Source organism: Molothrus ater, chromosome 5 (genome assembly GCF_012460135.2).
Source record: "Molothrus ater isolate BHLD 08-10-18 breed brown headed cowbird chromosome 5, BPBGC_Mater_1.1, whole genome shotgun sequence".
Classification (NCBI taxonomy): Eukaryota; Metazoa; Chordata; class Aves; order Passeriformes; family Icteridae; genus Molothrus; species Molothrus ater.
In genome coordinates this window covers 60,035,932-60,180,110 of record NC_050482.2, presented here as the reverse complement: position 1 = coordinate 60,180,110, position 144,179 = coordinate 60,035,932, and the positions used below count along the sequence as shown (strand labels likewise).

The 144,179-nt window shown below is 39.8% G+C and overlaps 1 protein-coding gene across 2 annotated transcripts; it reads left to right on the top strand.

Annotated features, from left to right (window-relative positions):
- The first annotated feature begins 53,665 nt into the window (after positions 1–53,665).
- Positions 53,666–143,561, top strand: CHRM2 (cholinergic receptor muscarinic 2). Of its 2 annotated transcripts, XM_054514948.1 has the most exons (3): positions 53,666–53,681; positions 134,829–136,261; positions 139,457–143,561. In XM_054514948.1, exons 2-3 carry the CDS (start codon positions 134,868–134,870, stop codon positions 139,476–139,478), a joined length of 1,416 nt encoding a protein of 471 aa, XP_054370923.1. In that variant the 5' UTR covers positions 53,666–53,681; positions 134,829–134,867; the 3' UTR covers positions 139,479–143,561. The 2 variants fall into 2 exon arrangements, with proteins under 2 accessions (XP_054370923.1, XP_036257293.1); XM_036401400.2 differs by having other exon boundaries at positions 134,829–143,561.
- Positions 143,562–144,179: the final 618 nt, after the last annotated feature.

The following is a 144,179-nucleotide window of genomic DNA, read 5'->3' as shown; positions in this document are numbered from 1 at the left end:
TTACTCATGTTTCTTCTGCTTCATCTTTGAGGAAAAGCAAAGGCACCCACTTTTGGCATGAATTTAAATCCTAAAGACAGTAAATTTGCACAAAAAAAATATTGCCTTATGCTCTTCCCACTTCAATACACCCAAAGGAAATATCTAGCTGCAAAGATAAGTGATATTTTTCTTTCTCAGGCTTTAAAGTTGCAAAAAAATTGTCAGCCTGGCACAATGATTAACACACTGACTTTCCTTTAAACCTTAAAGAAGGTAGTATTTGTCTCCCACATTTTGCTTTTCTAAAATTGTAGCCTCCAGAACTAAAGGCTGCCCTGAAAGTCTCTAGCAGTATAGAAAAGGAGCCCTAGATAAAACATTTCCTGAGAACCAGGTGTTAGCACATTTTCTGAAAGAGAAAGATTACTTCATTGGCACAAAAATTTCAGTCTCTTTTAAGGTAGTCTATGCCACCAACACTTTCTATTCCAATAGGATAATTCTTTGCCAATACAACCTCGGTTTATTTTGTCCTGCTTCATGTTAAATTTTCTTCCAATTCACCAGTAGTGATCCAATTACCGAGAGTCTCCTAAGACCTCACCCTTCACACTTTTCCAAGTTCTATCCTGTAGAGAAATAATTGTTCTCCTGTCCTCTAATGAACATGTCATTCATGTGTGCAAGCATTGCTATTATCACCTTCCTAATGACCAGAAGAATGTGAATGAGAATGTCTTTGGTGGCAGGAGCTTGTCAACCTTTTTGATTACCATGGGAAGAAAATCAGTCTGGGCCTGGATTCTGTATCATAACTTTGTTCTGGAGACATTTTTTCTTGTATCCAGCCTGAAAAGGCAGAATGTAGCCTGCTGTATGGTCTTGAGCTGCACTGGAGAAACACATAAATCTTCAGCAGGAAATTACACCAGCCAAAGGTATTTGGGTTGTTTATAGCCTCCCCCGATGAGATGAGACAATATAGATTTTTAAGAATCCATTTATCTTTGTATATCTTAAGGGTGATAAGTGATATCTCATTAAAAAAGATCTTAAAAAGAAAGTAAAAGAGAAAGACCTCTTTTAGAATTAACACTGTAATTAACTATAAGTAAATAGGAGAGGTTGTCAGGACTTGTAACAGATGTTCCTTGCCATGTCACCACAGCTTGTATCACTGCTGATGTGTGTCATGCTGGAGAGTTTAGTGGAAATCTGTTCTGAAACTCAGCCTGAGGAGAAAGAGGATAATAGTTTGGATGCACATATTTGCTCAATATTTGATCAATATCTTTGGTTTACCAACTGTTCTTCACAAAGAAACAAAAAAAAAAAATTGATCTTTTATAGCTGTGATAACTGCTTGGCAGGTGTGAGTAAAATATTTTACATGCTGTTTTGCTCCTTTGACCCATCCTGCCCCTTGGAGTGGTGAAACTTTCTGAATTTGTAGAAAGACTTCCTTGCTTGGAGTGGAATTTTTTGCACTTTTGCAGAAACAGAATAGTTTACATTTGTCTTTTCTCCATTGTATCTCTCTCATTGTACTCCACAGAAAATAGCGGGGGGGAGTGCTAACAGCATGCATGGGAGCAGTCTCATTATTTGTGAACTGATTGTGTGGAAAACATCTGTTTTCTGCCCAGCTTCACTTGTTTGTACACATCCACTGCTTCCAACGATGCAGTGCTGAGGAGAAAAAGGGAAACAGAGCACAGCAAATCTTCCATGCTTGTTGGTTGTCCCAGTGTCTCTCAGCCCCACGTGTGCAGTAGCTTCCAGTTCATCAACAAGAAATGGTGAGCCACTGAACTAAGTTTATTAGCTGAACTCAAGTCAGTACTGTACTGGCATCTAGAGAGTCTTCATTTGTGTATGCAGATCAGTCAGCTTTGTCTTTGCCTTTTTGCACTGCAGTGTGGACCCCTGAAGCCCTCAGTCCCATTATTCAATTTTGAGTGCTGTGCTTACAGCTTTCTGCTGGACATAGCCATGTGATGGCATAAATATTAGTGGTAAATGACTAACAGCACTATTCAACTGTACCAAGAGTAGAAACAGGGCTACAAAACAGGAGAAACATTCTTTACATTTATCAAACTTTAAATCTGTTATCACTTTTATCTACCCCTTTTCATCTGAAGTAGTAGAAGAAGTTTCTGTAGGGTGGACATTTGAAAAAGAAAATGAAGCCAATAGTGTTATGCTTCTTACCTGTTTCTAATCAGCTGCTTTTCTTCACTGCTGGATTCTACTACTCCTCATAGAGCAACTTTTTATCTTTCATACTGGGGTGCTGATAGGTCTCATCAGTTAAGTTCAGCAAGATCCCCTTTTCTCATCGGGTGATCTCTTTTTGCACTGGCCATCCTCACTGCAACCTTGAGCTTGAATCTGTGTTCATTTTTTTATCTCAAAACTACTGAATTCTGCTGGATGGCCTGTACATGCCTGCACATTATTTATGCAGTACAGTTTGACTAGGCATGAGCCTATTTTGGTGTTTTCTTACAGCAATATCAGAAGGTCCCAAGCAAGAACAGGAATTCAGCTGTATATATCCACTTGTATAGCAAGAGGAAACACTGACAAGAGAACTATCAGGGCAGGAGTGGGTTCTTACCTCCCTGGTTTAATCCTTTCACAAGCTTTACACTATTCATGCCCTCCAAGACTCTTTTATGCAGTAGCTCATGGCCTCTTCCATACTGAGATGAAATTCTGTGACTCTAAGTCCCTGTTATCTGTTCATTATGAATATACTTCCTAGAGCAGGCTTTTCTAAAATGTCTTATCTCAATGGACACAAGTGCCTGTACATATTCTGGTATTGCTAATGGACCCAACTTCTTTCTCATTTATTTGCTTAAGAAGGCTTCTTTTCTACCCATGGTGACTTTCTGACAAATAAGGTTGGATAAAGAGCAGCCCTTAAAGTGTTTCTAAATTTTATCTTTATTCAGCCCCACACTGCTATAATTCTGTCCCATAAAGAGGTGTTTTGCAGAAATCCCACAGGGAAATTCTGCCATAAGCTTTCAATCTTCACTGTAGACCCTGGACTCCATAAAACATTCACAACTGGGAAGGGGGCCAAGACATGTGAAGATAGGCACAGCCTGAAGATGGTTCAGATTACTTCTTGTTGACCTAATTTCATCTCCTCTAGCATGGTGTTTTCCAACTGAAATGAGAGTTTATATTGTATAAACTATCCCATTATCAAAAACCCAAAAATATCTGCTTGTAACACCAGGCTTGAAAACAGATGTTCATCGGCATGATTTTTTCCTTTTCTTGCCCCATCATTCCCTGCAACTGGCAGAACAGAAGGGAACACAACTTTTGTTTCAGATCCCTTGACCAGTTGTTCCAGGGTTCTTAGGATGGCTCAATATTACAGACTCTTGAGACACAAGCCCTCCAAAAGCTCACACTGGCTTTGCTCAAAGAAGGTATGGTTGTGTCGACCCTGGAAAATGACTGCACTTGAACAGAGAGGAAGAAAAACCTTTCTTGAGGAAATTCCATTCATTTTTTTTTAATAATTTCTGTGTTATCCCTCAGGAAAGGTTCTCTCATAATCCTCACCTTTTGTAGGGGGTCATGTTAAAGAGCTTCTTCTATAAAACAAGTACTAAATTGGAAGTGAAGGAATTCCTCTTCCATCCTCAAAAATAAAGTCTGATCATCTACTCCTTCAGTTTACCTTCAATGTTGTCTTCTTAGTATATCACCTAGAAATACATCTGTGTTCAATGCAAATTCAATAACCTTGTAAAAAAAATCTCTTTTTTAAAGTATTGGTTATTCTTTCCATGGCCAAAGGCAGCAGTCCAGCATCCATTAAAAAAATCTTAAAAGAGAAAAAAGTGGACAAAGTACACCACTGCTGGACCCGCTCTTTGCACACTATATTTTGCTAATGTTGAGTAAAAAATAAAAGGCAGAGAGGGCACTTATGTCACCCACCTGAACCCACAGACTCTGTAAACAGTATGGCTGCATTATTCTACAGGAAGAATATCAGTAAACATCCTGGCAAAAGTCATTTTGCAGTTCAAGGTGCTTACTGCACCTTTTCCATTTCTATGGGTATTTGGTAGGTCGAGTTCTTTTCCCTGCTAACTATTCTCCCTTTTCTCCACTCCAGTCCCACGTAAGTTACTGTTCTGCAAAGACTGGCATTATTTACCTCATGGTTCTTACAGGGCAGTACAGCTCCCAGCTTTTGCTTCAATGCACTTCTTCTATTGTTTGTCTTACACAATGAAGGCAAACCACAGTGTCTAAGGCAATTGTATTGCAGAACAAATAATAATGATCTTGTGCTGGAGAGGGCAATGATCTGGGCTTTTTCTTCCCCTTGGATGCAGAGTATTTGGCTCTGTTGACTGTTCTATTTACAAGCTGGATTAGTACCCAACTTGAGTGCCCTTGAGCTCTTTTTACTTTGTTATAGCTCATAGCCCCTGAAAGTAATTGTACTTGGATTTCTGCAATCATGACAACTCGATCTTGCACAGTGCTTTTCCTGCATAGATCTCAAAGCACTTGATGCAGGAAGTTCATTCCACAGATGTAAAATCCAGAAACCTGAGGAGATGAAGGGAATTGTTGAAATTCACCCAGAGTTTGAATAGGAAAAAAACAAGCAACAATGACACGAAAGAATATTAGTTCTTAGTATTCCTGACATTGCAACATAACTATCTTGAAGGAAAAATACAGTTGCCAGTTTAGAGGGCAAGGACAAAGAGCCTAAATACAGAGGAATTAAAAGCATCCAGCAGATTGTTTTTCAAATCATAAAAAGTGTCTCTCCTTTCTTTTAATTATTCCCACAAGAAAAGATGTTCTAGTACAGGACCAAATCTCTCTATCCTTGCAACTTTTTATAGTAAACCTGTGGATCCAGACTTTTTATCTTCTCTCTCCTTCAGCATGACTCTATGGTTCTGAAACCTGCTCTATTTCAGTCAGTGGGTAGATGAAGTACTCAGGGAAACACAACAAAAGATGATAAATTCCACGGAAAAGGTGAAGTGACTTTGGCCACTAGAAGAAAGACATGAAGATTTTAATTACCCCTCAAAACCCTAAAATCCAACCACTAGAAATATGGTCTCCAAAGTCCACTGTGCATCACAAGTCATATGCCTATTTTCAGCACATTTGAAGTAGTTTGGTTGAAGAAGTTCAGTTATATAGTCAGTTATTTCTGACTATTAACAAAAAGCAGGTAGCACCAGCTTTCCAATTAAGAATGTATACCGTGATCGTACAGACCTTAGCATTTTAAAACTCCCAAATAATTTTTGACTTGGATGAGACCCCACATTGAGGTAAATATCTTTTCACTGTCATTTATACCAGCCTCAGGACATCTAGCATTCTCTAGATGAGTAGCCAGATTACACAAAGCAGGTTTAGACCCAAAGATTGCTCACAGTGTTACAAGGAGTATAAATGACAAACAGCTGCATTAAGAGTTTCCCATCTTTGTTGTCCAGGTCAGTCTGTGACCTTCATAGTATGTTTACTTCAGTAAGACATAAGGAGTTTAGCATTCATGTCAAAATCATATTACTTGATACATTAAGAATTTTTACTAAAAAAAGGTGAAAAAACTTAATTAGTTAAAAAATGGATGTGTCTTCTAATTAAGGTCAGAAGACACAAGGCTTATATAACTTTTTTAGCGAGGTAGGATTTCACAGGAAAAATATTAAAATCAAACTGCACACTTGAGACACCCTACTGTCCATCATCCAAAAACAGCAGTTCACTTTGAAAGAAGGAAGCTGAAGACTCTGTCTTGGTACTGATTTTCTACTCTCATACACTTTCTAGTCATAACCCTAGTGTTTTATTGTTGATTTCTGTTATGTTGAAATCAAAGTTTGACCCAAATAGATGACTGTCAGAATGTTCACATACTTTTGCAGCCCACTTTGATCATTGTGAGCAACAGAAGAGGTATGAGAGGCTCCAATTGCAGGCACAGATCAAGCTGTGGGAGGGACAGGTTCTGCACCCAAGTCATCAGAAATCATCTGGGAGTGGAGCATCCACATCTTGTTGGCTGGCTTTAAGAACTGTATCTTGAATCTGTCCTCAACTTTTTTCTTTCTCTTTTAAAAGGGAGTATTGCCTCACTCTATTTGCTTAGGTGATACATTCAGGGGGGTCAAAGATCATCTTTTGCTATGCAATGGAGTTACATTCTTTAGTAAGAATCTGTTGTTGTAACCATATTGCAAATCTCTCTGATAACAGCAGAAATATTCTCTGGAGTCTTGAACACAATGTTTTCTGTGAGCCTTTAGCCTCAATGCTTAAAAAAATCTACAGTAAATGGCCCCTAAATTATTTCGATATTTAAAATTTCATTCCTTTTTTTTCCCTGAGGAATGCAGATTTTGAAGAAATAGTTTGAAGAAACTTTCAGTATGCTCTTAATTTGCAGATGAGAAGTACTGATTTGCTCTAACAGAACATTTACATGCTTCACAGAGACATCAAGTAAAGAGATGTCATGTGGCCTCTTCATTTAATGGAATGACAGCAAGAGGGAGAGAAAGCACTTGAGGGATTAATACAAACACTACTTTCAAGATGCTTCTGTTTGAAGGAACTTGAGGAAGATTCCATCATTCTGCACAGATGAATTCATTGCAAACAACCTAAAGCAAAGGCTGTAAGGACTCACTAATCATGTGAGAGTGGTCCAGGTCTAGAAAGGCACAAAGGCCATTCACTGAGCTTATTTTTGTTAAAAATTTTTGCACTTAGCTGTCAGTACCAACATTCATATCCTTGCCACCCGGACTGAAAAATCTCTTTTTCTTCTCCATGAGTCTTGCTTTAGCTACAGCTCATAAATCAAGTCACTAAGTTCAGTTAGTTCTTTCACTGCAACATAGCTGAAAGCACATCCCTCTTCAGCTCCCACTAAAATAATCTCTCATACATCTTTCATCACAGTTACCTCTACCTAGTCCTCCTAATTCCCACCGTAGACAAGAGTTACAGCAAATACCATAAAGCACTTTCTGTTTGTATCAGTTTATACCTACCTCAGCTCCAAAAGCAAATTAGAATCTTCTCAGAGAAAAGCCTGGAACCAAATGTGTGAACTGCACACCTGGCAAGGTGCAGGTGGCACGTTGAAAAGAGAAAGGAACACCTTCCAGGAGCTTTTTGAGGGTAGGGCTGGGTCGAAGGAGGTGGTGCCCTATTATTAATATTAGAAGGGCTTTTACACTGAAGCTCTAGGGAGGTTGTGGAAATGATCACCAGTAGTCTGGGAAAGATGGAAGTGTCCTGCTGTTCAGTGGAATGGTGCTTTGAGAGATTAAAGCATATGGAGCAGCCTCTCTTTCTAAATACTTTCCAGTCTATCACCAAACTGGTGGCTGCTAATCTTTCGGAAATCCTTCCTAACGTATGTCACAGTATCTCCACACTATAGCTTCCTTCTGAACTTGGCATCAAATTCATTTGGTTCATCTCTTGCAGTTCTCTGAGCATAACTTCTGCATGAATCTCCACTCTCCTTTCTCATCAACCTGGTAGCTCTTGCCATATTGCTTTTCTATCTCATTACCCTTTCCCTTTCTCTTTATTTTCTCTGTATTTCCATCCATATCTTTAATGATCTCTCAGTTCACCCCATTAGAAATCTTATCTCTACCTTATAAAATCTCAGAGGCATTCAAATGTTAGTTCACACTACTTGGTTAGGCAAGGAAAATGTCCTGTAGTCCATCTTATATTGGTAAATTAGCATCTCAGTATTTGTACAGCACCACTGAAGACAAATTAATTGAAGAGCCTCACTGTCTCTGAATTTGCTTTTTTTTTTTCTTACGCTGGATTATTAAGGAAAGGAGACAGACATCCAAACATAAATAACAAAAAATGTAATGTTATGTAAGAATTGGGATATCAAAATGAACTCATATGTGCTGGGATAGATTCCTTTTGTTGTCTTCACATCCTTAGGATACTCACAGTAATTATTCTTCTGTATTAAAGGAGAGGTGCATAAGGAAAGCACAAATAGGAAACTGAGGACAGGACTTGAGACTTTAAACTCTGATTTTCATTTTTTCAGGATTTTATATAGCAAACAGATCCACAGAGAAAATACCCAAATCCAAAACTCTGCTTACTATTAAATGCTCAATATTGAATATGAGGGTGAATCTGTCAAGCTGGTTACAAAGAATAATATTATAGTATGTATTCTCTAGATTACTAAAACAACACTCTCTCTTAACGTTTATAATGGACTTTCACAGATGAAAACTGACTATATTGTAAGTGAGAGCTACCAGACGTGATGAGCTACATGGGCCATAGATACTTGGACATCAGTGTTGTTATGGCAATTGCAAAATGGAAAGACCCCTGACATATTTGGAAGTCAGAAACAATTATTTCTCTGTAATGTGACCTGTGTAAGTTGTGGTTATGGAGAGTGATTCACATTCACCTGTGCTTATCAGAAGTTAACCCATCAAAAGGGGGTTTTTGGTTCTACACAACAATGGTTCTGGAACAATGTATAGATAGTGCCTAACATTATTAGGTACCCCATTTAATTTTAGCCACAAACTGAAGCTAAAATTCCCTCAAAGAAAAACACTCCCTGATTTGAAGCTTCCTTGTTATCTAAGAGGCACAGAAACTTTCCTCAGAACAGCAATAAAGATGGAAACACACTTACCTGTCTATATTTCCTCTTTCTCATTTTTTTCCTGTATGGGCTGTGCACTAAATGTTCACATTTTCTGTGCATGGGTGACCAGGGTATTCACTACAGTGGTTTTCTGAGAATGAATATTGAGTCTGGCAGTATGGAGAACACAGCAGACTGACTGAAAACACCAACACACAGGCAATTCTGAGTTCAGAAATACACTTTATCTCCTTCTGTTTCCAGCTCCCTGTTTTTTTTGTGAGAGAATTTCTCCTGCATAGTGCACACTGTGTTCTTCTTTCCTGTCTCCTCCCTGTGGAGTCAGGTCACCGTTATCATTTCAGTCTCCCTGAAGCTTTTTATGACTTCTGCTATCACTAAATGAAATATTTGCTCTCTGCACTCTTGTCACGTCTTGCAAGGAAGCACTAAGGCTGGAATTTAGCAGCCCTGTAGAGGAAGTGTAATTCCCAGACAATGTTCTACAAATTGACAAATTCCCTGTGCCTTTACAGTGTGTAACCATCAGTAGCTGTTGTCTTTCCCCACTTTATTTTATTACCTAAGTGCATATAGGGTTACCTCCATGGGCTGCCTGGGGCAGACATCTTTACAAGATCTTTTTTGATGTTTGTGCCACCAAACATTTCCATCCCTTTTGCCCAGCAAACACTAAGAGACTTGCACTGATTACATTTTTTGTGGCTTTGAGAGCAATCAAGGTTCTGCCATGCTGATTGATCCCTTGTGTTCTAGATGTTGCAGTCTCCTGTCTACATTGAAGATAAATTATGCAAGCAACGAAAGGCCATGAACTCTGAATAAGGCCTACTTAAAAGAGTAGGAAATAAATGAGGAAGTTGATGATTTTCATGAAATCTGTGCAGATTGCAACTTATTTTAAGACTGAAGAATCCTCTCTTTGAAAGGGTCCACTCCATGAAGGAGAAGTTTTAGTTACGATCCTAAAAATAAAACAATGTAAAGAAAAGATCCATGTGTAATTACCAGAATCATTTTATTACCAAATCATTTCATTACCAAAATGAAATTATCATGTCCTTTCAGGTGTGCTGTAAAACAATTTAGTGTCTGAAGGCTTGAGCTATAGTATCTTCCTCTTCCCTGTGCAAAGACTGCAATTTTGTGTTAGAGACATTAACAGCTCTCCCAAAGCCTTCATTTCTATCAATAGTAGACAGGGAGTGGTTATGAAATGCTCCACATGATTTTTTCTTTTTATGCTAAGGCACTTATGAGGCCTGTAGACATTCTGAAGTATTAAAATAAAGCATCTATCTCCATTAAGGGATTAACAACAACCTGCTCTCTGTTTATAAACATTTTATTTGCTACAAGAGAGACAAATATCCATGCATTGAAGCCACAGGAGTACAGTGCTGTGGAAAGAAATTGGTGCAATTGAATGAGATTCTTCATTAATTGAAACTGATTAGTATATGGTTATCATTTTGCCAACCCATCCCAGTGGTCTCCCACAGAGATGTGGACAGTTAAAACACAACTTCTCCATCTGCTTCTCTTCATTGTCAAGGATAATGTTTTTTTTCCCATCTTGGTTTATTTCCCCTCACTTCTCACTCATCCTCCTTTCTCCTTTTTCCCCCTGCTCATTTCCCATCCCATTCTCATTTCTCTCACCTCATGCCTTTTCTCTCTCATTTTGTGTTTTGCATGAAGTTTGCATTTCACCTTGTTTTCCTGAGATTAATTTTTGTTCATAGTTTCCAAGGATATCTGTGGTATCCTAGACCATCACCACCATCAAACTGAATGCCTTTGTGATTATAAAATTATAAAAATAAAAAAAAAACATATAAAATGAAGGATCTCTGAAGACTATAAAAGGAGCTAGTGAATATGTCCAGGGTTTTCTTTTTCCTAGGTAGTTATCCCATGTTTGTATTTTACCTAGTCAAACAAGTGATTACACTGGAAATGTCTAGTTTGATTGCTGTATGAGAACAAACTGAAAAAACAAATTGTTTTCTGACAGGGTAAAACATTTGCAACAAAAATAAAAGTTTGAAAAAAAGGGAAAACACAAACCCAAAGAGCAATTACATGAAAAGGGATGTCTTGCTGGAGTTATGTCCTACTTGCTTAGGTCAAGGGTTATTTATGCACAAGTAGCTTTGTGTTTCTCTTACAAACTACAGAAGATTTGGATGTATTTTGTATTTGTATTTGGATGTATTTGGATGTATTAGTTGGTATTTCCAGCAGCAGGTGCTGCCATAGTTTTGGACACAAATCACAACATCCTAGTAAGCTTCATGTCACAGCCAAAAGAAGGAAAAACTAAACTAAGCAACAGATTTGAACAAAATTAGTGAATTCATTTCTCAGATTTTGTATCCTCAGTGTCTTTTTCACAAAATGACTGTTGATCAACAGGTTCATGGCAAGCTTTTGAAAAATACATTATTATACAGCTCTCAAATACAGAATATTTGTGAGCTGAAGAGTGGTAGTGTTCACTAAATGCAACCAATATAAACTATATTCATTTAAATTTATTAATGGTATTCTAGACCCTTAAGGGACTGTCTGAAATTGCTTTATCTTTTATTCCCTGTATTTCTTGATATTTACTTTGCAATGGGAGTGAAAAAAAGAATTCCTTTTTAATGCACAACCAATGTTTTGGGGTTTTTTAATCCTTTCAATTTTTCCCTGTAGCCTAAACTAAGTTACTCTCTAGCCCTTCACTTCAGCACCCTGTCTTTAAAGAATGGTAAGGAGACTTCTTTTAGTCATCTTTTTTCCTGTCTTGTCTGTTTCAGTTTAAAGTAATTGAAGGCCATAATTCTCTTTCTCCTTCCAAAATATTGCTTAGTCCAGAGATGCCTGATACTGACTGGTGTCACAAGAAGGTGTTGCAAGACAAATAACCCACAATCTCACAACTTTTGTTAATAATTCCATATAATTTATAATGTGCCTATCTTGGGTGCTTTTATTTTCCTAGTGGAATTCAGAGCTGTTCAATGTTCAGAAAGCAATTTCTCTGGAGAAAGCTGTGGAAGGTTCTGTAGGGAAAGGCAGTGTTAATTTATTTTTTTGTTAGCTCAGTTTTCTGCCTTTAGGACTCAGCATATGCAAAAGCACCTATTGAATCCTCTATAGTGGATATCTACTAATCAATAGGCAATTTTGCTCTTGCTGAGTCCAAATAGAAAATGATGCAGCAGAAAAGAATTGCTAGGCTAAAACTTGAAGTTCTTAGTTGTTCTCACCTTTATTTAATCACATCTCTAAATAAGCCAGAGGAACTGCAGGATTTGTTGTAGATGTTTGAAATTCGACAACCACATTTCACCAACAATCTGCATATTTGGCCTTTGGTAAGAGACTTCAACAGACATTAAAAAAAAAAAGCTTCTCCTTGGTGCAGCCTGAATATTTCTGAAGCAGATCATTCTTATTATATTGCAAAAAATAAAAGGAGTAACAAACATGCAGAAGGATGAGGCAGGTGAAAGTAATTCTCCTCTGAGCAGCCAAGGATTTAGAAGAAAAGGGTTAAGCATTGCTGCCCATCTTTCCACCCACTTCATAAAATCTCAGACTAAAAAGTTGTAAATCCTTACTTTTCATGAGCTTCCTTTAGTTCCTCTGGGACTTAGAAAGGCTTTTTCCAAAACAGGAAGATTTTGAAAACCTTTTCATTGGAGACTGAGTTGACAATATGAAATTTTCTTTTGTTCCTTTGCAAAGAAGCCCTATGAGGAAAACAATTCTTCAGTGCTTAGAAGTTGTTTATCACACTGTTTCTTCATGTGCTTCAGAAAACTTCTGTTCTAACTCTTCAATTAGGGAAGTCCTGAGCTTCCTTCAGAGAGGAATAAAGAGGATTTCAAATATTTCTTCTTTTTTTTTTTGTCCCACCACCATCTGCCATCTTGTTGCCCCAAATGTGAGACGTACAGGATTACCGAAGCTTTATTGTACCAGGCAAAATATGAGAGCATAAGAGGAAAGAAAGTTTGAGTGAGATATGAAGATGGTGACTTTCTACCAAGCCTGAGACATCTCTGACTTCAGTGGCATACAATGACCTGAGGCCACTAAAATGAGTGGGATAAAAGCCTTATGTCACTGTCATGTTTTATGAAAAATCCCTTCACCAGGATTTCTTCTCCTGGGAAGCTGGGATGCTTCAGCTTCTCCATGTTTTGCTCCTTTGGAATGTGATTTGGAGAATTGTTTACCCAGCATGTGAATTGTTTTTAATTAATGGCAAATTACAGCCAGCTGTATCGGGCTCTCTGAGTCAGTCACAAGTTTTTATTATCATTCTTTGCTAGCCTTCTGACGCTTCCTTTCTCTTTCTTTAGTATAGTTTTAGTATATCATTTTCTCTTAATATAATATAACATGATATCATAATATAAAAAATCAGCCTTGTAAGAAATATAGAGTCAGATTCATCTTTTACCTCATCCTAGGACCCACAACACTGCAACAATTAATAACCACAGCATTATTAAAGCAACTTGATTCCCAACAGAATGATTCCTGCACAATTCCTGAGATCTAGGCAGAGAACATGGAATTCCCTCATTTCTGTTTGCTACTTACCAAATGAGTGCATATTGAATAGAGTGTGAGTGGGCATTTTGAGCTGGTCCATTCCAGTCCTGAGGAGAATGGAAAAACAGCTCTCCAGTGCAGCTCTCCACTGGATAGAGACGCTCTTCCTTATCTCCAGTGACTCTTTCCAGAGCAATATATCTTTTGAGCACCTTCCTAGTCCCTGCCTCAGGTACCAGTCCATGGTACATTTCAAGAATATGTAAGCTTATGAAAAGCCTGCTTTTCAAACATGGGGACATAATTAAAACCTCTGAATTTTGCATTTGTACGTTCAAACCTGGCACCAAACCTGTTAGCAGCTGCACATGTAAATAAAAAGAACAGTTGTGCATTTTAGCACAACACCTGTCTCTGGCAAAGGTATCTTTGGATAGGAGAATTATTACAGATAAGCAGAGAGTGTGTTTGTGATTTGGAACTGGCTCATCCCTTTCCATTTGTCTCTAATACAAGAGTAAAACTCTCCTCTGTAATTTTTGAGTGTAGAAGTTGCCGTTGTTTATGTGTTAAAAGTAATGATGACCCTGGCAACTACACTCAGAAACTCAACTCTTTGGGAAGAATTTAAAATGTTTTTCTCAGTTTAGGGTTCATCATATTAGGGAAATACCTTGTTAAAGGAAAGTCTGTCAACATTGAAAGTCTCTAACCCATCAGCAGTTAACTTTCCTATATGATGATTTTTTACACTACACACAATCCAACCAGCTCTCCTGGGCAAGACAGTGAGGCCTTAAAAAAATCTAAATGATCCCCCCAAGCACATGTTGCTCATCACTGATTATCTCTGGGGTATTTAGAGCTGAAACCTTTCTTCCTCCTCTGTCATCTTCCCCTCTCATGTTTTCCTCCATTCTAAGCTTAAGCCATGTTTCCATCACCACATCAGACCAGGCTGTGGCACAGATTTGGTCTGGATCAGAACACACAGTCAGGTTTGTACCCAAACACCGACAAAAGCAGAACCTGACCTTCTGCTCCTATGTCAGCTGAGGGAAGAAAGACAGGACTTAACTGGGCACAGTTTGTTCACAGACTCGTTCTTAACAAACAGGAAAACAGGAGTCTTTATGGGAGTTATATATATATATATATATATGATAGATGGATAGAGATGATATAGATCGATATAGATCGATGTAGATATAGATAGATATAGATCTGTTTGGGCTTATTTTGTTTGGGTTTTTTGGGGTGTTATTTTAAGTACAAATCCATTCAATGACCTGGTTTTCATATAAACACACAATTGTGTTGGTACAACTGAGACATGAAGGCAGGGACAGCTGGGAATGCCAAGTGCTGGGATACCTTCTCATGTCTCTGGAGTATGGGTTTATGACCTCAGTTTCTGTCACTTTTAAAAAGTGACAAAGAAGGAGCTTTCTCTGGCTAGTTTCCCTTCCCACTTTCATTTTATTTTCTTCTTCCACAGCTATTTTTCTGTCTGTATTTCAGTACACTGACAAACTCCTTAGTTTCTGCTCTTTACTGGGGTAATTAACATGATGTGTTAAATGTGCAGGTGGAACCTTACAGACCACAGTAATTACATTTACATGATAAATGTATTACTTATGCTTTTATATTCCCATACAACATGGGCTTTTTTATATCAACTTCTGTTTCAGGGTAACAATACACAATGCAGTCAAGGTGGAGATTAATGCACAGCAATTTATAACTTTGTGCCTGCAATTTCCATGAGGATTGGTAGGTAAGGGAGAGAAATCTGATATTGGTACAGGCAGCATTACTAACTAGAGATAAAGCATGTCCTAAATAATTGTCTCATTACATTTCTCCAAGTTCATAGGCTAGACAGGAATATGACTATAGCTGACTGAATATGCCTGGTAAAGTGAGGAAAAATAGAAAATAATCTCCAGGCTTAGCCTAAAAATCTTATAATTTTTGACACACCAGAAAAGTTATGTGTCAAAGGTAGTTTTCTGATGATTTGGCTGCTACTGAGCTCATTATGGCTTAACTTAGAGCTGAAATGACCTGCTTCTCTGAGTAAAAAAAAAAGGAAAAAAAAAGAAAAAAAAAGGAAAAAAGAAAACAAGTACAAAGAAATGTGATAAAGGAAATTATTTAGAGAAGAGTAAAGTGGCCTTTAAACAGAATCCAAGTATTTTAGATCATCTGTGAGTCAGGATGACACACTATCTTTATATAAATAACCATTTTTTCTCTCTTGCTCATTACTATCTGCCATTCCCCCCATGCTATGCATTCCCATGTATCCCAGCAGTTCCCAGAGAAGGAAAAACCTGCTTTCAGCTGCACACTGCCATTTCCAAAAGTCTTGAGGAAAAGATACTGCTGGTAGGTGATGCACTGGAAGTTTGCTGACCACTGTCCAGGCCTGTCTGGAACACAATTAATCCATGAGCCATTAATTAAATGGTTTAGTAAGTTTGTCTGTAGTATCAATGCATTAGTGTAGTCTGCTCATGATCCAAGCCATTAAAATAACAGAGTTAGGAGTACCCACACACTCATCATTTTCAGGGAATTCTGCCTCATGCCTTGCTCTTCTTGTTAGAAAGAAGACCAATCATATTTGCTTGTTTTTTAAAAATTCCTTTTGTTTTTTTCTCCTCCTGTTTATATTCCCCCATCCTTCCTTCTGGAAACCTTCCCAGAGCAGCATCCCCTCTCCTTCCCTGCCTTTCTCTGGGAAGCATCTTGCTGCCAGCTGGCTTCCCAGGGGAGTTGAGGCAGCCAGATTTATTGCAACAAGGCAACACGAGCCCTTCTCTTGTCTGGGCTGGGAGTGAACAGGAACAACAAACCCTTTCTCATCAGCTCACTGTGTCACCAGCACATCTGAAACTTTCTTAATGTACCATTTAGTCAGTGCAAGCATCTTGCTTGTCAAAAGACCAGAAAATTATATTTGGCAAGACACCAATTAATAGAACAGTGTCTATGGTAGGTACTTAGGTGTCCTCTGTGACTGTGTCCCCAACCTAAGAAGCTTTCATTCACCTATCCTCAAACAATGCCTCACAGTCTTACTAAAAAGAGACTCCAAAATTGGTTATTATTTATTAACTGTATTTTCTTTTTTTTTGCTATTTTGGTGCAAAAGCTGAATATGTGAGGAAAATCTGAGTAGACAGGTAATTTTACCAACTTGCCTCAACGGGGAATGCAAGTTTTGTCCTTACCCTCTTCTATCCTGTGTGTTGCACACCTCCTGCTTTACACTGCTTTGCCTCTGGGTGATGTGTGGAGACTTTGCCTGTCCAGGCTTTGCCTACAGCTTGCCTCATGCTCAAATTGCAAACATCTTCTGCAGTTCTTATCCTGGGTAGGAAAAGGTTCATGAATAGGAATGAATATCTATTTGTTGGCTTGCTAATGCAGTATGACCCAAGGGGAAATGACTTCTATTCACTTGCTAAATTAAATATATGGCTTCTCTTTGCCTCCTTTACTCCTTCTATAAAATGATAGGTGCTTGCCTTCTTTGTCTGAAACAAGTTCCTTCTTTACGTGGTCTTGGATATTTGGTGTTTTCCTGGATCTTTTTTCCATGCTTATAAAAACAAATGTCTGTATTGTGCAGTCATGCTCAAAATAGCATTGAGGAATTATAATTCCAATGCTTCTGAACCTTCAGTCAAGCTGCTTCTTGCTTCCTCTGATGAAAACCCTAATCTGAAACTTGTGCAAACTCTGTCATGATTCCTGCCAGCCCCTCCAGGCAAATGCTGCTTCCAACTACCTGCAAAGTAATGCCTTTGGATAGGCTGTCCTAAACCTATTTACTTCAAGCCTAACTCCAGAAATCTCATCTCTTGATCATTCCAGGTTTCTGCACTGTTGGAGGGTTTGGTAGTGAGCAGTTCATGGTGCTTAATTTCTTGTTAGGCTCAAAAAATGAGAGTTGTTTTTCAGATACCCCAAGACTGCCACAATATCTTTTAGCCTTCCCCCAGGCTTTGGGTTTTGGTTATGAGCTGTCAGATAACTGCTTGAGCAGTAAAGAAACCACTGATTTGAAATCTGCATTGGTAGCAGGTAGGTGTAAAGTAGTCTACCTGTAGCTGTGGAAAAATTGAGAAGAATGAACACTTCTGAAAGCAAAAGTTTTGCTTTAAAATAAAAAGTGCCTTATCATCAATAAGCAGGGACTCATCAGCAATGATGAAAAGAGAGATGTTGTACAGTACCATTGGCCTCCAGTCCTGCTTCCCTTCAGTGTCTCTCCCTGGGTACTTTCAGTAAAGTTTGGGCTTTGGCTCTGCTCCAATAGCTGGCTTCCTCTCACTGACTACTTGAAATCAATTCAGACACCTGAAACACTGGCTGTGGCAAGTACAAATAACCAATATTATCAGACGCCTGAAAATGACTTAGCAAACACAGCAGGGTTGCTACTTGATATTTATTTTATTTTGAGCTTAGAGAGCCAAAGTCTATGATATTGTCTTAAAGAGAAAATGCCTGGGTGTGTCAGAATTGAAAGACCAATGGCAGAATGTGTGTGGGTGTCAGCACACTGACAGTGGGGCTGCTGCTTGCTGTTCCCATAGAACAAAAAGGTCTTCTCATGGGATCACTACAGCTGTAGTGTGTCTAGGATGGTGGAACTGGGGCTTCCCTTCAGAAACAGCCCAATTCAAACTCTGTACTCATACCAGAATAACTACTAAATAATCTCTGAAGGCAGTGAAGTGTTCCACCTGAATGAAGAGTAAGCAGAAGAGGATTTGGTTCAAGCAGGGCCATTTGTAGCTTAGTGGTGTTTGGTGAATTTGGTGCTAATCTTTGAGACTCCTATTGATACCTGGTGGTTTACTTCCAAATATATTTGCTGTCAGTACTAGAGGTCCTCAGAAGTCTCCATGCAGAATTTTCCAAATTATGCTAATGTAAGAAAACTTCCAATTCCTGCTTCAGAACCTCTGACAACCATCAACTGCAAATTCTTGAAGTTCTTTTTTTTAAATTTGATTTCTGTAAATTCATACAGCCCATTGTTACATCTCATTAGGGCCTTTGAAGCATGTCATATCCATTTAGAGCTTTTAATTTTGTTTTTGTTTGTAGTTGAAATGTGGATTAGAACTTTATTATCTTCTTTTGTGTTATTTTACTGTTAATTTTAGAATTATTTTATTGGAAAGGCAGGAATACAGATTATTAGCTGAGTTCCCCTTTTAGAGTAGCTGACTTTCCTTCTGGAGCAGCATCTAAAGACAGTTTTATAATTTTTTTATTTAATAAAACCCCTTCTTTTACTCTGTAAACTAATATTGTCACTAGTAGAAATGCTGCTTATAGCTCTGAATAGTAAATGTGCTGATTATCTCTAAAGTCCCATGAAACATTGTCAGCAATCACTCCCTAAGCTTTTCATCTATGTCTAATGTTACAGTCATCCATGTGGGAAGGTCAGACCACACCTGGGAGCGCCTTGGAAATTCTGCTTCTCTAAAGACATGGTTTCCATTAATTATTTTATCAGAACTGACCTTCTGTAGCTGTTTCAGATGTTCTTTTCACTCTGCCTGTTGGGATGTTCAAGTGAGTAGCTGTCTGAAAAGCAAGCATTGTTAGACTGTCAGAGGCTCTGTCTAAGGGTGGACACTGCAAACACACTGAAGAAAATAGAAGGGCCCAACTGATTTCAGTGGGATGTGAGTCAGATCAGATTGAAATCACTAATGCCTTTGTGGCTTGAAGCAGATATTTTTGTATATATATTTGCTTTAGTCTCCTTCAACTAAAACCAAAATCCTGGAGGAAATAAGCTGGTTTCTGTTGGCAGGTTATACTATCACAAGAGAACATGATGCCAAAACATTGTAGTGAGGTTTTATTTGAAGTGGACACCTGCACACTGGGAGCTGGCTTGCAACCAATGGTTCATTCATTCCTCAGTTCAGTTCCATTCAAAATGATTTAATTGCCATGATAAGCTATAGAATTGTATCCAAAGGATCAATTTTCAGATATGCTTTAGAGGATGGGTCTAATCTATTTGCCTGTGTTTAGAAGAGTTTGGTCTCAGAACACATTTAGCTACTACTTAGCCCACCTCTCATCTGACATGAAGCTAATGTATATTTTTTCTGCACAGACTAATGCAGAATTTTCCTTGGTTTGTGTGCATACATATAAATAATTGGGTTGTCATGGGTGTGGTGGTTGTTCCTATCTACCAACAGTAGAAAATTTTCTTGCAGGTCATTGTGTTTTGGACGTTACAATGGAAGCTACATCTTTGTCTTCCCACTGTCACTTTGTTTGCAAGGACAGTAATGGATGTGTTCATCCTGTGGGTTTCTCTACCTGAAGAAGCCATAGCCCAAATGCATATATTATGAAAAAAGCATTTCTTATGAAATTTTTTTGAGACCGTTAATCCTTTAAAAAATATAGGACTACCCAAATTCTAAAAAATTCTTCCCAAAGAAGATTCAGCTCTGAAACACAAAACTAAAAATCCAGAATTTTTTTTAAGAAGTATTTTTGCTGATGTAAATATCAATTGTGATGACACACTAGAATCTTTTTTGACAAGGTAAAAATGCTGAAGCAGCTTGTGAAATTAGCAGCTGAAATGTCACTTCATTTTTCTCTTGGTACCAAAAATAATCTTGGAAGACTGTCCAGTAAACAAAAAAAAAATGAGTGTACCAGGAAAGAATATTTATATCTAGGTGTGCAGAATAGTTTCCCTTGGCAACTAATTCTTTTCCCTTCCTCCACCTTTCCTGTGATTCCAATGCCTTCAGTAAAACTTCTTCAAACATGGTCAAGCACTTGGACTGTACTACCTGCAAAGAGAACAACTCTTAATGCCCAAACTTAACCTTTTCATAATTTTTGAAAACACCATCTCTGAAATATTCATCCCAGACATCTTAACTGACATGAGAGTGCTCATGGACAATATAAGAAAGAATCCCTTGGAAATAAGAAAAAGCCAAATGTAGAAATCGCACTGGATGCTGGAAATGTTGCTGCACAATTGACTATTTGACATTAGTACCAATCATGAGGAGCTCCAAGAGATGCATTCTGGCAGTTTCTGAGAATCCCTTGTGCATTGCCTACTGTGGGTCCAACACATGAAGCAGTGGCTGAGGTTTGAGCAGCCAGCTTGAAAAGCTCAGGCTTCAGCACAGGGCAGGAGGGCAGGGGAGAAGAGAGGAAGGGGAATCCTTGCTCTCTTCCCAGGAGGACAAGCTCCACATACCTATTCCTTCTCACTCCCATGAATGTCTTCTGTAGCTTCATTTTGTGAAATTTTTAAGGTAGGATTTTTGTTGCTAAATCTTTTAAGGAAAGCCATGGTCCATATCTTTATACTTGCATTTATGTAATAGCTACACCAGGATAATTTCTTTTTGTTTGAAACCTCTCCTTTCCTTCATTTAAATATCTTTTGTGTCTGTTGTGCCAATAAGCTTCAGTTCTGCTCTACTCTGTGTACATAAATAAAAGGGAAATCCTACACCTGCAGATTTAAAATTTATATGTTTGCAGCCCTCAAAACAGCTTCTGACTTATAAGCACAGCTGATAAACTGCAAAAAAAGGAAACTGTCCTTCAATCTGAGGTCACCCAAGTGACCACTGATTCTACCCAAAACTAAACAGGAAATGAATTTTCACTAACACATATTTTAAAGTTCCTCTTTCCTTGGAAAAACTAAGAATGGGAAGGCTAGTTTTTTCTTTGTTGTTTTTTTTTTTTTTTTTTGTTTTGGTTTTTTTTGTTTGGTTTTTTTGTTTGTTTTTTGGGTTTTTTTGTTTGTTTGTTTTTTGGTTTTTTTGTTTGTTTGTTTTTTGACCACTGATTCTACCCAAAACTAAATAGGAAATGAATTTTCACTAATACATATTTTAAAGTTCCTCTTTCCTAGGAAAAACTAAGAATGGGAAGGCTAGTTTTTTCTTTGTTTTTTTTTTTTGTTTTGTTTTTGTTTGTTTGTTTTTTGGGTTTGTTTGTTTGTTTATTGGGGTTTTTTGTTTTGTTTTGGGTGGGGTTTTTTAGGTTTTTTGTTTTTTTTTTTTTGTTTTTTGTTTTTGGTTTTTTGGGGTTTTTAGTTGTTGTTGAAAGGGGACAAAAATAACTAAGCAGGCTGAGAAAAAAGCACCCTAAAAGAGCCCTGCTCTGCAACAGAGAGAAGACAGGAGATAGCACCTCTGCAACCTTTAGGTGAGCATATAGAACATCCTTCCCTGTGGGATCATTGCTCTCAGCTGCCTCCCACAGTGCAATACCCAGCCAAAGCATCTTCCTGAGATAAGACTGGGAAACGCTGTGCTCCACAGCTTGCTGAGCCAGCCCTTGGACCTGAACTTGGGCTGATCTGCAATGTGCCCTAGGTCTGCAAAAGCTTTGTGAGAAAAGTTCTAAGTTCTACCAGAACGAGTAGTTCCTTTCCCCCAGAAAACTTCTGTTTCAATACACAAGGCTTTTTTCCAGCAAGAAAAAGAAAGATTAACTAAAAACACTGAATAAGTTTTACCCATTATTTCTATTGCAGAACTGGCACCAGCTGTTTCTTGGGTTTTCTGCATAGTAAAGTATCTTACCTATGGAGCCAGACCTCTTCATCTTCTGACCATCTTCTGTTCAACTGAGCTGAGAAAATAAAAGCCTGAGTAGTGTTAGACAGAGAGGGACTGGTTAAAATGAGTGCAAGCATATAAATGTCACATCAAACAAAGCAAAATGCACAAGTACCGTAGGGCACAGTGATGTTAATTTGGAAACATTGAGACTTGGAAGAGACATCATAGACTTGAAAGTTACCTCTCAGTCAGCTGCATGTGGAGACTCTGCTTTGACAGCATTCTGGTGGTAACAACTCCTGCATCCACCCTGGGCAATACTGCAGACACAGGCCAGCTGTGAGATGCTCCTGTATGCTGCTAAAGGGAATGCCTAAGGAGGATCCTGAAGCAGCCTTCCTACTTACAACTGGGGATGGTAAAAGAAAAAACAAAAAATGCCCTATTCTGTAAATAAGGAAAAAATCCCCAAAACCAAGAACCAAAAAAAAACCAAAAAAAACCAACAACCAAAAAAACCCAGAAAAAATCCAAGACAGGACTAACTTAACAACCTCCTATGATGAATTGTCAAAATACAGTTTCTTAAGGGGTCCACTTCATCTGTTATCTAATTCAGCTTTCTAAGTACTGGTTTTATTGTAAGAATCAATCTATGTGGTTGATGGAAGAAAAAAGAAAAACAACACTGTTATTACCAATTCTTGATAACAAATTGCTGGAAGTTTCCTTCTTGCAGTAAGCTGTATTCAGTTTTATTCCAAGAGAAGCTAAGATTTCGATGCTACAGAGCATCACTTAAGAGCACCATGTGCTGGCCTTGTGTTATTATTCCACAGACACAGGTGTAATTTTCTGACACGTCTTTGAAAAAGCTTCCCCCACCTCCATATACATTACAGCAATGTCTGTCTACCTGCAGAGTTCCTAAAAAATAGTTTCAAAGGGAATTGCTTGATCCTGTCACCTCAAAGGCTGTTCAGCCCTGAGGCTGTTCCTCATCCCTCATCACCAGCAGAGAGCTCAATGTGAGGCAGGACTGAGAAAGGACAACCAGCTCCCCAGCCAGAATTTCTGGCATTTCCCTTCCTGACAGAGTAAGAGAAAGAATAGAAAGGTTTCCAGCTACCACCTGGAAAATCAGAAAATCATTTAGGTTGAAAAAAATCCTTTAAGATCCTGAAGTCCACCTGTAGTGCTGCAGAGGTTGTTGTGGTCACAGTGCAGGACCCAGAACCTCCTCCGTCCTAGGATTTAATCCTAATATGGCCAGATTCCATGCACTTCCAACACAGTAAAACTGCCTAATCTCATGATGAGACACCACAGTTTCAGGAGTAAACAGCCTTCTGAGAATGCAGCTGCTGAACAAGGACTGGAGAAGCCAAAGGGAAGTCAAAATAACATCCTGCAGGTGTGTTCATCATCCTGCTTGCCTCTCTCAAGATCCTCTTCTGAGCACATGTGCTCATGCACTCAGGCTAACTAATTTTGCATTGGTCATAGACCTAGTGCTTTAATAAAAGGTAATATTCATTATGTGACTGTTATTAACTCGGAGGATGCTTCATTTTATGCTCACCTTCAAAACTACTGGCAATCAGCCTGTCTCAGATGGCTCTGTGCCAGGCCCAGCAGGTTGTTGGATTTATTGCCCACAATCACCACTTTTGTCCAGATTTATCACACCTCACTGTGACCATTAGCACCCTTGATTACCTCTTCATCTTGACTGTTTTGAATCACGACTCTGATGTATAATATCTCCTCAAGCAAGGACATTTCCCCTTCAACAGCAATTCTGAATGGTACACAAACTACTGGAAATGTCCCATCAGCTTTTTCAGGTACAAAGAATTTGTGGCAAGGCTTTTATTTTTAAGAATATCAAGGATCTTTTTTTTTTTTTTCTGACGATTATTCCATTCCAACCAGTAGTCATCATGGTATGCCTGTGTAATTCAGATCCAGGACAACCATTTTAAGTAATAAACACTAAAGGGAGCAGAAATTTATCTAAAAGCCACAGGGCCTCCTAATTGATTCTTCAAATCTCCTTCCTTGTGATCACCTGTCTGGAAATATCTGCAAAATTCCTTAAAATTTTCTATGAGCTTTCAACTGAGCAACAGGAAACAACAAACTGACTGGCATATTGGTCAGTTTTTCTCACTGACTCAAGGCTGTTGTAGTTTTCCCTTCTTTGTCTTCCTGAATTCACCTTTTGTCTTTTGGCTACAAAACTGCTTGGAGCATAGATTAGGTTGCCCTCTATTTACAAAACTTCATTACCAATTCATGCTAGACCACAGTTATGAATCTAATGATAGTAGTACAATGAAAATTTCTCTAAAGTGTACTTCGGGAGAAAAGAAATTATTTTACTGAGCTTGTTTTCTCCCTCAAGTGAAGTATATTGTTGCAGTAGGTAGCAAACTTCATGGGAAAAACTCTGAGGGATAGAGTGCCCCTGCTTCTGTCTGGCATTGATGACAAGTAAGGTGTTTCATAAGATTCCTGCTGGACTTGTGTTTGAATATCTCTCACCTTGAGAGATGTGATTCATAGCAATATTGTCCAGAAAAAAAGCAGGTGGACAATTATGAATGTTTTTCCTTCTTGGGCCCAGAGTACAGGGGCAGCAGGTGAGCTCAATCCCATTTCCTCAAACAGCTTATCCTCCTGCCTGGCTCACCAAAACTGCCCCAGCCCTGTGCTTGCTGACCTGGCTGTGAGCACAGCCACATGCAGGCACAGTGCTCACAGCTGGGAGGCTCTGCAGACATCCCATTTCCCCATTTCCCACCACAGGATGCAGTGATTGCTCAGTGGCACCAGCCCACCAAGTTCACCTCTGGCTAGAAGCAAAACCCTAAAAAACATCACAGTATGGCATCTAATGAACTTTACTGCCTTCCCTCTGCCTGCTTGCCTGCCTACTCTTTTTGAGCTGTAGAATTCCCTGCCTCTCTGCTGCATCAGTGAGGCCCACAGGTAAAAAATTCCTAAAAAATCCAGCATTTCAAATCATTTTATAGCCATTCCAAACACCTCTTCTGCTTTTGTTCCATTCCTTCTTTCCCAGCCTGGCAAATTCTTAAGTATGTGCCTTCTCTATAATTAAAAACAATCCCACAGAGGAAGTCTGTAATGGCAACTGCCCTGACAGGTGGAATAAAGATTAAAACTGGTGGATAAGGAAGAGGTTCAAAAAAAGATTGTAGTAATGAGTCCACCCAGGAGCCTGCACTTTCTTAGTTTGCTTGCTACTAGGATCCTCACAGCCACCAGAACACCTGTTTTCTGTCACTGCAGCTCAGCTGTTGTTCACAAATTTCAAATATTTGTGCCAGTAATTAAATTGTGCCAGCAAGCCACTATTAAATTTACTTATTGCAGAAAGGAGCTAAAATAATTTATCAGATCTGAGTGGATCATCAATGTGTTTTTGAATTTAATGAAAATGAGAATTGGGTCAGCAGGAGGAAGAGAGACATCAATTAAAAAATATATCTATACTGGAGCCTCAAAAGCCATTAACATTGATTTCAATCCAGGACACAGGGCCTGGCTGGAACAAAGCATTGAGGAATAATTAAAGAGGCTTTTTTTTTTCCCTATGGCTAGAATACAGTAACAGAGCTTCAAGAAGTGGAAGTAAATAGGATGTAATCACTCCAGAGAGCTATAAAGGGCTATGAGAAGCTGTTAATGCTACTGCTTTTGTTTGGTCTCTTTCATATCTTTATTTGCATTTTTAAAGATGAGAATTTGCTTTTAATGGACAGGAATGTGGGACTGGAGCTGGAATTGATTCTGTCCCTTCAAGCTGTTCTTCTCCCAGGCTTGTCCCTGCACTGAAGCATGGTGAGAGCTGCTGCTGCTGAAGATGGTACAGTCAGACAGGCTCCTCACAGCTGAATCCTGTGCAGGTAGGGCTGGTAACACAGACTGGCTTGGTTTAACTGTGTTTTCATAAATAACGTAACTATTCCATTCTTGAGTCAAAAATGTGTCACTTCTGAGTGAGCCCAATCCTGTGGAGACTGTAGATGACATAGATTAACTTCTCTCATCTTCCTGCTCTTTAATTTCAGGTCGATATGCTCTGCTGTGAATGACCCAAACAGGATTGTCTTTTCACTAAAAAATAAATCACAAATCTGCCCTATGGCCATACAAACCTTGTTGCAGACTGGATCCAAGAAGATCTTTGGGCCTGCTGGCAGCAACCCTTCTGCTTCTGTTCTTAACAGATTTTCAAAACTACAGCTACACAACTACCAAGGTCAGTGTTTTTTCAGTTTTTGAATGAGAGAAATTACAGGATAAAGAACTAAACTAAAATTCAACCTTCATATAAATGTCTTCCTCCCTCACCTATTCTTGAATAAATGTCTATAATTCTGCTTTTGCATCTTTGGTAGACCTTTCCTCATCTAATTCAACCCACTAATCCTGCAGAAAAAACTCTCCAGGCTCAAAGGTTTCTCTTTCTTGTTAGTTTGCAAGGATTTTTTTTTCTTCAGCTGATGAGGAACACAGCAGTCCAATAAGTGCCACAGTCCAATAACTGCCAAGCTTCCTGAAAGCGGGAAATGGGGGAGAGAGGCAGAACAATCCAGGGGCTTGAGTAATCCCCAAGAAACAGCAGATACACCACCTGTTTGTTTGCACCCTACTTTGAGAGCCATTCATTGACTTTTGCTGGACTGTCATTCACAAGGAAGGAAGGTAGGTTTGTATTCTTCCTAAACTTAATGCACTCAGGCTAGAAAAATAAGACCAAAACAAAGCTGTATGGGCTTGGATGGCCCATATTAGCCCTAATTCCACTAATTAGTGGAAAACAGCTTTTCAAAGGTTGAGCACTCTGTTCTCTGCACCAGACAATACTTGAAAACCTTCTTGTGCTATACTAGGCACACGGGTTAGCTAGTTTATGTGTGCCAAATCAAGTTACCTATCAGAACCTTCATAGCTTTCTTTTCTGAAAATTTACTTTGATTTACTTCATTTAGACACAAAGATATTTTAATTAATGTACTGTCTTCATTAAATTGCAGCTCAGGCAGTGACATACTACATGTAACTTTTAGATATTGTTGAGAAACAAAATTAATTGCCCAAAATATGGACAACTGCAGCACGAACAGGGGAAGGCAGAAAGTAGAGCTACAGATCTTGAAAATAGCACATTTTGGCCAGCATTTTGAAAATTAATTTTACTGGAATATGACTACAATTGTTAGAAAAAATACTTGACAAATAGAAGGCCCAGCAATTACTGTTTTATGATTTTAGCTAAAATCTCATTAAAATTGACTTCTCTTACAAAAAAAAGTATTTTGGTGCAGATTATCTCCACCTAATATCATGGGACTTCTGCAGATCAGTTGGAATTCTGTTCCTTTTGCTTACTTGCATCTGCTTTCAGCACATTTAGGCACGATTCCTTATCTTGAATTTACATTGGCCTGGGAAGACACATGAGTGATCTCTGAAACCTCTGGGGAAAAACAAATATGTTGATTGGTTAGTCTTGTTTTGTTTTGTTGCCTGAAATTTTAGGAAGATCAAGGGAGTATTTTATCAACAGTTTCCTAAGTCTGTAATAGATTTTTTCCCTTTTGAGCAAAATCAGAGGCTTAATTTGAAGCCCGTTGGTTTAACATTATTGACTTTTATAGAACATCAAACTGGCCCACAAATCAGCTCTTGGAGAAGTCATTCTATTTCTGAAAATATTTGGTTAGATAAATAAATTGGCTTTTTAATCCTTCTCAAGCTGTTCTTTTGCACAGAAATGACTTCATGTAGAATTTGGGAGTCTGGAATGAAAGGAGTGACATAGGAATATTTGCCCTTCACTACTTCTGGAAAAAGAATCTCATAAGGCTTGAGACTCAAACATAGACCCTTTGATCACAGGACTAAAATATGACTAAAAGGTCATATCATCATGACCTTTAGAACCAAGGTGACATCAAATGTTCAGCTGACAGCATTAAAAGACAAAAAGTAGGTTTTAGGGATTATGAGTAGTCAGGGTGGAAAATGAAACTGCAAAACTTCTAATATTCCCTGACTTGACAGGCAGAACCTAGCATTGAACAAAATCAGTTTGAGGATCCCAATCATATTTGTGAGCACAAGTCTCAAGTGCACAACTAAATTTGTACTTTCAACATGTTTGCACTTAAAAGTGCAGATGCTATAATGAAGCCATTTCTAAAACATTTCCAGAATAGCAGTTTACTGTTGGCTAGAGAGGATGTTCTCATAGAGGAACCACTGGCAGGGGTAGGTCAGAGGCACAGCCAGTGGAGCAAGGGAGTTTGAAAAGCCACCTCAGGTGAGTGGCCTCCAAGATGTGAGGCGAATTTATTATCACTTGAACCTATCCCTATGTAAACTGCACCTGGACTTAATAAATAAATTATATCTGAAGATAGACCATTTTGATTTATTCTTCCTTTCCTGTAAAAGTCCAAGTTTCTTTGCCTTGATGATCTTGTCCCAGGCTTTTCTGCACCTTAGCAACAAGCAAAATACTGTCCACTATCTTGTACTTGTCATACCAAACCCACCAGTTCACAACCCCTCATTTCCAGGGAAACCCCTGAGTATCCCATTCATCTCTGGCTGAAAAATATCTGCCCTGTTAGTGCATACTTCCAGGCCTTGCATTTCTCAATCCTCCTCCTTCCTCCACTGGTTTAACTCCAGCTTCCTCTGACCCTCTGCACAGTCTCTTGCCATCTGCAACATCCTTCCAGTATCTCTCTGCCTCATTAACTCTCCATCCCTTATCAGATCTCATCTGCAAACCTCTCCTCATTCCTCTGCCTGCATCTCTTATTTTCTTCCACTCTCTTCTCTCTTATTTGCCTTTGTCTCTCTTGAATATGTTCTGCAGGCAGTATCTTTCTGCCTCTGTTGGGCTGCAATTTATACAGTATAATATCTATGGTCTTGTATTATTTATTTTGTAAAGCATTTTAGGAGAAGTGTTTACATGAAAGGAGTGATGAAAAATAAACTTGCTTTGAATCATTGATAGCCTGTTAAGATGAGCTTGTACTATTGTCATCTCTTCTCTTACTCTTTCTTTTCTGTCTTTTCACTTCCCTTCCCAAAATTTCTCAGAAATTTTATCTAAGTCTGAAGTATGCACCTCCTGATAACTGAACAGTGATAATTTCACAGAGTTAAATCTGGGTGATTGATGGGGTCTGAAAGTAATGATATCCAGGACACCCCAAAGAAAGAATGAAACTTTGAACAGAGCTCACAAAAAAAATTGGAAAAGATTATTTAATGAAATTCTCAGGGGCTTATGGCCTTGGATAATCAAAGTTCATAGTCACACTCCTGGGGACAGAGAAAGAAGAGAGCAGCAGGAGGCTCTTCAGTGAGATCTGTCCACTTGCAGATACACCAGCATCACTGAGGAAAAGTGAGGAGTGCAAATCTCTTCCTTCTTCCTAAGGCCATGTTGAGGAGCATGGTGGAGGTGCCAAGTCTCCAGAGTACAAAAGCCACCTGGCTGATTTTATGTCCAGAGTATCAGCTAAAAACTGGGGAGTCACATTACCGGCCACAGCAGCATCAGGCCTTTAATACATTGGCAAAGGGTTTTGCAGAAAGGAAGGAGGTGTCAAGTGGGAATGACACTTGGGAATGAATCTTGTCATTTGCGTCAACTGAACAACCCAGCTGGATAACTACAGAGCAACAGCAAAGGTAGTCAGGTAGAATAACTTTTATATATATCTTAAATTTATTATTTGAATTTCCTTTCCAATTCTTTTTTTCATGAATTGCATAGATATGAATATCAGTCATCAGTTAAAGTAGAACTTGAAAGTCTTTCATAAAATTTCTCTAAGTCTTCATTTTCATTTTGCCTTTCTGTTTCTCTCTCTCTCGTACTTTCTTTACTTTTTTTATTTCTTTTCATTTTGCTTGCAATTACCGTCATGAAGCTTATTTATATGTTTAATTTGCCTCATGATTACAGGTACATTCTCACACTCTGGTAATTACCTCTGGAGCAGGATATGATTGGCATAGGTAATGATAGCTAGCTTCAACAGTAGAATCTGCAGTTCTCTCCTTTCCCTGAGAAATTACATATTTTTATTCAAAGATTTACAACAAAAGGAGGAAGGTCATCTCAGTCTATGGCCCAGTTGTTGTTGTAGGTTATGAGTCCTTAGCTGAGGCAAGTCATTGCAACTTTGGGTTACTGGAAGTGAATTACAAGGTCTAAAGCTCTGCTCCCTATTTCTTATGTACTGCCTTTCCTGCCCTGTTAACATTGCAGAATACTTTATGGCCACTTTATGTTCTGCAGGTAAATGAGATGTTATGAGATGCTCTGGAAAACTAAAAAAAACCAAAAAAGGTTAAAAAGAATCACTCATCAAAGCAACATTTTTAGAAATGAGAGTGTAGGAGTAAAATGTGAAAATATTAAATTGCAGCCAAAGAGAATATCTGGGTAAAACATGCTCTGAGATTTATTGTATTACTGTGAAGGTGTTAAGATTTATCCCACTATGAAATTTGTGTCTGCAGCCAAGGGTGGAGAATACAGCCCCATTGGCTGTATCTGGGGCTGCTAGGGAGGCAACAAGTAGGGAAATAGAAGGGAAAGAAAGACTGAAGTTAAGGAAATTTAGAGCTTTTAGGTCAAACACAAACTCAGCCAAAGTGAGAGACGTGCCAGTGTCTTGGCCAGTCCTGGGTTCTGATGTGGCTGAGCTGCCCCATTTGTTACAGGTGAGAGGTCTCCTCACCTTACTCAGGGCTGGACTGCTGCTAAGGAGGACCCAAACTGAATTTCAGTTTAGGAGAACTGCCTTCAATAAAACCAGGTGGGATTTCTTTCCCCAGTGGGTTAGCACATGTAATTAATAAAACAGCAGTAAGAGCACTGATATGATATTTGTATTCAGTGTTGCATGGAATAAATCAAGAAATTTCCTTGCTTGTATCTCCAGACAAAACACAACCTGATCAACACTACATCTTCTGAATTTGCATTTGAGGACAAAAATGAAAGATTTTTTTAACAGTCATGTAGCAGAAGTTGTGATGCAACAGATTAGAAATAGGGCTACACAATGGCTTGTTACAGATGAACTGCTGTGAGGACAAATTATTAGATGACATTTAACCTATGCTGGCATTTTTGTTTGCCCTTAGAACATCACCTAATTAAATGTGGATTTATTCTGACAAGCCAGATGGTCCTTTAGTTACTGCAAGAAGTCATGACATGCCAGATCTATTCCTGGCTCTGCCACTTATCTGTCCTGTGACCTTTGCAAATCATTTAACCTCTTTACACTTCCAAATTCCATTTATGAACGAGAAGAATAATGTGGTTTTTTTACTATTCAAAGGCTTTGCACAGTCCAGTGCATTAAGATCATTGGCTGCACCACTGTTAATGAGAGGACAACAGATTGAAGTTTGTGGAGCTACAGTGGTCAGCTGGCATTAACTGCTCCATCTCCCCTGACTTAAATGGACTCTGACTAATTCCTGCTCTCTGAAGATTTGCCTCATTTTGTGTTCTCATTTAATTTGCAATCTGAATATTTCATTTGCTGTATTTTACCATTAAGGTCCCGTTCTCTTATATTGTTTTTAATAAGCTATTAACAAATTTATTCAAGGGTAATAAATCCTTATGAAGTCATAGAAATCAATTACTTGCTCTTATTGCTGCTAATAGATACCTCACATTTCAGCCATGTGTGCTTCCAAGATGTTTTATTAAAAGTAGTTATAGCTATATCAATTTAAATTTTTAAATTAGAAGTAATTTTAATCTCTTCTCAGAATTAGGTTTTATGGGAAATATTTCTATGCCTTTGAAATTTAAGTGGTTCTTTTCCCTCAAATTGGGACATTTATCAAAACCAAGAAAACATCAAAACCTACTCTTACACTTATCTCAAGCTTTGCAAGAAACACCAAAGTTATTAAAAAAATATGAGTGTTTTTTCAGAAAGGAAATCTAGAAAAAAAGGTGTAGCTGTCACAAAGTGCAAGCAGAGCATTTGATTAAAAAAATATCTCTACTCCCTTATACTGGGCTCATGGATGCTCCTTCTTATCAGAGTAAATAAACAAACATGTCAGAAGGAGCTCACAGAGTCATGTCCTTCCTCACTCTTATCTTCACCTCCTAATTTTATAAAATTTTTACATACTTTAACATTTTCACGTACATTTACAGAAGATTTTTTTTGATCCACAGCATCACTCAGCAATAAATAGGTCCTTCAAAGTATTTTGTGTTAATTTCTTTGCAGCCCATCCAGTAAAGGTGTCTAGACTTCAGAGCAGAGGCAACTACTTTTTTTCCCATGTTTTGCTGATGTTGGAACTTTGATAAACTTAATAATTTTTGTATTTAATTATTTTCTTCTATAAATTCAACTTTCAATGCCATTGTGCCTACATTTGGAATCTGAGGTCTCTGAGGCATGAGATTAATTGTTAAGAGTTTTCTCTTAAACATTTTTTTCTGTTGACTTATTTACCTGTCAGAAGATGAAGGTGATATGGATGTGTCTTTTGTGTCCCAAATAGCAATAGCAAAGTTGACTGTTTCTGCAAATGCTTTCTGCCTTCCTGATGCCATGGATCCTTGCTTCAACCTCTTCAATAACAGAGGCAACATTTAAAAATAAATGTAAATTGTGAGAAAAACCTATTATGGCAACACCGATGTGTCTGAGATATTTCTTCAGTTTATAACATTTTGGATTGTAATTGGTTTCTGGAACTTAAAACAGATAGAAATTGGCAGGATCAGTACCAGATGAGATGTTTCTATCAGAAATCTCAGTGATTCATCAAGTAGACATACATTTCTTCAGGAGCCCAAGATATATAATGGAGTTTTAATATCCCCAGGAATCCAGTTTTAACAGCTTGATTTAAAGCTCTTAGTAGAGAGTATTTCCATTGGCACCACTGTGCCATTTTAGTCAGTATGCTCATGCCTCCAGGAAGCCTTCATTTGCCCTGGACATGCTACTCATGAGTCACCACCACATCTCTGGCACTGAGCCCAAGCAGCAGCAGCATTTGGCTCTAGAACCAGATTTGCCTCAGGATGGTGGACATGTTGATCTGGGGTTTTGTCTTGGACTCCTACAAGAAATATTATTCCTTCTTAGCTCTCATATGAGCTTTAAAATTAATAAAAGAGGGAAATCCCATGGCCTTCATTAACTGTGCAATATCACATGATTCCAATGACCTTGAGTTCTCCTCCTTGCATGTGACTTCTCTAACCTGACCCTCACAAGGGCTCTCCCATCAATTCAGCAGTATCAGTGTTATTCAACCTTCAGCTTTTCCACAGCATTTTCCTGGCCTCTCAAAAACATTTCTCAAGACTTCCCTGCTACTTCATTAAAATGATCATGTGTTTCTGTTCCCCTCAACAGTGGCAACAAACCCACTTTTCCCATGGAAATCTCTGACATTTTTGAAGAAGGTGTGCTGTAAGTGACCCCTGTTTCAACAAGATGGGAGCTCTTTCTAGGGAGGCTCTTTCTAGGGCTCTCAGCTTGGTTTTGCAGCTCTGTGTTAGAGCTGGCTGTAGGCTGTCTAAACACCATCCCAATTATTCAAACCACTTATTAGAAATAGAGAGTTCAGTCATGTTTGCTCTTCTTGTCCTTGGTGCATTTCATACCCTTCCAAACAGGAGAGCTGGGATCTTTCTGTGCAAACAAAAGCATTCACTCTCTGATTTCTGATATACTTCTCATCCTTTGCTGGTTGTAAAATGTTCACTAATTCAACTGGGGAGCAGAAGCCTTGTCATGTGTTGTAACTATTCACCCACTGCAAGCAAAAAACAACATGAAAATAAAGGCAACTGTGTGTAGAGCTGCCATATGCTGAAGTTTACTGCTAGAAACTATGCAATGAGAGCTGTGACTAGCAGACACTTGTTACATCTGTACAATGAATATTTTTGACCAGCTTTTCTCAGCATATGTGTGAGTGTAAAATAATATTTTCTATGGAAAGTCTCTCTAGAAATCTCAAGTATGACTTAAAGTAAAAAACTCAAAGTCCTAGCATGATGCTGTCTTTTTTTCTAAGAAATGTATTCAACAGGTTTTCTGGGTAGGTTTATTGCTCTGAAAATGTGAGTCAAATTCCATGGAAAGTTTGCAATGTTTTTCTGAACAAAGAAGACTGAACACAGTGAAACTTGCTGAAAAGGTTGCATAAATTTTTAGATCTCCTGTATGAGCAACACTGTGGGATTAAAAATAAAAAGGCTGGGTTTATAAGGTTCCAAACCTGAAATAAAGGAATAAGAAGGTAAGTGAACTGAAAGTAATCTTTTGCTGCAAACCTTGCAAAAACTCCAGCATCTTTTCCATGAGTCTCATTGAGAACACCACCCTGTATAAGTCAATTATACTTTTGCAAGTTCACATTGACAGAGCCAGGACTTGACCCTCTGACCACAGAGCCATGAAAGGTTATTACAAGTTTGTCATATTATTGCTGTATGGGAAATTTCCTGCTTGCCTGCAAAACACACACAAAGGAGGCAAGGAAGGGAAAATATAATATTCTTTTTAATTGCTTTTTACCAAAGCATGCTCTCTTTTCTTGCCTCTTTTTCTCTGAATTGAATACACCATTTCTTCAGGTTTATTTTTGGGTATGTTTTGAAGTGGGTAGGAATCACCTCTTTTGCAAATGACTTTCTGCACTGTGGAGCCTGTTCTCCTCTCCATATACAAAGTAAGGATATGGTAGCAAGTACAAGAGGAGTTTGTCTTCTGTTCCCTGGCACCATGCAAATATCTCTGATAACATTTGAAGATGATATCAGAATGATATCTTCAGCAGTATTTACGTTTTCTTTTTTTTAAATAAATCTTTAAACATCTGTTCTTCTTCAGAGTTTTCTTTACTTCAATCACTCAGTCTGCATAACAGTTATTATTTTCATGAGCCTTCATAAAGGTGTTTGGGTTTCCCAATACCTTCTTGCAAATTGGACTGACCAGGAGGAGTTAAGAAGAAGCTGAAATGGAACCAGATGTATCTCAGGAATTTCTTTGAACCTACAAAAATATTGTTTATGGCAAATATCCAGAATTTATTACAATCTTCTCTTCTTAGACCACAGGCCATGGTTCTCCTTTCACTAAATGAGAATAATTATCTTGAAATACATGCAGCTGCCCTGGTGTAAAACCAGTGTAATTGGCAGAGAAATCTTGCTCCATATATTTATGTTCATTCCCTTATAATAAAATTTCTTGATCTTATTTTAATTCTGATTCTGTTTTTAAAGGTAAAAGAAAATGAACCAATGTGTTTACTCAGACATACAGCTACAAGCTCCTTAAATTGATCTTCACTTCAGCACAAGCTGCAGAAGCTTCACACTCAGCAGAGAATTCCCAATGAGGCCTTGGGAACATTCAGTATCTGCCTCCTACAAATTAATCCCTCAGGAGATAAGTATCCAACATCTTAGAAGGAATGAAAACCTTTTGTAAGTGAATGCTTTTATTGTCTATTACAGTCCTCATATGAGTTTACTTAACAGAGAGTTGCCAAGAGACCACTGACACTTTGCATTTTCTGCAGGTCCTTATGTATTTTCTGGAATACACAGGAAGCTGCTGTGAATTTATAGAACAGTTTGTTCTGGTGCATCCTAGTCACAGCTGTGTGTGTTCATGTCATGAGTAATTAGGCAGGCAGAAGAGGTGTGTATAATATCTTTACTCATTTTAACCAACAGCCTCTTTCAAATTCCCTCCTGTTGTTTCCTTGAGAGGTAGCATAGAAATTTCTACTAGCACATTTAATTAAGTAAAGCAGAGATTAGTTAAGACCCCTCTAGCTCCATGAAATTAAAACACATTCCTCCTAGGGAAGAGACCATAATAAGTTATTCTACACCTGGTCATGATTGCAATTCCTGAGTCCTAGAAGCTCCTGAAAGCCTCTGGTCTGTCATGTGCAAAGGCAGAGAGTGCTGGTGTGGGATGTATGGTCAGGGTCAAACACTCAAATGGAGCCTCTTGATACAATTTTCTCGAGCACTGCCAGAGGAGGGTTTAGCAGCACGGGTTTCAGGTGTATCTGAGCTGGAGCCCTCAGTTTCCAACTGAGTCTGTTGTGCCTGCCCCATAACCTAGAGCTGCTCAGAGAGTGTGGGCTGGAGCATTCTTGCCCTGGCAGGTTTGAACCCACTCTCCCTTGCCAGTGGCAGTCCTTCCACCCAGGAGGTGCAGATGGGAGCTGCAGTCCTGCAGAACTCGTAGCTGACTAAAGGACCAGGTCTCTGGACCTTGGACATCAGTGTTCATAATCCAGCATTTTTAGAGTCCCTGCTGAAACAGAAGAAGGCAGTAGATCAAGCTCTCTGTTTAATGGCACACCTCCAGCTTTGGCAGGGGAAGAGAAATGAAAGCAAGGAGGACACCTGATGTTGCAGTGTTGTGGGTCCCCAGGAAGAGGTGAGAGATGAGAATTTGACTCCAAGTTCTCAGAAGGCTGATTTATTATTATATCATATCATATCATATCATATCATATCTGCTATACTAAAACTATACTAAAAAGAATAGAGAAAAGATACATCAGGAGGTTAGAAAAGAATGAATAATAAAAACCCATGACAGACTCAGAGAGTCCGACACAGCTGGCTGTGATTGGCCATTAAATAAAAACAATTCACATGTTTGGATAAACAATCTCCAGGCCACATTCCAGAATAGCAAAACATGGAGAAGCTGAGGCTTCTCATCTGCCCTGGAGAAGAAATCCTGGTGAAGGGATTTTTCAGAAAATATCATGGTGACAACCTGAGATGTGGAAACCACCTTCTTCTTCAGCAGCCCAATGTTTGATGCTGATTTTTGGCTAAGAGACCAAAACCTTTGGTTTTTAGCTAAAAGCAAGAATAGAGTTAATGCTTACAAAATATAAGTAAGCACTCTTTCCGTCTAGACACTCAAGAATGAGTGTTCTACAGAACATTATTTTTCCCTGTTTTTTTTTTTTTCCCAACATCAGTGGGGAGGACCCTGCTGGCAGATGAAGGAACAATCTTGTTAGGTATTTTTTCTAATCTATCTCCTTCATTCACCCAAGGTGTTACAGTAACTGAAGTGTAAAGCAGTGGTTTTTTAGCATATTTGATTTTAACACGAAGAAAATAAATCTAGAGGTATCTAGCACACCTGGAGTGACAGTTACAGACAGGGAGAGCAACTGGTTTATTAGTCAGAAAAAACTATAGAAAACCTTAGGCCATTAGATTCATTTTTTATTGCAACTCAAAACAATCTATCCTTTCTCATACAGGCAACTAAACATAAATATGTATGTTCATATATAGAGATCCCACATGGATTTCATCCAAGGATCCTTAATGCATGCATTTTCCTCTCTAAAGACATTATTAAAAATGCCTGAAATTATTTATCTAAATTTTATTACAGATATAAACAAAAATTGAGTCTGTCTAAAAATCTAATTTTTAATTTCTACTGAGTTGTAGACATACTAAATCTTAAAGTCTGAACTCTCTCTGAAAAAAATATTATTTTTTTATGTTCAGACATATGCTGAAATAGGAACAATAGGCACTGTCTTTTCCATAAATCTATTCCACCATGGAAAAAAAGCCATTTTCTGACAGTGCCATAATAATTGAATTATTTCTCAGCTACTATTGTCACTGATATTCTACTGAGTAATGTAAATTTGAAATATATAAATTAAAAAATATTATATGCTATATTGATCAACCAGTGCTAATCTTAAAACCATTTAGAACTCTGTGCACTTATTTGTGCAACTTCCACTGCATTTTCTGAACAAAAAATAATAAAGGAAAATATAGGTTTTTTTTAAAGAGCTGAGTCCCAAAGGTACCTCTTCAAATAAAGAATAATTCTGTATATTGTTATTGTGTATTGTCTACCTTGAGATCTACTCCTGTCAGATTAAAAAAGACCTGTTATAGTCCTTAGTCTAAAAATACTGTTTCTCTCTCTTTTTGTTGTATGTCAGACTCCATCAGCTCTCTCCCACAAGGTACATCTTGCTACCACATCCCTACATCCATGCTGCAGAGGAGCTTTCTCAAACCCTAAAACTCTGCAGAGAACACCTGAAATTTTGCTTGACTCTAACCTCAAGGTACAGGAAACTCACCTTTTATATCTCTCTTTTCTAGTGGTTTGTCTACAAACCCCTGGAGGTACTTTGGCTGTTTCTAGGGAAGGCAGGAAATATAGCTAACAAAAATAAATCTGTACTCACTAGTGTTATATTTGCAGCTCCATTAGGTTTTTTTTTCAGGGTATATAAAACACAAAATTTTGAAAACTTTTGCTCTAGGATCTTACAGTCCAGACATTGGGCACCGGGCAGTATATGGAAGAAAGACAAGTAACAAGGAAACTGGGGAAAAAAGGATGCAACAGAAATTTACTGAAAGTACAGATGCTGATGGGGTAGAATTATTATTCTTAATATTATTATTGGTTTTGTTGTTTTGTTGTTATTATTGCTCTTGTTGTTATTAATAACCTGAAAAGCAAACCATAACCCTTGAGCAGAAAAGTATCAGTGCAGGGAAAATGTTCCATATGCCTGTGTATAAATAGATCTGGTAGAGAACATAACAATAGCTCTGCTGCTGCTCTCTCAGAGCTGGGCTGAACCTGATTGTTTCTTGCTGCCTTCACTGAGGATGAGAGGGAGCCATTGTAATGGGACTGCCTATTAACGAGGATGTAACTCAGTGAGGCAAACAGTAATTGTACAACAGGAAGAGCAGACTGGGTAGGTTTGACATGTCCTCAAATTGGTTGTCTCTGTTGGAAAGCAGTGGCAAGCTCTGCCTCTGCCCCCTAAATACTTAAAGGAAAGAACAGAATGCTTAATCACTGCAAGTGCTCGTTGCCCTGTACTGTGGGTTAATCCCAGAATAATTAGTTTCTGTGAGTCATGTCTGTAGGAATCATACAGAACCACAGAATCACAGAAATTCTGTGCTGGAAGGGATCTGAAAGATCATCTAAATCCAATTGACAATTCCCCTGACATGGGCAGGGATTCCACTAGGCCAAGTTGCTCAAAGCCCATCCAACCTGGCCTGGGACATTTACAGAGATGAAAGATCTGCAGCTTCTCTGGGAAACCTGTACCAGAGTCTCACAATGCTCACAGTGAAGAATTCCTTTGTGATATCTAATCTAAACCTTCCTCTGTTGGCTTGGAGCCATCACTCCCTGTCCTATCACTAGGTGACCTTGTAACACTTCCCTCTCCAGCTTTCCTGTAGGGCCCCTTTGGGTGCTGTAAAGTGCCCTAAGGTCTCCTTGGAACCCTCCCTTGTCCAGGTTGAACAATCCCAATTCTCTCATCCTGTCAACACAGGAGAGGTGCTCCAGCTTTCTGGCCATCCTCATGGCTCTTGTCTGGACTCCAACACGTCCCCATCCTTCTGATGTTGGGGGCATCCCACCTCCTTGCTCACCACACAGTGTAAGAGGAGCTGAACCTGCTCTGTGGTGTCAGAGCCAATGTAACTCAAAAGATGCCAATGAGCTGATCACTGTAAAATAAAGAAGGCAGCTGTAGTTCACATTTAGTTTGGGTAATGGGTGTTTTCTTTAAGAAACAAATTACATCAAAATAGAAGCTGTTCTGTTTGTACTTTTCCTTCTCCTTCATGTGTGTGTGTCTGTGTTTTGGGCATTCATTTCCTATACCCTAGGAGGCATTAACAAAGGTAGATATTTTCATTTTCTGATAGTGAGTCTGATTACACCATTCAAGGGAACATGCAATGGGCAGTATTTTTATGATTTTGTGAAGACAAATATTTATCTTTCACAGGGGTGTTGTGGCTAAGCAATTCATAATTCATTACATAAGTCACATCTGAGAACACCCTCTTGATTTATTGTCTGTGGCAGAATTGGACTGCCAGCTCTGAGCTATACTTTCTTACATGTCAAATTCTGAAGTACTAATACATCTAATTCTTTTATATATATATGTCTGAGGGTAGTAAATGATAAGAATTATTAAAGCTCTTCAGGTCTTCAACCCTTATTTTCAATCTTCTTAATTGCCAGAGTCTACCATTTAGATCTAATGGAAATGTTGTAGGAAGAATATTTTTTCTATTTTATTGAAGCATTTTATTGAATTTTATTTGGTGTTTTTAAGGCAGATTGTTTTGGCAACAGAAATCTCCCTGGTGTCCACTAGTTATGGGGAAAAAGCCTTTCCCCTGCTCTCCTCCTCTAAGGCTGACTTCATAGAATCACAAGTTGATGTTCTGACACTTCTCTGAGAAATAAGAGACTTTTTTCAGAGTTCTCCTCTTCACAGGGAACAACAACAACAACTTGTGAAACATTGATGGGTGCCACAAAATGAAATTGGCCTTCTCCAGCTGGTTTTAATTTCCACAGTAAGGGCACACACAACTTCCTTAGTCCTTTGTGAATTCATCTACTTGAGACCCCATGTGTGGCTATTATTCCAAGAGCTGCCACACACAGGGCAACCTCAAGTGGCATCTGTTGTATTTACATTCAAATATTTTCTCAAAGGAAATTATAACCTGTAGTTCATGTCAGTTTTTTAATCAGAAGTCCTGGACAAGCACTTTCTCTTATAATAAATTTAGTTTTGCCAGATTTTAAACATTAGAAAAGAAGCTCCTTTGTTTAAAAAAAAAAAAGGAAAAGCAAGTAAACAAATAGGAATCTGTGAATGCAGCAAATTTCCTCTTGATTTTCCCTTGTACTGAAAAAGGAAAAAAAAAACAATTCAGATGTCCTGCCCAAAGTTTGGACAACCTGAGCCCAATGGTCTAAAATGCATTAGCAGACATCCAGAGCTTGGGATTTCTGCATCACACTGGCTGGCCGAAAAACTGTGGCTGGCCAGTGTTGTGGTTTTATCCTGGCAGTTAGTTTAGCACCACAGAGTCACTATCTCACTCTTTCCACCAACCAAAACAAAACAAAAAATAGGAAAAAAAAAAAGAAAACCAACTTTAAGAAGCCAAAGCCTAACAATATAAGCAAGTGGTGCAAAAAAATCCAATAACTCACAACCATCCAACAGATTCTCAGTCTGCCCCCAGGAAATGTCAATTCTGGCAAACTTCCTCTGCCACTGTATTTATTACTGAGCACAACACAGCTCAGTAATATTGGAATATTCCTTTGATTAGTTAGAGTCAACAATCCAGGCCATGTTCTCTCCCAAATTGTTGCTCAGAATAAAGAGTAGAAAGGCCTGGATTCTGTGTCAGCACTGCTCAGCAATGACTAAAACATCCAAGTGCTACCAACACTGCTGCCATCACCCATCCAGAACACAGCACTATACAAGCTGCTGTAAGAAAAACCAACTTTATCACAGACCAAGCCACTATTATTATTATTATTATTATTATTATTATTATTATTATTATTATTATTATTATTATTATGTGGGCAGAAACTACTCAGCAAGAAGTCCTAAATCTTCTTGCTCACAGACACACACAGAGGATGAAACATAATCTAGTGATATATAAAGATCCAGAAAGATTGAGCACCAAGGGTCATTCTTTGCCTGGACTCTTGTAAGTCAGTTGCTGCCCTTGGCTGCTGACTGAACTATCTTTTGTGCATCCAAAATCTTAAACTTCTACAAGACTAGAGGGCTTAGGTCCAAGCTCTGGAGACTGCAGGTTAATGTTGTACAAACTAGTTCATTTTGCAGGGCTAGATCTGGTTGCTTATCCTTCAGAGACCCAGAGGATAGCTTGAGATGATGATAGAGAGTTTTTGTTCTGTTACTGTTTTCCTGTATATTATTATTGCCTAGAATTTAAAAGATTTTGGTCCTCATTCCCCAGCATGTTTTCTTTGGGCTCAGTTCAGGTAACAACTTGTACAAAAATCCTGGGACTGATATAAGGAAGTTTTTTCTGGTATTGCCATTTTCTTTCTATAAAATCAAGCTCAGTGTAGATCTGAGGTGGAAATCTCTGACAGAAAGGACCATTAGATAACAACAGGAATTCTGTAAAATCTGCTTTAAAAAAGAGGAATAAACAAAATCTCTCACTACCACAGCTAACACATAAAAATACATTTTCTGATGTATTTTTCTTTCATTTTAAAGAACTGTATAAACAACATGATCTATTTCTGCTTACTGGTACAGTGAAAGGATCCTAAATCAATGAAACAGCTGTACAGAGATGTAATACTAATTATGAACATGAATCTAATGTTTATGAGTATTTGGCCATGTAAATTTTAACTTTGTTGAACCAGAGACATGAGTAGGAGGAACAAATAGCCCACCCATTACATGAAATAGATATGTGCCTCTCTGATCCTCTCTTAATAATTTGTGCTGTGACATCTTTTCCACCTGAAAACTTCAGTTAGAAATGCCTGACACCCCTCCTTTCAGGGGGATGATCACTGGAGTGAATTCTCAAAAGAGAAGAGGAATCCAAGAGAGATTGCAGCCCATGTCTTTAGTAAGTTCTTCAGGTTTTAAACAACTAAGTTGACAAGGCAAAGCTCAGATTCTCAGTAGCAGCTGCTCTGCTCAGCAGCCACACACAGAGTAGATATTCAGCAGTTCTGTCTGGAGCACAAGAGCTGTATAACCTGCACTTGAAGGAACCGTTCTGAAATCTGGCATCAAGTGAGTATCAAAACAATAACTCTGACTCCTGAGCTTATTCTTTACTTCATGAGGTCCAGGGGAGAACATAACATCACATTCAGGTCCTTTAAACCAACACTTTTGTGCAGAGCACTGAGCACTCACTTGGGCATTCTCATGAACTATTTTCATGAACTAACTGATGACACCATTTTACAAAAGACATCAATATGTAGGTTTATCTTGCATATGGAAATAGGCATGAAAAGGTCTTCTGTAATGGTTTACAGAGGTAGTCTTTTTACTTGGGCCAGTTTCTGTGCACAAATTCAGCTGCAATGCTAAGTATAATCTTTAAAAATACACTATACTGGGTTTGACAGTTCAGGTACTCAGGAATATCTTTTCTTGAGGAGACAAATCAGGAACAGAATATTAACAGTCTCAGCAGCTTATTAAGTTTGCACCAGAGAGGGACTTCTAAAGGTTCTAAAAAACATTGAAATGCTAATATTTCAAGTGGAATCATTGAATGCAAATAAATTTACTCGCCATGTTTGTCATTAAGGTCAAAAAGGGTCTATCTATTCACTCTGGAAGAAAACACATACTTTCTTCTTCTTAAAAGGCATATACAGAGTTTCACAGAATCATCTGTTGTCTCTGCAAGTGATGCAGAAGGAAACTGTATTAATAAATGCTATTCAGTTGTTGAAATGTGTGGTACAGCAAAGAAGAGTAAAAATTAATTATTTGGTATTTCTGGTAGAAAACATGGCTTAATGAAAGTCCCATTTGATTAAATAGTATTTGACCTAGCAGAAGTCCACATGATAACTTGAAATGTAAAAAATCCATGAAAGGAACAGGATTTTCAGCTATTTCTCACTCTAAGGATTCACAAGAGAATCAGACAGCCATGGATACAAATCTCTGCTCCTGTGTAAGATTGCCACATGCTGTGATCTACAGTCTTGCTGGATCACCAAACAGTATTAAGTATTAAAAATGTGACTGCAAGACACATTCTAAAAGTGCTCCAAAACTAATTTAGTTTGCTGGCTGAGCTTGACCCCACATGATTCATTGCTCTTAATAATCACTGCAGCAGTGTAGAACTTCATCTGAGAGCTTTCTCCTTCTAATTTAAAAGCTTATTAGAAAGGCTGCTTATACTTGATTTAATACCAGCTTGAGCTACAAAACTATTGTCATGAGAGTCTGTTCCTTCCAATGCAAATCAATTCAGCCAAAAACTTAATGCAGAGGAATGTGAAAACAGGTAATTGTAAGCAGCACAATATAGAAATACTGACAGAGGGTCTATAAATGTTGTGTTTGTTGAGTCAAACTGAATCAGAAAATTTTGTTACTGTTTTTTTATTAGTATTGTCATAATTAAATATATCCTATTGATAAGAAATAACCTAAAACCATAGAAAGAGGCAAAGAATGGCTTCTTATTGCCATGTTTCATAGACATATTTCACTCTTTCTAGGTGGGAGTAGTTTTCAGCAAAATACAAAAGTAAATCCTCCAGGATGCTTAAGAATATATTGAAGTTCTTTTTGTGTTGATAAAGAGGTGAGGAGATAAAAAACATGGCAGGATTTTTAACTTCAATGGAATGACAATACTGGCTACAGTTCAAAGCTGCACAAGAAAAAGTATTTAAGAATAAAAAATTGAGTTAGGGGATATTTGAAGTGAACTGTTTCTAATCTTATCTTGATTTACAAGCTGAAGGTTGAGAAGCTGTAGGTGCACAGGTGATATGAGTCAGTACAAGTTCAGTGCAACTGCTAGAAGTAGAAAGAAGGGGAAGTCTAAGCAACTCCATTTGGTTGGAGTTTTATTCTCTTTCAAAGAACAAGCAGATAAGATAGGAATGATGTAATAAAGGAAGTAGGAGTGGGAACTTAGCACTCAAACATTAGTAATAAATGAGTTTGCAAACTGGTTCTGACAAAGGGACTCCAGTAGCAGTTCAGAAGAGTGCAGTGAATTGAGAATGGGTTTTGTGTTGGGCTGGAAGCAATAGAAAAAGTGAAGGAAATTGAATGCATTAAAAAATTTGGTGAACTGAACAAGAACACAGTTAAAAAGTTCAGTGTTGAAAAATAAAAAGCAGTAGATGCTGAATAAGAAAAAAGTATATGCTGTTGTATTTTTTTAAGTTTTTCAGTTAAACACACCAGTGACACAACTATAAAACAAAACAGGTTAGCAAATATGTGTTCAGAGCTTAGCTAAGTAAATAAGGCAGAAGAATGTTAAGCAACAAGGTTTATGTTGATTTATGAAATATTGGGCAATTATATTAGAACATTATACAGATGTTATACTGACCATCTAAGTGGTGTGGTTTCATCCAGAATAATATCTTTAATAAAATGGAGTTGTCTCAAGAAAGAGGCTGTAAAAGGGGAGCAGAAAGGGGGAAAAATAATTGCCATGAAAAAAGAAAAAACAGAGACACTTGGCTGAACAGAGGGCAAAGAAAAAAACTGGAATTCTAACCCTTCGAGAGTAGAGACATAAGAAAAAATACAGAAAAAGTAAAGATACAATGAATCATTCCAATCTGGGAATTTGCTTTTACAAGATGGGATATCACTGGTTTTGATACTTCAGACAAAAACCAAAACATTGTGGGGCCATCAGTTGAGGTACTAGGTATCAACTTCAAAACCCATATAAGAAAATACTTTTTTCACAGACCTTTGAAGTGTAGAACATGTATTTATATTGTAGTTCTCAAAGCCAAGGATGACCTTGGGTCTGAAAACTTCCCAAGGTTCAAAGAACAGGGTGTTTCTAGATGTATTAGCAATATCCTAAGTTACAGAATTTAATGCTAAGATAAACAGGAGAAGAGACAACAAAAAACATGCAGGAGAATTTATGCAACCATAATTCTCTGTGATTTGGAGGAGCCTTCTAGGAGGAGGCAGATTTTGTCATGTCTAAGTGTTAAACTGCTTGGCTCTTTCTGCAGAAATACCTGAATCTGGCCATCACTTGAGGAAGTTTGGCTAAATTTGCCAGCCTACAGATTGGAAATTCTTTCCTTTACTCATGCTGTGAGCCTGAGACAAAGGTAAAATCTTCAAGAGAAATTCAAGCTGTGAAGGGGAAGAAGTGAAGAATGTAGAAAAAATAGAACACAAAACTCAGGTTTAAGAGTAAAGCAAATAAATGGAAGATGTGTTTTTAAGGCCATATCTGCAGAGGACATTGGAGTGCAATGGTTCAGGGGTTGAAAACAGAGCAGGCACAACAACATGGAGCTTTATCTGACCCATAGAACAGATACTTATAGAATATTGTGCCTCATTGCAGAAACACCTCTGACACCTCAGGACTCCTGGTGCTGTGTGGTGCAAACCCTTTGGTGAGGGTGTCACTCCCATCACCACCAGTGGGAGAAGGGAAAAGGCTAAAATAATGTCGTATTATTCCTGAGCATAAGAAGTGATGTCTGCCCCACAACACAGAACAAATAAAGCTGCTTTCACTCTGGTTCAAATCAGCAACTCACTGGACACTGAGGAGAAGGTGCTATCCAGCACTGTTAATGCTTGGTTTTAAATGGAATGGCTGAAAGGGTTTTGCTATTATTGCTTGAATTCTCATCCCAGCTGAATGTGGCCAACATGAAGTTAAGCCATTTAATCAGGCAATGTCTTTCTTCTGCAAGCATCAGTGCTCCAGTAAGTGACAAAAGGCACAAAACACAACATTTTCAGCAGGAGAAAACAAGAATCTCATAGAAAAGTGCTCAAAAGGAACATAGAAGGTAAAGTTTCCAATACCCTCTTCCCAAAAGAAACTGAATTAATTTTCCTCTTTGGTTTGGTTTTTTTGGGGTTTTTTTTGGGTTTTTTTTGGGGGGGGGGATTTTTTTGTTTTGGTTTGGTTTGGGTTTTTTTGTTTTGGTTTGGTTTTTTTTAGGGTGGATCTAAGCTGCTTGCTGGAGTAAGCTTTAGCTTACTAAAAATCTTTTCAGGATCTCCTAGTTTAAGAATCCTGTTTCTGGATGTATGTGTTACACAAGAGCTTCAGATAATTTCATTCCTTGTGTGTGCTTGGGTGAGCAGTTATCAGTATCAGATCTGTGGCAGAATCAAAAGTTCCGAGGGGAGGTAGCTACAGAGTTACTCTGCAGGAGAGCTTCCTGTGTGGGTTTGAGGGCTTAAAAAGCAGACAGAACCCTTGACTTCATGTCCTGGGAAGATGAACTATTGGGTCTGTTTGTAAAGTAATATTGGGGGAAAAAATTTCCCCCTGAACTGTGACCCTCTTTAAACCTCTTCATAGAGCAAACAGTCCTTGGTGCCTCTTTGGAGTCACTGGAGCACACATAAAGCTGCCATCAGTCTGGCTGCTCTGAGAAAAAATTGTGTTTGAAATACTTCTTGGTCTTTTTCCCAGCTAATTAAAATTAAAAGAAGTGCATGGCCAGCCTGACACCTGCTTTCCTGTGTCCACACATCATCCTTGTGTAAAACATGAGTGAAGTGGGCAGGTTTCCAATAACTGAGGCTCTCTGCAGAAAAATTCCTCTTTTGCAGTTATACAAGTATTTATTTAAGTCTACATTTAGGAACTAGGAACATACTAGAAAAGGAGTTTTCCTAGTGCTGATCTTCAGGTTACTGTGTTCTTCTGTGTGTTTGAACTTCTCCTGAAATATTCAGGAACCATCTGAATGCAGTCCTGACTAACATGCTCGAGGGGACACTGGGAGTTTGGACTAGGTGTCCTCTGATGCTTCCTTCCAACCCTCCCCATTCTGGGATTCTTGGACACTCTCAAAGGCACAATGAACTCTTCCTCATTTCCAGCCACTGCCTCCAGCCCGTGGGTACATGAAAGGCACAGAAACACCCTTCTCCAGCTGCCTGCAGGGAGTCATCCTCCAGGTAATGTGGGGCTCATAGCTGGAGATGTGCCCTCAAGGGACGTGCTGCTGAATATTGGCTTGTGCTTGCCTGGACAGCAGCAAGACAAATACGAGCAAGGGACGTTTGTGCAAAGGGGGATGCGTGTCTGTGTCTGTGTGCACGGACTCACGGGCACAGGGACACACGGACACTGGAATCAGGGACACGCCGGTGCCGCTCTCCAGGGTGCTGCAGGCACAGGCTCCCAACTCCTCCGTCCTCTTCAGGGTTTTCCCATTTTCTCCCCATTAGAGACACTTCAGGATATGAACCCCTGAGGTTCAGGTCAAGGAGGGCCTGGTTTTCTATGGTCAACGTCAAGTAAAGCTTTTTTGAGGCAGAGAATTCATGCCACACACCTGTACACAAATCAGAGAGAATTTTATGTAACTCTTTGCCTTTTAAGAGCTTTGTGTCACAACTCTAAAACTTACCATTAAAAACAAAATCATATCCGTGTTTGTCCCCTTGTTAATGCTTTTTACCTCCTATATCACATAAATTTAGGCAAAATACTTCTTTCTTGTTTTCTTTTTCCCGAAACAAACATTTCTGTCTGTAATCTGAAGTATGTCTGACAACCTTGAACATAGGCTATATCATGATTATCAGTCGTTGTCTTCCCAAATCTGGACAAAGTTGACACTGATTCTCAGCAGATATATTTTGCAGCTTGTTGTGCAACTTTTTTCAGATCTGCCCACATGGCTCACTGCAGCATTTGCAAGGAATAATTATTCCTACACAAAACAAACAAAAAAACCACCCAAAACCAAAAAACCTAACCAACAAAAACTGCAGTGAAGATCTGCAGTTGATAGGGGTTTATTGCTGGGATGATAACTACGTGCATGCTTATATTAAAAAGTGCTCCATCAGTTTTGCTGTGCCTAGCAGAATGCTCTCCAGATACTGTGCTTATCCTTAATAAAAGAGTAGATTTGATTTTCCAGTTCGCCACCTAGCTGCCTCACAAGAGAGAGGATCAGTTTGGCTCTTAGAATTAGATCCCGAGTCCCATCTAAGCCGGTTGGGAATTTCCACTGCATCCATTTTCATCTGATTTGAATAATTCCCAGTATGTTGTGCTTTGAGACACAAAACAAAAAGAGTATCATCATTCAGGGGAAATGGAAAAGAGAAGATTCATGATTTTGTATTGACCAGGTAGTTTAATGTAGCTGGTAGGTGAAAGCAACACCCCTCTTTGCCAGCTGTTCTGGAGGACTCTAAAGTTTGAACTGAGAAGAAACTAAGATGTTCTTTGTTCCCTAGCACTAGTGAGATTCGAGCTACCATGTGTTAATGCTTCACTGCCTACCCTGGCAGATCTAACTGTGCTTTACAACTCTCCAAGAAATGCACTGCCCTGAACATAGCTGAGGGATTACACATCATTTTCTGTTAAAGGTTTGGCCATCAGTTTATTTAACTCATTTAATTTCCTCATATCTGTGTCTATTAAGAATTTATTTTCACATAGTCTGGCTTGTTTTTGTCTCAGTTTGGATTTGTTCCTTTCTTTCCTCTTTCTCTCTGTGTTCCATGCTGTCAGGATGATTTGCAGTTCCATTGTCCCACTCTCACCACCATTTTCCCATCATCTTTCAGCACCTGCCTCCCCCTTGCATTAAACCCAGCTATCCACTGCAAGGCTGGGAGTAAATAAATGTAGAAGTCCAAGGGCCTTTCACTATTTGCACTAAGAATCTGTTTGCCTGGTGTTTTCTTGCACAGAGAAATTAGGGCTTCATCCTGCTCTTCCCAGTCCTGTTTGCCTAAAACTGCTGGTAAAACCTCACAGGAAAGAGGTGCTCTCCATACACATGTCTCTCAGAGCCACTTCTTTCCCCTGGGAGGTGACATGTCCACCTCCAGCAGACAGCAGGGAGAGGACCACACCTCCTAAGGCAAATCAAGCATTTTGGTTAGCAGAGCTGGCTGTTCCCTGGCCTTGCTCTCTCAGTCCCCCAAGAAAGCTGTGTGCTGGCTGGGAAACAGTCACCTAAGCCATGGAGAACATATTGGGGGGGAGCTGAACAATCAGATCCCCATCCACTGGGCATTGGCACATCCAAGTGTGCACCTCCCTGTTTCCCTCCTCCTAGGAAATTTGGCAAGCAGGAAAGAGCCCTGGCTCTAGGTGGACATGAAAGCCTCTGGGAATGAGAGGGAAGTCAGTCTGCCCTTTTCTCATACCCTCTCTAACACCAGCCTCGTGGCAATGGGATGAAGCAGCATTCCCCCCGCTGAGAAGAGAGAAATAGGAGCTGTGGGAGCATGGGGACCACCTGCCCAGCCCCTTGTAGCCTCCCTCTCTCTTGAGGGAACCTTGAGCTTCTGCAGATATCTCTGTGACCCCCAGGTGCAGAGAGAGAGAATCAGAGAGGGAGCTCACCCTAGGAATACAATAGAAAATGTCCCCTTGGAAGTGCCTGCCAGGGACACCACTCCTCCCTCTCCACCCAAGTTATGTATCCATGGGGACAGGGGACCAATCCTGCCGGGGCAAACCCCAACGAGGCAGCTCCACGCCGGGAGAAGGAGCCATTTGGGACACGTGTAGCCAGAAACAAGGAGAGCCCCCAGCAAAGTCTCACTAGAGATCACTGGGCATCTCTGGATAGGGACGCGGTTTCCTTTGGAATAGCCTCGCTGAAAGTTGCTGTCTCCGCCTGCGCTCCCCGGAGCGACTCCCGGTCCCTCTGCAGGGGAGGGAAGTTCAGCATGAGCAAACACGCGTTTCCCCACGAGCTTGCTTTTTGTTTCCTCCCAGCGAAGGGCTGAGTGCTTTGTTCTGTGGTTCCAGGACCAATTTAACCCCACTGCGGTTTAGAGCGCTGTAAATTACTCGGCTCCCTCGCCCTCCCTCTCCTCGCAGGAGCCGCGGCCGAGGGGCGTTTGGAGCGGCTGGGGAGTGAGGGGGATCGGGGAGAGGGATGTGTTTTAAACGTTTTAAGCTCAGAAGCGGTATTTTTTTTCCCCCTCAGGAGGCGTGTCTAGCACGTAGATCTATAAAGAGGAGAGCCGGTAATGACGGATGCTCTGTCAAACTTAAAAGGTGCCAATTACCACGGAGTCACCGGGTGCCATCACGATGTACTTGCCGAGGTTGATTGAGAGCCGGGCTCGGGGAGGCAGCGCTGCTCTCACGCGTGTCGGTGGCTGGGGGGAATCTCCGCTGACAAGGCACGGAGGAGGTGAGGGTTACACGCCAGGGGTTTTCAGGACCTCGCTTTTATTTCCTTGGGAGATCACCCTTGCGAGGAAGCGAGATGCTGGCCGCTCGGGCGAGGGGATGTCCCTGCAGCGATCCGTGACGGCCGCACGGCGCTGAGCAGTGGCACTGGGGAGCCCCCTGCAGCTGGGCACGGCCACCTCCTGCCTTCACTCACAGCAGCCGTGCTGCTGGGAGCCATCCCCGCACCTCTGTCCTGTTCTGCAGCGCAGGGACACAGCCTGGGGAGTCCCCAAGACCGCCGGGGTCATCCCAGGGCAGGGACGCCCCCCGCTCCCTGCTCGCCGCTGTGGGAAGGGCTGAGTCGTGCTCGCAGCCGCTGAACTCTAATTAAATCTCCAGAAATCAACGTGCACAATCAAACACTCGCTGGGAGGGAAAGAATAACAATAATGATAATAATAAGGGGAAGAAGAAGAAGCAGGTGTTGTGACTTTTGAGGCTGCTGGTCATCCTGATTAGCGAATGTCAAAGTGTGTTAAGTGCCAAGGGCTCAGAGACAAGCGTGGGAGGTGCAGGGGCGGCCGGGGCTGAGGCTCTGTCTGGCAAAGGAAGGGACACCCAGACTGTGGAGGTGGCTGTCCCCTGCCCTGGCACTTGAAGTGAAGACAGCAATCAATCCCGTGGGGCTGTGGCATGCTTATGGCATGCTTCCCGCCTCCAAATATCAAAATCAAATATCCAATACCAAATATCGATGCCAAATTATCGTCCGAGTGCCTGGATAGCTGTCTTCCAACTCTGCTGTGAAGTCCAGGCAAAATTTTCTGTGAAAACTGAAAAACCAAGGGGCAGAAGTCAGGTCCCAGGTGCCTTGATTTTCATGAAAAGCTCTAAGTAATCCAGCCCTTAAATCATGTGAAAGTGCTTTCACATAGAGAAACACAGCCTTGTTTACTGTACCTACACTGTACCTGTATAACACAGCTACCTCCAAAATTCAGAGCTCCCCATCTCCAAATCAAGCTGGTAGTAAGGAACAAAAAAGATCATTTAGTTCCAACTCCACTACCATGGGCAGGGACATCTTCCACTAGATCAGATTGCTCGAAGCCCCATCCAGCCTGGCTTTGAACCCTTCCAGGCAGGAGCCCTACAGGACTACCCTGAAGGCACATCACCCTCTTTGGGGTAAATCTACCCCTAAGACCCTTCCAGGAGCAACAGCTGCATGTACATGAGTCATGTAGACAGCTCTCTTCCTGCAGCAATCTCAGGCCAAGAAATATTTGGAGACTCGAGTAGAGGTTGGAGTGGAGAGGAGGGGAGTGCTTGGGCTGTAGCTCCTTCAGCCTTTCAAGACAAGAGATGGGGCAGGGGACGCAGCAGCCAAAAGCCTGGATTGCCTTCATGAAGTCCACTTCTCTTTTCTGCACTTAGCACTTCCTCCCCTGCTATTCTTTGGACAATAGATGAGATGGGTTCCGCTCTCCTGCTTCCCACTCCGACAGCCCTATCCCAAGGGAAAAAGCAAACTTCAGAGCACAAATCAGTTCTGGTCCAGGAGAGAGGCAAATAAAAACAAAGAAAACCTAAAGATTTTTATATCAAGATTACATCCACAGAAGTGGCAAGTTTTCTTATACAAAATTAACACCTCTTAGCCTAGTGACTGTTAGTTAAAGAAGAATTCTTTACACCCTGTGAGAATTAACTCTTGTTCTCAGAATGTACCTGTTTTCCCTTATTTATTTGTCATTGTGCAAAATGTGCAAATTTATTTGTCATTGTGCATGAAAATTTCAGAACAACAATCAGTTTAAGAAACTGAGCTGGATTTAGTGTAACAACATTTTTCCACAATGTGTGGACCTCCGATGACTGCAATAATCTAAAAGCAAGATCTCCTTCTCTCTTTTTCCTCCCACATATTGCTTTTACACTTACAGCTATCAAGGAGTTGGATTAAAAAAAAAAAACAAGAAAAGAAAAAATAATCAGAAATAAAGAGGACAGTATTGCAGGGAAAGATGGGGAGAAGGTAATTGAAAAAACAAAAAAGTGGTTCTGATGTGCAAATTGTAGATAAAGACTTATGATGAGAAAGAGGGGAGTGCCTGATGAGGAAGACGGGAGAGTGTGTTGAGAGATAACAAGAACCAGTAATTTCTATTCAGCAAAGCCACCAAATCAGAGAGCAGTGCGATCTTATTGGAGGAGAGCCTTCAACAGCAACTAATCCTGTCATATTGAAAGAAAATTGTAAATGTTCTCTGCAGAAATTGCCTTCCCATTGCAGCTAATCGAGCCCACTTGGCGCTCGCACACATCACACACCCCCGCACGCCCTCCGGGCGGGCAGCGAGCGGACCCACAGCCGCGGCAGCCGGCAAGGACATCCACCCGAGATGCTCACCTAGGCAAAGCTTCCCTCGCTCGCCACCAGCCCAGCCAGGGCGGCAGCTCACCCTCATTTCCCCACCAGCTCTGGGGAAGTGTAAATTATTACCGGCTCACTCACGAGTCCCGGCTTCACCTGTTTTTAATTACTCCAGTTTTGTCTAAACCTTTAAGTCAGGTTCGATAGCACTATTGCTCTATATTTTTTTAAATTTTATTTATTTTTTTTTAAAGCTCAGCTTGGCTGAACTGAAGCAGCGACTCCCGAGGGTGTGCGTGTATATGTGTGTGCCTGTGGGTGTGGGAGGGCGAGAGGGAGCGAGAGACAAAAACTCCATCAGCCCGGACAATGCCACCTCTCGTTTAAAGCTCCCAAGCTGTTATTCTTTCCCCGCACTATCACGGTACCGAGCGCTCTGTGTTTCCCCCAGCCCAGCCCCCCTGGCTCCTGGTGGAAGATATGGAAGAGGAAGATAAAGCCGCTGGCTGCGGGCGCTGACGGCGCGCAGCCCGCATGCCTCTGCCGCCGCCGCTCCAGCGGGATGAGATGCAACTTCTGCTAATTGGATCACAGGTAGGAAAGCTTTGCTTTTTACTGACGTTTCCTCTCTCTTCTTTTTTTCTTTTTTCTTTCCATCATCTTTTTTTTTTTTTTTTATGTCCTTTTTTTTTTTTTTTCTCTTGGCTTTTCTTTCACGTCCTCTACCCTCCGCCCCTTCTTCGCCGCACCTAGGATTTCATCCGCTGCTCTCATAGGAAAGCTCCCGCCAAGGAAACAATGTCTAAGAGACGAGCTTTTGCTTCCTGGCAGAACAAGCAGAGCAGACCATAGGGAAACTTTTGCTGAATGGGTCACAGCTGAGCGGGCCACCGGTGAGAAGCAGCGAGAGGCAAAGCGATTGTCCCCAGCACAGAGCCCTTGTCTGTCGAGTTTCAGTTGCGATATTAACCCCAGAACCGAGCCTGTCGTGGCATAGCGGGAGAGACACAGTAGAGAAACCTTCACATTTTTCAAGCGCCGCACACAGGGGGGTTTTATTACAAAAGCTACATTCCGACACAGGTTCATCTGCCGGGCTGCCGCTCCCAAATCCCGCTGTGACATGTTTGCCGGCGACTCCTGCAAAATGTCAGCGGGAGCGGAGCCGTCCCCGGGGAGCGGAGCTCGCTGTCGGGCCGGACGGGGCGGGCGGGATCGGGATCCCTGCCCTGCGGGACCAGGAGGGATGCGGGTGCCGGGGAGGGAGCTGCCGGCGCTTCCCTCGCCCCCCGAGTCCCCGCTGTGCCCGGGAGCAGCTCCCGCTGCCCCATCTCCCATGTCCTGCTCGGGAGGTGGGAAGGGTCTGGGCTTTCCCCGGCTCATTTCCGGCCCCGCTTCCCCGCATCCTTGCCCTGGCTTCGCTCCCCGGAGCAGGGAGCAGGGTGATGCGGGAGAGGATGGGCCGGGGCCGGGGCCGGCTCGTCCCCCTGTCCCGGTCCGGCTGAGTCGGTCCCGGCCGTGCCTCCGGGCTCCTTTTACTTTCGCCCGTGCACCACCATGGGGTGCTTAGGGCCAGAAGGAGCGAGCTGACACTGGGAGGGAACTCAGATCAAGCTGTGGGAGAAAAATTTCCACCCAGAAACAGCCCTGGGGCATCGAGGTTCTCGTGCAGCCCCACAATAAGGCTGTGTCGGGGACTCTGAAGGGACTAAGTGCTTTCTGCTCCTTCTCGGGCAAAAGCTGATCCTGGCCGTCCCTCCAGCCAGGGCACTTCTCCTGGCTTTGTGCCTTCCCACCGGGCTGCCCCAGCACCAGGATGATGGGGAAAGGCGGGCTGGGAGCTCCTCTGCTCTCCCCTGCGGGGCAACCCAGCCCCAGGGCCCTGATGCCAGGTGCTCCTGGAGAATGGCTGTGCCCTGGCCCATGGGTGAGTCCTTACCCCTTTTCTGGGTGAAGAACAAGGACAATTCCTCCCACCCCTGTAAGATCGTTTATTCTTACTGTTTTGATTTGCTAAAGTTCCTCCCAGGGCAAGGAGATGGCTTTTCCAGCTGGAAATTCTTGTTGTAAATCTAGCCAGAATGACATCTATTCCCATTTTTATGTGTCAACCAGTGTGTTGGCACATTGGCTTGTCCTTGTCCCTTAAGGAAGATATTCTCTTTGCAGAAAGAAAAAGGCAAGGACAAAAAAAGAAGGTCTAACCTCTGCTTGACAGCCTGTTCTTGCAGCTATTTGGTGGATAAAGCAAATCCACAAACTATAAAAAAGGATAAGGAAGGTTAATACAGGAGAGCAGAAGGATGCATGCTGTCTGCCTTTATGGTATTGCATCACTTGCAATCACAACCCCTGTCTGAATACACACCAGCTTTGATTGTGTGGTTTATGACCACCAGCTGCTCTCAGTGATTCATCTATAAACCTCTTTAAGCTACACAGAATACACTTTCTTGTTCCTTTAGGATCTCTTGGAGTGTAAGTTTGGTTGAACTTCCCCTCTGCAGGAGCCTGGACTGTTTGGCTTTGCACCAGGAGAGTGAGAAGTGCAGTAATCTCACTGGTTTGTTGTGCCCCTACTGAGCTGCCCCCTCAGCACTCTGATTTCTGCATTGTAGTCCACCTGGGAACAAGGCACAATATATGGGGAGGGGGGGTCTAGGATATCCCCAACTTGTTTTGGATGGAGGGCAAAATTATAAAAAGGAGAGGTCATGCTTTTCTCCCATCCAAACCCAGGATTTTGAGTAGTGTCCTCTAGCCTAATGGTTGTAACTCTGCATCTGGAAAGAGCTCAGGGAGGCCTGGACCATGTGTGATCAAGGATGTCCTGAGGAGATGGAAGGCACAGCTGCCTGGATGTGCTCTGTCACATCCATCCAGGATGGAGACACAGACACTGAAAGGAGGAAACTGAGGCCATCAGTTAAAAACAGAATCTATAAACAAAACATTTTTTTTCCCTCCTAGGTGTTCAGCCCAGTGCCCACTGCCACTTTGGTTGTCACCTCTGGGCTGAATCCCTGTGTGTATGTCATGGTTCTCAGCTACTCAAAATGCTTGCAGCCCGTTTGGTGCCTCATTCAAAAGTCTTTTGAGGACACCTACTATGAAATCCCTCACTGTTGTTAATATAATCCCAGGAGGTTGCTCTGTCCCACTTCACTCCTGTAACCCACTCACCCGTTCACCCAGCTTTCCCTTCTCTGCTAATATCATGACCTACATGCAAAAGATGTATTTTCTGGTCCTGTTTCCATAGCAATGCAGCACGGGGAACTCAGACAAGCCAGTAATAATGAAGCCAATTCCCTTTCTGTGAAATCAGGACCTCTTTGAAAGTTGAGTTCAGTTTAAGGCAAAGTAGGAAGCCGCGCAGAGTTTTATTTCCATCCCGGAGCCCAGATCCCCGCGCCCTCTAGTGCCAGAGGCAGGCGAGGAAGAGCATCCCCGGGACCAAGGAATGTGAGGCTTCATAGCCAACTACAGCACGGGGAGACAAGCAAGTGGTGTGAGAAAAGACATTCTTCCATTCTTCCCAGTGTCTGTTGCCAGTCAGGTCTGCTAAATCCCAAGCTGCAAAAAAGGGCAGCTAATGCTCAGTTGATTCGACTGATCCTGGTTCGGTCACTCGGAGATTATGGCTTGGGTGGGTTAAACTGTGGAGTAAAACGTGGGAAGAAATTGAAGCTGGGAAGCTCAGACTATGTCTGACCATTTTTTTGGAGATTTTGGATCTCTCTGGATTTGAGCTTCGCAGCTTGAAGCCACTCTCAGCTAATTTTGAGAGATTTGAAGGCACAGAAGAGGATTACTCACTCGTGAAACTGCTGCCCTGACCTTCTACTGGCTGTTTAGGTGGGTGGATGGGATAGGCAACAGTAATCACGCTAAGGAAAGCTGAAGGGGTTCAGATGCAGCTCATATGATTGACAGGGATAACTTTTCCACAAATGCTTGTAGCCTCAAATCTTAAAAAGCTTAAATTGTATGCTGGCATTTAATGTATGGTAGCATTAAATTGTGTGGTAGCATTTCAAGGCCTGTTAGATCCATCTCAGAGATTCCCATCTCTAAGAACCAGGCTGCACAAAGAGCCAAGCACTGAGAACTCCTGAGGCTAAACGGGACTCCACGCACACCACCCACCCATCTTTTCCAGTTCCTCTATTTTGGCAAAGGTAGCTTTCAGTTTTGCCAGGGTCTCCACAGCTTTTCCTGTGTCAGAGCTGCCCAAAAAATACAGTTCCCTACTTGCTTGTCCACATCCCACCAGCTGACTGCCAAACACCTGTGCCTAGCAGATTGCATTCCCTAGCTCTCCACATTAAATCGAGGAGGGATCCCTTGCTGACTTATCCCACCAGCTTCCTACACTTCCCTGATTGAAGTGGGCAGAATTAAAAGTTGAGACCACTCCTGAAGTTGCATTAAAGGGCTGCCTCCTTTTCCCATACACCCTGAGCTTGCTGCTATGTTGAAATGCTTTAGGCTGTGGAGCTGCCAGTCATTTTGGACTGCCTGTCCTACCTTATAATCTATATTATTACCTATGTCTAACACCATCTATTCCCCATAGGAAGGGTTATACATCAGCAGATCTTCCAAAGAATATTCTCTCATATAGCACAATTTGAAGTTCCAGGAGGATAGCATAGGGTGAAGTGAGTTTCATTTCGTTTCCATCAAGGACTTCTTAGAGAATGCTTGCCAATGCCACTAAGATGTGCAGTGGGATTTCAGTAGTTCACGTGCTTCATATATTTGTTTTTAAGGATATGATACAAGTTAAATGAAACCACATTTAGGGCTAGATGCTTTGCTCAGAGTCTTCTGCATGTTTTCTGTTTGACAAGATGATTCTTTGATTCCCATCATTCCAGTATTTCTTGAGACTCCATGGGCTAGATTTTGATCTTAATTACATTCTTTCAAATCAGGGGTGCCTCCAGTGATTTTAATTGCGTCTGCTTTATTCTGGTGCAATTGAGCTCAAAATTTGACTTTCACAGAAACATAGCAAGTATTGTAATTAGAATATGCCAGTGTTTTGACAACTGTTCATGGAACAGCTCTGTTTCATCAGACTCTGCTGAAAGGGAAATGCAATGTGATAATGGGCATTGGGAATAGCACGGGGCGCCTCTTGCAGTGATGGCAATAAAGATCTCTGTGAGAAGTCACAACATAAATAGGCGAGAAATTCTGTAAATCAGCATTTTCCAGGATTTCCCTAAGCTCTTAGAAAAGCTCTGAGTAAACTGTGGCTATGTTTTCTTTGATTTTGGTTGCTTGTGTTTTACAGTTTGGTGTTTGGTTTTGTTTGGGGTTTTGTGGCTTTTTTTGAGAGAGGTATAATGAGACAAAAATATCTCCATAGGTCTTTCTTCTGAATCATTGTCAAAATTAGTGTTGGAAACCAAGGTGATTTAAAAGAATTTTCTTGCTTAGTGATTTCTCTGGCTCAGGATTTTCAGGTAGCCTGAGTATATAAAGATCTCATTATTTCTGTGCAGACAGCATGATCTTCAAACATGAAGATTAGATCCTTTTCTTTTGTAATCTGTTCCACCTCGTGAGAAACAAAAATTAGCAAAAACGATACATGGGGAAAAAATAAGTTTCTGATATAGACCATAGCATTTTCACAGATTCCTGAGAAATTTTCTCTCAGCTTTGCAGTGCATTACTGATGTCTATTCTAAACTCATCTGTCTCATGCTCAGTCAATTAGAAAACAGAGCAGTCATATATTGAAAATTATTCATAACTTTGTTCATGAGTAATGGCAACAAGCTTATTCTGCTATTATTTCTGAAATCCTTTAAAGGAAGCCAGTGACCAATGATTTATTCATGAAAACATTCACACATTTCAAAACTTTCATGAATGTTAGCATGAATAATTAAGGGAATTTGTGTTATTTGTTCTCATTGCTCATTATTTTCCTATTCAAAACGGCATCAGTCATCCACTTACAGAGCATTAGAACATAATGATTACAGTATTAGATAAGACAGGTGTTTTGTCTCATCCTGTAGAGTGTTTTGATCAATGTTGGTTACCAAAAAAGGCAGGTGTAGTGAATGCTGCCCTAGATATCTGCACTGCCCTCAGGTAAAAGGTTTTTATACCCATCAGCTTGGGTTTGCTCTCTACCCAGAGATCTTTTCCAAATGACAAAAAGATCTACTCACCTCCCTCCCCAGGTGGAAACCTCTAGAGATTTTAGACAAGCTGCAGATGTACTCACAGGCCAGATAAGCAACTAATCCGGTTTTGCGTCCCAGTGAGTTCAGTACCTTAGTGATAGTATGTAGCAGGCAATTCAGTAGGTTAATTAAATATTTTCCTTGGAAAATCATATTCCAGACAACCTTTGTTCTATTTAAATTAGTTGTCTTTCAGTGTTATTGATACCCCTCTGTTATGTTAAATGAAAAGACCAACTGGAACAGCCAGTTCATTGTATAGGCGTCACTCATTTAATCCCCCATTAGAGAAGAAAAGAACAATAAAGTAATTTCCATTTTAACACCTCTTACTCCTCCCATGCTAATGAAAGTTTTGGTTTGTTTGGTTTGTTTTTTTTTTCTGATCACTGCTGTAATAGAGCAGAATAGGGTTGTTCACTGTAATGCCATAATGAGTGGCCACAGCTGGCTTAGAATCCAGAAAGGCTTCCAGATCTTTCACTCTACCTGTGACTGTTCTGCCTCAGCCAATATTAATTTCCATTAGCTACCCAAATGTTAAGTTCTCCCAACTCAATTAACATACTACAAAATACTTCATTTCTTATTCTTTTTTTCTAAGAGCAATAATTCAAGTAAGAAGTTCTATGTTCTTGGACAACCCGACTGATAATATTTTGCTGTGAAAAAGGATCACTCATGTGTAGCTTCTCTTTTCTCTTTCTTAACCAGCTTCCAGCTTGTAATAGTAATTTTCCTATTCTATCACAACTTAAATCTGTCAAAGAATTTAATGCAATATAGAAGTACCTATATATGTAGACTTGTCAGGTTGGTTTCTTGGTCTTTTAACTTGATGCTTCAAAGAACATATATCAGACAACATTTTCTTAAAAAGTCTATTATTCTTTTTTATCCTCGCCTATATGTAAATCCAGTTTTTGTTAGTTTCAGTCAATTAAGGTGGAAGTAGAATGAGGCTTTTCAGTATATAATACCTAAGATTAATCCTGTGCCTGTCCTAAAGATAGGTATGCTTGTTGCTACCCCCTGTCCTTCTGCAGCGTATCTGACTCCAGCAACAACTTGCATATTTTTGCTATCAGCACAGCCACTTCAATTTCAAATGCTTTCCAAACCCTTGCATATATAGCCATGAGGTCCTTTTGATATGCTGCTGTTTAGTTTATCAATTTGTTCCAATGTTTCCCCTTTCAGAGTTTCACGTTCTGACAGCTCATGTGCTTTCTTGTCTTGGAAAAGAAATAGGTCTAACATGGATATCAGCACAGCATCATGTGCACAGAAGATTTAACCAAAAAAATAATTCAGTACCTCTGCAAAGTCCTTTTCCTCATTAATTATTCCAAATAGTCCCTTGATGTGCAGTAGATCCCACTGGCTCCCTCCTGAACTGGCAGAATTTAAGCGAATTGAGAAATGTCCTGCAGTTCCTCTCTCTGCACACACCCCCACCAGCTCTTGTCAGTTTGTGCATCCTTGATCCTCTTCATTTACAGCTGACATTTTGTTTGTGTTTTATTTTAACTCCCTCCCTTAGCCATGGGCTTCACCAGACATGAAGTGTCATTTCCACAAACGTGGTTGCTTGGCTCAAGCAACTTCTTGGACCTTCACATTTCACAACAACTTTTTTCCTGCCTTCTCTTCCAATTTGCTTTCCACATGACCTCACTGAATCAGAAACTGTCTGTTGTTTTGAATCCGTGGATTTTACTTTCTCTTTTGTTCTTTGGGTTTTTTTTGTTTGTTTGTTTTTAATTTCATTTATTTCTGCCTTCAGTACTTTTTAAGCAGTTCACTAATTATGAGCAGTTTGTCTTGCGCTCTTAATGCAGTAATAAGTTTATAATTTTTCAATGTTTTGATTATTTCATGTCTTCAGCTATTTAGTTAAGAGCACCTGCTCTTATGTTCTCCACTTATTCTAAAAATCACTTAGGAATTGATGGGGTTTTTTTGATCTGTTTGTACCATTTGACTTACCAACACACAGGCGGGTGGACTCACTGATGGTTGGTTACAATCTTATTAGACATTTTGATACCTCTTTGATCTCTCTCCATAAGAACCCTTTGAATACCCCAGACATTTCCTGGAATAAGGGTGCTAGTGCTTGAATAAGGGTGCTAGTGCTTTGTGCAAGCATCAGGCTTGAAGTAGAGAGGATATTTTTTCACTTAGCACACTGGACTGAGACCAAGCTGATCACAGATAAGCTCCTGACCATGCCACCCACCTGCTGCATGAGTTTTGACACATTCCTGTGGCCTGACACAAAGCCTGCTGAGGTCAGAGACCAACTCTTGTTACCTTGGGTAGGCTTTGGCTTGGCATCCTGAGGCAGGGACAATAATTCTTCCTGGTCCCATGACAGTGTTGTAGGGATTTGCTTCCCACAGATTGTCAGATAGTGAAGTTCAGCTGTGATGCTGCCAAATGAAAAAAAAGGAACAGACAGACTCCACACAGAGGGTTTTTCTTTGCACTGGAATGTTGGAAAATTGAGCCTTTAGGAGATGCTTAGTGGGAAAGTTTTTGTTCAGGAAAGGAGGATAACCTAAAATGTTCAGTATCCCTCCAACAAAAAGGTACTGAGGCTGCAGCTGCTCCAGACCTTGGTGAGAAGTAAAAGAGAGATCTTTTCTCTGCTGTTGCTTTTCCATGCTCAATCTGATCCCCTGATCCATTACTGGCCTCTTTCACCCACACAAATTTCACTTTTCTAGCACTGTATATTCAGCTGATGAAAGCTGTCAGAGCACGAATGACATGAAAGGAGAGGCCACCACCACAGAAAGTGCTATATTTAACCTGGCAATGTCATGCCTTCTCAGTATGACCTTGAGCCCTAACACTGAGAATTTAAACAGGGAATCTTGGTTGTGAAGCTTCTTCCTTTAGCCAAACATAGAAGGCTCTTAAATATGAAGAAAAGTGGGAAAGAAGTAAGGTAAAATAAGTTTTCCTTCTGCTTTTGACATTTGTGATAGCCAGCACACTTAACTGCCACTAGAAGAATACATGAAGGGCTCACTGTTAAATTCTCATTAGAAATGTCTGTTTGATGTCTGCTAGTCATTTCCACAATCTATCCACTGAGAGTAAATGTAGGGATTTTTACTGAAAGGTTTTGACATCAGAAGCAGTTTCCTGCAAGAAATACCCTACTGTTATTAATTATTTTGCTATGTGCTTCAGTAAAGGGGAAAAATCCCAAAAGTACACAATTGGGAAAAAAAGTAAGGAAAGAAAAAAGAAAGAAGATGAACAAAAGCTTTTGTTATGTTTTGTCTGAAGAAAGCCTGTAACTATCTCTCTCCCTTTCTTTACTAAAGAGTGAGACTATTTATCTCCTACTTTGAAGCACAGGGAAATGCAAAATAACAGGTTTAAAAAAGCCCAGGTAAGTCAGGCACTGCCATCCTTTCTGAATGACAGATTTGACAATTAATATTCCACATTATTGTCTTCAATTCCTCTTAAAAATCGAAGTAGGGTGTGGAAATTACACAAAGCTAAAAAGATAAGGAGTCATTTTCTTGTTAGTACTTGCAGAAAGTAGTGACAAAGGCTGAATTCCTGGTTTCACCACACATTGCTGACATGGCCTTGGACAAACTCAGTAACCTCCTGTACCTCAGCTTCTAACATGGAAATAGTATAAAAAAACATTTTCATTCTCACAAGCTTTGTCTGCTCTTCCTGTTTAGATTTTTAAAGTGTTTGGCAGCATTTCTGGAACAGTCAGCACTAAACTTGCCCTTAAACATACCTAAATTTGGGCATCCATAGAAAGAAATGAATGATATATCATCTTTCAAATGTTCAGTTGCTTTTTATTCCATCTGCAAATTAGCTAATAGCATGGGCCTTTGGGGAGTCAGAGCCTTTCCACTGACCCCTGGTGTTGCTGGCACAGGCAGCTACAGATGGGATGGTATCCCAATTTATGCTGGGGTGGTGGTACCACTGTGTGCTTGTTCCCTTTGCTGCCACACACTTCTGAGAGTGTGGGCACTTCTGAGCAAAGTGGGAACTCTGGCTTAGGGAGAGTTGCTTTTGTAGCCAGAATCATCAGGTGAGCCCTCTTCTCTGGACAATGCTCAGCCTGCTTTACTTTCTGTGCTCACCTGAAATTTTTTGTCCTTCTTGGCCAGGTTCTTACTAAAACCAAAACTACTGTAAGACACTAGGGAAAGTTTCCCTGAGGGAAATGCAGGTGCAAAGCTGCAGAGAGAAAACACTTAGCCCCACAAACCAGCAGCAGCAGGATTTACCCACTTTGGGGACACAGTGGCAGCCCAGATATCAAATGTGCTGCTCTTCAGGGAGAGTGTGATGGTGTTTGCAGGGGTCCCAGGATGAGGGAAGAGACGAGGATCTGACTCCATGTTTCAGAAGGCTGTTTATTATTTTATGATAGATATATTATATTAAAACTATACTAAAAGAATTGAAGAAAGGATTTCATCAGAAGGCCAGCTAAGAATAGAATAGCAAAGAATGATAACAAAAGTTTGTGTCTTGGACTCTCTGTCTGAGCCACTGGGCTGTGATTGGCCATTAATTAGAAACAAAAATATGGGCCAATCAAAGATCCACCTGTTGCATTCCACAGCAGCAGATAATAATTGTTTACATTTTGTTCCTGAGGCCTCTCAGCTTCCCAGGAGGAAAAAATTCCCAGGAGGAAAGGATTTTTCATAAAAGATGTCTGTGACAGGAGAGTCATTGGCTCTGGCTGCTGTGGACAAAAAGTGCAGTTTCTAAAGACTCAGTCCCACTGAAGACTGTCTGAATCACCTTTTCCCAGGGCACAGGCAGGCTGGGCATTCTCTCTCAAGGGGATCTGGCCATCAGCATGTTCTGTGATGCTGTCTATGACTTGAATGAGCCCCTTGCCCTCCCTGCACCTTTCTCTTCTCCACTGTTTAAGAGTGGGAACATCGAGTTTCCTCAGTGCAGGTCAGTGGACAGGACCAGCTGAAGGTGCCCTGATTTTGTGCTAAGGATGACAGCATAACAAATGCCTACAGCACAACAGCAAAGGAAAAAATGCATCCTCTGTATTTTCTGATATTCTTTGGGTATGTTCAGGTTGAGTCAGCTAGGAGGCTCAGAGACTTCTGACTGTACACCTTAGCAGGTGAAAAGTTCTCAATTTAACTTTTATTCCAGTTTGAGTAGATGGACCAAACTAAAAGGTCTTCAGCCCTTTCCTTCAAGGCAGGAGGAAGCTGTGGCTAAAGCTGTTTCTTAACCCTCTGGCAGTGGTGTTAATGCAATACAACAAAAAGAACAAGGCAAAAAGCCCAGGAGAGCTCTCACTCTTTTTTTCTTTAAGAATTTATTTATTTCACACGAAAAGCTCCAGATCAACGTTTTATTCATTGTACATTATTGCTTCTTAAACAAAAGAACAAAATTAAAAGCAAAACCAGAAAAGAAGAGGTTTTTTTGCAGCTGAACACATAGAGATGATAACTAAACAAGAGGAATCCCTTGCTTATTTTGAAGGTCTAATAATTCCTCATTGTTAGGGATCACATCAACATATTTTTGTTGTGCTAACACCCTTATCTCTTCAACCTCCTGTGTTCTGCCATGAAGCCAGTTCCTGCACTGCAGCTTTAAGGAGTAATTATCACCCTTTCCTGGGTAATGATTAGATCTTGTAGAGGCCACCTAGAAGCCTCCTGTGGTCGTCATGCCAACTCTCTCCCCCAGTCTTCTTTAACCTGCTCTTTTTTGCTGCAATGCTCAGCCACAGGTGGGCTTTGAGGGGCATTCAGGCTGTGCACAGCCCAGCCTGCTTTCACAGCATCCTGGACACTGAAAGGGCGCCCAGCATCACCGAGTGAGCACAGACACAGGGATTTTAAAGGCTGCTGTCTCTTGCTCAGCCTGTGTTCCCTGCCATGATGTGAGAGGATTAGGATGTGTGCTGAGTGCCAGAGCTCTCGCTGCCCTGCAGTCAGCCACCCTGGGTGCTCAGAGTGCAGCCCCAGGAGGAGCCTGCTCCAGCCCTGTCAGCTGGCAGCTCTCTCTCTGACACCAGGGCTGGACAAGCTGCGGCTCGGGGGGTGCTGATGGGGCAGGCATGAAAGCAGAGGAGAGGTGCTAAAAGAGGACAGCACCTCAGAGAACTCAGATGCACTTGGCTCTGGTAGGAGCCAAGGTGTGTTTCCAGCTACCCCTCAGTGCTGCTAAGATGTCAGTCCTTTTTAGAGGTGGAATCGATTAGCCAGAAAGTGAGAACATCACTGGCTTTGCTTTAAAGTGGTGGACATGTCTCAGCAGGGAAAAGGGAGGAGGACTGCATGTTGTCTGATCTCCCACCATTCCTTAAACTCTGAATTGAATTGCACTGCGAGGAAAATGAGAGCTGGTCTTTGCTGAGATAAGCGTTCTCAAGTAAATTAACAAAACAATGACAGAGCTATTTGTGTTGCTGTAGGAAATTGTCATATGGGCTAGGGTGCATCCTAGCTGGCTGAATGGTGCAGGAGCAGAACCAGCTGCCTCAGCTCAGGAATACTTGGGATTTGGTACAATATCTATTCTTTTTTCTTTTGCTGCTTGCTGAAATGACTACCTACAGCCCCTCAAGGGCAAAAGAAAAAGAAATCTGTAAGAACCTCTCCATATTCTCCACAACAGAGGACACACAGTTGCTCTTATCATTATTTATACATAGATGATTGTTATCTTCCACAGTGAGGAATGAAAGGATTAATTGGAGAAATAATCTGAAAATCAAATGCTTCTTTCCTTTATGTTTTTTAAAAGGATAGATTTTGCCAAAGCTGTCCCATGTTTATTTTTAATAGTCTATTTAATAATATATTAATAATCTGTTTAATAATCTATTTAATAATCTATTTTTAATGATCTCTAATTAAACATCTAACCAAAGAGAGCAACATTTTTACAAAAACAAGTTAAAGATTGATTATTATATGGAAAGCAGTGCTCTGTTTTGGACTGGGAGAAGAGAGAAGAAACTTTCTCTCTTTGGTCTACATCCAGCAGGTTGAAAACAGAGAACTCTTCAGTTCAGTTTCCTTTTTACTCCTCCACCCTCCATACTCCTCTTCCTTCCAACATGCACTTCTCATTTCTCTTTTCAAAGACACAGCCTTGTCAGTCCCAAAATGACTTTGTCTGCTGTTTGAGTCTTTGAGTCAATGAGTTATGATCACCCATCCAGCCCCATTCACACACAGAGCTACTGATTTTCTTGGTTCTGCACATTCACTGCAGGAGCACCACACTGTTTTGAGCAGTCTGTCCCTTCTGTGGGGTTGTCTGGCTGTTATCTCTGCCCTCTCAGCCTAAGGAAGAGAGGGCAGGACACAGCAAGTTGTTAGGCTTGTGAGAGAAATTGTGTGTCTTCCCAATAGCCTGCAAGAGGGCTGTGTGAGGATGGGCTTTTCTAAGCACAGACATCCCCTCAGTCTGGGTCTCATCAGTCACTGGTCTCATCAGACAGCTGATGCTTTCTTTTGCTTTCAGATCATTGAAAATAAAATGACCTATGCTGAACAATCTGTTAATTGTCATTAATTTGTCCACTGGATATTTCCCCCCTATATTTTAAATTGTACATCTGCAAGTGTGCTGGCTAAGCTTCACAGTCTGATTAATAGTTTCAATTATTATGTCAAGGCCAAGAGATTCTTTAAAGCTTTTCACATTCAGTATTGAGAACTTGGTACTTTTTGTGTGTGACTGTTGACTTAACACATGTGAACCAGCTTCCCACCTCTAAATTAATGGCCTGATATCTGTAGGCAGAAGCTGAAGGTGCTCTGGACAGGCTGGACAAGACCTGCTCCCTTTTGCTCTAGGAATTGCTCCAGAGCAGCACAGCTGAAGGGAGAGATTGCAAACCAGAAATATCTTGGAGAAAGGACAAACCCAAAGGCATGGGCTGTTCAGCAGGGGCAGCATTTATTGTTCCTTTCCCCACATCAGATAATTATTGCAAATCACTGGTGGCTGACTCCATACCTCAGCCTGTTCTTGACCACATCTTGCAGGAGGATCTTTTGGTTCAATACCTGTGAACATAACCCTGATCTGTTATGGTTTAGCATTATTCTGCATCATCCACTTGTCTTTTTAAAGGCAAGTGCCTTTAAAAAGATATTAAACTGCAGGTCTACACTGTGGGTAGTAGCAGAAACTCCCTTTGGGCATGTTTTCCTTGAGTACACCAGGACTGCTTCCACACAAGACAGAAACTCTGCTGCATCTCCTCCATCCTGGAAGAGGCACAGAGTTCAGTCCACTCCAAAAGTGGAAACCTGGTTGGCCATGTGTGTCCCAAGGAAAATGTGTGATCTTAAAATAGACTTGGCTTCCCTGGGGAGTTAATTTTTGTCTCATGGTCTCCTTCACTTCAGCATTGGCTGCTCCATCATCCCCTTTCTTGAAAACTTTGCAAAAACTTGCTCAGCAAGCAAAGGGATTCCTGTCTTATGACATTTCTGCTGCTTTAGCACTGCCTTTTTTTGTACCACCTGCTGTCTCTTCAGCTCATTTTAGGATTGAGGCAACTGCTCTTTTATTTGCTTTGGGTTCTATTTCACCACTGAACAAACATCCCAGAAATGTTTGTCACATCAACTGATCCACACTGTGAGTGATAGTCCCTGGGTCTGGCACAAAATACTAAAGGAATGAAATAGTATCTAGTCTGAGCAAAGACTGCAAAATCTTTCATTAGCTTTTCACCCACATTTGTTAGCATCTCCTGTTTTACACAGAAAACCTGTTCACACATGCTGAAAATATAGGGCAGCACATTTGAAAATATTTGCAAAGTATATTTTACTCAGTGACTTTCTTACTGTTAAGCAGCAGAATATGCACAGTTGCTGAACTAAGAAATGTAATGCATTTTTAAGAAGTATTGGTCAATCATGTGGAAATAGACATCACTCTCAAGTATGACTAAAATTACTAGTGGTATCTATGATTAAAATTACTAGTGGTATCAGACCTCATGTGCCTGATTTTACATTGATTATTGAGGTCAGAGAGGTATCTTTCCACGTAATAAAAGGCTGTTGATTATTGAGGAAATTGACTTTCAAAGAATTAAATATAGCTATTATTTTATATGGTATTTTATAGTAAATAATAGTATTCTTTATTTACTACATAATTTTATATATATATATATATATATACATATATATATGTCAACTTGTGATTGCTGTACTCTTGAATAGGGGCATTAGTGATGTCTGCCTACTTGGAGGTTCTTATATTTCAAAAATGTCTCAGAGCCATAAAAAATGCCCAAAAAGAGCATGGGAGCCTCACAGGGCCCCAGGGACCTGTAAATAGACAGCCAAGTGCAAGTGTGATAAGTGGCAGGGTTAGATAAATTCTATTTGAGACGTCACTTCTAAAGAGTCTGTTCTTCATTTGTTGCACTTTGTTAGCAAAGCAGAGCTTCTAGAAATCTATTTCAATGCATCAGAGTAAACAAAAGCAGCAGGAAGAATAAATGTGTTCTGTCTAGTCTCATGCTGATGCCAAGGGGCCAGAACCCAGATGTCCTGACCCTGAGTTCAGCCCCATGCTCTTATTATTGGACTATAATTTTACATGAAGCTTTCTTTCTTTTTTCCTTTTATTTTTTTCCACAGGGTGTTGGGGGGTGGTGGTACATTGTATTTGTTCACATCAGCCAAGACTGAAGCAAAAATATTATGTATAATTACAGAGCAAGGCAGGCTCATACGTCACCCATCAGCATTGTCTCATGGCTGGTATTATTCTCTGTTCTTACTCACCCTCATGTCACTGCTGCCTCTCTTCCCACCTCGAAGGCTGAACTCCTCCTTCCTCTGACAGGATGTACAATAGCCAGAGCAGTATAAATCAAAGCCTGGAATCAGGAGAATTAGAACAGATTGGAAGTGCCAGTTCCTCAAGAAGGAAAAGAAGGAAACAAGGCAGCAGGAGATCAGAAGAGTGATTGCAGCTTCATTACAAGGGCTGCTCTACCATCACTACAGGTTATTGCCTGTCACAAACTGTTTTTATTTCCCAGCTCCTGACTGGTGGAGACCTTGATCTGAAATAAATACCAGCCATCCACTTATTTTATAAATCTCCTGGCTGTGATCACATTTAATATTTACTTGTCACCATTTTTTCAAGTAAAATCTGATTTTATACTTTTGGTATCTTTATTGTAAAGCAGCAGCAGAGAGGTTGAGAATTACTGAGGAGCTTTTACAGGTCCATGTGCAGTAGGACTGAGAGGGAATGAACTCAGGCAGATCAAAAGGCAGGATAAACTGTGATGGGTCTTCCATGCAGTGGGATCAACATAAACTCCTTTCTTAATCAGGTCTGGACATTAATCATACAAGTGGTCTGCAATACTGAATTTTTAAAGCTTTCTTTCATTAATTTATTTACTAGTTAAAAGAAAAAAAAAAAAAAAAGAAAAAACAACCAAGGAACCATCCAAAAATAATCTTATTCTGTAACATCAGGTTGAAAACTGAGGATTTCAACAACATGTCACTGGGACTTTCAGATTTCAAGTAAAAAAGTGTCTGGAGCAGGAAGAGGTGAAGACAGTTTCTTCCCTGAATGCTGGATCTTTGCTAAGTGTTTGTGTTGAGGGCAGATCTCCATACTGAGTTTTCCATGGGGGGCAAAGTCATCTCTTTAGGATAAAGAATTTCTTTTTATTTTAAGATTCATGTGTAAAACAATAACTGATTTTTTTTTTAGCAATCTATAATTGTTAGACCTCCTATTTACACAGCCAGCTCGGCATGCCCAGGTTTGTTTTATAGAAGTTGTGTTTGGAGGTAACTTGAGCACCATTTGCAGCTTTGCTCACAAACCCATGGGCTGGCTTATCCTCCCTGTGCTCTGCAAGCAGCCAAGTGCTTGGGGTTATACTTTTTGAGTGGCTGCCATCTCTAAAGCATCCTCTGTGTTTTTAGTTTTAGGTTGAGTGAGTGTTCTTCTCCTGCTGACACTTTGGATGCTGTCACTCTCACAAGTGGTCCCTCAGAAGAAGTTAGGAGATTTGGATGAGAAACAGGCATTTATTTGGGCCAGAACTGCAGCATTTGAGTCCTGAGTGGGAATGAGGAGCTCTCTGACTGTCTCCAAACAATGAGGGAGAGATGCAGCTCTGATTTCCCCCCGTGTGCTGTAATTCTGCACAGGAAGGCTGCTGGTGGCACGGCACAGGAACTGTTCTTTCTGAAACATGCAGGATGGAAGGGCACCTGTACAAGCAGGAGAAAATCTGCAGGGAGACAGGGTGGGCTCACTGTAAAAGCTGGCAGTGAGCAGTCTGGTTGGGTTTGTAGTTATGCACTGGCACTGCTCTTTATTGCTGAAGTTTTGTGCCCCAGTCCCATTAGTCAGGATTTTAACATGCAGCCAGTGGAAGACAAAATATTCACTCCTTATTTTAAAATTAGTTGTTTGGGACCAAAATGATCTGATTTTGGTACTTTAATGAAGTGTCCCAGTGCTGCTTTAGGTTAACATTTCATTGTCTGGATAATTGTCCTGAACAGACCAGGCTAAGCTGAAATCTCATTGCAATAACAGGAACAACAAAAAAATAAAAATCATCAGGTTTGCTTCATGAACCTGTTTCTCACCTGAGATGTATTTTCAGTGTCTAAATGGAATTGAAGAGTTAGATTTCAGCTATGCTTCTCTCTATTGAAAGTCCAGATTCAGAATGAAGTATTACCATTTTAGTGATTTTTTTTTACCCTTTCTCTTAACATTCCTTAATTAATTTTTAAGGCTCTGAGCTGACACCATATTTGCAAGCTTTCCATTTCCAACTGAGTCTTCTTTCTAAACAGTCTTACTCTTTCATTTTCAGTCTTTATAGTATTTCTTCATGTATTAAACTTCCTTATTAGTATATATATTATAGAATTACTGCTGTCTCTAATGAAAACCAGTATTTTAGAGCAGAGAGAGTTTATTTCTTTTCAGATTCAGTAATTTCCTATGCTTAAGAACTAGAAAAGACCTATTCAGAGAGGAAGATAAAAAAAGAGAACAGCTCCAACTGTCAGTACCTGCCATTTATTTGTATTAAAAAGCAATAACTGCCAAAAATTACAGAAGCTCAAGAAAGTTATTGCTTTAATAAATTTATTAAAGAAGTTTCCTCAGTAAAATATTTGATTTTCTATCAGCTAAAAATTCTAGTGGAAAACATCTGCATAGATTAAAAAGAAACAAAACAACAAAAACTACTAATTGCCTCATTAGAAATGCAAAAGAAAAAAAGAAATGTAAATCCATATTCTTGGGTTTCAACAGCTTGTTGAAACTCTTTGCCTTTAATTTCTTTCATTTTAAAACAAAGCTTTAAGAACTTTGCTGAGTGTTTTGGTTAATATTGTTTTGAGGGATCAAAGTACCAGCTCAGCAATGTGCAGGGTGTATGTGAAGAAACCAAATACAGTGACAGATCTAATTAGTGGGGGAAAGGAGAATGAGGAGATATAAGCCTTAGGAGACAATGGCAATTCTATAAAAATATACTTTTCACTACAATGAGGTAGCTCACTACATGATAACTTTGTGACCTAAAAATTTGGGTTTTTTCTACAGGAGAATAGAATATGTATCTGGTTGGATAGGATCCATTTAAATTTGAATTTTTTTCTGGTTGGTTGGTTTCAGTTTGTTTTTATTTTTCTTTTTTTTAACTAGGCCACTAGGAGAATTTCTTAGAACAGACTTTGTTGGCTACTTTGAACAGAAATACTTTTCTTGTGCCTGCTGGGTGTTCTTCATGTGTTTGGGCCAAGTAGGCAAAGAGCAAGTTAGGCATGAGTTTGAAAGTAAGCCTTGTTCCATATTTTCCTGTCAAAAGTACTGCAGGATGATTGCCTTTTTATCAATATCACCATAAAACATCAGTGTTTATTTGGGATGAAATGTGATCACAGTTTGTGGCAGGGCTTTGATTACCAGGCAATTCCTTCAAATTGTCACCTGGTTCAGTCTTTTTTTACCACATGGAGACTTGGAGGAGCCTGGGCAATTCATGGACAGGACAGACCTCAGCACTGGAGAGAATAACACTGAGGCAACCTTTTTTGGGTAGATATATTTAAAAAATTCTACTTCATTAAAATTGTCTAGCTTACACAGTTTTTTTAAACATGATTCCAAACCAATTAATTGTGCCTCTCTGTTCTGAGCTAAAGTGAGCACTAATGTGTGTCTTATCTTTATTGTATGGAAAATGTACAGGAAAATAAATGAAAAACATCACAATAGTTCCCAATATCTGCCCCATGGAGAATGCAATTTAAAGATGAAGGAAGGGATTTAGAAGAAAACTTGAGATAACAACTGTACCCTTGCAGCAGAGCACAGACAGATCAGTTGACTGAGAAATGAACAATGTTAGCAAACAAAGATTGTTGTTTTAGATGAATAGACTGGGGATGGATACATCCCACTGCTCTAAGCCAAACTCTTGTTTGTCTCTTAAACTCTGTTTGGCTGTCAGTCATTTCTTCTCCAGCTGTCTTCCTCCTTCCTTTTTTTGAAACTAGATTACATTTTTGGCTGAGGTTCACAAAGAGTTTGATTATGTTACCTAATTCACTAGTTTTGGGTTTTTTTCTTTTTTATTTTCTGGGAGCCTTTGTCTGTTTTGTTTGTTTGTTTGTTTGTTTGGGTATTTTTGTTTTGTTTTCTTTTGTTTTTCTGTTATATTTCTGGTGCATGATCCTTTTCCATTCTTCCTTTTCATGTTTCAGGAGCTTGTTTTAATACTCATACACAGGGATTTTCCTGTTTTTTTCCTGCCTCTGCTTTTTCTTTTCCACCTCCCCAGCTGATATCTAATTCCCTGTATGTTCATCTGTAGAGACATTTGCAGAGTAAATGAGATGGCACAATCTTATCCTCCCATCCTTTGCAGGCTCTGAGTGTCACAGAGGGAATTCTAAAACTGACTAAAGTAGCTAGAATTTGGTTCACAAATGCAGGGCTTGATTTTTATTTTACTTTTAATGCATTCTCTTGAAGGTACAGTACCAACTTAATTTTCATTTTCTGCCTCTCTTTTATTCTACCAGCGTGGAGGGCTTTGGGATTCCAGCTCCTGTCACACAGGGTGATTGAAAGGGACCAATCCCAGGATAATTTACAACTTGCTTGCCAGCAAAGCTGCACCAGCTTGGTGCATTTTCCATCATATCCACAGGTAGATGCTGGCAAAAAAGAGCCCAGCCTCAAACCCACTGGTATTTCTCACCTCCACAGTGCTCGGAGCAGGCTCACCCCAGTGTCAGAACCCTTGCATTTGTATTTCTTTTAAAAATATCTGGATAGGAGCAGAGGGTAAGAGCAGTGTCTCCTCCATGCTGCCAGCTACCAGTAAGAGCAATTATTTGAGAGGCAGCAGACAAAGAGCAGACAAACAGCCTCTGTCTGCCTGCTCCCAGCACCCTCACACCTGCACTGTCACCTACCAGCAGCGTCCCCAAATGCAATAATGCCAGGAACACTAAATCAGGAGAGACTGGCAATTGCAGAGAGACTTCAAAGGCCTCCTACATGAAGCACTTACTAAAGAGCCCTGAAGGGCAGCCTGTGCCTGGAGCAGACATGAGAGCCCACATGTGCCTGCTTCACTTGTGCCATGGTACCTTAGCAGAGCTCTGGAGCCCAGGGTGCTTCCAGACTCCTGGGTATAAAACACACACTTGTTTGTGTGTGCCTCTCTGAGCACCTCTGTGACCTGACAGCTCACAATGTGCCCCAGCAGAGGTGGTTTTGGTCCCAGTCACAGTCCCCTGAGATTAAAAAAAGCATCTTTCAGCTGTAAAGATGGAAGATAAATTATTCTCAAAACCCAGGCTGCTTTGGAAAAAAAAAAAAAGACAATTCTGTTCTTTATAATTTTAGCAATTGTAATTTTCCTTTTTTTTCTACACTAGAAGATAATTTATAGACAGATTTATAAACAAAACCAGCAAAAAAAAAAAGGCACAAAGAAACCATCTTATTCTTTTATCTTTCTCCTTATTGCTATTATAATTATTCTCTTCTTATTTTCACTCTACATATCTGTGTGGATTTCCTTGAAGTGTTACTGAAAAAGCTCCTGAAAGGTTTAGAAGAAATAAAATCTTTAATTGGAAAGCCCTGCTTGCTGCTCCAACTCAGTAGCATTCTTCAGAAGGAGACTTTTCCTTGTTAATGCTGATGTTTGAACAGAAATCTTTTTGTCATCTATGGCTGCTTGCAGCTGGCATCCTTTTATCCAGGAGCAAGTCTTACACTTTACCCTGAAACTGCTTAGAAAGTAGTTCTGTCTTTTAATTGGAAAAGGAAAAGAGTTCACAAGAAAACTGGAGTTTGTGGGCAATATGAAAAGCCACACAGAATTACAGGAAGCCTTCAGCTGAGGAGAACAGCTTTGAGCTATGTTGGGAAATTACCTGACAGCTGGTAAATATCACTTCTACATGACACATTATTCTGCTTTTATTAGAGCAAGAAGTCTGGAAAATTACTTAAAGCCTGGGATAGCAAAAAGCCCCCAAAAAGTAAGGATAACCCAAATACCTTTAAAGAGTCTCTTTCTCCAGAGTATAACCATGAGGATGCTTTCTGTCACTTACCACCTGCTTTCTGACAAGATGCAAACTATTTCTTGGCATTACTTAACTGGTTCTGTGCAGTGCAATTCTTCAAAGAATTAACATGAAGTAGTAGAAGCAATTGATATCTGCTCTGATTTTTATGTTGGTGCACACTGACCTGAGTTAAATTAATTTTTTTTCCTGATTTTGTGTACTTTACTGGGCTGTTCTCTCCAGTTACCTCTGATATGCACAGCAGCCTGTTCCAAAAATACCGTATTTCTTGTGAGCTTCAGTAGTAAGAGAGAAAATCATATTTCATTCCATTTACCTGGGAAAAATCAGTTCTTCTAAAGCAATGTTTCAACTGGTCGAAAGAGCAATCATCATTTTCTGAAAGCAAAAAGTAATAAACCCATCATCTTCCAGGGTTTTATTCTGCTGGTGGTGGTTTTTTCTTTTTGTCCTGCAACATATCACAGCCCTTTAATGTAATTTTGTTTTCTTCATTTTAATCAGTTTATCCTTTAACTACAAGATTTCTCTGCCTGCCTGTCTTTTCCCTTTAGCTTTTAGACAAAATTATTACAAAGTAGGAAAACCAAAAGAAAAACAGACCAGACCAAAAAGTTGGATCTCTAAGCAAGACCATCTCAAAATGAGAACATCCTGCTGGAGATATTTCTGTTCTGAAAGAGCAACTTTCCTTTAAGATAAATGTCTAATTTTTTTGTTTAGTTTGGTCAGTGTCATTTACAGGGGAATGGATCATACACTGTATACCCATTTTTCATGTAATGCATGGTGTAGTAAGCAGCATTTGAGTTTTATTGGGTGGTACTGCTGCCCCTTAGATTGTTCTTTCTCTTTGTGACCTGCCACAAGTGATGTGTAGCAGACTTACAGAATTTAGGAGCTTTCAGATGCTGGCAAAGCAGAGTGTCTCCCTGAAAATTAATCTAATTTCCTGAGTTTGGCACTGCAGCAGAAACACAAGACTGGGACACAAGAGAATGAGAAGTGCTCTCTTACCTTTCACTCTCATCAGTTTCTTTCTGGCATCATGAGTTTTTCACAAACATACAAACCTGCACAAACCCATTGCACAAACAAGCAAACAAACACACACCAAAAGTAACATTAGAAATAAAACACCAAAGCCTTATTAATGCCACTTTTCAGGCAAGATGTAGCTTTCTATTAAAGCTTGTGCTCAGTTCTTAATAGATCAGAACCCTAGTGAAAATCTGACACCACGGTTTCACTCCTGTGAAAATTTCTGACACCATGGTTACACTCCTGTGAAAAATTATCCTCCACTTGTGAGGATTGATGCCCTACCTAAAGCCCAGTGATAAAATAGCAGTATGAAAAAGGATTACTTTTGCCAGGCTAATTTTTTTAATAATGTAAGAGATAGAGTGCAATTTGTGTAAATACCACGACTATCTCGAATTGAAGTTCAGCCTTTTAGTGCAAGAAATGGCTTGTGATGTGCTTGAGATTTTTCAGTGCTTTAATGGCTCATTCTTTGGCATTAAGCAAATGACTAGCACACTGAGGAGTGAGCTGGCGAGGAGTTAAAAATCTGAATGTGAAAGATAATCTCTTTTGAAAATGCCAGGGACAGCAAGGTGTTCCTTGGCCCATTTGATCAAGATTAAACATCCCATGTTCCTCACAGCAGAAGCTAAACTCATCAAAGAGGGAAGGTTTTGTAGGCAAAGCTCAGCAGGCTATTTGTTTTCAATGTATAATGGTACAGCCAGTAGGAGTCCTTTTCAAAGGGTTGTCTGATTTAAATCCCTGATGAGAATGACCTCCTGTGGACTGGGGTAAGATTGTCTCTTAGGTGAAAAAAATGGTGGTCTCTTAGTTTTCAAGCAAATTTCTCTAATGACTGAAGCCTCTGATATTTCTGTTGATAATTTTGGTAATGTTTTAGCATTCTGTCCTGTGCAGCACTCTTCAGGACTCAAATTCTCCTTTCCCTTTTTATGGACACATCTCATGAGCAAGTGTTTCAAAATGATGATCCCTTTATTGCATACCTTGGAGCAGATGAAACTTTTTCAGACTTGTGTGTTTTCTCTTGGCTTCTGCCACAGTGTTATCATAGACTCATAGAATGTCCTTGAGTTGGGAGGGACTCACAAGGATCATCAAAGCCCAGCTCCTGGCCTCTCGGGTTTGCTGTGGCTGAAATGGCTCCCAAGGTATTAAAGAGTCTTTTTCCCAGTCCTGTGACCGAAGAAAAAATTGGGATTCCTCGGCTCTGGTTTTCAAGGCTGTTTATTTTCTCTTACCTATTACATTCTTTTTCTGACCCTCTGAGGTCTGTCTGGCAGGTTGGTTCATGGCACACTGACCGCCCTCAGGGTGGTGTTAGTTTTTTATACTAAGAACTACGTGTACTTTATTTACAATAATTTTCCAATATTATCACCTATGTTAGACAGTTTTTCTCTACTCTAAACCAATGCAAAAGTGACACCATCATAGCAGAAGATGGAGGACAAGAAGAAGGAGAAGAAAGACAGGACACACCCAGATTCCTCCATCTTGCCTCTTGAACCCCCATTCTAAAAACCCCAAAATTCTACTTTTTCACCCTGTGACAAATTAGCTATCATTCTATTCAAACTCTTGTGGCTTGTAACTCTTTGCACAAAGTTGGTAACTTTTTCCATGGGCTAAAATCGAAGGCACGGGTGTTTTTGACTCTGTGCCAAGGTCTCTGAGCCCCCTGCCAGGATCTCGAGTCCTCCAGGGCAGCCAGAGGAATGTCCTGGGTTCCAACACTGGCCCTGCACAGGACACCCCAAGAAAGACCCTGTGTGCCTGAGAGCATTGTCCAGATGCTTCTTGAAATCTTCCTGTGATCACTTCTCTGGGGAGCTTGTTCCAGTGCCCAACCACCCTCTGGGTGAAGAAGATTTTTCTAATATCCAACTTAAGCCTTCCGTGACACAACTTGAGGCCATTCTCTTGAGGGGTCCTGTCACTGGGCACCACAGAAAAGAGATCACTGCCTGCCCCTCCTTTTTCCCTCTTGAGGAAGCTGTAACTGCAGTGAGTTTCCTCTCAGTCTCTTCTCCAGGCTGAACAGACCAAGAGACCTCAGTTGCTCCTTGTATGTCTCCCCCTCAATGCCCTTCAGCATCTTTGGAGCTCTCCTTTGGATGCTCTCTAACAACTTTGTATCTTTATTTTGTTGTGGCACCCAAAACTGCACCCAGGACTCGAAGTGAGGCTGCCCAGTTGGAGTAAAGCAGGACAATCACCTCCTGTATTTATCAGAGAGCTGCTGGGTTTAATAAGGCAATTAAAGCAATTATAGCAAACTGTTCATCATTTCAGTATTTATTATAACTCTCGGATGGAAGAGGGCACGTGGCAGTATTTGGGGACAGGCAGTTTGCATGGTCAGTTGCTAAGATATTGGCTAATGTCAAAATTGTGTCTGAAATGATGGATTGTTCTGTCCCTTAAAAAGATTTTAGCTGCATGTTGGTCTTTATTTGTCTTCAGAAAAATGCTGGCCCTTAGAAGAATCATTTCATTTTTGACATACTGCAAAAACTATGTGACTCAGCAGAGTGAAATGCCCTGCAGACACCATATCCATCAGCAACTATTCATTAGTTCAATAGTACACAACACACAGTTCACATCAAATTAATTCTGCCCATTAGATAAAAATCTAGAAATCTCAGCTCACAAACAGTTGGATTGGGAGAAATCTTGTTTCCACAGGGGTCAAAGTAGATCTTCTTTCTCTCCTAGTGTTAGCATTCAGAAACACATAATCATGTAAGCGATTATATGCAGGTGCTTTTATTAAGAGCTCTGGGTGTCAGGAGTATTCAACTCAAATCTGACTCCCACCATACATTCGAGGTGAACGTGTTTTATACTCTATCGTTATATAACTTTCATGTTGATTATTAAACTTATATTGTTCTATTGTATACATAGATTTCAGTCAAGCATGGCTTTTCATGGTTCCCCCTTACATTTCTAACATAGTTTCTCATGATTCTTCTTATGATTATACAATAATTATATTTAGTTACTAAACAATCATCACATCTAACAATTATATCATTCATCATACTGCTTACGCAGGTGCAGTGATCTGAGAAAACACAAAGCCTAACATTTTCAAAGTCTATCTTTGACATTTTCCAGGGCTCCTCTATCACTAGTTGTCATAAAATTTCATCTTACACCTTTGTGGCCAGGTAGTATTAGACAGCATCTTAATCCAAATTAAAATGAAGCAGCACAGACACACTTCCCCAGAGATGCTAAGAAATATGAAAATTTTTTACTCTTGAGAGAAGCCTGCAACTTTATGAAACCAGTATCTGTCTCGATCAAGTCCTCCAAAGAAATTAGTGGAAATTTTCGACTCAAATTCGCTTTGAAAAGATTCTACCATGACATAAATTTTATATAAATATGAATTGATTGCTTTGACATTTCCCTTGGACTAGTAACTTTACATAGGCAGAAAAAGCCTTGACTTAGCAGGACTTTCGTCTTATAACTTCTGCCCAGGAACTTTCACTTGATAATTATAAAAATTACTGTCCAGAGCTTTCATCTTGTCTCTGCTGCATTCCTTCATGTTACTAGCAGTAATTACAGCAAAGTCTTCTGTAGCATTTTAGGGAAGCCCATGAGGCTGATTTACTGAGATTTTGGGAATCTCTTTGCTTTTATAGCCTTCCACTGAACGTGTTAGAGCTCAACACACCCAAAATCATGCTAGATTCTCCATAATCAAGTGCTACTGGAAATGGTTTGCATTGTCATGTTATCTATCACCTTAAGAGAATAATAAAATATATTACCAACTGATTCAACTCCAGTACACTAAAAACTCTCCAATGCATCATATTCAGCACACTTCTGGGCTGAAATATGCCAGCTGCTTCAGTGTATTTAGCGGAATTACACCTTATCAAAGGGTAGGAAATGGAATATGGTGTCCCATTGCAATGCCAGATAGAATTCTACATATTGAAATTTAATTACCCAAGTTGTATTAGGGTAGCAGTTCTCTATCTGCTTTAATCCAGCTCATTATCATTTCAGAGAATAGCACAATTGCTGGTAATTTACTGCTGGTGATACCAATGGTCTCTAGAGGTAGTTTTATCCAGCCCTTGTAATGTTAAAAGAGGCCCCAAACCAGAGCTGTTTAAAGGAAAAAGTGAAGAATAAAAGAAAATCTGCTTTGAGGAACGTCTTTCACATGCCTTTAAATCAATCACTGAAAGACTTTGCAGAAGCAGACAGCTGAGATCTAATATTTTACATATTGTACATTAATAATATTTTAATATTATTTCGTAGTATTCTAACAACAAATTTGAACTCCAAACCAAAAAACCTCTAACAGTATTCGTGGCCTTTGGGAGGAATTGACTTTCTTAAAATTCCTCTTTGCTTTCTGAGGACAGAGGAAATCACAGATATGAGGTCATCTTTTGATACCTGCAAAAGAGATTTGTCCCCTCCTCCATTGCATCAAATTCTGCTTGGATGGGATCTGGACAGTGATCAGCAGGCACATTAAAGAATACAATATGAATTAATATTAAATAATATAATATAATTATATATGTACAATCAGGAACATTAAAGAAACTTTGGAGCAGATCCCCAGCCAGGAACTTTGACAGAAGTAGAAACAAAATCTTAATATTTTCTGTGCCAATAAAGAACATTCCAAACTTTTTTTTTTCCCTTTTTTTTTCTTTTTTTTTCTTTTTTTTTGGCACACTTATCAGTCTGCTCTGTTGTTGACAGCCACAAAGTTCTTAATGGTAGTGCAGTGAAATATGCTGTTATAGTGATAATATCATAAAGGAGACTGACAGAACACAACATCAATAATCTTTCCACAGTGCTTTAGCATCACTGCTGTCAGTCACCACTGCAGCATGGTTGAGGCTTACAGTCCTACCTGAGCAGGGAATGGAGGCAGGAGAGGTAAGGGAAAATGAAAAGAGCACTGGAAGGTCAGACTATACATGTCATTTGCCTGTCACCTTCCTTAGTACCTTTTGGCAGCTCCCAATCCCTGTTCTTTAAAGATCTTCTTGTGACAATTGCTTAAGTAAAACTATTCAGATTCATGTTTGATGGAAATGAAAACAACAAATCCACAGTGCCATTACACAGTAAAGTGATCAAAGGGCTGCTGATAAGTTGTAGAAAACTTGCTGAAACCCAGCCTTGTAATTTAGTTATGTATCAGATGCTATGTCTTTTACTTACTTTTCCCTTACAGTTCGATCTTGAAGCATTATTTCATTCTGAGAAGAGCTAGTTTCCCTATCAGACTTACACACTTTCTGTGGGTTTACTCAGCAGCAATTCACATATTCCAACTGGGCTGTTTGAGGAATAATGTCTTACTAAGCAGGAACCCCATGTATTTCCCCACAGCAACTCAGGGAGTAATGTACTATTCACCATAAACTAAGTGTATGTCAGCAACATAATTTGAATTACTGTGCATAGATTTACTATGCATTGAAATGTTGGCAAGTGCATGAAAGCAGACTAAGATTTCATTTGTCCTTTCTGCTTATACTCATTATTTGCCCCTGCATTGACATCATCAGCATCTCTGCTGCAACGAAATTTAATGGCACAAACAGCATTGTAATTTGAAATAAAGCAGCAAGAACAGACACAGCCCTAGCCCATGTATTTTGACTCTGAGCAAAAAATCATGCCACTACATTGCAGAAGAAAATAAAAACCAAATACATCCATTGCAGAAACCAAAAATTTCTTTAATTCAAATGCTTTCATGACAGTTATGTGTGACATCTTTGTAGGGATGAACTATGAGATGCAGCCATGATTTCTTTGTCTTAAATACTCCTTCCTTGATACAGGGGAGTTTTCAAAACTGAATTGTCATTGGCATCTCTTTATATATATTTAGGAATGTATATCAATATTAAATGTTAGATCTGCTTTTTGGTTCATTTTTTAAGAAAAAAATTTCTAGAAAAAGGGAAGATTAGAGAGTAACTTTTCCTGTGCTGTTGAACAGGAGCCTAAATGTGTGCAAGGTCTCTTCTTAAGCTTTCCCTGGGTTATCAGGCTTTTACAGAGTCAGGTGGCTGTGTGTGCTTCTTCCCTATGAAGAGTGGTGGGGCATGCAGGAGTCTTGTCTTTGTGTCTTCTTTGGCCAAGAAATGCTGCCATGTACAGTCATTGTATATCAGTAGTGAATAATTACAGCCTCTTCCCCATGAAAAGGAAAAAAAAATCCTTTAGGTGGCAGAAAAATGAATGGCAAACCTACCTGCCAACTTTCAAGTATTGGGGTTTTCTAGTGCCTGCTTTTCCATGTGTAGTTCACTTTTCTGTGTACAGATGCACAATTTATCCTCAGTCTTGCTCTCAAGGTCTGCTTCTCTATTCATATATCCATAACTTCAGAGATATCTATGGGATATGAAATCTCCAGATATTATCCTTTGGAGTGACTTTTTACTTTTTTTTTTTTTTTTTTTTTTTTTTTTTTTTTTTGTAATTATCATTCAGTCAAAAAAAAAGGGAAAAAAGGGAAAAAAATACAAGCACAGCTTAAACAGATTGCTTTTTCACAGGCACTGAAAAATTAAGAAAGCTAGGTTACAAATCAGTAGGGGAGATGAGTTCCAAAATAGATGCCTATTTATTCAAAATGTCCTGCTATCACTCCACAGTGAAGAAGGTAAAGAATATATCACCACACAATTTAATCACCACACTGGTCAGCTGTTTGCATGAAATAATAATGTGGCATTTAGTCTTTCTGTGAACCTCAGCATACCTATCTGTAAAATGCATAGCATGTTGTAAAATTCATATAATACCTTGCAGGAGTTTTGTAAGGCTAGGCTAATTAATGTCAAGCAGTCAGCTGAAATTTGCTCTTTAAGCAAAATTAATTTATCTAAACCTTCATAGAAAGGAGATTTCTTAATACTTTCCTATAAAGGTCCTATAGCCATCATGCTGGCTATTTATTACTTATACATCAAACCCAAAGTGTAGGAGAATAATGGGCAGGGCAGAAAGCTTGAAAATAATAAGTTGCAAGCAAGGTCTCATTAGAGGCACCAAAGTACAGAGTCAGTGGAGATAAAGAACAGTTTATGACACTGTGCTTGCACATTGGCACTGTGCTTGGAAATGGTAGAAAAATTTCTAAGACCACCATGATCACCATTGCAGGTACTCTCCCTTGGACATCAGCATGTGATTTGAGGCTAGAAACACAATTCAGATTCTGCTCATCTTTGAGAAACACTGAGGAATGATTTATTTGCCTTAAGTAGTCCTTCCTTGATACAGGGGAGTTTTCAAAACTCCCCTGTCATTCTCCATTTATTAATCTTTCTTGGCTGACCAGAACATATTTCTCACATTGTTACTCACATTCTTCAGCATTGCTGCAAAACAAAGCAGCCACCCAAAAGACTTGTTCAGAGATGGTTAGGACATGAAAGGAATCCCAGATTTTGTAATTCCTGATGGAGTTCTCCACCTTGATGCTCTAGTTGAGACAGAAGGTGCTGAGTATGGCAGGTGTAGAGTGAGTGCCAAATGCTGAAAGGAAAGGTGTGTGTGACCTCTTACCCTTGTGTATTACACTGTACAATGGTGGGAAAGGGGTGCTGAAAAGGAACAAAGGAATTTGCCTGCTGTAGAAGAACTGGTAGAGGATTCAGCAATTTCCTGTTGGACGCGCTGAGGATGAGGATGAAGATGAACACTGGGAGCAGTGCTGTCTTCATGAGTTCATGGTTCGACACCATGGATCTCCAGGTGGGTCAAGGTTATAGAGATACACCAACCTGGAGGACTCCATGCTGTCGAGCTGTTCATAAGCAGCGGAAGCCAATAAACTCCTCTCAGCCTGGTGGTTGTTTTCCCTGCCTGCCTCTGGAGCTCTTCTGGCTGCACTGTTTGACTCACTTTGGAGGAAATTCCCCGTGGAGAAAACCCAAAACCTTCCAGCACTGAAGAGACGGAGCAAACCATCTCTCTGTTGGAGACTAAAGCACAATCAATACTGATGCACAGCTAAGGAGATTTTGGTGTTGTTACCAAGTGAGAGCATGTGCGTGCACATGTCCAAAGTGGATTTCTTCCATCTTTCTGTGAATGCTGCAAACTTCAATTCTTTGTCACAGGGAGAGGTGAATGGGCAGATGATGTTCTCTGTGAAACCATTAAAGTAGTAAGTGGGTAACTGTCTAAAGCAAAGAAATCAGGCATGTTCTGAAGGGGTATGCCTACACTGTCAAAAATTCATGGGTATGAGGCCATTCTCCAACACGTGTGAATGGATGCCTTCCATCCTCAGTGAATACCTCCAGTGGTGGTAGAAGCTCTGAATTCAGGTTATTTATGATTCTTCTGAGAGAGGACAGCCTGAGCCCTTTCCCAAAGTCTGCATGAACCCAAATCTTGTTTAAGTGTTCTAGGCAGAGGAGGCTGTGGTTGGGCAGAGCATGTTACTCTCCCACTATGTCAGCACATGTGTGAGGGACAGCTTCTTCCTTTTTCCTGGAAATTTGAGCTATAAATGCTAGTGTGGACGGAAAGCTTTGAGGTCATGGGGAATGGCACCCTTACATCTATTTTTTGAGCCCACTTTACACCTGGAAGTGTAGACATACCTATGGAGGATCATGTCTTCTGCATGTGTTTATGTCCATTGATGTAATTCAATACTCAGTCCTTTGTGGTTCACTTGGGTAAAGCCAAGCCTTGTCATTCTGGAAGAGGGGAATTACCTTGGAGCAGAAGACAGCTGCTCCGGTTGAAGACCTTGGGGCTGTTGGGTCACTCACTTTTTGCCTGAGTGCACCAAGGCTCTTCAAGGATATTGACAATGGATTGTTGCAAACCAGGAATTTTTGCTCTCAGGAATTGCCAGGGGTAAAGCTTAGGCTGTTGCTTACTGGACTTTTTTGTTTACTGTTTACTGTACAGGATTTCTAATTGTTTAGAAATTTTCTGTTTACTGTACAGGATTTCTAATTGAGGGTAGAATAGGAGGTTGCAAGAGAATAGACATGAGCAAAAGCTCTGTAAAGCAGGATACATCCTTATGCATGTTTCACTGAGCTGTGATTTAAGTATATCTGGTCTGCCGCTGATGAGCAATCTAAAAGTGATGGGATTTTCAGAGACCTCTTTTGCTTTCCATAAGGCATTTCTCTTTTCCTTGGGGAAAAAAAAGAAAGGAAAAGAGATTAAGAGAGTGAAACAGTTCTTTGGGAGATAAAATGACTTCCAGAGACAAAAAATGCACCTGTATTATACAGTATTGGTTGTGACATGGCCATGAGTTACATGGAATTACGAGCTCCCTTGCTCTCTGTTTCACCAGGGCTGTTTCATGTGTATAAATTGATACAGGACCCACAGCTGATGGGCTGTTTTTCACCCTTTTACCTGAGCCCTTAGAGCTGTTGGTAATGACTGAGAAAAGTGGGGAACTGATAATCAGGGAAGAGTGGAGGCAGTGTATTACTCACTTCCAGTGCCCTGTTTTCACCCTGCTGAGCTGACTGGGGCAACAGCCCTCAAAGCAATCTGCACTAGGGCCATTTGCCTCCAGCAGACAGAGAGCAAGAAAGCACATGGGCTATGACTTTTGTGCTGGTTATCTAATGTCATGAAAGAAACTTTTTGAACTCCAAAGTGGCCAGGAATCACCAGATATTGTTAGTAAGGAAAACCAGTTTGAATCAGGAACAAATGAATGCTCCCACTTATTCAAAAGGGTTCTGTGATGTAGCATGTTGAATTTTGGCTGTGTGAGTGGATTATACTCAAGCAGATCACTGATGGTTTTGAAAACAAACCCAGTAATGCATGTTTCATTGTCCTCAAACAACTTTTTGAACTCCAAAGTGGCCAGGAATCACCAGATATTGTTAGTAAGGAAAACCAGTTTGAATCAGGAACAAATGAATGCTCCCACTTATTCAAAAGGGTTCTGTGATGTAGCATGTTGAATTTTGGCTGTGTGAGTGGATTATACTCAAGCAGATCACTGATGTTTTTGAAAACAAATCTAGTAATGCATAGTTTCATTGTCCTCAAACAACTCCTGGAGTAGAGTGGGACTTTGCTGAGGCCAAGGGGCTCCAAACCATCTATACTGATCTGTCTGGACATGCCCTTAGAGAGTAGGGCGTATTCATTGTCCTTGTTTTTCCCTTGTCTTCTGAAAAAGAAAATATGTTCCCATTCCCTCAGGTTCACTTAAGAAACTCTCCACCATTTTTTATGGGTTTAGGGCTTTTATTCCTATGTTTATGGCTCTTATTTTTAGACTGTGATTGGTGCTGAACTGCAACACACTATGACAGCTGCTTATTCACATGTTTGTAGCTGTACCTTTAACTTCAGTTGCTCTCTGTCTCTTTGCAACATCTCTTCAAAATGCAAACACGTTTAAAAAATAGATTATATTTTTAACCAAAGTGAAAAATCATGACCAATTTTCTTTGTTTATGAAATTTTGTGGCATATGGATGTTTGCTAGCAGGGTAGCTAGTCCCAGCTGGTGTGTTTATTTTGCAAAGTGTAAAGTGTACTGCAAACTGGCTAATCAACTTGTCCTTTTCAACCTGCTGATTTCATAAGAGTTATAAATCCATATTTCCCATTCTGGTGTGGCTGGATAAACAATGCAGCAGCTATTTGAGTCTGGGTTCCACAAGCTCCAAAAAAAATCCATCAGACTAATCCAGTTTAATATTGCACTGGGCATGGTTTGTAAATCTATTCAGTGTAGTGCACCTCAGTATGAGCCGGAATTTCCTTTTTCCTTTCCCTTCTTTAGCCATTTACACGTGGAAAGAGAAAGGAGTGAAAGAGACAAGTGAAGGAAGTCTCATCTTCTAGCACCTAAGCTAAGAGAGTGGAGGTTTTGAGTTGTGCCACCCTCAGCACAGCAAGGGTTTCTGTCTTTCCTCACTAGTAGCCCAAGCCACTTCTTTTACAGGACACTAGACAGCAATAACCTTCATTTTAGTGTGAAGGTTTCATTGGGCTCCTTTGTGATTCCTTTCTACAAACAACAAATATGGAATCATCTTCACCTCAACCCTATAAATCTCCCCAGATCAGTCTCAAGGAAGATCATTCCTCAACAAGCATCCTTTAAAACGAAACCTTAAGGTTGTTCTCCATTCCTTCCAGATGCTGGAATGTTTTGAGAACTGGAAAATTCCTTTCAAAATACTAGATGCTATCATAACCTGATTCACAGAACTGGGATTTTAAGGGAGAGAAACAAAATAAGAAATCCAAACATATGAGGCATTAAAATTACAGGATCTGGCAGTACTATATTTTGCATTTAATCTATAGAGGCTTTTAGGCTGGAGGGGAAGTCTTCCTCGTACATTATTATTGTCATTTTTAGAAAAAAAAAAAACAACAAAGAAGACCAAAAAAGGAGCAAAAAAAACCCCAAAAAAGAACAAACCCACAAAGAAAAACACAACTACCAAAACATAGATCAACATTTCATCTTGTTAATTAATATTATTTTATTGGACAAGGAAATTAACAATCTCCTGAAGTATTTCAGTAAGGTCAAAGCCAGTTTTAAATATGGATAGAACCTGTTGGATTCACCAGTTGTATTACTGCTCTCCTTTTCTTTTTATAGTTGCTTGAAGGATGTAACCATCTCATTGCTTTCTTTTCTGCTCAGAGAATAGAAACTGTGACCATCCTGCTTGTGCCTTCCTACCCCTAATTATAACACCTGTGACCCAGATTCCTTCTTTGAGGGCTAGGTGACAGAGAGATCCTGCATTAAATTCCCAGTTAATATCAGGCTGCTTGCATCAGCTCTGCTTGTTGCCCTCTTGAAGGCAACAGGATGAGCTTTCTTGTTTTCTGCGTCAAAGATCTTCATTATGAGGCCCTCCTCAGCAGGGGCTTTTGATGGGCTGAGGTGGAGCAATGCCATTAATGGTGTTGTGAAGCAACAGCAGAGCACAAATCTACACAATTAATGTAGCCTCAGTCTAAAGTGAGAAAAAGACACTTCTTGATGCCCATTATGTATGTGACCTTGAAGATTTCTGCCTAGTTTACTGATCAAGATTTTCTATTGTTAGCAGTGCAGAGCCATTACAATCTGGAAGAATGAGCTGTGCTGAGATCTGCTGTGTGCACTGTCAGCAGAATTGTCAGCTCTGCCTTAGTCACTGCATTTTTATTATAGGAGGGTTTGCAGGCCTTGTAGACACTCAGATTGACTTTTTATTTGTGCACTGAGCTAAGATGACAGAGAAACCTACACAAGGCAGCAAATGTGAACCAGAACCCTACTTGGTACTTTCACAGTGTGGCTTTTGTGTTTGCTACCAATCTTTGCAGTGAGGGTAAAAAAAAATCCCATTATTGCTCTCTTTTGTTTTCAGAACTCCCTTCCAGCTCATTTCCACCAACTGTGAGCTCTGTCTCACACACGTAATGGAAAGAAGGAAATAACGCCTTTAGCTTGAAAGCTTTCTAATCACAGGCTAGAGGACTGACATTTTACCTAACAATAGCCAAAGAAATCTATGTGCTTTAAGAACCCTTTCTAATGCCAAAAAAAGAAGCATAAAAATGAATAACAGCAGGAAAATGAATAATAGCTTTACTACTTAGTAGGCACTGAGAGTTCCATAACATAGTTTTGATGATGTGTCTTTTCTTGAAGATTCACAAGTGACATTTACTCAGTCCAGTGAGATATTCTGGATCAGAATGGGATGTGGGATTCCTCCCAGTTAGGTTTCAAAATCCAGTTACAAACTGGCCTTCTCGTCTACCAGGTCTGACTAGTGTTCCTGTGTAGTAAAGTATCCACTGGTGGCACTTAATTCCATTCTACCATGGGGATAATGAAGAGAGGGCAGATTCCCTTCTGGATTCCCTTCTCTGTGATGTTCTTTGCTGTAGAAGGATCCAAAATAGCTTTGTTAAGGTTCCTAACTTTCAGAACACTAAAATCAGGCCAACAGTATCCCATGGAAGGAGAAAGAAAACCACTTCTGAAGTCTGCTCTGCTTGCTGTTTCCTCTTTCCAGCCTCCAAACCCAATGCACTTTTGTTTCAACCAGAAAGGGTACCTTCCTACAGCCCTTGATATAAAGCTTCTGATTAATATGAAGAACAAGGAACAAAGGGTGAAATACCCCAGTGACACAGACATGGTGCCTCTTTCCCTTGGTACTTAAAAGAAGAAATGTTCCTTGTTGTCCTTCTCCCTTGCCACCTACTTTGTTGAGACTTTTTCTGTGGAAGTTCTTGGGAGCAGATCCATTGAATTCAGCAGGATTTTTATCAGCAGATGTGTCTGTGAAGGACTTGTTATGCATTCATTTGCATGCTGTCAATCCTTTCAGTAGCCTCTGCTTTTGAAAAAGAAAATGTCTATGATCTGGGACCCCGAGCCTGGAACAGACCCTTACCCCCAGCACAACACAATGCTCTGCCTTAGGTTGTAAGGTACAGAGCAAGCTACCTCTGTAGATTAGGGGTTTTCCTATCAAATAAAGATATGCCCAAAGTTGCCATGCCTAATTCCTGTTTAATTAATGCTGCCACTAGAGAAGCATTCAGTGTTTCCATGAAAATTTCCCTTGTACTAGACACTGAATAAACAGTGGGTTCTGACTTAGCTCCAGACAGCTTGATTCTTGAAGTTTCATAAATAAATTATTTTCAGAAAAAAAGTAGATAACCCCTGCTCCATAAAGTTACTGCTATCAATGATCTTAGTCCTCCTTTCCCACTTCATATTCTCTGTGTCTCTGGAATTTTTAACATGAAAACTCAGCATCTGAAGTGGGAAAAAATGTTGTGAGGTTTTTGGTTTTGTTCTTGCTCTTTAGTGGGGGGTTTTTGTTTGTTTGGAGGTTTTTTCCCTTCCTTTTTCTAACTCATATTACTTTCTAAAACTACAACATACTGCACTGTTTATCAATTACTATTTACCTATGTATAAATATTTCTGATGTGTCAAACAATTTCTTTTCCCAGCAGAAAAATTTAATTCCAAATTACTGAACCCCATATGAATATTTTACTTTGGTCTCATTTTAATTTAAAAAAATCTATCCAAGCAGAATTTCAGGCAACTAAATTTGGATTTCTAGTTTTGTTTTGAGTTGTTTTTTTGGTTTTTTTTTTCTGATGCCAGGCAACACAACTAGGAAGTGAATAATGCTCTCCTTTTTGCAGTGTACAGTTTTCAAAATACCATTGTCTAGTTTCCTTTCCATCTATCCATTTTCTTGAATCAGCCACAAGTTGTATCAGTGTTAAGATTTCAGATTTCTCTTTCTCTATATGGTTTTAAGCTATCTCAAAATTAAATTGCTGTAATATAAAATACTGCAGAACCACTAAAGCCGACAAAATTAGTTCTTCTGCATACCCCAGAACAGGTGAGCTGCATGTTACAAAGCCAGACAGATTTTAAATTATAGTGGAGTTCAGTTCCATGCACTTTCTTAATGTACATACACTGAGAATTACTGGGGCTAACAGCTTCTGTCCTGCTGTGAAGGATTGCTTTGAACTCCTTATTCTCCTGACAGCCTTTCCAAAATGGACATGTATTTGAAAGTAATGCCCAATTGAATATGTTTGCAGGTGTTCTGTCAGCAAAGGACTGAATCCTAAAAAATGAAAGTACTGAGTAGGTTTGTTTTACTCTGAGGTCACTCACCTTTGTTGCCCTGCCCTGTAAAATTTTATAAGTATTGGAGGCTGGAATCTGATTTCAGATTCCAAAGATCTGTGCGGGAAGTTTTACACCACTATTTGCATTCTTTGACCCATTTAATTCTTTATTTGATCTTGGCAGAATCATTAAGGGAGCCCAGTAGAAGCATGAAGTGACTTGATTTAGAAAACATACATTGATAAATGCTTGTATTTTTAGATTGTATGTAAAGACAAATGACTGTAAATAGAACTCCCATTAAGTCAAAAGGCATTTTATCTTTAGCAAGCTCTAATGTCAGCGTCTCAGCAACTGTAACGTGACACAGCTTCATTACAGTCAATAGAAGGACAATTTGTTACAGTCATAATATTCCAGCAGCTCAGAAACTACAGGGAGCCCTGTGCACAGAATTCTTCTTCCATTTGAATGCAAGTCATTTAGCTCACCTTTTAGAAGTTGGGTGCAAGTAACTTCCTCAAATTGTGTCAATATGGATAAAAAATTCAATTTTACCCATGCAGGAATAATTTTCCCCTCTCTCCTTCTTTTACAGTCAACACCACCACCACTACATCTGAGAGTCTTTTACCACTGATTGCTCCAATTTATTTTTTCTTGAGCTCCTTCCAGAATTTTTAAGGGGAAGTGCATGTAGATTGTGTTACATAGCTGAAATTGTGTTACATACACTGAAATTATGAAAGAGATCTCTTTGCTTCTTCCCACAGATTCAGGTGTTATATAGGAGAATCCCTTCTTCACATGGAAGAATTCCTATTTTTTTTTTATATAACTTATCCCACTCTGATACAGAATGGTGCTGCTGCTCTGTGCATCATAGACATTCCCTTCACTAAAACTGTATGTGACTTTTCTAGACATCCTTTAGAATGCCAAACAAGCTCCATTAGGTAAAGGTTAAAATAACAGAGAGTAAAAATGGAAAAGAGCTATCAAACCACCCACTGGTGCATGCTCCCTCTTCAGGATTATCCTGCAAGCCTTGTAATGGTGTCCTGATCTGACATTTTAAAAATTGTACCAGAAAGTGCTAGAAAGGGGCCTGTGATGCTTTTACCCTTACTCCATGGAAGCAGTGCTGAGGATATCTTAATTATCCTTGACAGGTATCTGTAAACCCTGATATTAAAGACCTCCATGGATGGAGATGCTACAAAATCCTGTTGGTACACTGATCCAACATTTAACTCTCTTTTTTAGGTAGAACCTTTACCTAATAAGGAATCAAAATCTCTTTTTCTGCTAGTCAAAGTAATTATTCCTTGTGCCATTGGTTATGAGTGTAGAGAACAGTTTCTCATCATTTGAAACAGCTTTCTGAAATTCAAACTTCTCTAGAATGAAAAAATCCAATTCTCCCAATTTTCAGTCTATTGCAGGATTTCTTGACCTCTGTTCAGTTTAATTCTACTGCCCTGGACCCCTGATTATACATTTGGGAATTCCTGAAAGTGGTTTGTGAAATAGAATGTGGTATTCCAGCTGAACACTCATTATTGTAAGATGCTGAAATAATTATTTTCCTCAACTTGCAGATTTGCATGTTCCATAATCATATTTATCTTTTCATAGCAACACTGCATATTGCATCTTACTGATATGGAGACTTTTCCCCAAGAACAATAGCCTCCATTTTTTGTTTGCCTATCTAATTTCCACTTTTTTCATGTAGGACTTTGGTCTTGCCTTAATCAAATTTTAATTTCTGATTCAATTTTTTTTCCAGTGTACTGAATCACTTGAGATTCTCATTCTTGTGCTAGTTGCTTATCCTTCATACCCACATATTAATATTGGCAAAGCTTGTGGGTGATCAGGATGTTTTTGGGGAAAGATTATCAGCTTTTGTGGAACCCCCTGTAGTTTGTCTCCACCTGGCCCATTGAGGGAAATATGCTCATCCATGTTGTCATCTCAGCAGAGTAGTGTGGGAGGTCAGCTGCTGCTTTTTGGTTGGTAAATCAGCTTTCTAAAGAAAGTTTTAATTAATACTGTTCCTTGAGGTCCATCTTGCAGTGTAAAACACTACCAAACCATTTTTCCTTATTTCTCAAACCTCTCTCTATATATTAATTTATCTCATTTTCATTGTAAATTAATACTCTGACAATTTTTCTTCAAACGTCACCATTGATAGAGCTTTACTCCTTCTCTGGTTCCAAATCTCCTGAACACTCAATTCACAAAAATATCTCCTTGAACAAAAAGCTTAAGTTGTATTTAAAGTCTGAAATACGTTTAATACTAATCATGAGTTCCAATTCAAAATTGCAGCATCATATTACACAGCTAAGGGGAGAAATCTCTTCCCCTCCTGTCATTCCTGCACTCATGAGGACAAATGACAAAAAGATGTGTCACTGTTCAATGTCTTCCATCAACATTCTTGCCACCAGTAATACAGACATATTCCTAAAATTTGATATTTCATTCTAAAAATTTTGCTGAATAAGTGCCTGCTTAAGTGTTTTCCCAAACCAGAGCTCAAGTTAATTTGTACTATTTTCCATCTGCTCCATTATTTCTTATAATATATTCATATTGTTTCATTTCTAAGCTGTTTATGTTCTTGAATTAAAAATTATGCTAAATAAAATTAAATGAAACAGCTCTCCTAGTAGCCACATTAGAGGATATCACTCCCCAGATCAGACATATCACAGAACTGTTATCTTTATTTGCAGTCTCTTGTTTTTTCTTAGTTCACAGACAGTAGTGCTCCTATTTAAGTCAGATGGGGTTTCTGGGGATAGCAGCATTTCATAGAAATCTACATTGCATACTTTAATATAGTATTACATCACTTAAGAAAACAATTTGATATTCTGTCTCCTAGAGCATTATCTGCAAAATTAATATGCAGATGGAGCATATGATAGGGATGCAAATTTAAAAATCTATCTATTATGCATTTCTTGTTAGTTCCTGCAGTTACTGAACTGAGGGCTCTGGTACTCATTAAACACATTGTGATCTTCCAGGGAAACTCCAGGATGTTGGTGCACATAACTCAGAGCTGGGTTAAAGCTTCTCAGTGGTGGCCAAATCTTGCTGCCTCCAGCACAGAGGCAGGAGAAGGTGGCGCAGACAGGGATCAGTAGGGAGGGAGAGAGCCTGGGGAGAGCAGCCAGAGGCTGCTGGCTTTGTCAGAAGCCAGCACTGCAGCACTGCCTGCTCTGAGGTGCCTGGAGACAGCAGAGGGGTCATTGCCAGAGCTCTGGTGTTGGCAAAAGCAAGGCAGCAAGCCCTGAGCTGTGTCACTGCTCTGCTCATCTGACACTGCCCACGGTTCTGCCTGTCACAAGACTTGTCCCCAGGACTACTGTGACCAAAGGCTTGTTAGATCTGTACTGAGCTGCTTAAAACAACACCACTTTTTGTGTAGGCAGGGTACCACCCAGATTCCATCAGAGGAAACATCCAGCTTTGCATGCAGGTGGCAAAAGACAGGCCAGTGGTGGCACTGCTGTGATGTGCTCTGGCATGCTGGGGACGTGCACTCACCCCCAGAGCCCAGCCCTCAGCTCAGGCTGTGGAGGTGATAAAGCAGTGTACCAGGTCTATTTATGACTGCAACCTTTAGAGAGTTTATTTTCAGGGCCAAGCTCAACACTGTGATAACACAGTGGGGCTGCACCTCGTGGTGGTGGTGCAACAAGCCTGGAATAATTCAGTGTTTTTGTGCCATGTGCTGGCTCAGATCACTTAAACACAGACAGCACAACACTGCTAAGTGCTCTGGGGGCAGCAGGCAGTCTCCTCTTACCAGCTACTATCTGATATTCATACAGTAGTACACTCAGCCTTGCTTAAAAGCATTAGGATGAGCAGAAGCATCCTGAAGCACAGTGAGAAAGTGGGTTTTTAATTTTATTTCATGCTTCCCTCAATATCCTCTATCAAGGTTCACTGTATACCTTTCCTAGGGTAGAATTTATGGGTATCTGATGAAAGTAGATAGGTGGCAGAGCTCTGGTATTTATTGATGTGCCTGCAACATCAATTTTTTCTCTTTAATTTTTGTTAGCTTGAAAAAAGTCTAAAGAAAAAATCATTGGTCTTTGTCAACAGGCTCAAACTTTTCTTATTACACATGAAAGAAGAAGGATATTCGCTAGTTTTAGGCTACTTCCAACTATTGTGTGTCCAGAAACCACCTGAAGCTTCTGAAGCCTCAAACATGGGGTAATTCTACCATTCTGCACCTACTACAACCCCTGTACACATCCTGCAGGAAAAACCTGTACCATTTCTGTAAAAGCTTCAGAACATCTCATTTGCCTTTTCTTGTGCCTTTCTTTTTCTCACCTTTCATTCTTCCCATTTTTCTCCCTTTTCCCTTGGTCCTTCTTCTGCTGCCCCTCTTTTTACTCCTCTATCTTCAGACACTTCCCATTGCCTTCACCCTTTCCTGCCAGGGTTTCAGTCCTGTGCTGTGGATGGAGCAGATGTTCTCACAGGAGGTTCTGCAGACAGATTGGAAACACCCAGCATGCTGTATGGGAGAATCTCTCAGCTGCCAGTGCTCAGGACTGGGGATCCACTCATTGCAGTTCAGTTCTGAGAGCCCAGAGACTCCCAGACACTTCAGTCTCTGTCCCTAATTTTCACCCAGCAAGGCACAAACCAGGGACCCCAGGATGTTGATGTGGGGTTTTGGTAATCAAAAACCACAGAAACCTCCAGAGATGTAAATACAGAGTAAAGTTTCACTTGCTGCAGGAGAGCAAACCTGTGTTCAAATCCACCAGGCACTGCAGAGGCTTTCAGCAGGAATGTTTTTACTTTGCAAGGAGATTTGTATTCATTAGGCAGCCTCTAAGACCAGTGGTCCACTCTAATAAGTGTGCTGATAAAAGAGGTCATGTCCCCAAAGGGTGTCTGATTGGGATGTGTCATTTCTCCTGTAAAAGATGATTGATTACTATAGTCAGACACTGATTGTCTTCTAATATCCTTAAGGTAACAATCTTTTTAAAAAAAAGATAAAGAAATTGCACTTCTCCTTCAAGGTTGTTCAGGACTGATGAAAGTTGTTGGACTGATGACTCTGAGAAACAAAAGTTCCTCTGCTTCACAGCATAGGCATTGTCAGTGCAGGACAATTTTGCCTATTTAGCAGCACTACATGACCAGCAGGGTTCAAACCTGCATGCAGGGACAATCCTCAAAGTCAAGGATAATCTGACTTCCAATTCTCCTGTTCCATCTGGAATAGGGACCAGTTCCATATAAGCTGCATATGCTTCAGTCTGTAACCTCCATACAGCCCTTTGGACTGGGCATGGCCATTGGAGCAGATAGCCCAGCCAGCTATTTAGTCCTAAGAGATTCCAGAAATGGGCATGGAGTGAGCTGAGACTCAGCTGAATTATCTCTGGGAGCCTCCCCTTGTCTGCACTGTGTCCCCATGTCACCAGAGTGGAAGGGACCCTCTTGTCCCCTCCTGGATGTTGTGGCTGTCCCACTGTTGAGGTGTAGGACCAGGCACAAAGCTGGTGCATGAGGAGGACGCCCACACTGAGGGTCTCAGGAGGAAAGGCCAGGGCAGCCAACCCTCACAGGCTTTTTTTAGAGGCTGTGGCACCTCCACACTGCCTTCACAAGATGAAAGGTTTTTCATTTTGCCCCCAGAAATAATGAGACCAAATGTGGAATCCGAGTGTTAGTAGGGCAGAACTGGGGAAAAGGTCTAGAAGGCAGAGGAGAAAAATTCTTTGCTGATTCTTCCACAGAAGACTGTGCTGAGTAGAACACAGCCCAACAGAAAATACCAGATGTAAATTATCATCCAACTGCTTATTTGAACCATGCATTATAATGTCAAAACTTAATTACTTAAAGACCAAAAAGTTTACTATACTAGCTTTCCTTGGTTTTGTGGGGTTTTTTGTTGGTTTGGTTTTTTTGTTTTTGTGTTTTTGTGGTTTTTTTTTTTTTTTTGCTTGCTTGCTTGTTTGTTTTGGTTTTGGTTTTGGTTTTTCCTTTCCACTGTCCAGGAAAGTTTTCATCATTCAATTTTCAGGAGTATGATAGGATGAACTAATTAATCTCATTATGAGGTTGTGAAGTGTTCAGATAAAAGTGACACAAAACCTGTACAAAGCACAGACACCCATCTTTCTTCTGTTTCTTTCTTCTCATTTGCACTTTGTCCCACTCCCAATTAATGACTCTACCAGCTTTGGAAACCTAAATTTTGAATTACCCTCACTGTTCAGTCTCTGGTTTTGTGTTTGTTTTCTGTTTGTTTGTTTCTGTACTGCATTCCAAATCTAGATGCTTTTTACTGCACCATTCTACCAGTGCAAATAACAGGGACAGTTTAGAGTCTGATGGCCTATAGAATAATTTTCCATTCATTTTTCTTCAGTGATGTTTTTATTTCTTTCCTAGTACTGTATCATTTTGAAACATATCCAGGCATTAAACTGTAACTAAATTCTATGCTTCAACATGTGTGGACTTTCTGAAAGGATTTCTTCCTCAGACCTGCCACTTTTCTGTTCTTAAGAGGGGTAATTCACAGTTCAGTTAATAATAGTTAACATTTCCTTCCCTCTCCCTCTCAAATGATTTCCTTGTCTTGTGAAATTTTATGAAACCAGAAGGATTGTCCCTTTTGTTTTTGCTCCTGAATTTCAGATATCTACTTATTTATCTACTCCTACTAGGTTTGACTGGACAAAAGATGTTAAAACCCCTATCTAAAATAACCACACTATTTCTAGTGCTGCACTTTGGTAGCTGTCCTGATCTTAACCACACCTCATCAATTGCAATTACATCTATTTATGAGTGGGCATTACCAAGATTTCTGCTGCTGTAAGTGATGGAATTCCCCAGTTGTATATTGGAATTTTGCCAACAGACTTGGCAGAGCGTGAGGTTGCCACAATTGGTAGGGAAATCATAATGGAATTTAAAAGAATTTCATTGTATTTATTGTCAGACAAGAGAGGAGAAGAAAAATGGCCAGCTGTAATATCACTCACAAACTCTCAAACAGAAATATAAACTTTTTTTGTGAGATTCTGTTTCTCAAATATCACCATTCATATTCTGCAATCAGCTGCTCCTTAGTGACCTTTTATCTTGAATTTTATGCAGCCTTGAAACATTGCTATTGCTGCTGCAGAGAGTTTGCAAAATGCTTGTCACTGCCAAGATATTTTGTCCCCTGTGCTTCCACAGTAGGGGCTCAGCCTCACTCTCCTAATTCTTAAGCCAGAATCAGCAGTCAGGTTGTCACTCACATCACATTTACCTGCCTCTGGCAAGAAGACAGGAGCAATGTTTTCTTTGAAAAATTTCTACTGCAGTGTTGCCAAATCTTAATTAGCTGGGACAGACATCTTTCATTTGCTTAAACAAATGAGATTTCTAATGTCAGATTGGGGCATACAGACTAAGGATAGGGAAAACAATGTAATTAGGTCTTTAATCACACAGGTTTCTAGAGGAAGGGGTCTGTTACCAGAAATAGTAAGTTCAGGTATGATTGGGCACCACACATCTCCTAGGGCATGGCTAAGAGCTGCCTCTTCCAGGCATCACTGCTTATTGAAAAGAAAATTCTTTGCCTTCTTTAGAGCTGGTGTTGGTTGCAGCCACATTTTCTTTGATGACTTTTGGGGTCACATAAAGGGACAAAGGAATCAACAGTTTACTTATGACGAAGCCTAAACTATAAGTTCATTTCATCAGCCTTATATAAAGATTGACCCTGATGTTCAAATAGGGTTGTTTCACCAGAGCACCACAGGGCAGGACTTTGGGCAGAGGTGTCCATCATGTGTGAAGGCAGCAGGGCTCCACATTCTGGAGAAAGCCCCTCTGTATAATTCATATGGAAGGAAAAAGCCAAGATTATGCTAGAAATTGCAAGCAGAAAGCTGCTTGAACTATGCCAACCCTGCTACCCACCAGGATTTTAGGGAAAACTGGCAACTGAGAGGATTGCACAAAGGTAAAGTGTGTGGGACAAGCCCCCTACTGCTAGAAATGTTATTAAACAGGGTTCAGATATGTCTTAATCTGTGTATTTTAGTGTGTAGCTTCTCCCTGCCTGACCAGCCCGTGTGGGTTTAAGGTATGAGAGTTGAGAATAATTTCTTTTGGAAAAACAGGGAACTCTGTTCTTCAAAGGGAAAGGGTTTCTTCCTCACAGTTCTCTTCCACCCTTGTATTTTCTGGAAGGGGATTTCAAATACACAGACCTAACATGCCAAGCAAACTCCATAATTTGCATTATCAAAATCCTGAATTCTGCATCTTGGTGAATATTTCAAAACTAATAGAAACAGAGGTATTTTCAATCAAATTTAGGGGGATATTTTCCTCCAAAGCTTTGTTTTGTATGGTCATTTGTTTTTCAAATACATTTTAAAATGAAACTGTATTTTTTTACTCTTGTAAACAAGAAATTTACATTAAAATTTTATAAATTCTTATATACATCTAGAACATTAAAATAAAACCTGCAATAATTCTTAAAATTACTTCAAAATACTTTCTGAATGCATACAGTAATTCTGTCATAGTGATATCCAAGGTCTTTGTCCCTTCTTGCATTTTTCTGTTCTTCATGACCAATGAATATTTCAAAATACTATAAATATTTCATTTATTGTAAGATAGCATTTCTTATAGTATGAATATCAATCGTGCAGAAACGTGACTAATACAATTATTTTTTCTGAAGAGATGATAACCTGCAAAATACACCTTACCTGTTGCAGCACTTAATAAATTACAAATGCTTAAGCCTTCATAAACCAGAACTGAATTTGACAATTACTAGAAACAGTGGAATTAGCATGCTTGCCTCTGTGACACTGGCTGCATAACTCTTCTGTTTCCCTAACACTGTCAAGAATCCAGCTGATATATTTTCCCTTCTTGACCACCTGAAGTCTCTGGAATTGTACTGAATTTTATTATTCAAGAAACTTTTGCAAGTGTTGATTGTATTTTCCCTGACAAACATGAAACCAGCCATAAACAGTGATGTCAAATTGTCTTAAGAAATCAAACAGTCCGGAAGAGCAGTTCAATCTTTTGCATCTTTAATAAGCAGTGTAATCATGCAGAAACTTTTTACTTATAAAACACCTCTTAGTTAGGTTCTACAAATTTTCTTACATCTGAAGACATGCCCTAGGGTGCTTTAAAGTGCAAACTCCATGTAGGAGATGGTGTGCTGTTCTCCTTATGCTCTGTTAACTTTGTGGTCTCATTAGTACCATGTGGCAATGTAAAAGAATATATTTTTGTATTGGATATGTGATACAGAGGGTTTGATCTCTCATTCTTGCTCTCTGATTACACTCTGTGGTTTCTCTGTTCTAAAGAGCAGATAGATGTCCATGCAGGGAGCGTTTGCTGTGGACAAGCCATGCAGATGATTAACCTTGGCACTGCCCCATGTCTCTCAGTGTAAAATTTTCACTGAGCAGATTCGAAGTAAATCACCCAGCCCACTTCACTTAATAATGCCTCTTTAACATGCTCTGCAATTATATCATTTGTGCTGTTGAGCTTGGCCATTTTCCTTCTCAGCTATTCATTTCCCCCCAAGGAATGGCATTTTAGCAGGCATTTCCAGTGACATAAGTGGTTAAATGAGGCAATGAGTTATCTTACTGACCACAGGATTCCTCTCTTACAGCAACCACAGCAGTCAGGTGTCATATTCATTTCAGGAAGAACCTTTCTTCCATCATAGACCACTTGGGAAGACTGGTAAAGCTGGTCCCTTCCCTGCAAATACAAAACAGGAGCTGGACAGAGAGTTCCATGTGTTATGTCCCACTCTGGCTCCTCTGGTGTATCCACCCAGCAGGTCCAGCAGCAGCAGTGCCCAACTTCTGGCACAAGGCACCAGGGGGATGCCCAGCTTACCCAGGAGCACCAGCCACCCATTGCTGTCCCACTGGGCTTTGCTTTTACAGCTTCCAAATCCCTGACAACAGATTGCAGAGAATGCCACAAGTCCAAACCTCAATTTTTACAAGATTCCTACATATTTTGATGAACATATTTTGATGAACGCATTCTCTCCCCTTCCTGCTGTGGGAGCTGTCTGCATGAATTCGAACACAGAACTATTCTTGTTTCACTCCATTCCAATTCAGACCCAGGTCCTGACAATTTTAGGTCTCTGGCAGGGTCATGGTATTTTACCCTTGTGCTCAGCTGGTATTGCTTTTCTGTGGGAAAGAGGCTTTCCTTCCCATCCTGCTCTTCTCCTTCTCTCCTTTGCTGTTTTATATGGTGTGGTCATTTAAAAAAATGCGTTTCTTATACAGCAGAAGTGTTCAAAGAGCTGTAACACTCTTGAACCACTAGCACCTGACTTTGGGTAACTTAATTGCTGGTTCATTTTTGCAATGACCAAATTCAAAATATTTTGAAATTTACTGTTAGGTAAAGACTACCTGCAATTCATAGCAAGACAAATTACCTTCTTGGACAAGGAATGCTGACAGGGATGTTGCTACTAACATTTTCCATGCAAACTGCAGTGAGGGGTTCTGGTAGGATGGTTTTCATACCAGATCACATTTGAAAACAAGTAGTACCTTGTGATTCACAATGCTTCTTTTCTGTCACTCCACAGAGTCACATAATAGCTCCATAATGTCAGCAGCTAGAATCATAGAGGAAAAATAGTTAATATACTTAGCAGGGTTCCTGAATCAAAGGCATCCTGGCCTGCTAATACCTTTTTGGCTGAGTTTCACTTCTGTAGGAACATTTAAAGGGTCCTAGTTCAGTTTCAACACGGAATAAAAACCAGTAAAAAAGCTGCCCCCAAACAGAATGGTTTCCTTCTGAGAAGTGGGATATATCATGCCAGATAGAGACCCTGTGCACAAGAAATGGATGCAAGTGAACTGAAATTCAGGGAGTTTTATCTGTTTTGGGATGGGTTTCAATCCTTTTAGCATGTGATTAAGTGCAGGATCAAGTACAAGAAGTGGGATAGTCAAAATATTACTTGGTTCTAGGGAGGCATTTCAGATAGCTGTAAAGAATGCCTTTATCAGTGCATAAAGTAACCTCTGATAACAGAGTCAATGATTGGAAGTAGAAGGCAAAAAAAAAGAAGTCAAGAGGAAATTTAATAGAGTTTAAGTATAAGCAGATATAAACAAGCCAAAAGATCAATAGGAAGAGCAAGGAGAAGAGATCAAAATTTATTTTCCTGTGATCTAAATCAAAGGGAAGCTGCATTGAAGAATGTTAAGGCACAAATACAGGAGTGGCTAAGAAATCTCTAAATGTGTAATAGGATTCTTCTTGTAACATATTCTTACCTATAGAGGTTCCCTTAACCAGAAATAAAGATAGAAGAAATTAAATATGCAGGGAGGGCAATTGCATGAACAGGAAAGATACAAACATGCTCAAACCTGGGTTCCAAAATGTACTCTGTCGTGGGCTTTCTAGGCTTTCCTTTGGAAAAAGTTATGAGCAAAATTTTCTTATTTTTATTTTAATTCACACCAATTGTAAACTAGATTGGTGTCCTCACCGTTTATCCTCAAAGGGAGTTTCTCAAGGCAAATTAACTGTAATGGGAGTCTGCATCTGTCACCTTTCTTCTCCTCTTCAAGGAGGAAGCACAGACAACAAATCTCTTTTATACCAGCCTTCCAGCCATGGAAAGTCCTCTGAGGGGACACCAAGCACACAAGCTATTCTAAGACACTTCTTGTCTGTGGCTGACCATGTAAATTAAAATGCTGCAGCCATCAGTAAGGTTCTGATGTCTTCCCTTACCCTGCTGCAGAGATTTCTTGGTGAGAAAGAAAATGTAGCCCTCTGTGATTTTATCCCTTAATTACTTCCCTATAATAAGTTAAGTTTTAATTCAGACAGTAATATTTCCTTTCTTCCAGCCTATCTATCTAGTTGATAAAGTCATTGAGAGGGAAGAGCTTCCTTCTTCAACTATTCAAGGGCAAGATGCTCAGAGACTGACATAATTGAATTAAAGCCACAATGCAGTTATACTGTTTTCTCTGAGCTGGTGACTTTGCCCTGAACATTTTAAAAGAACACGCTCCAGGACTGCTGGGTCCCTGATCCCAAAGCAAAGAAGTTCTGTTCTGTCCTGAAACAGATTTAAAAAGTGCTGCCATTGGTTCAGACAAGCAGAGTGTTGAAAACTCTGCACTCTCTTGGTCTTTCATGTGTTTAATACAATTTTCTACAGGCACCCTGTACTCCTCACCTTGTTGCTTCCCATTAGGTTCTGAAGTGTTGATAACACTTCATGATGGTCAGGACAATCATGCAGTGATCAGGCAGGGTGGGTTTCTGTGCCTTTCCTCCCCTCTGTGCCACGTTTGGAGCAGGTGTGCTGTCTACATCCATTGGAGACCCAGATTAATCTCTCTGTTACAATCACTGTTTGGCCATGAACTCTGATACCTGAAAGTAATTGAAACTTGGAGAAAGTTGTGGTTGTGAATACAGGATATATTCATGAACTGCAATTCCTTCTCAATAACATAAGCTCGACTTGCAATTATAAAAAGGCTGGGTTCATGTGGGATTTTTTCCTTTTGTTATTTATCCATACTTGAAAATACCAAGAGAGGGGACATGAGGACTATTCTAATCAAATTAGTCCAAAAGCGGAATAAATAGGAACTCTTAGAAATATCAAATAAAGAGGTGATGAATAGTTTAAAGAATGAGGCCAGCTACTTTTCAAATTCTGGTAAACAAATGGAGATCAATCCAGTAAATTAATTTCTACTCCATTTTATTCCAATGGGACAAAATAAGTGATTTTCATGAGATTTTTCAGTAGGATTTGTTTACCAAGTTTCAGAGAAATTCAATTTATCTTCAGTGAGAATTTTGAGCTCTTAGATGTTTATCTAAATTCAATCAAGCACTTGGAGGGTCACTTGCTGCAAATACAACCAAAAAACTTCAAAACAAAAGTTGATTAAAGGTGCATAAAGGTCACCTATGTTATCCCACTTGAGTGGGAGGGTAGACAAAATGACCTCCAGAGGTCCCTTCCAACTGCAACCATTCTGTGATTCTATTATTAATTTTTTTAAATTTTGTTTTCCTAATCTCAGTTTGGTCTTTAAAAAAAGGTGCAGTATTTACTCTTTTTTTTAAGTTCAAGTATCAGCAGTGAAAACCAAAGAGACTGTAATTCAGTGGTCTGGCACTTCACTGGTGATGCATTACTGTGTGCCATGATTACTTGTGTGTTCATAGGGTTTGGGTGCAGCTTTATTCACCAGAAGAGTTGGAAAAATGTCCAAGCATGGCAGCAGTGAATGGCTGAAGAACAGAATCCATGTTATCCCTTGGTGCAGCTCCAAATATGCCTTGTCTGATGTAACCCTTCAGCTGCATTTTCTGCCACAGATCTCAAAAGCCAAACTCAGCAGATAAAATATATCTCAGCTGGGTCTAAGCAGGTGTGAAACAAGGCACAGTGGATGTTATTGATAAATGCAATATAAAGCCCTTCTCTATGGTGATTTAGGCAAAGAGAGCACAGGATTTGGATATTAGGTGATCTTCTGCAATACCATTAGAACAGAATGTCCTACTCCACTCTCATCCCTGCTCCTAGTGAGAGCATGCAGAAGTGTCTGAATTCACTTGTATGGATTTACCAGTTGCAATTGTGCAACTTTTCACTCCTAGACAGCTGACAACATCACCTAATTAAAACAAAGACAAACAATCTGATTTCTTCAGCCAAAATATTAGCAGCAAGTGTATAAGAAGCCATCTTTGCAATGTGCTTGCAGAGAAACACTGACTTTCATAGGATAATTCAGATGACACCTGTGATGGTATTCACAGAGGTCTGAGGAAGAGGGAAGAGATGAGGATTTGACTCCATGTTTCAGAAGGCTTGATTTATTATTTTATGATCTATATTATATTAAAACTATACTAAAAGAATAGAAGAAAGGATTTCATCAGAAGGCTAGCTAAGAATAGAAAAAGAAAGAATGATAACAAAAGCTTGTGTCTCAGACAGAGAGTCCAAGCCAGCTGGGCTGTGATTGGCCATTAATTAGAAACAACCACATGAGACCAATCACAGATGCACCTGTTGCATTCCACAGCAGCAGATAACCATTGTTTACATTTTGTTCCTGAGGCCTCTCAGCTTCTCAGGAGAAAAAATCCTAAGGAAAGGATTGTTCATAAAATGTGTCTGTGACAGACACCTACCTGAACTCTGCTGTTAAACATTTTCTGGAGATTTGCCTGTGGATTTTATGATAACTGACAGTCTTTTGTGCTCCCATTAAGCTCTTGTTTTAAGAGTTCCTTGAAACTGTCATGTATGAACCCTTAGGCCTCTCATCCTAAGGCAGAAGAAAAGTGGGGGGAAAGGCTTATGGGCCTAGCTCAAACAATTATTTGTGTTTTGTGATGAGGCTGCCCTAAATCTACCTGATTGAATATTCAGACTGGAAGAGCATCTGAACATCTGTGTTCTCAGTGAAATGCACAGGCACACAGATGATTGGCACCATGAGAGCCACAAGAGCACTCCTGGCCCTGGCAGGTACCCAGAGCCCAGGGCAGCAAGCAGCGCTGGGCTGCTGGAATCAATGTAGACACAGGCAGCAGAAAATAGGAGCAGCAGACATTTATTTCCAGTATGGTCCCTGAAAAAAGACACTTCAATTGCTGAAGAGTGATGCTTTGAGGAAAAGGATCTGATCCCTGTATCAGCACTTCTTCAGGGATTCCAGAGTTTCCCCTTCTCTCAATATCCTCTACCATTTGCACAACTGAAAACTCCAGAGCTCAACAGCAAAGAATTTTCAAACTGCTTAATCTGAATAACCACTGAAGAGAAACTGCAGTAATAGAGAATAGAACTGCTGCCAGGAAAATGGAAACATTTAAAAAGAGAAGCCCTAGGAGCAGAAAAACAGCTTTGGTGGGAACTGTGTTGCAAAGGCCAGCCCTCCCCTGTGTGGTTTTAGCAATTCAATTAGAAACCTTTACAGGTTTAGTAGCTGATTGTTAAGCACACACCTTCAGCCTGCAGTGCCTGCTGTTGACAGGTTCTGTATATTCAGGATTTCTCTGTGGCTCAGCACGCACATGAGCCCAAAGCTCTCACCCATTGAGAGACACAATGGGTGCCCACACCTAGTCCCAGAGCAGGAGAAGAGAAGGAAAACAAGCCTGCATGGGAATTAAAACCAAAGGGACCTGCCCTCGAAGAATCTGTCTCCTCAGGTATATTATTGTGTTTCTGGGGTAAGGCTTCAGATCTGCTTTTTTAGCATTTGAAATAGGAACAGCAGGAAGGCAAGCAAGAAGGACACAATGAGGCACTCTGGGTCTGGGATTGTGGTTGTCCAATCCAACAGATAGCAAATTTACAGTGTTTTCTTCAAGTAAATTCCCACAGAGGAGAATTTAGCTTGAGTTTAGACCATAATAAAAAGAGATTAGTGAATTCAGCTCTGATTTTGAAGGAGGAGGGACATTAATGGTCTCCTAAGTATCTATAGATTTTAATTAGTTCTGATAAAACATTCCACAAGTGGTAAAGCATCCAGAGATATGTTTGCTTTTAACATAGCTAGAAGTGAGGTACCAGGACTTGAACTGTGAAAGTGTGAGTTTTTCACTTGTAACCTATGGCAGAACCTCTTCATTTCTGGGTCTCATTGCTTTCATTTGAAATGTGACAGTTAAATATCTCAGAAAATCCAACTGCAACCTTATATTTCACCCAGTTTTTCGCTGAAAAGTCTAGTTTGATTGAAAAATGCTCCATATTTCACAAAATAAGATATGAGAGCCAATGAGTAGGAATCAAGCATTGAATATGTTTTGAAATATGAAGTCTTGTTACTTGGGTAGAGCTTAGCACAGCACTGTTTACACCACAGTTGTTGAAATTCCTGTAACTCATTATGGGTTACCCCAGCCTTCACCAGCTCCCTTAGACTGACTGCAAAATCAATTTTAACCTATCTACCTCACGCAGTTTCTGAAGAGCTTTCAAAATTGATATTTATGAAAGGCCATTGTATACGAGTGATTTTCTAAACTACAATATATTGCAATATTCCACAGTGTTGTCAGTATGGGCAACTAAAGGCAAACCACAGGAGTGCAGTTGTACTGACTTTTTCCAATTACACGACCAGTGAAGGGGGATAGAAGCAAGGCAGATGAACACTTCTAATATGAAGTTGGGTAACCCAAGAGGATTGAAAGGTGAATGGAAGGTCAATGTTAATTTAAAATATAAAATGTCTTCATTATGTTATTTCTCTGTGCAGTTTGGTAACTTCTAAAAGTACAGTAGCTCCAGCCTGAATACGGAGTAAATTAAACACATAATACTAATGTAGCTCACTCTGTGGCCACATTCTTCACTCACTGCTGATTTAGCTTCCCTGATCTGACATCCTCATATTTAATCACTAAAAATGCAAAATCCAGTTCCACTGTTCTCCGATGGCTCAGGAGGGCAGCACATGGTACCCATATTCCTGTGCTCCATCTGGTGCCAGTCCCACTGGTATCAGCACAAACTTGCCACTTCCAGTAGAAGGTTGCCTGGCAGCATGAAGCAATTCAGGGGTTCATGCAGGCCAAATTTAGGGAGAAAAAAAAATTGAGGTGGAGGTAAAAAAAGTTTAATTAAAATATTAAATTTTTGTCAGAAAAGGCAGAAGGCAGAAGGTCAGTGCCATTCAATGAGACTCTGTAAATGCATAGACACGTAGCTTCTGCTGTTATCAGCCATCGACTTATAGGGGATAAACCTATTGTTTGTAGGCAGAAAAAACACACATGACAATGTCTGACAAAACCCCGGTTCTCCTTTCATGTCATCACAAAATTTAAAAGAGGCATTTATGTCTAACTTGGCTGACAATTCTTCCCAATGACTCCTGAGAGCCAAGCCTGCAGTGAGGATGGGAACACCACGGGCTCCCTGCCTTTGGTGGCAGAGATGAGATGGAGCCCTCAGGAAATCTGAAAGGTGGCATGCATTTTGCCACACAGCTCTCTCATCCAAATAAGCCAAGGTAATTCCAAGAAAACAAGCTAACTTGAACATTTAGTTTCATCAAATTTCTCTTTTGGTGGCAGTTGTAAAAAAAAAAAAAATCAAGCTATTCCAGTTCCACAGATGTTTACCTGAAATCAAAATGAGGATTTTCCTTCTATTAGGTTTTAGGCTCCATTTCCAGACTTAAACAAGCTTTTCTCTTGTACTTCCTCCCATATTTAACATTTACAACTCCAGCAAATAAAAGAGCACATAATTTATCAAAAATGTTTTCATGAAAATGGAAAATAGAAGACATTAAGAAAATATGTTAAACAGCATGTCAGAAATAATCTATGGCCCAAAATAATCAAATGAAAACAAGTGAATTTCTGAATTCATACAGAAACACGTGGTGTCTTTTTAAAATGGACATCTCTTCAAAATGCCCCTCCTCTGGCACATTTCAGGAAGGGCATTTTCATGCATGTGCTTTCATGAATGTTCTCTATGCCTTCAGTCAACCAAAAGAGAGTCCTCTCAAAGATTACTTCTTTCTTCTTGTTTTTTCCCCTTTTTTTTTCAGGAAAATAGACAGTAGGGGAGAAGCTATCTAAAATCTTTTGAATTAATCTTTTCCTTAAAAATCTAGAAGATAAAAAAAAAAGAAGCTCTATCACAAAAGAAAACAGGATGTTTTCCCAGTAATATTAGTAATAGAACATTACAAATAAACATTTCAATCAAAATAAATCCCAACACTAATATATCCAGTTGTCAGAAGTATTGCACAAATTTTTGAATGCCAAACACATCAGCCTTTTGAGATTAATAATCTTCTTTTTGGTCAAGAAAGAAAACATTTTGTAGTCCAATATTTCCACACTGAGATTGTTTTCCACTTTCTTTTATGTGCAAATAGTTGAGATGTCAAAATTTCATCAGTGTGGGCTGAAAACAAATTAGTAATATTTCCTACAGGGAGACAATTCAATTTTCCACATTTGTCTGACTGAAAAGCTATTCAGACCAATGTGTGTTTTTTATAGCATGCAGGCTTTGAAGTACCTGAATACCCTCAAGTCCTGTTAAGACTTGGTTTATGTTCTTTAAGACTCTTCACCTCCATCCTCCAGCTCTTCTCAGAGCCCACACTCTCAAGGAAAAAGCTTTCCCAAAGAGACAGTAAGGCAACAGAAATAATAACTGTCAAACCTCAGTATAAGATTGAACAGATAAATGGATTACTGCCTGCAATATTTGCTCTTAATTAGCTGCAATTATTAGCACCCTAATGAAGTCAATAGGCTAAAGGGAAATACAGAATTGGCAAAATTAGCTGATGGAAGTGGTTAGGTTAGCCAAGACAGAATATGTAAGGTTCTAATGTACTCCTAAATAATTACATTATGTACAAAGTTGATAAATGTAATGAGCAGTCTCAGGTGCATCCATGTACAAACATCAGCTTTAAAATCAAAGTAACCTTTTTAAGGAAAGAAAAAAACAACAATTAAGGCTCTCTTGTTAATGAGAAACATAAAACTGAACAGGGAGAAAGCGAATAAAATGAAGAGTTAAATGTCTCATCCACAGTGGTTTCAGCCCTCTTGTCTTTTGTTTCAATTATCTTGTCTTTAAGAAAGAAAAATACAGAAATATGATGGTCTAAAGACACTGAGGAAACATCTTTCCTCCTCCTACTGAGGGAGATATTTTACATCATTCAGTGTAAGAAGGAATTGAAGACGCTGGGAAATTTTTTTGGCAAAGAGAATAATTATATCAATCATGACAGAGTTATAAAAATTAAATTAATTACATTGGGAAGGCTAAATAGAGCTAAATAGATATGTCTGTCTACCTTGAGTTGAATAGCACAGGATGCATTAATAGTCAGCAAATGTACAGCAAAGGAAAGAAATAGTTTCATGCAACATTTAATTGAATTGTTGCTTCTCACTGCAGGGAAATTTTACTGACACTAAAAGCTTGGCAAGACTAAAATATGTTTGTGTTTGTATGAATTACATGTTGGATACATGCCTACGTTTTGGAGCTACTGTCAAACAGGGTGTATGGGTGGAAACCTGGGGCTTGGTCCCATTACCTTGGTAGTGTGTGCAGAGCTTTTAGGATGGGAATTTCAATTTCCTGTCCTGTTTCCCTGACCTCACCACTGTGACTGCCAAGAGTACTTTCTTATTGGCTTTAAATGGTAGCAGAATAGAGCAAATTCTAGAAATCTTACATCTTGGAATTCCTTTATTTAGTTCTTGCTCTGAGACATTCAAGTGGCAACCAGGGTGACAGAAAAAAATTTCATCATTTTCTGCATTCACCAAAGGCCAGGTAAACACTTTGTGTCTTATTTTTAGTCCTTCAATACAAACTATCTCATCACTATGAGGACTCTGCAGTCTATGATGCTATGATAACAGTGACAAGAAAGAAAATAGAATTGTTTATATGGTTTATCCCATTTTTTTTGTCTTTGATTCTCTAATGTATTTCCTACCATGCCATATTGTTAGAAGATAAGCCACCAGTAATATAACAGCAGTCATACATAAAAGCAATACTACGTTTGCACAGGAAACAAAATAATTTTGACAACATTTATCAAATGCTGTTTCATACAACATAAAAATAATAATACTTGCATAAGCAGAAGCTGAGCAGTATAGTGATCATTAACCCTGTTTTGTCTTACAGAGTTTCCCAGGGGCTCAATCCCAAAACTATTAAAACATAGTTGAAAAAATTCCCTCTGGCTTAGTAAACTTGGGTTCAGGTCCAGGAAAAAAAATATTTATTACATAACTTTTTTATTTGATGAGAAAGCCAGTTTTCTGTGTTACTTATCAACCCCAGATGCCATTCATTTACACTTCTAGTAACTTATACTTTGTAAATATAGTTTGGGAAGCTAGGGAGAAATGCCTGGAGAACACATGCTGTGCTGGAGAACATCTACCAGAGGGCAGATTTTCTGCAGTGGGTTAGCCCTGCTGATTTGTGTCCAGTGGCATTCTGTAGTATTGCCCCATATTAAACTTCCATATAGCAAGGAGTTAATGGAAAGTGAGATTTGTCCTATCCTCTTTTCTATACTTGCTGTTTTCTAGGAAGTTTTTTCATTTCCAAGCCTGGTCTCAAGCGAAAAAATTGCTCTCCTAAGTTCTGTGGTGTTCTGATACTTTTTGTTCTTATTTTGTCTCACTTTCTTCTTGCCTTCTGGAAATACAGCATCTGAACCCAAGTGCAATTAATAGCAAATAAATTTAGACTTGGGAAAAATCTTCAGATGAAACTGGGGAAAGAAGAGCACTCATCTCCTGTGATATACTTCTGACAAAGTATAATTAAAATATTTTCATGCTGGCTTGCCTGCTCCGTCTGCCTTTCATGAATGATGAATTCTATCAAGCTATTATTTGTCTACACATTGTGTGAGGAAGGATTAAACCACTGAAGTGTTCAATATCAGTAAATGATCTGGAACTCCATAAAAACATCAATTATTATGCAGTTAAAGACATCTCAGAGGTCTCTCAGGAAGCTGGTGTTTTGTCCTCATTCCTCTGGTGATGGAGTGTGAGGATGGCTGTCTCCAGGGACAGAGCATGTGCAACTAAGATGTAAGGTACAGGACTGTGCAGAAAGGAGGGGGATTTTCTCAGTTATTTATTAGGATATAGTAGAAGAAAAATGGAGCCTAAGTCAGTGCAGAAAAAGGTGCTTTACTTATATCTCAGAAAAGAGGGGCTCCTCTGCCTAAGCCCCTCCATTTTGGGCTGACATGGTGCAATGGTGCCACGTCCTGAGGTCAAAAACCTTTGAGGATTTCTGGTGAAGCAATCAAAAAGACTGTAACTGTGGGATTCACATTCTCTGAACCTGAGAGAAGCAGTGAGACAAGAAGAGAAAAGAATGATCAAACCAATTCTTATCTCATTGGCTGCGTTTGTGCCAAAGTAGAATGCAATGTGGAGATTGTTTACCCAAAGTGTTGGTGTTTTGTTTCCTTGGCCTATCAGGGCCAAGTGTGTGTGTGGGGACTGTCAGCTGACAGTCATGAGATTGTGGGCAGTTGAGTTGAGTTGAGTTGAGTTGAGTGCTTGTGCAGATTCAGTTTAGATGTAGTGTAATATAGTATAGAATAATACAGCATAATAAAGCAATTAATTAGCCTCTGATATCCGTGGAGTCAGATGCATCATTTTCTCTCCCTCATGTTGGGGTTGCCTTGCTTTCCAATATGTAATTCAATATGTAATTAATTTGAATGTATTTGTGCTTGGTTGAGTGGTAGGCAGCCTGAAAACATATTGACTAAAAACCAAATCCCTGCTCAAAGCTCTACTGTCACTTTTTTTTTTTTTTTTTTAGTGGTAGGGTTCTGCTATCTTTGATATAGCTGTGCCAATTTAGAGCCAAAGAGGATCTGAAATATCAAGCAGGCACCGTTCCCAAAGTCTTTCTCCTAAACAAAAAGTTTGAACTAAAGCAAATAATATACTTGCAGTGTAGAGATTGCATATAAGACTCAATGAAATTATGATATACAAAAAATACTGTTGGTGACCTTAAATTACACAACAAAATGACAGAGGACATCTAAAAATTAATTCTAACTCATTAAATGCATTGCTCACTTAATGAATGATTCATGATTCGTATTGCTCAAGTTGCCAAACATTACCTCAAATTATAGATTGGGCACATCCTGTCAGCAGTATTAATAATTACAATTATGTCAGTGTAAGTACCTTCAGATACAAAAGCCAATACATTATCTTCTCCAGGCCTTCCTGCCTCACCCTCAGAGCAGGAGGGTCCCTGAAGCACATAGGAGCACATTTTATTTTTTAAAATAACACCATACTTGGGAGATCTAAAGGTCTAACAAAAGCTGAAAAATGTTCATGTTCAGAGTTGATCTCAATACAGCTTGTGATAGCCAAGTAGAGTTGGACCATGAAAACACAGGACTTGCCCAGTGAGTTTCTAATCTTTCCTCTGCTTGTGTCCATTAGAGCTTCAAATCTTATCAGCTATTTAGGAAGCTCCTAAACAAACAGCAGGATGAATAGCTGTAACTAGGAAAAAAAAAAAAGACAAAAAGTCTGTGTAAGTTGTACTGCTTAGAAATTGTGGTGGAAATCCAGCCACAGAATGCCATCTCCCTCTGCAAGTCTACATAGTCTTGCAGACTTGTATTATGAAGGTTTTTTACATGTACTTTTTGTGAATCCACACCTTCAGTCTTGTTTAAATGATAGTGAGACCACAAACCACTCTTGTGGCAGTGAGCTCTGCAGCCACATGTGCAGCACATGAAAATCCAGTTCCTTGTACCAGATTCACATCTGTGGACTTTCAAATTCCTCTAAAGTGCCCTATTTGAGAGGAATGGGGCAAAATAAGCTTTGAGTTCAACTTCTATCTGACACAGACTGCACTTCATGTGATTACTGCATCCTCTCCTTTTTCTCTTCAAGCTAGACAGTGGCAGTCTCTGATGTCTCAGTAGGCCAGCTAAATTAACCTTAGCAGAGACAGAAGAGGTAAAAGACCTTTCTATCTGAAATGTTCAGAGAGAAGAATCTTAACCCAGGGTAGTCTTTATACAGCTTGGAACCACTTGCTTAGAATACTTTGTGGTAAATACTGGAATGAAACTTCTCTTTCCCTTGCAGTGAAATTGTTTATTTATTTAATTACCTACTTCTTGGAAAATACACAGCATTTAAGGAAACTTTTGAGCTAATAAAAACCATAATTGTACCAGGATATGAAAAGATGGATGTAAATTGGTTATGGATCTTTTATAGCAGGGAATTTTTCATGACTCAACAGAAAAACAAGAAGCAGGAAATCTATTTCTATAGTGAAGCACAGAAAGTCTCTGCCTGCTGTAGTGACAGGATTAGAAGATATAAATATTGTGGAGTCGTCAAAGCATCTGTTTAGGATTTCAGATTAACTAGGTGGTTTGACTGGAGTTTCTATAATGTGTTAACCAGAATGGTTTATTGAACTTTCTAGAGGTAGACATGATTTACTTTCTTTAAGTGCAAAAAAAATCAAGGCAATCTTTCTTCATGCTGAAAGATTGCAGAGGGTAAAGTCACTTTGCTGCTTATTGAAGTAGATACTGAACTGCCATCACTATATTCCCTGACCTTTTGTCTCAGTTTGACTCAGGGTGAGAAATTGAGCAGCTGCTTTCATATAAATTACCACTATAATCTTCTACAATAACATGCTTGAATTTTTCTCATTTCTTTTTTTCCCCCCTCACCTCATGAAACAGCTTTTTCCTTCCCCAGTGAGTGTTCCTACACTAGAGGAGTACCAACAAATTTACACTGCTTGGTTTATTCGTGGGTAAATTCCATTTCCCTGAATCTTGCCTCTGTTATAGTGCCACTCACTACACACTGCTTAGATTGTACCATATCTCTTATTGTCAACCCTGAATCTCTCTGATATTGCCCTGGCATCTCAGATAAATGATGCCTAGCTGTCTGACATATTCCAAGGAAGGCATTTGTGGGCTGTCTAGTTGCAGTCATCTATTCCATAGCAATGATACAAAAAGGCAAAAAACATTATGGGGGAACCCTTGTATTTTTGTGAGACAGTATATTTGCCAAGAGTGGGCCACAGCTGGATCTCTCCAGCCCCAAGAGAACATGGGTGTAGGCAGGTTTGTCTTGTAACCCAGCACAAGATGAATGGGCAGCATTAGGGGAATGACAGGACAGCAGAACACAATAAAAAGCAGCAGCTCATGAGGGAGGCTGGCTGGTCAACTTTATTGCCATGCTCTTTGCTTCCCTCATTGCAATTATAACATCCTTGGCTGTTGTTTTTTCCACGTCAGGTTGCACAATAATTTGTGGAGGAGAGATGAGACAAAGATGAGATATTGAAAGACTCCCTAAGAATAAACTGGATAACAAAGAATAAATGGCACAATTCTTTGGCAGGATGGGGGTTCATGCTCCCCTCAGCTGCAGCTGAGATGCTTGGGTTGGGGCCTAAGAGAGAGCAGAGAGAGAGATTTCAGGTGCCTGATTCAGAGATCTGAAAAGCCAAATGACTGTGAGAGAACCTCCCCATCCTCATTCACTGAAGAGCTGAAGGTGAGTCTGCTAACTTAGGCACCCTTGTTAAACATCAGCTGCTATAGGTGTGAAAACTCTCCTTCACTGTTCTGTAGTAATTAATCAGTAAATCTGTAACCACCACTTGGAGCCAGGTATTGAACTGCACTCTGACACACGACAAGGTTCTTGATACTGGCATGGCTTTTATTCCTATCCAATATATTCTGGATATTCTTTTATTCCTCTCCAATATTCTTAGCAGAAATCTAGTAATTTTTTCTATTGAATATTATAAGATTTGCCAGGAAATCAAAAAATAATAGTTAAAAAATTATACCCCTCTGAGTACCCATACTTTGAATTCTTTCACAGAATTCAAAATAGGTATCATAATGTACAATTTCTTGTGAGGCATGTGAAAACTGTGATTTTCTTTAAAGCTGTGAGCTTCTCCATTTAAAGCACACTTTCAAGTGGTATTTCAATTATCTATGATGCCATGAAAGAATGAAATCATCTAAGTATCAGAAAGAAGATTTTTTTCTGGATTCAAGACAGCCTTTAGAAAGTTTGCATGAGTGTTTTCAGAAGGAACAGCCAAACGTAAGGAGACTTACTCTGTAGCCAAAGGGTAACCCTCTGACAAGACCTTTCTTCAACACCTTCTAAGCACCAAAACCCTTCAGGTCTCAGAACTTTCTCTTAAATTTCCTGAATGTCTACAACACTGGAGGTAAAGATTAGCAGGAAAATAAAATACCTGGCAGAATGTTTTTCAGAAGTTTGTTCCAGAAGGAAAGACACTTTCTCCAAGTAGAAAAGAAAATTAGCATGAAAAAATGCCACTTTGAAAGCAGCCCTGCAGAGTCATCAAAACTTAAATAACTTATCTTTGTTAATCTCCTGGGAGCACAGCAAATGACAGAACAGAGAGAGACAGAGCACAGCTTAGTGGATACAAGTGATGGAAAACACTGTGGTATGCATCAAACAATCTTTAGAGGAGAAAATGTGTTTGGAATATTTTCAGCACTTTCATTTCAAATGGCATCTGAGAACCAGTTAGGGAAAAGGATGAGTTAATGAGTCAGAATGTATGGATATTCCAGGGAGGTTTTCTGTCACTGGATTCACTGACAGAAATTTTAAAGCAGATGAGAGGTTGTTATGATGACACAGTCTATCTGGTATCCATGAGGCAATAATATATAACAATTGGCAATATTATGTCTTTCCAGATTAGTTTAATATATAAAGAGCTTGATGACAGTTGGAGGTGGTGGGCTTCTTTTTTATTCTTGCTATTTTTGGTGAAACTACTGAAAACCTTTCAGGCCCTTGCCAGATTTTATTATTAGAGCTGGGGCTGTAATAATACTAATAACTTGCTTATTTATGGTTTCACTGAATGTAGGAATGGAATAAGGATTCACTTACCTTCGGCACACAAAGATGAAAGAGAGGGGGAATTATAAGAATGAGTCACTTATCATTTAGCAGTCTCATTTGAGCCAGTTCTACCAGGCTTCCACCAACTTCATGGTATCATTTCAAGGCTTTGATCCAGGTTTTAGCTCAGCTCCGCTGCATTTAAATGAATCCTCTTATCTTCCCTTTTTCCTTTCTTAGACACTGCTTTCTCCTTTCTCCTTTTTCTTTGAGCATTGTTGTAGCTCTCCCTTAGCCAAAGCTCTGTGTGTTTATGTGGAAATGCCTGCCATCAGTGATGTGCCCCAAAATCCCACCACTTCCCAGCAACACAGGCTCTGTGTAAAAATGTGCTTAAAAAAACCCCAGTGCTTGCCTGGTTCATTTCCTGTAAACGGACAAGAAAATGAAAAGGTGAAAAACCCTGCAGGTGTCCTCCATGCCTTGAACTGTGGCAAGCCATGAAGTTATAGACCAGCTCTAATGTCTTGGCCTGCCTGTTGATTCCAGAATTGCTCTGAGGTGAGTGAGACCTCACCTGTAGATCCTTGAGCTCTGAGTTTCAAGATAAACTTGGAGCAGGAAAATGAGAAAAAAAAAAAAATGGACAGACAGGAGACTGGAATGGATAAATAGGCTGCCATAAGCTTTAGCATTTCTGGGTGCCACACATGCCTTTGAGGTCAGGGATGATGTGCTGTGCCCACATTTTTCAGGGATAGACAAGGATTGCAGAAAAGTTCAATCTAAGTCATTGTTTTATGCCAAAACCCTGTTCTTTCAAAAGCTCTGTGTTATCATGTGCAATTTCTAATGTAACAGTTCTGCCACAACACATCCTTCTACTTTTATTTTTCATACTCAAGTATTTTGCAAAGTATATTTCTGATATGGCAGTCAAAAAACTGAGAATGCTGATCTGGCTGGGTTGTAATTAAATCTGGACTAATTATAGAGGTAACTTCACAGAGCATCAGTGAACTGACTATTCTTTAAATGGACTGAACCTCTATATCTCATCCTCTTCAGCAATGGATGAACAACAGAACCTCCAAGTTAGCAGCAGAAATGATGACCCAAAGAGTCTGGCTACCTTCCTACAAGCCTTTGAGCTTCAACTGTATGTGGTTGGCACACTTGATGCTTCTGTGCTGAGCCTTTACACTGGAAAATGAATCTCAGCTGCATCATCATTGCAGACTCCATTCATGTCAGGGTTATTATGCTCAGAGAGGAAGCAGCTGCTCCTTCCAGACCTGCATGCTTGGGATCAGAGATGGACAGCTGTCACCATCACCAGTAAAAGCAATTTGGAGGGGAGGCAAAAGATATATATCACATAATGGAGATGGAAAGGCTTACTGCTGTGTGATCCTGCTATTCCACAGTTCTGCCAGGACCTGCTAAAATAGGCATTTCTCTTGCTTATGAACAAGGCAGCCCTTGTTTGGCAGACAGTGCAGGGCTTGAGACCTCCTCATGTGATTCATTACAAAAGCTATGTGAACTTGTGGTAGGGCAAGAACAGAAATATGGGGTAGGGGCAAACATGGAGCCTGATTCACTCGTGCTTCACTGTGAAGCACAAGTTAATGATTCCACTGATTCCACTTTGCCTTGGAATGAGCTGAGATATGCACCTGAGGAGTTGCTCTTGTGGTGAAATTTTGCCAGCATACAGCTTTGCTCTCGTTAAACCTTTCTCCAGGAAAATGCTGTAATCAGGGCAGATTTTTAAGATCTGATCTTTACTCTTCAAGCTGTTCTCTGTGGGCCCTTGCATCCATCCTCAGGGTCTCTCTGAGACCAGCTGCAAAGGCTGCCTAGTGGTCAACAACAGGTCAGAGCTGTAGGAATCAGCAATGGGGCAAGGGGGCTCTCTTTCAGATTCTCTGGGTCATCTCAGCTTCAGCTCCTGGGAAGCAGCAGATTGCAAACTGCAGGCAGGTGACTCCTTTTGGACAAACTTTAGGGCATTTAATTCTGGTGCAGAGCAGATGCTGACTTTGAGTAAGAAGCCAAGCACCTGCATGATGCTGGTTCCTTTTTGTCTCCATTGTGCTTTTCTCACAGACTGTTTTCTGCACGATCATGTGGGTTGTTTTCATCATGTCTGATTCCATATTAAACAAAAGTATTTGTTTTCCTGCTTTCCTGATCCAGAATACCTTCAAACTTCATGACATACGCTAGAATCACAGAAACGTAGATTAATTCATGTGAATACAGCCTCAGGAAGTCTCCACTCCAATTTCATATTCAAAGTGGGGTCAGTGTTGAGCTCAGACAAGTTTGCTCTGGGTTTTATCTGTTGTGTCTTCAAAAACTTCCAAGGATGGAGTCTGTACACAAATCTGTGTCCACTGCTTTACTGGCATCATAGTGAAATTCTTTTTCTTTCAATGTCATCAAAACCTTTTGTCTTCTTTCTTTCACCCTCCCACTATACACCACTATAAAAAGACTGGCTCCATCTTCTCACTAGATTCCCTGTAGGTATTGGCAGGCTGCTACCACAGCCATCTCTTCCTCAGGCTACACACTCTCACTGTCCTCAGCCTTCTCTCGCAGGTCCCGTGCTTCACTCTATCAGACAGGACATCCTTTGTCATTGATCTTGGACATATCAATGCTCTCAAACTACTTTCTAAGATGCACCAGTTACTGAACTAAAGATTTTTTTTAAAAATTAAAAGTTTCTATATTAGAGATACTTCTGATCTGCTGGACACAGACATCCCTGGACATGCCCTCTGTTTCATGGCTGATGGAAAATCAGGTGATATCCAAAGCAATGGTTAAGAGCCACTGCCCCTGAAGTGGTAAAACTTAGGAGGATCAGGGCAGAAAGCAATGTGAATAGAAGGAGGAAACACCATTTTTATCCCAGTGGTGATTCTTATCCCCAGCCTTGCTGCCCTAGGGAATCCTGTACCACTTCAGCCGCTCAGTGTGGGTTCAGTGACTGAACTGAAAGAACCAATCTTCTGTCCAACAGTTCTCTAAGAAATTTCCTGTAGTCTCCATTGATTTTCTTTTGAGAGGGAGACATAGATAGAGCTTTGCTTTTTGCTTTCCTTTTACACAGAGAGAGCTTTAATTAGTGGCCTTTGTGTTAAACTGTTAGATGTGGCCGCCTGTGGTATCTTGAGGTTATTCACATTTGTAAGTGTTTTTAAGTGTTGGGTCTAAGCCACCCAGAGATTTTACAGCAGGGGGAAATATTCAGTTGCCTTGAAGTTTTTCCATTACCTTAAACCACAGGAGTGGCATATCGGTGCTACAGAAAAGCAGTACTTGTACTAAAAGTCTTGTACTAATGTTTCTACTGGAGGAAGCTTTTTTTTAGGAGGTGGGAGGACAAATGTGGGGGAGTTCAACTTGTTTTGCTCTTATTTATTTGTTCCTTTGTCTTATTCACTTAAGGGACAAGACATGAGTAAAAATAGTGATGACTTATGTCTATTTTGTTTTGTTCACTTGAACAAAAAGTCTGAACACTTGCCCATGGCAGTCATATAATTTCCTTACTCTCCTCCTGTTTGTACTATGATGACCTTGTCCTTGTCTTTGTCATCCCATCCCATGACATCTCAGTAGCTCTTCTCACTGCAGCTTCTCCCAGAGTTTGAATTTCCAATTTATAAAGGAAACCTGTTGGCCACATCTCCTCCACAGAATAGATGAATGAAAAAGAAGGTATTTTATTCCTCAGTTGTTCTGATGATTATCACAATCATCATAGGACAATTATACTCTTTTTTTATGACGATTCTAGTAGTCTCTGCCGTTTACAAAGTCCTTTTATCAGGTAAGGTTCCATGTTACTTTAGGAACTTACAATAGTCATAACCATGAAGATCCATTTGGACATAAACAGGATGGGTGAACTGCAGCAGGTGCCTAAAAGTAGGGGAGCACTGTCCAGAAAACACACCTGGAAAAGCAGCCTGCAAAGCAGAACTGTGTACCTGCAGCTCCAGAACATCAGAAGCTCATTAGGTTCCAAACCTGAACCCAATGTTATACTCTGCAGATTTTTTTTTTCAAGATATATATGCCAATAACCTGACAACAGTCACAGCCCCAGATAGTTTTGCATGGCCATGTGCTAAGGACAGAAAAGAGAAATATTGTCCTTCAGAAGAAGGAAATGCTTGGTTGGGCATTGTTAATGTTACAAATGGGTACTGAAGTCAGAGTTTTCTCCTAAGTGATGAATAGCAAGGGTGATCCCAGGACAGTTTACAGCAGGGAAGAGCAGAATATGTTTCTGGATCTAATAAAACAATGAACTAGGACTAGTCCCCAGACACCAATCCTGTTTCTTGCCTATTTCATAGAAAAGTCATGAGCCTACCAAAAGCAACAGAAATTTTGCCATTGGCATACACAGGGCTTTTGACCTATTGATTTTTTTTCAGAGCAATTTACCATGAGATTTCAGGCTCTGAAATTGGAGTGTGGATGAGTAATGTAGCTTGTACAGTGGAGCCCTGCTCTCAGCAATCTCTGAAGTCAGGCTTCCAGGGCCAGTGCTGATGTGTGGAATTTCACAGCTCAATCCAGGAACACTCTCTAATATCCTCCCAGTGATTGCTGTTTTGTCGAGCAGCCTGATATTTAATTAATTCTAAACCTGCACAAAAGTAGTGTGTGTGCAGAGCAGATGAAGTGAATCTAGCACAAGCAAATATTATCTGTGTATTTTTGTCAGGAATAGATAGCTCTGTTAGCTACAGAGGGAGCTCAGATTAATTCTGTGAATCTCAAACCCAAACAATATAGAGGAGAGACATAAAAACACTGTACATTCCATGGGTGTGCACTTTCTGACAGAAACACTGGTTATTGTTGATTAACATATATAATTTTGATCATATTGGATTTATTTTTCTTTGTCTAATATTCACAGTTCGGCCCAAACCCCTTGTGCACACAATGACAAGAAAAACAGACAAAGAGGAAAAAAATGCAATGCAGATCCAGCATGTTGAGAAATATATTAGTAAAGAAGGAAAAAGATAGGAAATCTTTTAAAACTAAAAAAAGATAGGAAATCTAAAGATTTCCTAAAAGATAGGAAATCTAATAAAACTACAGCAGAGCATAAATATGTATTCTATACATACACACATGGAGAAAGAGAGATTATGCTTTGAAGGCATTATGAGCTTTTGATTTTCTATCTATTGCAGAACAGGACCCATTTTAAGGAAGCAGGAAAAATGATAACTTGAATTGTGATTACCTCTAACAAAATTCTCTGTTTGCTGGAGTGGTTGCAGTCATTCTTGGTGAAAAGAATTGTGATTTGTCCTCCTATTTTTATTGTCAAATAAAAATAGGAGGACAAAGGAGAAAAAAAATCTAAGGTGAAGCACTAAACTACTTGACATTCCTCATCATTAATAGTACTACCTTTGTCAGTTTGCTGATAAGTCTCAAAACAGTTTCATGAACTTTCTTTTCAGACAGAGAAAAATCTCAAATGTGTCCTGTCACTTCCTGCATAGAGCCTTGCAAAACCAAAACTTCTGGCACACTTATTCAAATTCACTACAAAAGCTTTATTTTTGTCCTGACCCTAACAAAGACAGGTAGAATGAACCACTTCCTGACCACAGAAGGACAGTGTGCATCACAAGATTTAGAAAGAGATGCTAGGAAATGTATGATTTTTTCCTCTTTTTACTACATTTTCTTTATGCTCATCCAGATACCAGAACAAGTTGCATCACCATTTACTTGCTCTCAAACATTACCCAGTACTGAAAGAACAAAAAGTATCACAAGTCATGTGCTGCAGGGTCGTGAAAAATTTGCTAGAATGCCTGAAACACAAATTTCTGTTTGTGTTTGAAGTCCATGTGTGTTTACATGGGAGTTGAAGTCATATTGACTCTGGTTTTCACCAGACAAATAGCATCATATTCTCACTACCTGATGTAGAGAAACAACCCCCCTTCACCTGTGAGGATTACAAGGCAAGAAGAAGAGATTCTTCCAGAGAAAGTGTAAGAGTTCAGCTCTCTTAATCTCTCTGCCATACTTGTATTTGAAAATAGCTTTGAACTGTGTTCTTATGTTCAGTTATAAGCAGGTTGTGCAGAGGCATGGGGGTATGAATTTAGTAAATCACAAGATTCATTTCTCTTCTTACCAGATATAATTAAATTATTTGTGAATTCCGTCTTTTGGATGCTTGATTCTCTTTGCAAAGGTGATGCAGTGCAAATGTGCTATCATTGAAATGCTTTTGGTGGGGTTAAGAAAGCACACTATCCCTTGAATTACAAGGTCTGAGATCTACAAACTTTATACAATTAGGAAGAGAATAAACGCCTATATCAGTGGCAGGTGGGTTGGATAGGACTTGTTTAGGAGGACCAGAATCATTATGAGTGGATACAAAATTATGAAAGATCTCTGTGAAGAAAATTTACATTTTTAAATGCTCTTTTACAAAATAGTAAATGTACAGAAGCAGATAATTGAATTTTAAATTACGTTTTCCAACCCTAACATTAGAAAGATTAAGAGGTTAAACATTAACCTGACTGTAAATCCCTCCACTATGTCTTTCTACAAATAAGAGTGTCTGCATTTTAATTATTTGGTGTTGTTCAGTACCTCGAACACTCAATGGGATTGCATTGCATGTCACAACAGATCAAGAGCAGAGCAAACTGAAAAAAAAAGTCTAATCCTACTTTAATATAGTTTTATACATACTGAAAAAAACTGAAAACCAAACCCAAACAAAAAAAAATGCTTTAGATATTTCATGAAATACATTCAGGACTTTATCTATGTGGAGGACACTGATGTTGTAGGTAACATATTTAAAGCCTTAAAAAGTATTGAATTTAGAACTGAACCTCATTTACACTAGGAAACAAGAAAATGTCATGATAGTGATTTGCCTGCAGCCTGAAAGGGCACCAGGAGCCCTCAGAGATTTTTCTGTTTACTCTGTGACTGGGTCTGCAGCAGGGAGCAGCAGTGCTTTAGCATGTGCTACTGCTGGAAGGGCTAAAATGAAAAACGGGGGGTCACTGTCTTGGACATCAGCTTGACCCAAGGAGCCTGCTTAGAGAATGGAAAGTCATTTGCCTGCTCTTTGACCAGCCCACTCTAAGATGAAAGCATCACACAGCTGTTTTCCTTCTCACTGCCAGGGTTTTCTTGTGGTTTTTGTAAAGAAAGAAGAGAAAAATAACCCACTGAGAAGCAGTTATACCAAAATGTCTTAAGCCTGTTATATCATGAACAGAAAAAAAGGGACAAGCAGACAATCTTTTTCTTTTTTTTCCCTTTTCCCTGCAAACATTTCCTTTCAGCTGTCCCTTTGAAGTCACAGGCTTACAGCGTGAGTGACTGAGAGCAAGGAGCTGTGAAATGAGCCTTTGAGCCACAGATCTCTCAAAGAGTTTCACAAGGAGTGTACGAGTGGGGAACACGACATCTGCGAATCAGTGTGGGCTCACTGAGGCTTCCTGCAGCCTCTGACTCTGAGACAGGCACAGAGACACAGATTGCAGCAGGGGAGAATCACCTCCCATCCTCATCCCACCTTCCCACCTGGGTTATCTCACTTCCCCTCTGGGCAGTGGCTGGGTTGGTGTGACCAGCTTATGAGAAAATAATTGGGCATACTAAGTACACTGGAATTTCTGATTATGGAAGAAGACTATAATTTTTTGGAAAAAATAATTTCTATCCTCTTCTTTGAAGAGGTTATGTAGGCCAAGTCTCAGTTAATGGCAGTGGATTTGAGAACTTAAATATTTGAATGACAATTGAGGTGAGATTTCAGAACTTCAAGTCACTTCAGTGTTTCCACAATACTGCTCAAAGTGCAAGGCTTGAAGAAATGTTACCCTATCTCTCTGTGGTCTGTCGTGGGATAATACAGACAGGTACTGTAACTGGGGTCAGTGAGGAATTCTGACTGAAAACAGGCATTAAGGGGTGACAATTTGAAGAGCCTGTGTGAATGCTCTTGCACAAGAACTCTTTTTCTTGCCTTCTTCTAATCAACTTCTTATTATTCATGCCTCAGTCTTGTTCCTATTTTTCTCTCTCACATTCACCCAATTTATTATTTTCTCTTGCCCCACATCCTTGTATGTCTTTCTCTAGGTATGCTCCTGTGCTCTCAGGTAGGTTTGTGCTGTGTGGAGGCACGTTGCAATGCAGCAATCACTGCTGCTCTTGCATGGCACAGTGGGAGGATTTAATCTCCAACATGACACTTCAGGACACAGCAGATTGATGGAGGAGATTGTTCCCTAGGTATGCTGCTAGATACTATTCCTATTTAATTTTACTTCCTGTAAGTTTGCTTTACCACAAAGCCCCAATTTAAAGAGTTGTTATGCAAAGATGGATTTAATTTCAGAGAAGTGGACCACTGTAGAAGAATAGGGTAAAGTGAGACCCCAGAAAATGAAATATATTAGTCAGTAGTCTTTTTTCCTTAGACATGTGTGCTGTGGAAAGGTGGTCTGAGATGCAGAAGCAGAAACAGGAAACTTGCAGACAGTAACAGATAAGTCTGCCAAAGGACAGAAAGTAAGGCACAGCATAACTGTGGAATTTCAGGACTGTCATAAAAAGAGTTTGAGATCCTCAACACCACAAATGGCAGAAGAGCTGATTTATCAGCAAGTCATTATACCAACAGTTGTGATGAAGCTGACATGGTGCTTCTGCCACAACGTAAAAGAGGTCCCCATGTGGTAAATATAATGACATGGTCTCTAAATTTCAAAAACTCATATTTGAAATTTAATGGAATGTGCAAGGGACATCAAATACATTCATCACATCGTTCAGAGGAAATTTTGTATCACACAGACTTCATTGCTAAAGTAACAAAGTGAGTTTGTGAAGTTTACAGATCTGTGCACAAAGTAATGGCCTGCTCTTCTCCATCCTGTGCTAGTAAATGCCCCTCAGGTTTTTAATTTTTTTGGCTTCAAATAATCCAGTTTATCCTTTCTTAAACCCTGTGTTTCAAATGTTCCCATTATTTTATTTTGGTCAATATTCAAGAGTGGTCAAATTCTGATGCAAACAGACTTTACAACATCTCTTTAAAAGCCAAAATGTGCAGAGAGCTTGAGAGTATTTGCTTATGAATTTTAGTCTACCTGGCCCAGTGATGATTAATATAATTTTCACAGAAGGTACATGGTCAGAGACAAGTCCCTCAGTTTCCTATTACTAAGTTAAGCTTGCTAAACATGACATTATTTTTTAACAGAGGCTTGGTGAATTAATGCAAAGCTAAGGTATTTTACCTTGCTAAGGGTAGCTGCAGCATGTTAGTACCAATATCTGGACCCATGCATCAGAGCCAGCTCTAGACACAGATTTGTTAAACCTGTAGTAGAGTCAAAACACGGTATGTCTGTAGCTACAGTCTCTGTAATTAAAGTTGGTAGCAGTCATATAGTGAAACACAGCACAGAGACTTAGGGAACCTACCCTAATGCAGCAGCTATGAAAAAGTACTAAATAAATCTTTCCTTTCTTTGGCAAGGACTATGTGATCTTTGAGGTTCCCTGTTCACAAAAGGAGAGATGATTGTGCAGACCCACAGTAAACAATCATGATTGTGATCAACATATTTATAATTAGCTATAGCAAGCACTTTATTTTAGATTTTTAAATGTTGTTATGAGTATCTTATTAGGCATTGCCTCTCTTTCCATCTTTCACAAACTTTTCTCAGACTGCAGAATGAGCCTGGAAATATAGATTTAGAAATCTATATTTAGAAATTTAGATATCACTGCTTTCTGGTAAGGAAATGACCTAATTAAGTTCCTTCAGTATTTCACTGCTTCAGATGCAGTCTGCATCAATACAGGCATAAAAAAAAATAGCTGCCCTCTCAGAAACAAGTTTGAACTTCTGTTCAATATATGCTTAAATCCTTGCAAAGAATTTGAGCCATTCCCTATTGTATCTGAGTCACCATTCTTTCCTGTGCTTCTAATCTACATCTTAGGTAAGCTGTTAAGTAAGATGGAAAATTTGTAAAAAGCCCCAGAATTTATGGACACAGATTTTCAGGCTCTTGAGAATTTCATGTAAGACTGACCATGATGGTGTTCAAAAGAATATTAAAAGCATTTGCTGAGTAAAAAAATGAGGTAGTTTCCAAAGCAGATTTGAGGATTATCTGATAGATATTTGTGAGTGAATACGAAAATCCCATGCAAAAGGCAGGTACTTACATCATTTACAACCTTGGGAAAAGGAAAGATTTTCTTTAGCTTCAGTAAGAGTCTCTTTGGGCTCTCATATGTTAATATTCCTGTCAGAAGCCCTACTCTGACTGTGTCTGATGAACAGAGTGAGAGCCTTCATGGGTTTATTCATGATCCCAAAAGGACTTCTTATGTCTTGGAGGGATTTGCAGATATTCACGGAAATATCACAGAACCATTTTTGGACTGACTGGCAGGTTGAGGGGGTTAATCCATGGTTCCTTGAGAGACCCTCCCTGTACTGAACTGCAGTTCTCTGGGGTTTTTTCATGACCAATATTCCTACAGGTTCTTGCAAAAAAAAAAAAAAAAAAAAAAAAAAAAAAAATTAAGCCAGGAAAGAAAGACTAGAAAGCCTGAGGTTTGGGTTTGTTTTTTGGGGGTTTTGTTTGTTTGTTTGTTTGTTTGTTTGTTTGTTTTTTGGGTTTCTTTTGGTTTGTTTTTTTTTTTTTTTGTCTAGGGAGGTTGGTTGGTGGGTTGGTCTAGGGGGGATTTTTTAGGTTTTTTGTTTGTATGTTAAGTTGGTTTTAGTCAGCCTTCTGATCCCTCTCCTCTTTCACCAGCTTCACCACTTGTCAGTCAGGGACTTTGAGGAGCTCTCATAACGTTTTTGTGTTTAACAGCACAGGTGTGATAGGTGATCTGAGGATAATGGAGTACTGTGCCTCCAATTTATGCTGGGCTGCAGAGGGACTATTTAACTCTCACCACACTTTTCCTTCAGAAGAGATATCCTTGAACCCAATGATCTTCAATTCAATCTGAACAGAAACCTCAGTAACTCTTCTGCTGACACAACCTTTCTCATGGCTGAGGATAGGTACAATTTTAGTCTGAGTTCTAGCATGACTATTTCAACTAAAGTGCTTGAAGAAGATAGTTATAGTCAGATAAAACTTGTTTGGTTGATGGGTGTGAGGAGCTTCAGTGAACTTCCAGCAGCAGTGGTGCAGCACAAGGCAGAAAGGAGAAGTCAATTCCTGAAATCTGTCACTTTGATGTCCCTTTTATATCTCTCCTCTAACCTCTGCCAGCAGAAATCAGTATAGGTGCACTGATGAAATGTGTGTGGTATGAGCTAGTCCCCAGTTTTTACCTTTTGATGACATTATCCACTCTTTCAACCCATTTAAGGTGCTCTGTGAAACAACTTTTTGAGTTGGGTCATGCCCAAATTGTGACTAAACCATGGTGGTTGCAGTGAATGAATTCAGGCCTTAGCACATGTTTCTGTACACTGGCCGCCCCAGTCTAACTGGATCACAAAATATTGTGATTTGGAAGGACCCACAAGGATCAACAAGTCCTGCTCTTAAGTGAATGGTCCATCCAGGGATCAAAACCACAACTGTGGTGTTATCAGAACCATGCTCTGACTGACAGAGCTTATCCCAGGTCATATATTTCTTCATCCAGACTGCTTGCTCCAGGAATATTCAACTGTAATGGCTTCAGGTTTTTGTCAAATTATAACTCTTCTCAATGTTTATAATAAAATTTAAATTGCAATAAAATGTGGATCTCCTCTGCCTGAGAGTTTAAAAAGTTTTTAAAATATTTTTAAGCCATTCTACTGCTGGAAATGACTGTTTTATGTGGCAGCTGCTTATCTGTGCCTCTAGATGGAGATCCTATCCATTTAACTCAGCCCTCTAGAGAAAGCTGTGGGATGCTTCCATTTTGCCTTTCATACTGCAAAGAATAATTATTTCTTTTTTCTCTGATTTCTCTGGATTATAAATTTACTTTGATTTTAGTAAATAGATCTATTTTACAGCTTACTTGGAAAAAAAAAAACAAACAAACATAACAAAACATAAAAAATGTTCTTCTCTAGCTTTCAACAGCAAGAGCATCCCTAACTATTTACTTTGCCTGAAATGTAATGCTGAAACCTTCTGCTTTAATATTACCATTCTGAAAACTCCCCCTACTGTTGTACTGCAAGCACAAGCTGAGGTGCACAGGATTGCAGGTGGGACTCAGAAGGAATCACATGGACCATTGTACTCAGTCACTTTTATCATATGGATTAATCTCATGGTTCCACAAGAAAAGAGAGGAAAACCTTCCATAGCTTCACCAAGAGAATTGGTTATTTTCTCACTAGTTTTGGACCAAGTTTTTTTCATTATAATCCTAGCAAGAATAAGGAGGCATGTACTCACATTATCACATTATTATTAGAGAAAATATCTTCTCTAGTCCTGGAGATAAAAATCGCTTTTTGTGGATCAGAACCAGTTAGACTGAGCCAAGTGTATTAAGCATATTTTTCAGGTTTGCCCAGTGCAGTAGGATGCAAAGTTTAGCTTGTAATGGTATCAGCTGCCCAAAGACAGAATGCAAATTCTTGATTACACAGGTCCCAAAAATCAAAAACATATCTGCAGCCAAACCTATGCTGACAGAAAGGTAATAATTCATGTGCTTTAGTACCAATGGGTGACTATCACAACAGTGGCAATAGTAATAACAGTACCAATATATTAGAAATACTTTGTTATCAGATCTTTAAGGAAAAATTACCTTTTAAATTTTTATTTATTTCCCGAAACTAGAGAGATTATTGTTTGTTTGGTTGGGTTTTTTTTTTTACTATGCTGTCTACACTTCTACTTGTGTTATATTTAATATCAACAAGTTGGGCTCATGACACTATATTTACTTCTATATAGTTTTTCTATGTTCCCTACAGTTTTAGCCTGCAAGAGCAGCAGTGTGCAAGTTGCAGTTTACAGCTTTACAAACCCTCAGACCCTGACGTGCCCTGAGGCAGCATTTTGGTGCCAGCATTGACACCTACCCATTTACAGTCCCCTGCTGCTTTTGGGGGAATATTTTCATTTTTGCCTTGTTTCAGTTGCTGCTTGTGGCACAGTGTTGGTTTGTTTTTTTCATATTTTCTGACTCTGATCTACTCGTTGTTTCAAGATCTGTGCAGAAATTTTTAATTTTGCCCTTAGGCATCCTTCACAATGAGATGGGGAAAAGTAGATTCAAGCAGGCCCACACAATATCTTTTTTGTAGGACATGTGTTGATTGAGATAAACAAAAGTGCATGAAAATGAAAAAAAAAAACAAACAGACCACACCAAGACAGTAACACTTAGCAAAGATGTTTCTAGTTTCAAAAGGATTGCAGAAGATAATCCATGTGGTGAAGATTTTAGTCTTCAGGTGTTTGGGTATTTTCTGAAATGCATTTTTACCAGAATTCCAGACTATATATATATATATATATATATATATATTCTCTCTAAAAGTATGCAATAAATTCTGGCTAACAGACCTAGCATATTTATCACAGATTAAGGGATTTTATTTCTCTCTTTTTGTTTTCACACTGTAAGTTTAAAATGGTACCAGGAAGAAATTTAGAATCAAAATCAATTCAGCTCAGGATAAATATAATTTCAGAAAAAAAAATTCCATTATTACTACAGCAAAAATCAAATCTATTTTGCATAGGTTTGGGCTGAAGAGGAACTAGATTAAAAAAAGAGAGTTAAAGAAGTATATTTCCTTCTGCTTGAGACTTGGATGATTAGATGTGTCCTCAGAATGGGAATGCACATACATTCTTGGGTAATCCTGTTTAAATCACAAATATAACTCTCAGGTGCTGATCGTTTTTTGCCTCTTTCATGTCTTGACCTTTATATGGTTTCAGAGAATTCAAAGAAGACATTAAATCTTTTCAATTCAAATCCATTAAATTTAACTTGTCAAAATGCACAATACAGAAGAAGAGTTTGTCTAACAAACTCTGACAGGCGTGATGCATCAGCCACTTTTTTTCAATATACCAAACATTTCTGTAGTCTGTTTTGTGGCAGATGTTGGAGATATATTTTAAATTTAAAATTACAATGTTTGCTACAAAATTTGCCTGCACCAAATGGATGTGTTCCTGTCAGGGTAAGTGGAAAGCACGACTCAGCAGGATGCAATGCTTAAGTATGCCTCAGCTCTGCCCTAAACTGTTGCCCAGTCAATAGAAGGGAATGATTTTCAGTACTGTGAGTTCTTTAGAGAGAGGAACTACTGCACTGGGAATGTTTCCTAAGTACATCTCAATATCAAACAATGAATTATTTTATATGTGGACTCTTGGCTTTGTACATTTTCTGTGCAGTGATTATGGTGTTTCCACTCCAAAAAGTCACATATATTTTGAAATATATTTCAGAAAATTATCTCCGTTGCTTTTAAGGTCACAAGAGACATTCCTTGCCTTTTCTGGCTATTCTCTGTTCAGCAAGAATGCACTTAGTATAGAAGGATAAATTATGGTAGCCCATGGGAGTCAGTGCCATATTGTGCAATTCACACAAACACCCATGGGCCTGCAGAGGAGAGCTCTGTTTGTTCAAGAGTAAGATCTGGTATTTCTCACCCAGGAGGTCGGATTACCTTAAAATGCCTCTGCCCCGTAGGTCTGCCTGATGAATAACATCTGCTCCCAGAACAGCAGCCTCTCCAGCAGGAGAGATGGGCTCTGTGGTAGGACAGAAACAGAAGCAGTGCACACGCAGTCCTGCAGCCACGATGAGAAACAGAGCCCTCTCTGTGCACCCGGTGCCATCCTCTCAGAATCTCTGCTGCTCACAGTGACTCTGAGATATGTACAAGCCTCTTTTTCCCAGCCTGGCAGTCGAAGAAGGAGTCAGGATTTTTCTGTTCTCATTCTCAAGGTTGTTTATTATTTTTTATCTGTAACATTCTTTCCCCAACCCGCCACAGGTCTGTCTGGCAGGTTGGGTTGAGGCACACTGACCATCTTTGGGGTGCTGTTATCTTTTTATACTAAAAACTTCATGTACTTTATTTACCATAACTCCCCAATAACCTATCACCTATGTTAGACAGTGAGTTTCTACCTTAAACCAATCCAAAAGTGCCAACATCACAGCAGAAGATAGAGGCTAAGAAGAAGAAGGAGAAAGGCTGGACACACCCAAATTCATCCATCTTGCCTCCTGAACCCCCATTCTAAAAACTTCAAAAATCTACTTTTCACCCCGTGACAGACTAACTATTATTCTACTTAAACTGTCTTGACTTGTAATTCTTCATATAAAGGTGGTAATTTCTCCATGGGTCAAAATCAAAGGCACAGGGATCTTGGGCTCTGTGCCAAGGTCTCTGAGCCCCCTGGCAGGGGCTTGAGCCCACCAGGGCAGCCAGAGGAATTTCGTGGGTTCCAACCCCAAACCTGCTGGAGCCAGGAGGAGGGAGATGTCCCCAGAGCATTGCAGGGGCTCTTGGGTTAGGGATTTTGCACACCTCTGCCTCTGCATGAGTTATTTTAGTGCCCTGAGCAGTGACCATGTATGTCAGTGGAAATGAGAATTGTCTCTCCAGCCCTACACCCTCTCATCAACATACACAGCAAAATAGGCTTCACTTTACAATCACACTGATGCAGGCAAAGGGAAGTTTTCACTGGAGCTGGTGACAGCAGATGTTTCCCTGCACCTCAGAAAGTTGTGACTGTCCTTGTAATTTGCAGCCCAAAGCTACCAGCCTTCTTAAGGGCTGGAAAGTTTCGTGCAAAAAGAGGGAAGAGACTCCTTTGCTCTGCTTCCATTCATATTAACACAATGAAAGCCTATTCCTAGCAAGTAAGATTAGCTTTTAGCTTTCATCCATCTCCTTGCATCCCAGAGATCCCCATAAAATCAGGGAATTGTTACTGAATTGCCAATATTTCCACTGAAAGTGGGTAAAAACTTCACCTGAAAATACTCAGGAATAAAGTCAGCTGGGAAATGGTAATCTTGTTTCACAAGTTTCAAGTTTTTAAAATTAATTTTGTTCTTCAGTGGAATGAAAACAGAACTTCTGAACAGTTTTTCAAAAATATATTGTAGAGAAACACCTGTTTCCTTATAACAAAGCAAAATTTTTTCATCTCTAATCTCTAATCCACTCTCACTCATTTCCATTTTGCTCCCCCACTCACTTTCTGTCACCAAAGGTAGCTGCAGAGCACCAGATCATGAACCTTCTTCAGCTGATTTTTTTTTTGTAATCAATACATCTCTATGCATGATTTTTCCTCTTCATTAAAAATGCATTCTGCTAAGAATGTTCATAAACAACTCTGCTTGGGAGAAATTCTTAGCTTGTCCAAAAAATGGATGCCTTACGCATCTAACTGGATAACCAGCTGCTCAGCTGTGAAGCTTTGGGAGAAAAATTGACTGGGAATTGCTGAAATGTCAGTCCTATGTATTAAAGGTGTCCTGTCAATGTTTTTGCACAGAGTAGAAATTCTGCTACATTCCACTCAGCCTATTCTTACTGTACGAAGCACACACTTAACTAAAGCATTCCTCTTCCTCATTTTGTTATCTTGAACCTGATCTCAAGGATTTTAGTGTTGTACCTGTAAATAGATAGCTAGAAATAAATGTCTGTCAAGCCTTATGTTCCTCTATTTATTCATGTATTCACTTCAACATAGAATTGGCAAAAAAATTTTAGCTGTTTTTGACAGCAAAGGCAAATGCATGAGCCCCACCCTCTGCCAGTCGTATTTCTCTAAGTATAAATTTCAATATTACAAAGTTTCCTCAGACAAAAAACCTTTTACCCTGGTTTAGCATTTTGACTTTTCCACAGAGACAGGCTTGCTTATTTTTCCCAGAGTTCAGAAGGGGTTTTGCCACTGTGCTGACATTTTGCATCATCTTCTTTCTTTTGCATCTGGAAAAAAAAGAGAAAAAAAAAGTGCAGCTCTGAAATGACAGTAAAAATGCATTTTTCCTTTGAAGTGACGTGGACTGCATATGTCTGTGCATCAGCAGGCTAGTCAGAGGGACCAGAGCAGAATTTTCTAATCCCTGGTACAGGGGAGCCATACATTGATGATTTTTTCTGTCTTCCTTTGATTGTACCACCATGTTTAGAGACTCCTTCTTAAAGAAGTGATGCCTTATGCATGGGAGGGGGGGAAACAGCAGAATATTGTAATTAGGAAAAAACTCTAACTTCCCTGTCACATCTGGCCTTCATGCTTCAATAATCCCTTGAGCACAGCTCATAAATAATGAGCACTCAGATGCTGTACAATTCTAATGCATTCTATTGACTTCCAGGGGATGCACAAAAGGAGAGAATATATCCTGGAGGCAAAAGCATACAGTGTTTTCTTAGTTTTCTATCAAATGTGTATCACTAGCAATTTAATTACTATTTATTGAGCACTGCCAGTAGGGTATTAGGAGCACAAATAAAATTGCTAAGTGTAAACAGAACTGATTTTTATCTTTTTCTTTATTTAGCATTACCCTGCTGTCTATTTCAGACCTTTTGTTTTAGCTTTATGTGATGCAGATTAAATATATTGTGATTTGAAAAATAATGGGAAAAGTGCAATCAAGCAAGCATCAAAAGATAATACCATGTTTAAAAAAACCCCAAACAAACAGCAATGCCTTATCAAGGTACAAATACTCAAAAGTAAGTAAAAAATAACTTTAATCTTACTGAAATTGAAAAAAAGTAGAAATCAAATATGTATGCAACTAACTAGATAGGTAAATGATCAACTGAGGTGAGTTTACAAACTTTGTTAAGTTCAACAGACCCACCCTATTTTGTTTATTGACAGACTAATTAGTTTGATGAAGTGACAAAATCTTTGTATGTGCTGCCTGAAAAAGGAACTGTAGGGTAAGAAAACTGGGGGGAGATATGATAAAAAACCATTCCATGAACCTCACAGAAGCATGCCCAGGTGGAAAATTAAAGACAGAAACAGAGACCTCCTTCCTGTGATCTGCCTCTCAGTAGATCACAGCTTCACTTCGGGTTATAAGAATATTACACACTCCAATCCAGACTTTTTATTTGGAATAGAGTTTGAAATGAGCAAAGTGAACTGTTTTTTTAGCAAGAAAGAAAATAATATGAAGGTTCAGTTCCAAAATATTCAAGTCAATATTAGTTTTTAAAAATAACAAAGAGAAAAATGCATTTGAGAACTTAATGTAGTTTTCAGTCCAAAAGTGTGCCTTTCTCACATATTTTGAGCTAGCCTATTGTTCTATTATTCCTAAACTGTACACTGTGTTTCCTTTAGCCAAAGCTGACTGGTTTTTCCTGAATACATCTTCTAGCTTTAAACTTTTGCCAAGTTGTGTTTTTTTGGGATCCATTCCTTAAAGGCAAAGGGACTAACTTCCTGATGGTATCTGTTTTCTTTTCTTTCCTCTGCAGGCTTAAGTTGTAACTGGGTATCTTGTTATCAGAAGCAAAATGAATAACTCAACGTACATAAACTCTTCCTCTGAAAATGTGATGGCCTTGGAGAGCCCCTATAAAACTGTTGAGGTGGTGTTCATCGTCCTGGTGGCAGGGTCCCTCAGCCTAGTCACCATAATTGGGAACATCCTGGTCATGGTGTCAATCAAAGTCAACAGGCACCTCCAGACTGTCAACAATTATTTCCTGTTCAGCCTGGCCTGCGCTGACTTGATCATCGGCATCTTTTCCATGAACCTGTACACCCTGTACACTGTGATAGGCTACTGGCCCTTGGGGCCCGTGGTGTGTGACCTCTGGCTGGCTCTGGACTACGTGGTCAGCAATGCCTCAGTAATGAACCTGCTCATTATCAGCTTTGACAGGTACTTTTGTGTCACCAAGCCCCTGACGTATCCCGTGAAGCGGACCACGAAGATGGCCGGCATGATGATCGCAGCCGCCTGGGTGCTGTCCTTCATCCTCTGGGCCCCTGCAATTCTCTTCTGGCAATTCATTGTGGGAGGAAGGACTGTCCCAGACGGGGACTGCTACATCCAGTTTTTTTCCAACCCTGCTGTCACTTTTGGCACTGCCATTGCAGCCTTCTATTTGCCTGTTATCATCATGACTGTCCTTTACTGGCAAATCTCCCGAGCCAGTAAGAGTCGGATAAAGAAAGGAAAAAAGGAAGCTGCCCAAAACCAAGAAACAGTTTCCCCCAGCCTTGTCCAAGGTAAAATAGTGAAACCAAACAATAACAATATCCCGACCAGCGGGGATGGGTTGGAGCACAGCAAAATTCAGAATGGAAAAACCAGTGAAGAGACTGTGACCAATAACTGTGTTCAAGGGGAGAAGGAGAGCTCCAACGACTCCACCTCCATCAGTGCGGTCGCTTCCAACTTGAAAGAGGATGAAGCTACCAAAGATGCCAGACAGGCTTCTGCCTCCCAAGACCATGTCAAAGCAGAGAACTCCAAGCTGACATGCATCAGGATAGCCACCAAGTCCCAAAAGGGGGACTGCTGTGCCCCAACCAACACTACCGTGGAGATCGTTGGCACAAACGGGGAGGAGAAGCAGAACAGCGTGGCCCGGAAAATCGTCAAGATGACAAAGCAGCCAGCCAAAAAGAAACCACCCCCTTCTAGAGAGAAAAAGGTGACAAGGACAATTCTGGCCATCCTCCTGGCCTTCATCATCACCTGGACCCCATACAATGTGATGGTGCTCATCAACAGCTTCTGCACATCCTGCATCCCCGGCACTGTGTGGACCCTGGGTTACTGGCTCTGTTACATCAACAGCACCGTCAACCCCGCCTGCTACGCGCTCTGCAACGCCACCTTCAAGAAGACCTTTAAGGACCTTCTCATGTGTCATTACAAGAATATAGGAGCTACAAGGTAAAAATGATAATGAAAATGATTGTGGAAAGGGTGGAAAAGTTCCAAATTAAATTTAAAAAAACCCTTTGATGCTACAGCACTTTATGGTCTTCAATGGAATGTGCAATCCAGGATGTTAGTGGAAGTACTGATAAGGGGCATCAGCTGTACCCCTCAGGACAACACTTTAAAGCATTTTTTTTAATAAATGAAAATAAATCTTTGGGACACAGGGATGTTTGAGATATTATTCAAGTGTGTGGACTGGAGGCACAGTTCCTTACTTTCTGAGAGTATTCTTCAGAAGGGCTTTCAAGTCTATGATTTTTGGTCATTCTGTGTAAAATACTTGTTCTTTCATTCTCTTTTTCTTGTTTTTTTTTTTTCCTGTGTGTGTTTATTATGTCTTCATCCAGGTAAAAAAAAAAAAAAAAACGAACTCAAATTTTAATAATAACTGTGTGGAAGAGGCATAGGAGTTTGGAAGATCATTGCATAATCCAAATCAATCATGGCAGAAATTTTCTAAAGCTCAAAGTTGTCTAAAGCTGTTTTGCCACTGTCATGTAAGATGCTTAATGTTAGGTAAATCATGATGGAAGTTTTTTATGTTTTTTATGACACCACCATTTCCAAAACCACATCAGTTCTGAAAGTGTTCTTATGCACAACATGTAATCATTGTATATTGTTCTGAGTCTGCTGCTTGCCCCATCCCAGGGGCTTTTGTTCTGTGACTACTTCACCATGTCAAGATCAAAGTGAAAAGACTTGGTCTCGTCCAGATTGCTACATGCCAAGACTTCTTCAGCATCCATGTAAACCAAAGCTTTTGAGACGATTTTGTTCATTTTATTCGTCACATGACACCAACCTGTGGATTTGTCTTTTACCTTCATCAGCCTTTTCTTCCTTTCTGTACCTTACTTGTCCAGGGCAAGACTGAACATCAAAAGAAGCTGTAAATTTAAAGGTCTCATCCAGTGGTGGCCACCAGGGTGTCCATGGGTCTCAGCTGAAAAATAGAAAGATTATTACTAGAAAATGAAAAGCTACATCCATTTAAAGTTGGATGTACAGATGAAGGGGTATGTTGAGGCTTCACAGAATGAATAGTTAATATTAGATGACCATGCTCTTAACCTGTCAAAAAATAATTCTATGATTAATTTATTGAGGTAAAGAGTAAGATAGACTGACATACCCACTTGGATCAAACTCTGCTAAGCCTTTAGTGTGAAACTGGGGTCCCTTCTGGGTGAATCCTGCACAAGATGTTTGCTTTCTGGAAGAATATTGGTCATGTTGCCTTGTACTACCTGAGAGCCATATTTTGACTGTAGGTCAAGGGGTAACACTAATAAAAATGCAGACAGGAAAACTGTGATTATAGAAAAACAGATATTAAAATAGTCTTGATGGGAGTCTTGCAAGGGTTAAGTTCAAATATTTTTTGCTACTCTACTCTAGGTGAAATTTAGATCATTTCTGCCTGATAAAGAATTTCGTATTCCAATATTTGATATTTACTGTAGCAAAACAAAACATTTTGTGGACAGGTCAGAAGGTATCAGATTATTGAAAACAGATTGTGTGGGAGTCATGCACATTTTATTTACCTCCTTCTTAGTACCTCTAACTTCCAGGCCCTAACAAAGGTACATTTATATGTTTTCTTACCCAAAAAGAGCATAGACAGTGTCCTGAGGATCTCTTTTCTGGAGTGAGCACCACCTAAAAAACAGGACACAAATTGATTTGGTTATTTCATGCTACAACTATAGAATATTGCAAAATAGCAGCCTCTGAGATTACAGAGAATTAAGTTTTACATTTGACAAGCTTAATGGAAGACAGTGTCAAAGCACTCTGGTATCATGACAATTTTCATGTTTTGCAGCACAAGTTCCCAGCAGAAAGTGAAAATGAGGAGGATTAAACTGCAGTAAATTAAGGCCATGTTAAATTCCGGATTAACATGTTTTAATATGAAGTCATTGAATTTATACCCCTAGTGATTTCATCCTAATATAACTGTCTACAGCCAGGGATCTAATTTTGCAACCCTCACTTGCCTTGAGTCATATCTACTATCACTGTTTTAATCTTCCTGCTTGTAAGGAAGAATAACTAGATGACAAAGCTTGCCAAAATGTGCACTGCTTGCCTTTTAAAACTTCATTCACATTTATCTTGACAGGTCAAAGGAAGGACTTAACACATTCCTGGGTTGTTCAGTCTCTTACAGTGTTAGAAAAATCCATATAAAATCCCAAGATAGAATAAAATCAAATATGTTCAATTTCTAAATCTGACTTCTTTAGAAAAGTTTCATAAAAGAAACACACCTGCTTCTTTCTTTCAGCAAGTGCTGTGGGTATCAATAGCACAGGTACTCAAATTGGGAAATAATGGTTTGTATAGCCATACTTAATCTTTTAACTCTGGTTTTCTGCTAGGCCTGCAAATCCCTTATTCTCACATTTGAAGCCATCACTTGTTCATAATGAATTAATCTAACAGATAAGGACACTCCTACAGGTTAAGAAGTGTGACAGATAGATTGCAATTATAGTCCTTCATCATGTGATATGATGACGCTCAAAAGACCACAGAAAAAAAAAGTATTTTGGGGCCAGCATTCATGAAAAAAATACAAGCAAAGGAAAAACATAATTTAGAAGTTTTGCAGCACTTTTCCCTACCACCACCATCACTTTTGATCTCAAAAGATGCTTTGATTTGTGTTATAGTATATTTAAAAGGCTTGCAGGACACAATCCTCTGTGTTTCCACCCTGTAACAGTTTATGGTACATTTACATTTGCAGACAATTAAACAGTGTAAAAATAGATGACATAGTGCACCTATGTATGGATCCACAGGCATGCAAACACACACCCCTACACGGTTTATATACGTGAAAAATAACCAACTAATATTCAAGATATTGCATGGAGCCTTGTCTGCCTAGTGTGCATTGCCAGCTGCTGGGAGGCGCAGAGCCAACACTTACTGCACTGTCTCACCCCTCCTGAAGGCAGAGAAGAGGCAAAACATGCCCTCAGATTTTGGGAACCTCTTGGGTCTTCAGGTGCCTGTGGCTCAGTAATACAAAAATGTGCTCATGGTCCAGAACCGCAAAATAATTTCTTCTTGAATATCCTTTGAGCTTTCATGTCTTTCCTTTGTGTCCCAAACCATGTTCACCAGGTTTCACTTCCCTCCTGAGTGATAGATCTGCAGGATCTAGATGTCAGTCTTGAAGAGCAGCTCTCCCTGGGTAACCTCGGCTTCCCTGGCTGTCACCTGCACCCTGTGGTCCCCAAGGTGGCCCTGCTGCTGGAGCTGCCTCATCTTCACCTTCAGCTTGGCCAGAGGATCCCAGCAGCACATCCACGCCATGTGCTGCGCTGGCCACTTCTGTCTCACATAGAAATCCAGCACACTGTGCAGGTGACCCATGAGAACAAAAAGAAAAAGCAAAAACATCCCAAAAACAATAACCGACAACAAAAAATTGCAGCTAGAACTTCTTGCCCCCTCCTTTTCTTCCTCTTTCATTATTTCCAGAAAGAGGCAGCCCACAGGGAGTGATTTGTGTTGTCATGGGACAACCCTACCTGGAGCCCTACTGCTCCAGGAAGAGAACGGCTACTTGGAGATGCATCAATCCAGTGGGCAACTTTTCTGAATATTAAAGATGTCTGTGGTCAAAGAGAAAGGAAGAAAGGAAGAAAGAAAGAAAGAAAAAGAAAGAGAAAGAAAAAAAGAAAGGAAAAGGAAAAGGAAAAGGAAAAGGAAACAGAAAAAAATAAGGAAGAAAGAAAGAAAGCGAGAAAGCTGAAGCAATGTTTAAAATCTGTTTTCCAGTGAGAACAAAATCTAAGAAAAACTTGTCAGCATTCTTTCTGTTTGAGATTTTCATTTGATTTATTAGGAGTCATAGGATCTATGGAAAGATAGCAAAGTATTTGAATGTTGCCTGATGAAAGGCAGTCCAAAGACAACAAACACATCTATATAGGTCAGATTGCTTTATCTTGCTTTCTTTCATTGGGTTTTTTTTGCTGTACAAAAGCTCACAGGGATGGGAGTGTTCAAGCGGACCCCAGAGATCAGTTGTTTGTCATTCACAAAGCATGAAGGGGACAAAAGCAAGTGCTAAATCTATCAGCCCTCTACTTTATACTCTTCTGGTGGAGAAAAACATATTGACAAGAAGAGGTGCCTTCAAGAAGTGTGGCTGTGGTGAAAGCAGCCCACACACCACTGAAGAGACCCTTAAACTGGCCCAGCAGCTCTTGGCCTCTCATCCAGGGATAAGAGCAGGAGGGCAGAGATTTTTTTTTTTTATTTTATCTCCTTATGGATTTGAATGTGTCCATCTGTCTATGGGACTTGCTAGCAAACTCACCGTCCCCTTCCCCAGTTTTGACTGATTTTGATCTCTGTTCTTCATTCCTATGAATGGGACATTCCTAAGTTTGATTGAGTGTTGCTGCAGGACACAGCTCCCAGTTTCTCCTTTGGTGCTGGGGTGGCATACTTTGAATTTTTCACCTTTGCTGAGAGTACCTCTCCTTGCCACTCCATGCCCCAAAATTAATCATGGCAGTGGACTAGCAGGACTGAATAGGTAAAGCATCCTGACAGCAATGTGCTGGAAACCTGACATGATGCTGGGGGCAGGAGTGGAGCAGAGCCATGCTGATGTTTTTTCTCTCTCCCCTAAAAATACTTTGGAAAAATCTTTATTTTTTTGACAAACTGTAGAGTTTCTGGGGGCTAGAATATAAAGTTTTACATAAAAAAAGGGCAGGGAAACAAACTCTGGCTCTGTGCATGGGGGTGTTTGCTGACAGTGAGTTTGGAGTTTAATAGTCCCAGATGAGAGCAGTGCAAGTGGTAAAAATTGAGAGGCTTGAAAGAAGTTAGCTTTTCTTTCACTACAGACACTTACAAGGGTATGATTTCTATACAATATTCCTTTTTCAGTTCTGGTATGTTACAAAATGCTCTAGACTTTTAAGAAATCTTTCTTTTTTAAAGTTTGTAGAGAACCTTGCCTTGAAGGAACCTCAGAGATGGTTTTTAATTTTCTGTGGCCTCTCTTTCTCTGCCTGTTTTTGCTCTTCTGCCACAGTTTTACTAAAAAGCTTTCCTCCTTACTTTAACAAGTGCCACCTGTGTTACAGCTACAGGCTTGTAGTTTCACTTGCCTTTCAGGCACAGTGAATGCTGGTATTTAACCTCTCTAACCCCACCAAAAACTGCCTTCCCTAGCACACAACATCCTCCTCCGCTGAAGCCCAAGTTACTGTGTGGGCTGACAAGTTCCATAAATCCTTTCTGCATGGGTTTTAAATTGGAAGTAAAACAAACCCTCCAATGAAACAAAGCCAAATCAGTTCCTTTGCTCCCCAGTTGTGTTATCTCTGTGTTAGGCACAACGGTGGATAATGTCCAAGAGTGAATGTGCTCATAGTGGGATATCATGCTGCCACATGCACGGATTAATTTTCTGCTCTGTGCAACAGAAAGGCAGCCCTGCCTTCCTTGAATCCCCTTTCATTCATGAGCTTACTGGCAGAGTATTCACTGAGAGACCAAACCTAAGAATGTAATTACAGCAAGGCCGAGTTGAACATCTACCACAACCAATGCAATTATTTCTCCTGTATTTTTACTTCCCTCCTTTTGCAATGGCCTCTTTTGCTGCACTGTGGAGCCAGTGGGTTACATGAGCATATCAGTCCTCCCAGGCCTCATATTTCAGAGTACTGGGTAGATTTGTTAAACACATTTCATTCCAGTGATAACCAAATAAAAGAAAATAAATTCTGGTGTCTTTTTGCCTTCCAAAGTCCTGCATTACCTGAAGAGTGCCATTCAGTAACTACTCTTTTTGGTCTTTCCACTGTGAGTTTCTTTTCTTTTCTCTTTTTTTTTTTTTTTTTTCTGGATGATACTTGCCAAGAAGCACACAGAAACCATTTGAAACCATTTTGTGAAATGTCCCAAAGTGCTCTGACTCTGGCAAAAGCAGCTCTGTGTGGTACGTGAGGCAGTGTGATCACAGCCCGTGTCACAGTGCCCTTGGAAGGAAGAATTTATTTAAGATATTAAAAACTGAGTGTTTAATATCTGGGCTGACTCACCTGACAGCACTGGAGAGAGCACAGGGGGACAAGGTTGGTGTGTTCTTACTGGCAAAGGGACAAGCAAGTCACAGCTGGATTGCCTTTCTGCTTCCCCCAGCTCGTGGAGGCTTCAGGGAAGAGGTGGGGATTTCTGCCCCCTCTGGAGACTCTCTCTCCACCTCCACTCCAAAGACAGCCCTTCCCTGAAGCACACCCTGGCAGTAGTGGCAGGAAAAGTAATAAAAACACTGGTGGGAGTGCCATGGCTGCCAATCAACAGACATCCTTCTATCCTATCCCTTGTCTCTGGTGCCACTTAGCTGAGGTGGTTGGTAAGTAGATCAGCAATTTGTAAATACCTTTAAATAGTGTGTTTTAACATGACCAACACTATATCTTGACTGTGTAAAAAATAATACAGTATGTGTAATACTATCCAGATAAGCTTATAATGTAAATATATCTACAATGAATGTCAAATTATGCTTTGAGCTCTATGTATGAGGAAGAACCTCATCTCTTCTTGAGATCTTTTTTAACTTAACAATATGAAAAACTTGTTATTCATTTATATATATATATGTATTTAAAAAAAAAACTGCATTCTTTTCTTCAAAAGAAAATACTACTGCAAGAAAGAAGGAATGCATTACATGTATGTGATCTCCAAAATCATGTGGTAAAACCAGGAACTGAGAATCTTACAAGCAGGGGACTGGTGAAATTCTTGATGTCGTACAGTTGATCTCATATAAATAAGATAAGCACAAGTTTATGGTTAGCTGTGTAAAGCTGACTCACTTGATTATATATACATTATAGATATATATTTATATATGCTGTACAGATATACATATATTATACACAACATTCATACAGTGGAAGCAAAGTTTGATTAAGTTATATTAACTGGGAATTTGGATGTAATGTTGTGTTCCATTTGGAGGAAAAATGTCTGTGTTATTCAGCAGCATTTGTTATACAAGATGAAGAAAGAAGGTACTTCATCAAAACAAGCCATGAGGGAATAAGATTATGAGGGTTTGAAACATTTTGGAGAGACAAATAAAATTACATGCAATATATATGTATGTACTTCTGCTGAGTTGTATTCCTAGTTAAAGCATTGCATTAAACAGAGAATTATAATAGTAAAAATGTGTTTGTATGTGGAATCTCTGTTTATTTAATCTTTTTACTGACTGAACTACTCTGTGAAATGTAATGGTGATAGATGGAGAAAAATGGTTTTCCTCCAGTAGCCGCAGGCTGAGAATGTCTGTAGTAATCAGGAAAAAAAATTCTAAGCTTATTTTCCCTGACTTCCTTGGCCAATGTGAAGTTCAAGAAGGATCTCAAGTGCAACTTCACATTTTCTTGTTTTGTCCACATCTTTGTTCCTCCTTCAGAAAATATCACTTTAACCACAATGTCCCTTGAACATTCTGACAAGGACTTCCAATAGAACATTCCTCCAGATATTTCTGTCATCCAAGTGTTGAAAAGGAATAGGTAAGATTCTTTTGTAGCTGTCCTGTTATATTCAAGCAAAATAAAATTTTAACTTTGAGGGGAGATGGCACCACTAACAACCAAATACTTGCTGAGCTCCCTTTGCCTTATGAATGCAAACCTGTCTGCATGGCATGCTCAGAAATAATCTAGAAGAAGAGATAAAGAAATAAGGTGCATAGTCAGCTTCTCAGGGTCCCAGGACACTGTTTCACCCCCACTTCAGAAGCAGACAGGGCTCAGAAGCAGCAAAGGGATCCAGTGGTGGTGGTGACTGGGGA

Coding starts and splice junctions, on each gene's coding strand:
- CHRM2 (XM_054514948.1), top strand. CDS start 134,868: ATGAATAACTCAACGTACATAAACTCTTCCTCTGAAAATGTGATGGCC. Junction 136,262..139,456: donor AAGAATATAGGAGCTACAAG/GTAAAAATGATA, acceptor CATGTTCACCAG/GTTTCACTTCCCTCCTGAGT.